At 44.4% G+C, this 144,179-nt stretch overlaps 2 protein-coding genes across 2 annotated transcripts; both read right to left on the bottom strand.

The window, feature by feature from the left end:
• Positions 1–63,204: 63,204 nt before the first annotated feature.
• Positions 63,205–122,661, bottom strand: LOC309543744 (protein MTSS 1-like; the record flags this gene model as incomplete). The annotated part of the gene is made up of 8 exons (XM_082276187.1): positions 63,205–64,201; positions 66,323–66,485; positions 67,369–67,527; positions 78,312–78,482; positions 83,004–83,123; positions 88,437–88,647; positions 122,346–122,443; positions 122,656–122,661. 8 exons carry the CDS (start codon positions 122,659–122,661, stop codon positions 63,510–63,512), a joined length of 1,620 nt encoding a protein of 539 aa, XP_082132313.1. The 3' UTR covers positions 63,205–63,509.
• Positions 122,662–123,978: 1,317 nt separating this feature from the next.
• LOC309543743 (protein MTSS 1-like) lies at positions 123,979–143,436 on the bottom strand (the record flags this gene model as incomplete). The annotated part of the gene is made up of 6 exons (XM_082276186.1): positions 143,237–143,436; positions 138,941–139,060; positions 132,816–132,986; positions 126,849–127,007; positions 125,805–125,967; positions 123,979–124,670 (listed from the first exon to the last, which is right to left on the bottom strand). The coding sequence occupies exons 1-6, from the start codon at positions 143,336–143,338 to the stop codon at positions 123,979–123,981; spliced, it is 1,407 nt and encodes a 468-aa protein (XP_082132312.1). The 5' UTR covers positions 143,339–143,436.
• Between the last annotated feature and the right edge of the window lie 743 nt (positions 143,437–144,179).

Raw genomic sequence — 144,179 nt, 5'->3', positions numbered from 1 at the left:
GGGGCTCGCACGCTGAACTCTGCATTGATGGGGGCACGGAACAGTTGCATTGAAGGGGGCATGCACGCTGAACTCTGCATTGTGGGGGCACAGCACAGTGTTCATTGCATTGAAGGGGGCACAGCACAGTTGCATTGAAAGGGGGCATGCACGCTGAACTCTGCATTGTTGGGGCACAGCACAGAGTTCATTGCATTGAAGGGGGCACAGTGTTTATTGCATTGAAGGGGGCACAGCACAGTGTTTATTGCATTGAAGGGGGCACAGCACAGTGTTCATTGCATTGTGGGGGCACAGCACAGTGTTTATTGCATTGAAGGGGGCACAGCACAGTGTTGCATTGAAGGGGGCATGCACGCTGAACTCTGCATTGTGGGGGCACAGCACAGTGTTCATTGCATTGAAGGGGGCACAGCACAGTTGCATTGAAGGGGGCACAGCACAGTTGCATTGAAGGGGGCATGCACGCTGAACTCTGCATTGTTGGGGCACAGCACAGAGTTCATTGCATTGAAGGGGGCACAGCACAGTGTTGCATTGAAGGGGGCATGCACACTGAACTCTGCATTGTTGGGGCACAGCACAGAGTTCATTGCATTGAAGGGGGCACAGTGTTTATTGCATTGAAGGGGGCACAGCACAGTGTTTATTGCATTGAAGGGGGCACAGCACAGTGTTTATTGCATCGAAGGGGGCACAGCACAGTGTTTATTGCATTGAAGGGGGCACAGCGCAGTGTTTATTGCATTGAAGGGGGCACAGCACAGTGTTTATTGCATTGAAGGGGGCACAGCACAGTGTTGCATTGAAGGGGGCATGCACGCTGAACTCTGCATTGTTGGGGCACAGCACAGAGTTCATTGCATTGAAGGGGGCACAGTGTTTATTGCATTGAAGGGGGCACAGCACAGTGTTTATTGCATTGAAGGGGGCACAGCACAGTGTTTATTGCATTGAAGGGGGCACAGCACAGTGTTTATTGCATTGAAGGGGGCACAGCGCAGTGTTTATTGCATTGAAGGGGGCACAGCACAGTGTTTATTGCATTGAAGGGGGCACAGCACAGTGTTGCATTGAAGGGGGCATGCACGCTGAACTCTGCATTGTTGGGGCACAGCACAGTGTTCATTGCATTGAAGGGGGCATAGCACAGTGTTTATTGCATTGAAGGGGGCACAGCACAGTGTTTATTGCATTGAAGGGGGCACAGCACATTGTTCATTGCATTAAAGGGGGCACAGCACAGTTGCATTGAAGGGGGCATGCACGCTGAACTCTGCATTGTGGGGGCACAGCACAGTGTTTATTGCATTGAAGGGGGCATAGCACAGTGTTTATTGCATTGAAGGGGGCACAGCACAATGTTCATTGCATTGAAGGGGGCACGCACGCTGAACTCTGTATTGAAGGGGGCATGTACACTGGTCTCTGCATTGAAAGGGGGCATGTACGCTGGTCACTGCATTGAAAGGGGGCATATACCATCTCCTGTACCATGACCTGTGACATGCCTATACCATATCTGTGCCATGCCTATACCATATCTGTGCCATGCCTGTACCATCACCTGTGCCATGCCTGTACCATCACCTGTGCCATGCCTGTACCATCACCTATGCCATGCCCTTACCATCACCTGTGCCATGCCTGTACCATGACTTCAAAGTCACGCAATTTTTTACTGCGTTTTTTGACGTGAAGCAATACCTATTACATTTTTCTTTTTGCGCCCCCCCAAAAATTTTGAGCACCAGCCGCCACTGGTATACATTAGTGATCCATCGCATCATATTGCTTCCCAGGCCAATGTATTTAAGAACCGCAAACATGAAACGCCAGTTCACCCTATCAAAGGCCTTTTCCGCGTCGGTATTAATAAAAACACTCGGTATTCGAGAAGTGTTAGCCACATGGATCAGGTTTAACACTTTGGTGGTGTTGTCCCTAGCCTCCCGGCCTGGGACAAACCCCACTTGTTCAAGGTGAATAAGGTCCATAAGATGCGGGGCTAAACGATTGGCCAAGATTTTCGTAAAAATTTTCAAATCAATGTTAAGTAAAGAAATAGGCCTGTAACTTCCACATAATGTAGGATCCTTCCCTTCTTTCAATAGGATGGTAATATGTGCCATTAGTGTATCTCTAAGCATATTGGAGCCCTCCCTTACCGAATTGTACAGCCTGACCAGGTACGGACCCAAAATAGAAAGGAAAACTTGGAAATATAGTAATGTAAATCCATCTGGCCCGGGAGCCTTCTTTAACTTCATAGCGCCTATAGTCTGTTGGACCTCTAACAGTGAGATCGGTTTATCTAACTGCTCTCTGATTTCACTAGATAATGTAGGGAGCCGAGACCTTTCCAGATATTCCTCTATCTCCGAATTAGAAAAAACAGTCTCCTTCAATGAATACAGCGAGGAGTAGAATCGGCCAAACTCTTCCACAATCTGTTTAGGTGGGGTCAACGTATGGCCTTGTGTTGAGACAATATTAGGGACATAGGTTGAAAGTTTCGAATCTCTCACCGAATTTGCCAAAAGTTTCCCACATTTATCCCCATATTCATATCCCCGGGCTCGGCTCCTCTGTAGAGCCGCTTTGGCCCTATACAGGAGTAGGTCTGTTATTTGTTGGCGTGTTCTTATCAACTCCGTCTCCAATACGGACGTCGCAGCATGTCTATATTGCGATTCTAGCTGACGGAGTGTATCAAGAAGCTGCATTAAATGTTTGTCTCGTTCCTTTTTGAGTCTAGACCCGTGTTTGATAAAAAGCCCCCTTAGGACCGAATTATGGGCCTCCCAGATGTTCCCTATCCCACTTTCCTCCAGATCATTTTTCTGAAAATAATCCTGTAATTCCGACGAGATCTCTGTCAGAACATCCGGGATCTGTAGGAGGGTCTCATTCAACCTCCAAAAGCGTTGACAGGCCACGGCTTGGTCTGACAGAGAGTAAGTGATCATCACTGGCGCATGGTCTGACCATGTTATGTCACCTATTGACGATGCCCTAATCGCATGTAGCTGTCTGTGTGGAATTAAAAAATAGTCAATCTGTGAATAACATTTATGGGGAGATGAATAAAATGTATAATCTCTCTCCGATGGGTGCAACAGACGCCATACATCTATCCATTGAGCATTATAAAACGTTTGTGTGATACTTTTACAAGCCGACGGCAAAATAGCCGATCTGCCTGTAGAAGCATCCAAACGGGCTATCAATGGGACATTGAAATCTCCGCCTAGAATAAGCTGTCCTTCCACGAACTCCAACAGCGATTTAGTCACTCTTTTGAGAAACCCTGCTTGGCGATCATTTGGTGCATATATTGTTGCAAAAGTAAACTGTATATCTCCAATTTTCCCTCTCACAAGCAAATATCGCCCCTCTGGATCAGACAAAATATCATTCAGTTTCCATGGAAGTTTGGAGGATAACAAAATAGTCACTCCTCGGGACTTAGCCTCCGCATTGGTGGCGTGATAGGCTATATTATAGCATCTATTCGTGAGTTTGGGCACTCTATCCCCCCTAAATCGGGTCTCTTGGATGAAAGCTACATCCACTCTTGAACGCTTGAGGTCATTAAGCAACATCTTCCTCTTTTCTGGTATATTAAGACCCCTAGCGTTTAAGGAAAAGATGACAAGGTCCTCCATCATCGGGGCAGGCCAAAAGAGGGGAAGGAGGAGAGGGAAGGGGAGAAGAAGAGAAAAAAAAAAAAAACTACAGACAAAAACACAATCTCACACAATTACCCCCCCCCCCCCACACCCAGGCAAAGCAGGGTAGTCTCTTACCACCCGTTCCCCGGTTCAATTCCCCCTATCACTAACAGGGACAAACTCCCATGTACACTATGTGACCGAAGTCACCCCTCAGTGTACTGGCCTAAATGGGGCAGTGATCCAAAACATGTACAGGCAGAGCACCTAAAAAAAAAAATCGGATTTTTGTAAAATCTTACCGTAAAATCCTTTTCTCTTAGCTCATTGACAGACGTAGTCTTCTTTATTCACAAGAACTGGGTTATGTTGTCTCCGCAGGAGTAGGACTAGGCAGAAAGAAAAAACGTTCTGGCTCCACCCTAGGGGCAGTACCAGAGGGTATATCCTCCCTCTCTCTGCTACAAGGAATCAGTTCTGTCACAAAGCAGCAACAGAGAATTTAACCAAACCCAACTCAATGATAGAGGGGAGGGTACTACGTCTGTCAATAAGCTAAGAGAAAAGAATTTTACGGTAAGATTTTACAAAAATCCGATTTTCTCTGTCGCTCATTGACAGACGTAGTCTTCTTGATTCACAAGAACTGGGACATCCAGAAGCAGTGCCACAAATGAGGGGTGGGATTGACAGAAATCAAAATCCAATCTAGAAGGCCCAACTGGTGCCAACTAGAAGTTTTAAAGGCTCATTATAAACAAAGAATGAGACTCAAATAAAAATTTCCAACGGAAAAAAACCCTTGAGGTAGACCACTGGTCTCCTCAAATGGCGGCCTGCAAAACCTTGCGGCCAAACGAGGCATCAGACGATGCCATTACATCAACTTTATAATGTTTTGTAAAGGTATGCACCGACGACCAGGTAGCCGCCTTGCACACCTGGACCACTGACGCCTGATGGCGAAAGGCCCATGACGCACTAAGTGCCCGAGTGGAGTGCGCCTTAACAGGGAACGGGGGCTCCCGACCCTTAATAGAATAAGCCTGTACCACCGTCTGTCTGATCCATTTGGAAATAGTCGCGGCAGATGCAGGCAACCCCTTTTTGGGTCCATCCGGGATCACAAAAAGTGAATCCGTCTTGCGAAACGAGTCTGTCGTTTTCAAGTATACCCTGATCGCCCGGACCACATCCAAGGAGTGCAAAGCAAACTCCCGAGGATGACTGGGCTTAGGACACAGGGAAGGTAATACAATTTCTTCATTCAGATGAAATTCTGAAACCACTTTTGGTAGGAAGGATGGATTCGGGCGAAGAACCACCTTATCTCTATGAACCACCAGATATGGGGAACGACAAGATAATGCGGCCAGTTCTGACACCCTGCGTGCAGAAGTGATAGCCACCAAGAAGGCCACCTTCTGGGACAACGTAGGTAGAGGAATCTCCCTAATATCTTCAAAGGGAGGTTTCTGAAGAACCGACAATACTAAATTAAGATCCCAGGGTGGTAACGGCGCGCGCACTGGCGGAGCCAGATGTCGCACCCCCTGGATGAAATTCCGCACCAAGGAATGAGTAGCCAAAGGCTTCTGAAAGAAGATAGCTAATGCTGAGACCTGACCCTTGATAGTGCTCAAGGCCAGTTTCTGCTCGACCCCTTGTTGCAGAAAAGCTAATATTCGACTAACCGAATAAGATCGTGGGTGGAACCCCAGGGGTTCACACCATGCAATGTAGGACTTCCATGTGCGATGATAAATCTTTCTGGAAGTCGCTTTCCTTGCTTTAACTAGAGTAGGAATAACTGAAGCTGACAATCCCTTGTCCTTCAGCACCTGGGTCTCAATAGCCAGGCCGTTAAAGCCAGCGATCGTAAAGCAGGATGGAAGATCGGTCCCTGAGACAGTAGATCCTCCCTGAGAGGAAGTCTCCACGGGACGTCCGCCACCAGTCTGACCAAGTCGGCGTACCAAGCTCGGCGAGGCCAATCCGGAGCTACCAGGATTACTGGGATTCCTTCCTCCTCTATCCTGCGAAGAAGTCTTGGCAGTAACCCGAGAGGAGGGAAGGCATACATTAGCTGGTATTGCCCCCACGGTGCGACCAGTGCGTCTGCGGTCTCTGCTAGAGGATCGCGGGAGCGAGCCACGAATCTCTGTACTTTCCTGTTGAATCGTGATGCCAACAGATCCACATCCGGGGTGCCCCAACGTAGACACAACTGGTGGAAAACTTCTGGATGGAGGGACCATTCCCCCTGATCCAGAGTCTGACGGCTGAGATAATCTGCCTGCCAATTTTCCACCCCCGGAATGAACACCGCAGAGATAGCTGGAACAAATTGTTCCGCCCAGCGAAGAATGCAAGCCACTTCTTTGGCCGCTTGGACACTCTTGGTGCCCCCCTGGTGATTGACATAAGCCACAGCCGTGGCGTTGTCCGACTGGATCCGAACCGGGCTGCCCTGGAGCTGCTCGGTCCAGTGAATCAGACAAAGTCTGATCGCTCTCAGTTCCAATACATTTATCGGTAACCTGGATTCTTCCGGGGACCAAAGTCCCTGGACGGATAATCGACCGAGAATTCCTCCCCATCCGGATAGACTGGCATCCGTGGTCACAATCGTCCAATATATTGGCAGAAATGACTTTCCCTGGCTGAGCATCGGAGACCGAAGCCACCAGACCAGAGACTCTCTGGTCTGTTTGCTCAATTGGATCCGATAGTCCAGGGACTCCGGATTCCGATTCCATCTGAGAAGAATCTCTTGCTGAAGAATTCGGGTATGGGACTGGGCAAATGGGACTGCTTCGAAGGAAGCCACCATCAACCCCAGAACCCCCAGTAGTGCCAACATTGGGGCCAACACCTTCGTGAAGACCCGAGGAGCCGTGGCGAGACCAAAAGGTAACGCCACAAACTGATAGTGGTTCTCTTCTACGGAAAAACGTAGAAACCGCTGATGTTCTGCGAAAATGGGAATGTGAAGATATGCGTCCTTGATGTCTATGGACGCTAGGACATCCCCTGAATGCAGGAAGGCTGCTACTGTGCGAATGGATTCCATCTTGAATTTTCTTATGTTGAGAAAGGAATTGAGTGCCCTTAAGTCCAGAATTGGAAGCACTTTGCCCTCTTTCCTGGGTATTGTAAATAGGTTTGAATAAAACCCCTGAAAGCGTTCTGTCCAAGGAACGTGGACTACCACTCCTTGTTGTAGTAAATCCGTGACTGCTCTCCGCAGATCTTCTAAACGATCCGGGGATAGTCGGATATTGGAAGGGAAGAATCGCGCCGGTGGGAGAGATCGAAACTCGATCTTGTACCCTGACCTTATGATTTCGCAAACCCACTTGTCCGGGATTCTGGAAAGCCATGGATCCGGGAACCGGCGAAGACGTCCCCCCACCCCCCTGACTAGACAGAAAAAAACTGATTCCTTGTAGCAGAGAGAGGGAGGATATACCCTCTGGGACTGCCCCTAGGGTGGAGCCAGAACGTTTTTTCTTTCTGCCTAGTCCTACTCCTGCGGAGACAACATAACCCAGTTCTTGTGAATCAAGAAGACTATGTCTGTCAATGAGCGACAGAGAAAAGAGAATAAAAAGTAAGAGCACCGCTCTCCCGGACCCTCTCCAACCCCCCCAACCAGCAACAAGAGAAAACAAAAGACAAGGACCCCACTCTGAATCCTGACTGTTTTAGAATTGAAAGTCAACTTCCGGTTCCGGCGCCTATGTAGGAAGCTGTGAGGAACATCGGCTCCGGTAACTACCCGCTACATTAACCTTTTCACCCGGTCTGGGAGACTTACCCGACCGCACAACCCGTTCCCCATCCTCTGGAGACACTGCGGGATGGATCGGTTCCTCCGCCCGAATGGCTCCGCCGCACCGCCATTAATCGAGCCAGCGGCTCCAACTCCGGCCTACAACGAGGCCGCAATGGCGGACGCCGCACCTTTACCCCCCACGGTCCAGCAAGGCCAGCCTCCATCGCCCTTGTTAGCTCTCGAGGCCTCGAAACAGAATCCTACCAATAAGGCAGCCATCATCACCCTCGACGCCAAAAAGGCATTCGATAATGTTAACATCCAATGGTTAGACAAAGTGTTAACCCGCTTTGGCTTTTCAGGCCCCTTTCTGCACATGATCAGAACCATGTACGCCTCCCCCGCAGCTCAGGTGATAGTGGCTGGGCACGCTTCGCAACCCTTTAAATTATACAAGGGTACTAGGCAGGGGTGCCCTTTGTCACCCCTGCTTTTCAACCTGGCTCTGGAACCTTTATCGAGATACATGTTGACACATCCTGAGCTCCGGGGCATCAAGGTGGGACAGGAAGAACTGCGCACGGCCATGTTCGCAGATGATGTGCTGATATTCACAGCTGATCCTGGCCATGACCTACCTATTATACAACATATATTTGCAGAATACCGACGGTGCTCTGGCCTCCGCATCAACTTCGCCAAAAGTGAGGTTCTCCCGTTAAACACCACACAATCCCCGCAGTGGGCGCCATCCTCTACACTTCGTATCAACACTAGCCACATCACATACTTGGGGATAAAAATAGGGCCCTTCCCGTCCTCCTTGTACAGGCTCAATTTCACTCCTGTAATAGATAAGATGATAGCCGAGTTGAAGAACTGGGCTGATCTCCCCCTTTCATTCAGAGGCAGGTGCCACCTGTACATAATGGCCACCTTCCCTAAACTGCTCTACCCCCTCCAGACTATACCACTTCTACTAAAACACACTGACGTCAAGCGACTGCACAGAGCAGTATCTCTCTTCTTATGGAAGGGGAAACGGGCTAGGATCTCAATGTCCAAGCTACACTTATCCACTCGAGAGGGGGGCGTGGACCTTCCTAACACCCGTGTATACAATGTGGTCTGTTTATTACGGACATGTATGGATTGGTTGAGCCGCGAATCGAGATACACCAACTTCTCCCTAGAATCGCAGATGGCTGCTCCTTATGATCTAACGGCACTGCTGCACTGTGGGACCGCGGACTTGCCTGTGTCTCTGAGGCACAATCTTCTACTCAGAGACACCGTAATGGCATGGAGAGAAATGAGAAAACGCTTTCACTTGCCCCAGCGACTCTCCTGCTATCTGCCTATCCGTAATCATCCTATGTTCCCACAGGCCCAGCAGTGCTCGGCTTATGAGGAATGGTCAAAGCGAGGGATCACAAAATTTGTACAGTTGTATGATCTGCAGACTGGTAAACCTATTCCCTTTGCTATGCTTATGGAAAACTTCAACCTCCCGTCTGACATTTCTTATACTATCACCAATGTGTAAGCTTTGTGGACTCTCTCTGCCATATTCCTATAAACCGCTTTCGAAAATCTATCTTGGATACTTGGATACAACAGGATAAGCACAAAATCTCGCATATATATATAAACCATTGCACTCGGAACTCTACCAGGGGACCTCCTCTCAAATTGGTAAGGCATGGAATGATCAATTGAACTCTGCCGATGCTCATCTCCGTATCCTATCGGGATACCTACTTACTCGCCGCTTCATCACCAATGAGTTCTGGAGGGAGCAACAGTTCAAAATTATGCACCGGGCATACCTCCCTCACATCAGATGGTCCTCAGACATCTCTCATCACTTTTGCACGCTGTGCAAGACAAGGTTCCCCTCACTACTTCACAAATTTTGGCAATGTCCCCCTATATCCTTCCTCTGGGACAAGACATTGAGATACATAGCCAGATATACTGGGATTTCCCTACCGAAGGATATATACTTCCTATTGTTTGGTGACCTCTCGCTACAAACGCTACCGCTACCCAAACATTCAAGGAAACCTCTACTGGATCACAAACATTGGATAATAACTTGCCTCATGGTGACCCGCAGACTAATACTAAAGCATTGGATGGACTCCGCTCCACCCACCATCCATGAACTGCATAATGACCTATCTTTCCTTAGGGACAGGGAACTGGTAGGCATGCAATATCCTTCCTCCAACGGTCATACCCGCTTACTTAGAAAATGGTCTGCCTTCCCCCCTCCTGGGGTTAGGCACCCCCCCATTATGACCTGATCTGACCCAACATAACACGACATTGAACATTTGATGGCTCACCTATTGTATCTAGGCTGATAACGCTCTTCTCTCACACACGCATTTAACTACCTGAGTGCCGAGCGTCATCACCCTTTACCAACATGAAAAGCAGGTGATCCTTTGTACTGTTACCAAAGAGGGGCAGCTGAGACGGTGGCCTACATGGTTATTTACTTTATATATGTCTTTGTTTTATGTGCCTCAAGGTGGACATTGGGCCCACCAAATTCTCTTATACTGCAGTTGAACAATATTGTGCCTAGCCTCCCCCCTACCCCCCATTCCCCCTATTCCCTGCTCGCACTCCTCCCCCCTCCGCCCCTCCCTCTTTCCACACCTCTCCTCTCCCCCCCTTCTTATCACTTCCCCCCCCCTTTCTTCTTCCCCCCCGCACCATACGTGGAAAACTGAAAATACCCGTACCAAACTCTATCTATATCCTCCTTACCACCCTGCTTTAGGTGGAGTTCCTCGGGATCCCTCTCAGGTTTATTGTTGTGATTGTTATGTAATACGAAATACCATGTAGCATGCATATTTACTCATGTACTTCTCACATGTGGTTTGAACTGTTTATATTGCTGTAAAGAGTTGAACTTCAATAAAATGTTTTTCAAAAAAAAAGAATTGAAAGTCAAAGGCCCTTAGCCGACCTCTTCTAACTATTCTTCCTGGAAGGGAAAAAAAAAAAAAGAAAAAAAAAGGAATTTTAAGGGGGAAAAAACCACCCATCTTCTCTCTAGTTAAAAAAAAAAAAAAATAAATAAATCTCTCCCTCACCTCCCCCGATCCCAGGCCCTCATAGGTAAGGGAAAGCGAGAAGGGAGGGTGTCAATCATCATGTCCCTAATAAAGGGCCCTATTTACCTCCCCCAAAAAAAAAAAAACCCTCACCCACTCAAAATAAATAGAGGTGATACACCTCTCTCCCCTTCTTCTTTTAAAGATATCTTTCCCCCTTCTCTTTATCTGTAAGTACCCCCTAATTAAGGTCATCAAAAAGTCTCTCCGTATACAATTAATAATACAACTTCTAAAATAAATAAGGGAAAGTTCATACACAACTGGGTCCCTTAATACTAGGGGTGGTCGAGTACTGTTTCCCATATGTGGGCCCCTCCCGCGCCCCGGGCCCGGGCACCTGGCAACACTCAGCATTCCAAGTGAATGTGTATTAAAAAATTTTGTTGTGCTACTTATATAACCCGTGCCTCCAAAATAAAATTAAATTAAAAAAAAAAAAAAAAACCCCCACAACCTTAAAACCTAAAAAAAAAAAAAAAATTCTAAATGTGACACAATGAAAAAAAAAAAAACGAGAGGCCTCTGACACTATGACCTCATATTTATTTACCTGTGCTTAAGGAGAGTTCTTGTCTCTCAAAGAAAAAACATCACACACACATTAAAAAAAAAAAAAAGGAGGGGGGAAAACCCCCATAAGCTATTGAATATTAGTGTTAATTATTATGCTGAGCAATTCCCCTGGCCCCAGGCCCCCCCCCTTGGACACGAGAGGAGACCTCCCCATCACAATCTGTCCCCTACAACCACCCTTATCATCAGCCCATCCCATCCACTCCATATACTAGAGTAGGCCAGGGGAGAGCAAAAAAAAAAAAAAAGGGGGGGGGATGGAAAAAAGGGAGAAAAAAAAAAAGAAAACCTCCTCCTTTCCCCTTTTTCCCCTCCCTAAAAAAAAAAAAAAAAAGGGGGGAACCAAGCAAAGGAAAAAGAGGAAATACACAAAAAAAAAAAAAAAATTCCATAACTAATACATAAAGACAGCTTGTAATATCTACATCAAAGCTTAAATCTCTGTTTCTCTTCATGTTAATCCAGTCTCTTGCGCTTCCTTAGGGGAACCCTTTTTTTCCTGTTGTGCAAGGCGCCTCTTTCCAAGAAATCCTATACCTCCACTCCTCTGTCCCGGGAAGAAAGTTAACCAATTTGGTACCTGGAAGGGATCTATTCCCGAAAATGAAAAAAACGTTGGCAGATCACTTGACGATCGTAAAATAAAAATAGCTTTGCTTATTACGAAAGGTAACTGAAAAAGAAAACCCCCAATGATAGGTCAGGCCTAACTGTCTGGCCTTCTCAAGAATGGGCCTTAAAATAGCCCTTCTCTGCAGTGTGGCTTTAGATAAGTCCGGGAGGATTTTAATGGGTACCCCCTCATAGTCTACAGTACCTTTGTCCCATGCGCCACGTAGTATCAGCTCTTTATCCGTAAAGTGATGAATCCGGCAGACCACGTCCCTTGATCCGTCAGAATCGGTAGGTCGAGGACCTGGGGCTCGATGGACCCTGTCGAACTGGAGTCTGGTCGGATACCGATCGCCCAAAATGATCTTAAATATGTCTTTTGCGACTTCTGCTAGGTTTTCCGACACTATAGCCTCCGGTAGACCTCTCAAGCGCACATTATTGCGTCGGCTTCTGTCCTCCAGCTCCTCCATGCGGAGCTGCAAGGACATCTCTGCTTCCAAATGTGTCTTGGTATGGGTTTCCAAATCCCCCACTCGCCTTTCCAAAGAGGTAAGGGTAGACTCACCCGCCGTCACCCTCTGTGTTACTGCCTGCATCTCCTCTCTTACTACTGCTATGGCGGCTTGTTGTTTTTCCTCCATCCGGGTCATCAATGCCTCAATATCTGCCTTAGTAGGCAAAGCTTGCAAAAGGGCACGTAATTCAGCATCCGCCCTCAGTGACAGGACACCTTCCCCCATCCTGGGGTCGGCCAGGTGTTCTGGGTTTGTTTCAGGTACCTCCGACATGGCCAGGGATCCTGCGAGAGAACTCAAATTACAAGCCGGGTCCGCCGCTGTAGTCTGCCGACCACGCTGCAACGCCATCTTAGAGCCAGATGAACCAGGGACTGCCGCTGGGAAAAACTGTGAGATCTCCCCTTCTGATCTGCCTGATCTCGTTCTCTGCACTGAGCCTTTAGTTTTACGCTTCTTAGTCAGGGTCATGTCCGCTGTAATGTTCCAAACATGCCGGTTAGGTTAGGGTCGGAGAGAGAGCCGGGAGCTCAGTAAATGTGTGTCTCTACTCCACCATGGCTTAGCCCCCCCCCCACTCCACTGTGTTTTATCAAGTCCAAAGTCAGCGCAGCCCTCTACCAGGAAATTCTAGAGCACTTCATGTTTCCCTCTGCTGACCAGCTTTATGGAGATGCTGATTTCATTTTCCAGAAGGACTTGGCACCTGCCCACACTGCCAAATGTACCAATACCTGGTTTAGTGATCATGGTATCACTGTGCTTGATTGGCCAGCAAACTCGCCTGACCTAAACACCATAGAAAATCTGTGGGTTATTTTCAAGAGGAAGATGGACACCAGACATAATGCAGACAAGCTGAAAGCCACTATCAAAGCCACCTGGGCTTCCATAACACCTCAGCAGTGCCACAGGCTGAACACCCTAATGCCACGCCGCATTTATGCAGTAATTCATGCAAAAGGGGCCCTGACCAAATATTGATATATTGCATACTATACTGTACATAGACTTACTTTTTCAGTGAGCCAACATTTCTGAATCAAAAATCCTTTTTTTTTTAATTTTTTTTATTGGTTTTATGCACAGCTTTTTTTTCTCAGAGAATAGGTGCAGGTACTCCCCTCTTCTGAGTCACCCCTCGTCTCCACCCCCTACCCACCTCCGAGAGCTGTCCTTTGGTTCCACCCTCTACCCACCTTCCAGTACCCCCCTCCCCCCCTTTTAGAGAATACAGAACCAAGTATCATGTTGTGGTTCTAGGTCATTTGTATGGAATTTGTTAATGATAACTAGAAAAGCAGTAAAATAGGTCCCCTGGAATCAGTAACAATAGACCCCCCCCCCCCCCCCACAAAAAAAAAAAAAAATCTTCCCCTGCAACAATAGAAAAAAACAGTAAAATAGATCCCCTGTTATCAGCAACAATAGACCCCCAACAATAAATCCTCCCCTGCAACAATCGCCCCCCCCCCCCCAACAACAATAGTTCACCCAAGCAACAATAAATCCTACACTGCAACAATAGCCCCACCCACAACAAAATGTCCTCCAGCAACAATAGATCCCCCCATACAACAGTAGTTCCCCCCAGCAACTATTCCCCCAAGCAATAATAAATCCTCCACTGAAACAATAGCCCCACCCACAACAAATGCCCGCCAGCAACAATAGATCCCCCAGCAGCCAGCATCAATATGCCCTTCAGCTCACCCCACTGACCCCAGCACCCCTTTGCCATTGCATACATTCAGACTGGAGGTGCCGGAACTGCGTTCCCCCACGTTCCCGCTGAAAAAAAGCCCTGGTTTTATGAAATATTCAAATTTTCTGAGATACTGAATTCTGGGTTGTCACTAGCTGTAAGCCATATTCATCAAAATAAAAAGAAAGAAATGTTTGAAATCTATCACTCTGTGTGTGTAATGCATCTATACGAGTTTCACTTTTGAATTGGATTACTGAAATAAATTATCTTTTTGATGATATACAAATTGACTCTTCTGAGTCACCTCTCGTCTCCACCCCCTACCCACCTCCGAGAGCTGTCCTTTGGTTCCACCCTCTGCCCACCTCCCAGTACCCCCCTCCCCCCCTTTTTAGAGAATACAGAACCAAGTATCATGTTGTGGTTCTAGGTAATTTGTATGGAATTTGTTAATGATAACTAGAAAAGCAGTAAAATAGATCCCCTGGAATCAGCAACAATAGAACCCCAACAACAATAGCCCCCAAGCAAAAATAAATCCTCCCCTGCAACAATCCCCCCCCCCCCCCCCAATAAATCCTCCCATGCAACAATAGACCCCCCCCAACAACAATAAATCCTCCACTGCAACAATAGCCCCACCCATTTAAAAAAAAAACAAGGAAAAGGCTTTTGTGGTTTTAAAAACTTGGGCAGGAGGTGAGGCTACATCCGGGTGGAGACTTTGTTTGGGGCCCCTCTTTCTGTGCTATTTAGTGCGCTAGGTTGCTGCGAAGGGTCCAGCAACTGATGGGCTCACAGATGGTGTTATAATTCCACCATGCCTTTGCTCACAGATGGTGTTAATTCCACCATGCCTTACTGGTGCGCTGAGTTTCTAGGGGCTGTGCTGCAATTTGTGTGCTTGCACATTTGTATTACTTCCGCCATGTTATCTCTGGTGCGCTGTCACAGAGGGTTGTTGCTCCAACTTATACATGGTGCTTACACATGGTACTTATGTGCTTACACATGGTATCATCCAACCACGGCCCTTACTCTCCAACTGCTCTACATACTAAGGAATCCAATATTGTATATAAAACCCTCCAATTACAAAGCTTTCCAACTTATGGAGACTCTAATTTGAAACCATTAAAATCTTTCTTATTGGCTTGTATATCACTTCCCAATCCTTCCAGCTCTATAAACCGTCCAGAAACCCAAATTATTCACTTTCTACCAACCCTGAGCTGACAAAACCCATTACCCAGAATCCTTTGCGAAGATATGCAAATGAGCAGGTGCATCCAGCTAACTGATAACTGTCCCCAGTGTGATGACAGCACTCAGCCCAACCTGCATGTTTTCAAACGGCTGCTGCTGTAACTGATCACGTGCAGCACCATGGCAACAGCAGGTCTGATGAGAGAACTCGATGGTGGCCCCTTCCTCAGCTGGGAATGATTGGAGGGTCTGCATTCCTTCTATCAATTCACAGATATTATCAGATTTTTTTTTCTCAAAAATCCTGCCCCCTCCTGGCTGTCATTTACATTGCGCTTCTATGGGGTGTACATGGAGGAGAGCTGTTTGGGGATGGTGATTAACCCTTTTACTGCCGCTGACATACACCATACATCAGCAGCAGTAGGGGGGTTACACACACTGCAGGAGCCGGGAAAGTGTGCAAATCTGACAAACCGCCTATTGGCTGTCAGATGGAAACGATCGGGTGGCTGTGCACTTTCACACACCTTGGCAGCACTGGAGAGCACCAGCAGGGGGCACAAGAAGAGGAGGATCGGGGCTGCTCTGTGCAGTACCATTGCATAGAGCAGGTAAGTATAACATGTCGCCCTAACGTTGTATAGTGCTGTGCAAACTGCTGGCACTAAATCCTGTATAATCATAATAATAATGTATATTATTTTATTTAAAAAAAACATTTCCCTTTAAAACCACTTTAATTCATGTTAATGTGTTTGTAATTTCTTGATGCAAATGAGCTCTTCTGTAACAACAAAAATAACTCCTTTATAGATTGTTTTAATGAGAATTTAGGTTATAATAAAATCAAGATTTTTAGAAATAAATAATTGGATTTATATGTTGCACTAAATCCTGTATCATAATAATAATATAATAATGTTTATTATTTTATCAACCATTTCCATACCAGGTGAATTCCGGCCATCCTCTCCTACATGTAAAAATCAGCATTTTTTTTGCTAGCAAATTACTCAGAACTGCGAAACATTATAATATATATACATACATACATACATACATATATATATACATAGGTTATATATATATATATATATATATATATATAAATTAGCAGAGACCCTATGGAATAAAATGGTGGTCATTGCTATTTGTTATGTCACACGGTATTTACACAGCAAGTTTTCAAACACTATTTTTTTGGAAAAAAAAAAAAACACTTTCATGAATTAAAAAAAAAAAAGTAAAAAAACAAAACCGCAAAGTTGCCCCAATTTTTCTGTATAATATGAAAGATGATGTTACGTCGAGTAAATAGATTCCTAACATGTTACGCTTTAAAATTGCCCGCACTCGCGGAATGGCGCCAAACTTCAGTACCTAAAAATCTCCATAGGCTACGCATTAAAATTTTTTACAGGTTACCAGTTTAGAGTTACAGAGGAGGTCCAGTGCTAGAATTATTGCTCTCACTCTAACATTCGCTAGGATAACCCGCATGTGTGCTTTGAACCTCGTTTACATATGTGGATGCGACCTACGTATGCGTTCGCTTCTGTGTGGGAGCGCGATGGGACAGGGGCGTTTTAACTTTTTGTTGTTTATTTTATTTTAATTTTTTTAAATTTTTACACTGGGGGAGGGGCCAGGAGAGCCGAAGAGGGACCCAAGAAGAAGAGGATCTGGGCTGCTCGGTGAAAAACCAACTGCACAGAGGAGGTAAGTATTAGGCCCCATGCACACGGGACGTTTTTAACGCCGCTGTAAGCAGCGTCAGGCGTTTTCTTTTTGCAGCCTAAAAACGCCCCTCCATGTTATTCTATGGCCTCATGCACACTCAGACGTTTTTGAGCTGTAAGTGGCTTAGGCGTTTTTAGGCTGCAACAAGAACCCACCACCTGCGCGTTCTGAGGACCAGCGTTACAGCGTTAAAAACGCCTGACGCTGCTAAAAGCTGAATAACTTTGCTATAACGTTGCTTAACGTGCGTTAAGCCACGTTATACGTTTTTTTTTCTTCCATTCAAAATCAATGGTTCCCTATGGGATCCTATTGATTTGAATGGAGGTCGCACCGCAACACCGCAAGTCGGATCCGACTTGCGGGGTGACTTGCGCTGTGGGAATCTTGAGGGGGAACGCCACGCCAAAATGGGAAAAAAACGGCGTGGGGTCCCCCCCAGGGTTCCAAACCAGGCCCTTCGGGTCTGTTATGGAATTTGAGGGTAGCCCCATGCCGAAAAAACGGCGTGGGGTCCCCCCCAAAATCCATACCAGACCCTTAACCGAGCATGCAGCCCGGCAGGCCAGGAAAGGGGAGGGGACGGGCGAGCGGCCCCACCCCCCCTGGACCACACCAGGCCACATGCCCTCAACATGGGGGGGTGTTGGTGCTTTGGGGCAGGGGGAGCTCTGCACCCCCCACCTCAAAGCACCTTGCCCCCATGTTGATGAGGACAAGGGCCTCATCCCCACAACCCTGGCCGGTGGTTGTGGGGGTCTGCGGGCAGGGGGCTCATCGGAATCTGGAAGCCCCCTTTAACAAGGGGGCACCCCAGATCCCGGACCCCCTCCCTATGTGAATGGGTATGGGGTACACTGTACCCCTACCCATTCACCCCATAAAAGGCAGTGTATGGAAATAACGACAAGAGACGTTTTGGAAAGTTTATTAAAAATCTTCATCCGACTCTTCTTGTCTTCTCCTCTCCGGGGTCTTCTGCTCTTTTGCTGTCCGCCCTTCTTGTCTTCTCCTCTCCGGGGTCTTCTGCTCTTTTGCTGTCCCCCTCTTCTTGTGTTCTTCTCTCCGGGGTCTTCTGCTGTCCCCTCTTCTGCTGTCCTCTCTTCTTTTCTTCTCCTCTCCGGTCTTCTGCTCTTTTGCTGTCGGCTGTCGGCTGTCGGCTGTCTTCTTCCTCCGGTCTTCCTCCGACGACGTCTCCGCTGATTATGCCTATCTCCGGTCTCTTCAGCTTATTATATAGCCATTAGGGGCGTGGCCCCGATGACGTCATCTGGAGACCCCGCCCCCTCATGTCACAGATGACGTCATCTGTGACATGAGGGGGCGGGGCATCCAGATGACGTCATCGGGGCCACGCCCCTAATGGCTATATAATAAGCTGAAGAGACCGGAGATAGGCATAATCAGCGGAGACGTCGTCGGAGGAGGACCGGAGGAAGAAGACAGCCGACAGCCGACAGCCGACAGCAAAAGAGCAGAAGACCGGAGAGGAGAAGAAAAGAAGAGAGGACAGCAGAAGAGGGGACAGCAGAAGACCCCGGAGAGAAGAACACAAGAAGAGGGGGACAGCAAAAGAGCAGAAGACCCCGGAGAGGAGAAGACAAGAAGGGCGGACAGCAAAAGAGCAGAAGACCCCGGAGAAGACCCCGGAGAGGCGAAGACAAGAAGAGTCGGATGAAGATTTTTAATAAACTTTCCAAAACGTCTCTTGTCGTTATTTCCATACACTGCCTTTTATGGGGTGAATGGGTAGGGGTACAGTGTACCCCATACCCATTCACATAGGGAGGGGGTCCGGGATCTGGGGTGCCCCCTTGTTAAAGGGGGCTTCCAGATTCCGATGAGCCCCCTTCCCGCAGACCCCCACAACCACCGGCCAGGGTTGTGGGGATGAGGCCCTTGTCCTCATCAACATGGGGGCAAGGTGCTTTGAGGTGGGGGGTGCAGAGCTCCCCCTGCCCCAAAGCACCAACACCCCCCCATGTTGAGGGCATGTGGCCTGGTGTGGTCCAGGGGGGGTGGGGCCGCTCGCTCGTCCCCTCCCCTTTCCTGGCCTGCCGGGCTGCATGCTCGGATAAGGGTTTGGTATGGATTTTGGGGGGGACCCCATGCCGTTTTTTCGGCATGGGGCTACCCTAAAATTCCATAACAGACCCGAAGGGCCTGGTTTGGAACCCTGGGGGGGACCCCCACGCCGTTTTTTTCCCATTTTGGCGTGGAGTTCCCCCTCAAGATTCTCACAGCGCAAGTCGCCGCCCCGCAAGTCGGATCCGACTTGCGGTGTTGCGGTGCGACCTCCATTCAAATCAATAGGCTCCCATAGGGAACCATTGATTTTGAATGGAAGAAAAAAAAACGCTGCTAAAAGCAACGTGGCAAAACGTGCAATAACGCCAATGGAAAAAGCTACTGAAAGCACGTTTTTACAGCTGCTTTTTCCGGCGTCAGAACTAACTTTGACGTACGTTTTTTCTAACGCCCCGTGTGCATGGGGCCTAACATTTAACTTAAAAAAAAAAAAAAACAGACTTTTACTTTAACCCCCTCCTTCCCAAACCTATTCTGACACTTCGCTCCTACATGGAAAAATTATTCAGAACCCCCAAACTTTATATATATTTTTTTTCAGAGAACCTAGACAATAAAATGGCGTGTGTTGAAATTTTTATGTCACACAGTATTTGCACAGCGGTTTTTCAAACGCAATTTTTTGGGAAAAGAAATATTCATAAACTAAAAAAAAAAAAACGAAACAGTAAAGTTAGCCCAATTTTCTCTTTCATTTATTGACGGACACCGCTCCATATCTTCTTTGACCCTTGGGTTAAGCTTCTTTCCATAGGAGTAGGACTAGACGGAAACACATTTGACTACGCCCCTAGGGCAGTCCTAGGGGGTGTACTTCCCACTTCCTGCTATAGGACCTCAGTTTTTTTCTGCCTAGTCAGGAATAAGGATCCGGTTCCCTGCTGGGATCTCTGGTCCTGGCATTTTTTTCCCTTTTTAAATGGAATTTTTTAAAATTATTTTATTATTTTCTGTTCCTGTGATAAATGAGAATTACAATCAACTGGGCCAGGCACTGGATATCTTAGATCCTTGCGGCCTCCCAAGTCTGGCCAGCGAGAGCAATCTAACTTTAGCTCCGCGCTAGGTTGGCCACGACCAGGACATTTTTTTCCTCCGAGAATAGGTGCAGGTACTCCCCTCTTCTGAGTCACCCCTTGTCTTCACCCCCTACCCACCTCCGAGCGCTGTCCTTTGGTTCCACCCTCTGCCCACCTCCCAGTACCCCCCTCCCCCCTTTTTAGAGAATACAGAAGCAAGTATCATGTTGTGGTTCTAGGTAATTTGTATGGAATTTGTTAATGATAACTAGGAAAGCAGTAAAATAGGTCCACTGGAATCAGTAACAATAGACCCCCCCCCCCCCAAAAAAAAAAAAAAATCTCCTCCTGCAACAATAGAAAAAAAACAGTAAAATAGAGACCCTATGGAATAGGGTCTCTATTTTACAGCAACAATAGACCCCCAACAACAATAGCCCCCAAGTAACAATAAATCCTCCCCTGCAACAATAGACCCCCCCCCCCCAACTACAATAGTTCACCCAAGCAACAATAAATCCTCCACTGCAACAAAAGCCCCACCCACAACAAAATGTCCTCCAGCAACAATAGATTCACCCCAGCAACAATAGACACCCCCATACAACAGTAGCCCCCCCAGCAACAATAAATCCCCCAAGCAATAAAAAAATCCTCCACTGAAACAATAGCCCCACCCACAACAAATGCCCTCCAGCAACAATAGATCCCCCAGCAGCCAGCATCAATAGGCCCTTCAGCTCACCCCACTGACCCCAGCACCCCTTTGCCATTGCATACATTCAGACTGGAGGTGCCGGAACTGCGTTCCCCCACGTTCCCGCTGAAAAAAAAGCCCTGGTTTTATGAAATATTCCAATACTGAGATACTGAATTTTGGGTTGTCACTAGCTGTAAGCCATATTCATCAAAATAAAAAGAAAGAAATGTTTGAAATCTATCACTCTGTGTGTGTAATGCATCTATACGAGTTTCACTTTTTGAATTGAATTACTGAAATAAATTATCTTTTGGATGATATAAAAATGTTATGGGATGCACCTGTGTACACACACATTATATATATATATATACATACACACACACACACACACATACATGCATTCACATGTTTGCCCACACACAGTATCTCACAAAAGTGAGTACACCCCTCACATTTTTGTAAATATTTTATTATATCTTTTCATGTGACAACACTGAGAGGGTGACAACACCCTCTGCCCACCTCCCAGTACCCCCCTCCCCCCCTTTTTAGAGAATACAGAACCAAGTATCATGTTGTGGTTCTAGGTAATTTGTATGGAATTTGTTAATGATAACTAGAAAAGCAGTAAAATAGATCCCCTGGAATCAGCAACAATAGAACCCCAACAACAATAGCCCCCAAGCAAAAATAAATCCTCCCCTGCAACAATCCCCCCCCCCCCAATAAATCCTCCCATGCAACAATAGACCCCCCCCCCCAACAACAATAAATCCTCCACTCCAACAATAGCCCCACCCATTTAAAAAAAAACAAGGAAAAGGCTTTTGTGGTTTTAAAAACTTGGGCAGGAGGTGAGGCTACATCCGGGTGGAGACTTTGTTTGGGGCCCCTCTTTCTGTGCTATTTAGTGCGCTAGGTTGCTGCGAAGGGTCCAGCAACTGATGGGCTCACAGATGGTGTTATAATTCCACCATGCCTTTGCTCACAGATGGTGTTAATTCCACCATGCCTTACTGGTGCGCTGAGTTTCTAGGGGCTGTGCTGCAATTTGTGTGCTTGCACATTTGTATTACTTCCGCCATGTTATCTCTGGTGCGCTGTCACAGAGGGTTGTTGCTCCAACTTATACATGGTGCTTACACATGGTACTTATGTGCTTACACATGGTATCATCCAACCACGGCCCTTGCTCTCCAACTGCTCTACATACTAAGGAATCCAATATTGTATATAAAACCCTCCAATTACAAAGCTTTCCAACTTATGGAGACTCTAATTTGAAACCATTAAAATCTTTCTTATTGGCTTGTATATCACTTCCCAATCCTTCCAGCTCTATAAACCGTCCAGAAACCCAAATTATTCACTTTCTACCAACCCTGAGCTGACAAAACCCATTACCCAGAATCCTTTGCGAAGATATGCAAATGAGCAGGTGCATCCAGCTAACTGATAACTGTCACCAGTGTGATGACAGCACTCAGCCCAACCTGCATGTTTTCAAACGGCTGCTGCTGTAACTGATCACGTGCAGCACCATGGCAACAGCAGGTCTGATGAGAGAACTCGATGGTGGCCCCTTCCTCAGCTGGGAATGATTGGAGGGTCTGCATTCCTTCTATCAATTCACAGATATTATCAGATTTTTTTTTCTCAAAAATCCTGCCCCCTCCTGGCTGTCATTTACATTGCGCTTCTATGGGGTGTACATGGAGGAGAGCTGTTTGGGGATGGTGATTAACCCTTTTACTGCCGCTGACATACGCCATACATCAGCAGCAGTAGGGGGGTTACACACACTGCAGGAGCCGGGAAAGTGTGCAAATCTGACAAACCGCCTATTGGCTGTCAGATGGAAATGATCGGGTGGCTGTGCACTTTCACACACCTTGGCAGCACTGGAGAGCACCAGCAGGGGGCACAAGAGGAGGAGGATCGGGGCTGCTCTGTGCAGTACCATTGCATAGAGCAGGTAAGTATAACATGTCGCCCTAACGTTGTATAGTGCTGCGCAAACTGCTGGCACTAAATCCTGTATAATCATAATAATAATATAATAATGTATATTATTTTATTTAAAAAAAAAACATTTTTCCCTTTAAAACCACCTTAATTCATGTTAATGTGTTTGTAATTTCTTGATGCAAATGTTGAGCTCTTCTGTAACAACAAAAATAACTCCTTTATAGATTGTTTTAATTAGAATTTAGGTGATAATAAAATCAAGATTTTTAGAAATAAATAATTGGATTTATATGTTGCACTAAATCCTGTATCATAATAATAATATAATAATGTTTATTATTTTATCAACCATTTCCATACCAGGCGAATTCTGGCCATCCTCTCCTACATGTAAAAATCAGCATTTTTTTTGCTAGCAAATTACTCAGAACTGCCAAACATTATATATATATATATATATATATATATATATATATATATATATATATATGTGTATGTATGTGTATATATATATATATATATATATATATATACACATACATACATACATATGCACATAAGCAGAGACCCTATGGAATAAAATGGTGGTCAATGCTATTTTTTTTGTCACACGGTATTTGCACAGCAATTTTTCAAACCCAATTTTTTTTGGAAAAAAAAACACTTTCATGAAAAAAAAAAAAAAACGTAAAGTTGGCCCGATTTTTCTGTATAATATGAAAGATGATGTTACGTCGAGTAAATAGATTCCTAACATGTTACGCTTTAAAATTGCCCGCACTCGCGGAATGGCGCCAAACTTCAGTACCTAAAAATCTCCATAGGCTACGAGTTAAAATTTTTTACAGGGTACCAGTTTAGAGTTACAGAGGAGGTCCAGTGCTAGAATTATTGCTCTCACTCTAACATTCGCTAGGATAACCCGCATGTGTGCTTTGAACGTCGTTTACATATGTGGATGCGACCTACGTATGCGTTCGCTTCTGTGTGGGAGCGCGATGGGACAGGGGCGTTTTAACTTTTTGTTGTTTATTTTATTTTAATTTTTTTAAATTTTTACACTGGGGGAGGGGCCAGGAGAGCCGAAGAGGGACCCAAGAAGAAGAGGATCTGGGCTGCTCGGTGAAAAACCAACTGCAAAGAGGAGGTAAGTATTACATGCTGGTTATTTTTAACTTAAAAAAAAAAAAACAGAGACTTTTACTTTAACCACTTAAGCCCCGGAGGATTTGGCTGCTAAACGACCAGAGGGCATTTTGCGATTCGGCACTGCGTGACTTTAACGGACAATTGCGCGGTCGTGCGACGCTGTACCGAAACGAATTTGGCGTCCTTTTTTTCCCACAAACAGAGCTTTCTTTTGGTGGTATTTGATCACCTGTGCGATTTTTTGATCACGCGCTATAAACAAAAAAAGAGCGTAAATTTTGCAAAAATAGCAATATTTTTCCCTTTTTTTTATATGAAATTCCCCCAAAAAAAAATGTAAAAATCAAAATTTTTTAATATTTTCGGCCAATTTGTTTTATGCTACCTATGTTTGGTAAAAAAAATCGCAAAAAGCGTATTTTGATTGGTTTGCGCAAAAGTTATTGCGTTTACTAACAAAGGGAAAGATTTTTGTCATTTTTGTTGTTTTTTTTTTTAACGCGTAATGGCGGCGATCTGCGATTTTTTTTGCGGTACTGCGACATTGCGGCGGACAGATCGGACCCTTGACTGACATTTTTGACACTTTTGGGGTTACCAGTGACATTTCTACAGTAATCAGTGCTATACATATGCACTGTTACTGTAAAAATGCACTGGTAGTGAAGGGGTTAACTTTATTTGAGAGGGAGGGGCTGTGTGTGTCCCTAGGGGCGTGATTCTAACTGTGATTGGCTGTGGCTTCAACTGTATGCAGAGTGATCAATGGATCTACATAGTAGATCCATGTGATCAGCTCTCATACAGAGAGGAGAATGACAGGCAGCTTGTTTACACAAGCTGCCTGACTATCTCCCTCTCCCCCGCCGATCGCAGAGTGGCCGGCGGCGATCGGGTCCGCCGGTCACGCGCGCGGGGGGGTCCGTGACCACGCGGGAGCGGGAGCGCGCCTCCGGCGGCGCGCGCTCGCTCCCTAAACCCTCACAGGCGAGCGACGTAGACCTACGTCACTTTGCCTGTGAGGGGCTGACCGCCCACGTAGATAGTCGTGCGGCGGTCGGCAAGTGGTTAACCCCCTCCTTCCCAAACCTATTCTGACACTTCGCTCCTACATGGAAAAATTATTCAGAACCCCCAAACATTATATATATTTTTTCAGCAGAGACCCTAGACAATAAAATGGCGTGTGTTGAAATTTTTTATGTCACACAGTATTTGCACAGCGGTTTTTCAAACGCAATTTTTTGGGAAAAGAAATATTCATAAACTAAAAATTTTCTCTTTTATTTATTGATGGACACAGTTCCATATCTTCTTTGACCCTTGGCTTATGCTTCTCTCCATAGGAGTAGGACTACGCCCCTAGGGCAGTCCTAGGGGGTGTACTTCCCACTTCCTGCTATAGGACCTCAGTTTTTTCTGCCTAGTCAGGAATAAGGATCCGGTTCCCTGCTGGGATCTCTGGTCCTGGCATTTTTTTCCCTTTTTAAATGGAATTTTTTAAAATTATTATTATTTTCTGTTCCTGTGAGAATTACAATCAACTGGGCCAGGCACTGGATATCTTAGATCCTTACGGCCTCCCAAGTCTGGCCAGCGAGCGCAACCTAACTTTAGCTCCGCGCTAGGTTGGCCGCGTCCAGGACATTTTTTTCTCCGAGAATAGGTGCAGGTACTCCCCTCTTCTGAGTCACCCCTCGTCTCCACCCCCTACCCACCTCCGAGCGCTGTCCTTTGGTTCCACCCTCTGCCCACCTCCCAGTACCCCCCTCCCCCCTTTTTAGAGAATATAGAACCAAGTATCAAGTTGTGGTTCTAGGTAATTTGTATGGAATTTGTTAATGATAACTAGAAAAGCAGTAAAATAGGTCCCCTGGAATCAGTAACAATAGACCCCCCCCCCCCCCACAACCCCACAAAAAAAAAAAAAAATCTTCCCCTGCAACAATAGAAAAAAACAGTAAAATAGATCCCTTGTTATCAGCAACAATAGACCCCCAACAACAATAAATCCTCCCCTGCAACAATCGCCGCCCCCCCCAATAATTCCTACAACAATAGACCTCCCCAACAAAAATAGTTTAACCAAGCAACAATAAATCCTCCACTGCAACAATAGCCCCACCCACAACAAAATGTCCTCCAGCAACAATAGATTCACCCCAGCAACAATAGACCCCCCCATACAACAGTAGCCCCCCCAGCAACAAGAATTCCCCTAAACAATAATAAATCCTCCACTGAAACAATAGCCCCACCCACAACAAATGCCCTCCAGCAACAATAGATCCCCCAGCAGCCAGCATCAATAGGCCCTTCAGCTCACCCCACTGACCCTAGCACCCCTTTGCCATTGCATACATTCAGACTGGAGGTTCCGGAACTGCGTTCCCCCACGTTCCCGCTGAAAAAAAGCCCTGGTTTTATGTAATATTCCAATTTTCTGAGATACTGAATTTTGGGTTGTCACTAGCTGTAAGCCATATTCATCAAAATAAAAAGAAAGAAATGCTTGAAATCTATCACTCTGTGTGTGTAACGCATCTATAGGAGTTTCACTTTTTGAATTGAATTACTGAAATAAATTATCTTTTTGATGATATACTAATTGTATGGGATGCACCTGTGTATACATATATATATATATACATACATACATACACACACACACATGCATTCACACGCATGTGCACACACAGTATCTCACAAAAGTAAGTACACTCCTCACATTTTTGTAAATTTTTTATTCTATCTTTTCATGTGACAACGCTGAAGAAATGACACTTTGCTACAATGTAAAGTAGTGAGTGTACAGCTTGTATAAGTGCTGGTTCACACTACCGCGGCACGACTTCGGAAGCGACCTGTGAAGTCGCGTGCACCACGACTTGCACGGACTTCATATAATGAATGTCAATGAAAGTCACTCCGAAGTCGCCCCGAAGTAGTACAGTAACTACTTTCTAAGTCGGAGCTACTTGAGTCGCTACTATTAGAACCGTTCCCGTAGCAGTGCATGGACCGCGACTTGTCAGTGTGAATGGGCACTAACAGTGTAAATTTGCTGTCCCCTCAAAATAACTCAACACACAGCCATTAATACATAGGCGTGCGCATGGGGTGTGCCGGGTGTGCCTGGGCACACCCTAATCACCCTGTGTCTGTTAGTGTAGGGCCAGCTGTCTCCCGAGATCTCCATCTTTGGCACTGAGGGTAGCGAGATACTTGGTGGAGAGAGAGGCGGCTGTGCTGTTGGCTCCAGCAGACAGTGAGGCTTGTCAGAGCCGCTCAGTGTGTGTGACACTGTCAGGTAATGTTACTGCTTGCAGGGGGAAACACCAGCTGTCAAAACTCAGGGGTGATGTCGGGGGTGGGCGGATCGAACAGCTATCAAACACCAGCCAATGGCATGGGGTCTGGGCGGCTGCTTCTTTATGTGGCTCCGCCCCTTTCCTAAGCAGCCCAATCATTGGCTGGTGTTTGACAGCTGCTCGATCCCGCCCACCCCTGACATCACCTTGACAGCTGGGCTTTCTCCCTGAAAGCAGCTACATTACAGGACAGTGTCACACAAACAGTGGGGTACCAATGGGGGGGGGGGGGAAGCACTGTGGGGTGTCAGCCGGCGTGCTCTGAGATCCCACATCGCAGGGCAGCTCCTTCAGTCCGTGCTGCAAGCGGGGGGCAGGGAAGAAGGGGGCGGAGCCTCAGCGGGAAGAAGGGGGCGGGGCATCGGCTGTAAGAAGGGGCGGAGCCTCGGCAGGAAGAAGGGGCGGAGCCTCAGTGGTAAGAAGGTGAGTGTGTGCCCATTGCCCAAGTGTGTATGCTGGATAGGAGGGGGATGGGGTAGCTGCATATAGAGGAATTCATCTTTCCCTATTCTTTCTGCAGCTGCTGAATAACTGATTCTCCTCCTCTCCCTCCTGCAGGAAGAATAGGGAAAGATCAATTCATCTATATGCAGCTGCCCCTTCCCCCTCCTATACAACTTCTTTTGCTGGCCCCCCAGTGCTCCTAATCCCCCCCCTGCTCTTCAGCTCCCCACAGTGCTTTTCATCTCCCTCCCCCCTATGCTCCCCCCCCCAGTGCTCTCCACCCCCCTGGTTTTCCCTGCCTGTCCCCCCAGTGCTCTCCACCCCCCTGGTTTTCCCTGCCTGTCCCCCCCAGTGCTCTCCACCCCCCTGGTTTTCCCTGCCTGTCCCCCCCAGTGCTCTCCACCCCCTGCGCCTTCCAACCCCCCTACAATGCTTTCCAAACCCCCTCTTAATTCTCTCCAGCCCCCCCCCCCCACCGTGCCCTTCAGCTCCTCCAGTGCTCTCTGCTTCCCCTGTGTTCTACGGCCCCCCTAGTGCTCTTCTATCTTCTATCATGTCCTCAGTCTCTGACCATCTCCTGTATCATGTCTGCAGTCTCTGACCATCTCCTGTATCACGTCTGCAGTCTCTGACCATCTACTGTATCATGTCTGCAGTCTCTGACCATCTCCTGTATCATGTCTGCAGTTGCTGACCATCTCCTGTATCATGTCTGTAGTCTCTGACCATCTCCTGTATCATGTCTGCAGTCTCTGACCATCTCCTGTATCATGTCTGCAGTCTCTGACCATCTACTGTATCACGTCTGCAATCTCTGACCATCTCCTGTATCATGTCTGTAGTCTCTGACCATCTCCTGTATCACGTCTGCAGTCTCTGACCATCTACTGTATCATGTCTGTAGTCTCTGACCATCTCCTGTATCATGTCTGCAGTCTCTGACCATCTCCTGTATCATGTTTGCAGTCTCTGACCATCTCCTGTATCATGTCTGCAGTCTCTGACCATCTACTGTATCACGTCTGCAGTCTCTGACCATCTCCTGTATCATGTTTGCAGTCTCTGACCATCTCCTGTATCATGTCTGCAGTCTCTGACCATCTCCTGTATCATGTCTGCAGTCTCTGACCATCTCCTGTATCACGTCTGCAGTCTCTGACCATCTACTGTATCATGTCTGCAGTCTCTGACCATCTCCTGTATCATGTCTGCAGTTGCTGACCATCTCCTGTATCATGTCTGTAGTCTCTGACCATCTCCTGTATCATGTCTGCAGTCTCTGACCATCTCCTGTATCATGTCTGCAGTCTCTGACCATCTACTGTATCACGTCTGCAATCTCTGACCATCTCCTGTATCATGTCTGTAGTCTCTGACCATCTCCTGTATCACGTCTGCAGTCTCTGACCATCTACTGTATCATGTCTGTAGTCTCTGACCATCTCCTGTATCATGTCTGCAGTCTCTGACCATCTCCTGTATCATGTTTGCAGTCTCTGACCATCTCCTGTATCATGTCTGCAGTCTCTGACCATCTACTGTATCACGTCTGCAGTCTCTGACCATCTCCTGTATCATGTTTGCAGTCTCTGACCATCTCCTGTATCATGTCTGCAGTCTCTGACCATCTCCTGTACCATGTCTGCAGTCTCTGACCATCTCCTGTATCATGTCTGCAGTCTCTGACCATCTCCTGTATCATGTCTGCAGTCTCTGACCATCTCCTGTACCATGTCTGCAGTCTCTGAATATCTCCTTTAGCAAGTCTCCAATCTCTTACTCAAACACATTGCTAATAATATTAGCTATCTATTTATGCTGAAGGTAGGACTGTGCAGGGGAGGCAGAGAGTGCAAAAAGGGGGAACTGTGATTAGAGAGACGGATGGCAGACTGCAAGGGGCACTGTGATGGGGGGGGCTGTGAATTTTGTGCAATAAATATTCTTGAAAACATTACAAATTTTTGTGGGAGTTTTTACATTTTAAAGTTGGGAGGGGGGGGGGGTGCCAGATATAGGATCCGCCCCGGGTGCCAAATGCTCTAGGTACGCCACTGCACACACACTGAGCGGCTCTTGCAAGTCTCACTGTCTGCTGAATGTGAAACTCCCCCTCTCCCCTGTTAGTGTCCATAAGTGGTGCCCAGTAGAGCCACCTATTAGTGCCATCTATCAGTGCCACCTCATCAGTGCCCACCAGTGCCACCTATCAGTGCCCACCAGTGCCACCTATCAGTGCCCACCAGTGCCGCCTAATCAGTGCCCATCAGTGTCACCTAATAGTGCCTATCAGTGCCCAGCAGTGCCACCTCATCAGTGCCCATCAGTGCCATCTATCAGTGCCCACCAGTGCCGCCTCATCAGTGCCCATCAGTGACATCTAACAGTGCCTATCAGTGCTTCCTATCGGTGCCACCAATCAGTGCCCACCAATGCCGCCTATCAGTAGCCATCAGTGATGCCTATTAGTGCCCAGCAGTGGTGCCTATCATTGCCATCTATCAGTACCCATCAGTGTTGCCAATAAGTGCCACCTCTCAGTGCTGCCAATCAGTGCCCATCAGTGCAGCCTCATCAGTGCCAGTCAGTGCTGAGAACAAGTGCCTATTAGTGCTGCCTATCAGTCCATATCAGTGCCTCACATGTAATTTCACCTGTAATACACATCAAAAGGAAAATAAGGCATACATCTTTTTCAAAACTTAGCAGTGATGGTGGAACCCCTCTACAGATATTTGCCATACAATTTAAATTAAGTGCAAAAACTTTTTAGTTGGAAGGTTCACACCAGTAGAGCACTTTGGAATTGTTATTTTTTAGATTGTTACACTTAATTTTATATGTTTTAGTTACTATTATAATGTAAATGATTGCACTTGAAGTTAATTTTCCACCACCCATGCTAAGTCCATGTCTTTATGGACCTTGCTTTGTGCACTGGTGCGCAGACAGGTTGGAACAGGAAGGGGCCATCCCACAAATTTGGGAGCATGAAATTGTCCAAAATGTCTTGGTATGCTGACGTCCTAAGAGTCTAAGGGGCCAGGCCCAACCCCTGAAAAACACCCCACACTATAATCCCCCCTCAACCAAATGATTTGGACCAATGCACAAAGCAAGGACCATAAAGACATGGATGAGCGAGTTTGAGGTGGAGGAACTTGGCTGGCCTGCACAGAGTCCTGACCTCAACATGATAGAACACCTTTGGGATGAATTAGAGCAAAGACTGTGAGCCAGGCCTTCTCGTCCAACATCTGTGCCTGACGTCACTAATTCGCTTCTGGAGGAATGGTCAAAAATTCCCATAAACACACTCCTAAACCTTGTGGACAGCCTTCCTAGAAGAGTTGAAGTTGTTATAGCTGCAAAGGGTGGGCCAACTCAATATTGAACCCTACGGAGTAAGACTGGGATGCCATTAAAGTTCATGTGTGTGTAAAGGCAGGCGTCCCAATACTTTTGACAAGTGTGTATGTATATTTATATATATATATATATATATATATTAGTGTGTGTGTATGTGTACAAAGTATATATATTTCTATATATATATATATATATATATATATACACACACACACATACACGCATGCGTGTTTGAGCTTTGGGGTGCACACCCTAATGCAATAGGCTGCGCACGCCTATGCATTAATGTCTTAACCGCTGGCAACAAAAGTGAGTACACCTCTAAGTGAAAAAAGTCCAATTTGGACCCAATTAGCCCCCCCCCCCCCAGTGTCATGTGACTCGTTAGTGTTACAAGGTCTCTGGTGTGAATGGGGAGCAGGTGTGTTAAATTTGGTGTTATCGCTCTCATGCTGTCATGCTGGTCACTGGAAGTTCAACATGGCACCTCATGGCAAAGAACTCCCTGAGGATCGGCAAAAAAGAATTGTTGCCCTACATAAAGATGGCCTAGGCTATAAGAAGATTGTCAAGACCCTGAAACTGAGCTGCAGCATGGTGGCCAAGAACATACAGCAGTTTAACAGGACAGGTTCCACTCAGAATAGACCTTGCCATGGTCAACCAAAGAAGTTGAAGGCACGTGCTCAGCGTCATATCCAGAGGTTGTCTTTGGGAAATAGAGGTATGAGTGCTGCCAGCATTGCTGCAGAGGTTGAAGGGGTGGGGGGTCAGCCTGTCAGTGCTCAGACCATACGCCGCACACTGCATCAAATTGGTCTGCATGGCTGTCATCACCAGAAGGAAGCCTCTACTAAAGATGATGCATAAGAAAGCCTGCAAACAGTATGCTAAAGACAAGCAGGCTAAGGACATGGATTACTGAAACCATGTCCTGTGGTCTGATGAGACCAAGATAAACTTATTTGGTTCAGATTGTGTCAAGCGTGTGTGGTGGCAACCAGGTGAGGAGTACAAAGACAAGTGTGTCTTGCCTACAGTCAAGCATGGTGGTGGAAGTGTCATAGTCTGGGGCTGCATGAGTGCTGCCGGCACTGGGGAGCTACAGTTCATTGAGGGAACTATGAATGCCAACATGTACTGTGACATACTGAAGCAGAGCATGATCCCTTCCCTTCGGAGACTGGGCCGCAGGGCAGTATTCCAACATGATAACGACCCCAAACACACCTCCAAGACGACCACTGCCTTGCTAAAGAAGCTGAGGGTAAAAGTGATGGACTGGCCAAGCATGTCCCCAGACTTAAACCCTATTGAGCGTCTGTGGGGCATCCTCACACAGAAGGTGGAGGAGCGCAAGGTCTCTAACATCCACCAGCTCTGTGATGTCATGGACGAGTGGAAGAGGACTTCAGTGGCAACCTGTGAAGCTCTGGTGAACTCCATGCCCAAGAGGGTTAAAGGCAGTGCTGGAAAATAATGGTGGCCACACAAAATATTGGCACTTTGGGCCCAATATGGACATTTTCACTTAGGGGTGTACTCACTTTTGTTGCCAGCAGTTTAGACATTAACCACTTGCCGACTGCCTTCAGTATATTTACTGCGGCAGTCAGCTCCTCACAGGCAAAGCGACGTATGTCTACGTCGCTCGCCTGTGAGGCTCTAGGGGGCGAGCGCGCTCCCGCCCCAGCTCGTTCACATGCCCCCCACCCCCGCGCGTGTGTGTGCCCGGCGGACCCGATGTCCGCCGGGCACTCGCGATTGTCCGTTACAGCGGGAGAAAGGCAGGCGGCTAATGTAAACAAAGCCTCCTGCCATTCTCCCCTGTGTAAGAATAGAGATCATACGGTCCTGCTATGCAGAATCGTATATCTCTGTTCTTACACCACAAGCCACATCCCTTCACAGTTAGAAACACGCCCCTAGGGACACACTTAACCCCTCCTTCTCCAATAAAGTTAACCCCTTCCCTGCCAGTGTCATTTTTACAGTAACAGTACATATGTATAGCACTGATTACTGTAGTAATGTCACCGGTAACCCCAAAAGTGTTAAAAAATGTCAGTCAAGTGTCCGATCTGTCCGCTACAATGTCGCAGTCCCGCAAAAAAAAGATCGCAGATCGCCGCCATTACTCCTTAAAAAAAAAAAAAAAAACAACAAAAATGACAAAAATCTTTCCCTTAGTTAGTAAACGCTATAACTTTTGTTTTTTTTTACCAAACATATGTAGCAGAAAACAAATTGGCCTAAAATGTTAAAAAAAATTTTGATTTTTATATTTTTTTGGGGGAATTTCATATAAAAAAATGTGAAAAATATTTTTATTTTTGCAAAATTGACGCTCTTTTGTTTATAGCGCATGATCAAAAAAAATCGCTCAGGTGATCAAATACCACCAAAAGAAAGCTCTGTTTGTGGGAAAAAAAAGGACGTCAAATTAGTTTAGGTACAGCGTCGCACGACCGAGCAATTGTCCGTTAAACTCACGCAGTGCCGAATCGCAAAATAGGGCCTGGTCAGGAAGGGGGTAAAATCTTCCGGGGCTTAAGTGGTTAAGGAGGCCATAGAGAGATTAAAATTTGGCTGGATCAGCAGGAACCAGCCAAATTTCCATCAGCGTGTTCCTGTCCGCACTAAACAGAAGTCGACTGTTTGACTGACTTCTGTCAAAAGGACATGCTGGAAAACTTGTCGATCAGCGGCTGCAGCCAATCCTGAGTCCTGCTGTCAGAACACAATGTCACCTGTAAGGGGGATTCCTCCATCCACCTCGCTTGTGTGGATGAAGGAACCTGTCAGTTTTTTTTCATTCAGCCTGCTGGCTCAAGGAAAAAAAAAAAAAAGAAAACACCTGACTATGGCCAGCTTTACCTTATTCTTTGCTCCAGCAGGATCCCACCACTCTGTTTGACTGATCCCTGAACCTCTTCTTTTTGCCTCTCCATGCGGCAGTCATACTCTGATGTCATCACATACAGCGCAGGGCCAATAGTCTTGCATTGTACATGATGATGGGGAGAGCTCCCCACAATTTAAGAGATTCCGAGAGCAAGGAAAAAGGTAAGTATTATAGCTTATCCCCCTAACCCCCGACCTAAGGGGGAAGGGGGGACTGCATGGGTAGGTTTTACAAAATTCCCAGAGATGAGCTTTAAAAAGTAACTCCACTCACAATAGACAATGTTTTCCTCTGTTGGGTCTTCTATGCATGTCAGATCCATAGCAGGTGAAACACCTCTCACCAGTGCAACAGAACAGGCTAAGCAGAATATTTTAGTCTAAATTTTCCATATATTTTAATGCAAAATATGCAGGGAATTTGTGTGTCTTGTACAATCCACTGGATTCTGCATAAAGAGATCTCAGGTTGATCCCAGTAGCCTTATTTTGCTGTGTGGTTAATCATCATATGGGGGAGAAGATGGGCATGTGTAATATTTTTTCAGGGCACCAAGCCTTGCACTGCAAATCAGCTGCGAAAAAGATGACTGGTTATATAAAAGGTTATTTCAATAAAGCATTATTTTTCCATTAGACCCGAGTTGGTCTTTAATCACTTTACCACCGGAGGATTTTGCTGTCTTACGTCCAGGCCACTTTTTGCAATTCGGCACTGTGCGTCTAACTCACAATTGCGCGGTCGTGCGATGCCGTACCCAAACAAAATTTACGTCCTTTTTTTCACACAAACAGAGCTTTCTTTTGGTGGTATTTGATCACCTGTGCGATTTTTACTTTTTGCGCTATAAACAAAAAAAGAGCGTAAATTTTGAAAAAATAACAATATTTTTCACATTTTTTTATATGAAATTCCCCCCAAAAAAAATGTAAAAATCAAAATTTTTTTAAATTTTTGGCCAATTTGTTTTCTGCTACCTATGTTTGGTAAAAAAATCACAATAAGCGTATTTTGATTGGTTTGCGCAAAAGTTATTGCGTTTACTAACTAAGGGAAAGATTTCTGTCATTTTTGTTAATGAGTAATGGCGGCGATCTGCGATTTTTTTTGCGGGACTGCGACATTGCGGCGGACAGATCGGACCCTTGACTGACATTTTTGACACTTTTGGGGGTACCAGTGACATTACTACAGTAACCAGTGCTATAAATATCCACTGTTACTGTAAAAATTACACTGGCAGGGAAGGGGTTAATTTTATTGGAGAGGGAGGGGTTAATGTATGCCTGGTGCTTACTGACGTGTGTGGGGGGAGGTGACTGAGTGACACAGGGACAGATTGCAGGTTCAGCTATGTTGAACCCTGCAATCTGTCACTGTTTGTCACTTGGGAGATCCGCCCGCTCTGTTTACACAAGCAGGCGGACCTGCAAACTCGATTTCCTGGCGATCGGGGAAAAGCAGCGGCGATCGCCGCTGCTCCTCCCCTGGCCCGACTCCCGCTGTAACTGAAAACAGCGGGAGCGAGCCTCCGGCGGGGCGCGAGCGCCGCCCACAAGGGGAGGAGTCCAGCGAAGGTCTACGTCGCTGGACGGAATCGAGCCACTTTGCCGCAGTACAGTCCCAGTGACTGGTCGGCAAGTGGCTAAACGTTTGATTAATTATACACTTTTATTTTCTGCACACTGAAGTACAGAAGATTACATATGAAAACAAGAAAAACACTTTATAGCCAATAGTGTGTGGGCTCCTGACCATGACACCTATATGGGCTTGTTAGCATTTCATTACAAAACCATGGGCACTGATATGGGGAGATGGCCACCTTTGGGGGGTTATAACAGCCTCCACACTACTTGGAAGGCTTTCCATAAGATTTTGGCGTGGGGTATGGGGGGGGGGGGTATACCCATTTAGCCAAAACCAAATTGGTGGGGAAAAAGCAATGATGTAGAGTGAGAAGCCCTGGATCATATAGTGGGAATCGAAAGTTTGGGCACCCCAGGTAAAAAGTTGTATTATAGTGCATAAAGAAGCCAAGGAAAGATGGAAAAATCTCCAAAGGCATCAAATTACAGATTAGACATTCTTATAATATGTCAACAAAAGTTAAATTTTTTTCCATCATTTACACTTTCAAAATAACAGAAAACAAAAAAATGGCATCTGCAAACGTTTGGGCGCCCTGCATTGTTAATATCTTGTACTGCCCCCTTTGGCAAGTATCACAGCTTGTAAACGCTTTTTGTAGCCAGCCCAGGAGTTTTTTTAATTCTTGTTTTAGGTATCTTTGCCCATTCTTCCTTACAAAAGTCTTCCAGTTCTTTGAGAATTCTGGGCTGTCTGTCACGCACTGTTTTTTTAAGGTCTATCCATAGATTTTCAATTATGTTGAGGTCAAGAGATTGTGAGGCCATGGCAAAACCTTCAGTTTACGCCTCTTGATGTAATCCCCCATGGATTTCGAGGTGTGTTTAGGATCATTATCCATTTGTAGAAGCCATCCTCTCTTTAACTTCAGCTTTTTCACAGATGGCATCAAGTTACCATCCAAAATTTGCTGAAATTTTATTGAATCCATTTTTCCTTCTACTCGTGAGATGTTCCCTGTGCCACTGGCTGCAATACAACCCCAAAGCATGATTGATCCACCCCCATGCTTAACAGTTGGACAGAGGTTCTTTTCATTCAATTCTGTGCCCCTTCTTCTCCAAACGTACCTTTGCTCATTCCGGCCAAAAAGTTCAATTTTAACCTCATCGGTCCACAGAACATGTTTCCAGAATGCATCAGGCTTGTCTATATGTTAATTTGCAAAGTTCAAACGCTGATTTTTGTGGTGATTATGACTCTTCCATGAAGACCATATTTGTACAAGTATCTCTTTATAGTGGAATAGTGTACCACAACTCCAGTGTCTGCCAGATCTTTCTGGAGGGATCGTGCAGTCAAACGTGGGTTTTGAACTGTTTTTCTCACAATCCTGCGAGCTGTTTTGTCTGATATTTTTCTTGATCTTCCAGATCTTGCTTTACCTTCCACTGTTCCTGATGACTGCCATTTCTTAATTACATTCCAAACAGAGGATATTGACATCTGAAAACGCTCTGCTATCTTCTTATAGCCTTCTCCAGCTTTGTGAGCGTCAACTATTTTCTGTTTCAGTTTTCTAGACAACTGCTTAGAAGATCCCATGGTGCTGATTGTTGGGGCAAGATCAGATGAGTCTGGGCATTTAAAACCGTTGAGATTGACATCACCTGGTCTTCCCAGACGACGATTGAGAACAATCCATGACACTGGCAGGTCTCAGCCTTGCAAAGGGGGCAGTGCATGCTATAAAGGGGGCAGTGCATGCTATAAATTCTGCAGGGTGCCCAAACTTTTGCAGACACCATTTTTTTGTTTTCTATAATTTTGAAAGTGTCAATGATGGAAATAAAATCTAACTTTTGTCGACATTATAAGAATGTCTAATCTGTAATTTGATGCCTTTTGGAGATTTTTCCATCTTTCCTTGGCTTCTTTATGCACATTAATACAAATTTTTACCTGGGGTGCCCAAACTTTCGATCTCTACTGTAACTGGTGTTCCAATATATCTCAGAGTTGTTCAGGAAGATTGGGGGTCAGGGCTTCATACAAGCCATTCAAATTCCTCTACACCAAACTCACCAAACCATGTCTTTATGGACCTGGCTCTGTATACAGGTATGCTGGATCAGAAGGACTTTCCACAATGGTTACCACAAGGTTTGAAGTGGACAGTTATACTTTAAGGGTACTGTTAATGATACATCATTCAAAGACATTTTAGATAACTAAAGGCAAAACTTTTATTTCATTTTGGATAGAGGGGAGAAGAATAAGAATATTTGTCAGTTTTTATTTCTGCCTGTATCCCCAATAGGAAGATTCACCGCCTCCATTTGTCCTATTTGCCATTATTGAAAATGAAAGTAAAGGAAAATCCCACATTTTGGGTTGTCCCCAGAAAAGTAAGAGGGGAAATCTTCCAATGTGGACACTATTTCTGATAACCTGGGGCTTCCAAAGAGATTCCCTTTATTTGCAGAGATTTCCTCTTACTTCCTATTTGGCTGTGGGACAGAAGGTGAAGGGGAATCTCCCCAATGGGACAAAGATAGCAAAAACAAACCTTATAAGGGTTAGAATTCTCCTTTACTCTATCCAATATGGAAAAATGGATTTTTGTAAAATCTTACCGTAAAATCCTTTTCTCTTAGCTCATTGACAGACGTAGTCCTCGGTGATTCAGCACCTTCGGGTTATGCTGCCCTCCACAGGAGTAGGACTAGACAGGAAATAAAATGCTCTGGCCACACCCTAGGGGCAATCCCCGAGGGTATATCCTCTCTCTCTCTGCCACAGCAAATCAGTTATGTCACAAAGCAGTGTTTAGAGAATTTAACCCAACCCAACTCCAAAACAGAGGGGCGGGTACTATGTCTGTCAATGAGCTAAGAGAAAAGGATTTTACGGTATGATTTTACAAAAATCCATTTTTCTCTATTGCTCATTGACAGACGTAGTCCTCGGTGATTCAGCACCTTCGGGACGTCCCAAAGCAGTACCACAAATGAGGGGTGGGGAAAATGGAAATTAAATCCAATCTAGAAGGCCCAACCGGTGCCAACTAGAAGTTTTACAATGCTCATCCTCAATGATGAGACTCAACAAAAAAATTTTTCAACAGAAAAAATCCTCGAGGTAGACCTCCGGTCTCCTCAAATTGCGGCCTGCAAAACCTTGCGGCCAAATGAGGCATCCGCCGATGCCATCACATCAATTTTATAAAATTTTGTAAAGGTATGAACCGACGACCAGGTGGCCGCCTTACATACCTGGACTACTGACGCCTGATGGCGGAAGGCCCAGGAAGTACTGAGCGCTCGAGTGGAGTGCGCCCTAACAGGGAACGGAGGACTCCGACCCTTAATAGAATAAGCCTGTACCACCGTCTGTCTGATCCATTTGGAGATAGTCGCGGCAGATGCAGGCAACCCCTTTCTGGGGCCATCCGTGATCACAAAAAGTGAATCCGTCTTACGGAATGATTCTGTAGCTTTCAGGTATACCCTGATTGCCCGAACCACATCCAAGGATTGCAACGCATGTTCCCGATGATGATTGGGCTGAGGACACAAGGAAGGTAGTACAATATCTTCATTCAGATGAAAATCTGAAACCACCTTAGGAAGAAAGGATGGCTTAGGATGAAGCACTACCTTATCCCTATGAATCACTAAGTATGGGGACTGGCATGATAATGCAGCCAGTTCTGACACCCTGCGAGCAGAAGTGATAGCCACCAAGAAGGCCACCTTCTGGGATAAAGTAAGCAAGGGAATCTCCCTGATCTTTTCAAAGGGAGGTTTCTGTAGAACCGACAAAACCAAATTAAGATCCCAGGGCGGTAAGGGCGCGCGGACTGGTGGAGCCAGGTGCCGCACCCCCTGGATGAAATTCCGCACCAAGGACTTGGTAGCTAAAGGTTTCTGAAAGAAGATTGCTAATGCTGAAACTTGACCCTTGATGGTGCTCAAGGCTAGTTTCTGCTCAACCCCTTTTTGCAAAAAGGCCAATATTCGAGTCACCGAATAGGTATGTGGAGGAAATCCTAAAGATTTGCACCACGCAATATAAGTCTTCCATGTGTGATAATAGACCTTGCTGGAAGTCGCTTTCCTTGCTTTAATAAGGGTAGGAATGACTGAAGCTGACAACCCTCTGTCCTTCAGTACTTGGGTCTCAATGGCCAGGCCATTAAAACCAGCGATTGTAAAGCACGATGGTAGATTGGTCCTTGAGACCGCAGACACTCCCTGAGACGAAGTTCCCACGGAACGTCTGCGACTAGCATGTCCAAGTCGGCCAGGCCGGCTTGACGAGGCCAGCCTAGAATTTCTAGGACCACTGGCGCTAACTGGATCTGAACCAGGCGTCCCTAGAGATATCTGGCCCCGACCATCCGAGAAAGTCTGGTCGTTTTCTGTTCCCACACATTTATCAGACACCTGATTCCTATCAGGAACGGTGATGTTTCCTGGTTGAACCTCAGGGACCGAAGTCACCTGGCTAGAGGCTTCTTGGTCTGTCTGGTCAACCGGATCAGATTCCTGTGGGGAATGGAGACTAATCTATGGAAAAGGTAAAGGAAAAGATCTGTTCAGGGAACGGTGACTACCGCTCCCTGTAGTACTTAAAAGTTGGAAGGGAAGAATCGCACCGGTAGCAGTAGTCGATGCTCGATCTAATGTCCTGGATACCGGTGAAAACGTCCCCCCACCCTCAAACCGGGTGGGGGCGCACCTTCAGGCTGTGTAATCCTTTGCTTCGGGTTTGGCTGAGTCGGTCCTCTGTTTGTCCGACCAGCCCTTCTTGAACCCCCCTGGAGGAGCCTTGCCTTTGCCTGGCAAGAAAGTGCTCTTGCCTCCAGTGGCATCCTTAATGATCTCATCTAGGGTGACCCCAAATAAGCGATTCCCCTGAAAGGGGAGATTCGTTAAGGTCTTTTTGGAACCTAGGTCCGCTGACCAGCACTTCAACCACAGCACACGTCTGAGGATTACCGCTGACATAGATGCATGCCCCAATAGAGGGGTAGCATCCAAGGCTGCATCACAGATAAACTGTAGTCCTTGTATGATCTGTTCCATTAAATCAGATGTTCCCTGGGGGATATCTTTCCCCTTCAGGTCATGGCGCACCAATCTCGCCCATTCCGTAAGTGTCTGGGAAACTAGACCAATGACAATTACTGGTCTAAATGCTGACCCTATCAGGGAAAAAATAGTGCGGGACTCCGCTTCCACCTTCCGATCCACCGGATCCTTAAAGGACGAAGTGTCCTCTACTGGAATAACCGTGGCTTTATTCAGCCTGGAAATAGGTGGGTCCACCACTGGTGGTACCGTCCATTTCTTAATGAGGGATTCCTCAAACGGATAGCGTCTAGCAATGCGTTTGGAAATAGTAAAGGTACGCTTAGAATGCTCCCATTCTTCTTTAATTTTATTACCAAAACACTTGGGTACAGGAAAAACCTTCACCGTCTTGGTGGGTTTGTTAGTACCAAAGGGAATCTCTGTTTCAGTTGCCTCTGCAGGTGAAACCTCAAGTCTTAATGTTTCCTGAACCGCCACAACTAGCGCGTCCACCAAAGCTTCTTCCCGAATTATGGCGGAAGTATTAACGTCCTCCTCACTGTCTGAGGGAACTTTACCTGAGACAACAGCCCTTGCAGAGGGACCTGCAGCTGCAATGACCATCTCAGACTCTGAGTCTGAAGTGTCCGATAATATAAGGGTAGGCGGGGGTCGCTTTCTTGACCCCCGTCCCTGACAGGCCGTCTCCACCCGAGCCACCAAAGACTCCAAAACTGCTGTAAATGCATCCATACTCTGTGCACCCGCGGGTCCCGTGGCCCCCTCGAGGGAAGCAGGTGGGGGTACTTGTGTGGCAGGGTCCATGATGATTCCAGTAACTACCCGGAAAATTCAATCCAAAATAAAAATAAATTATTTTTTTTTCAGACCCCCAGTGCCACAAAAGCCCCTCAGTGTTACCTGCTAGGGATCCCTATCGAGCGAGAGAGAGAGAGAGAGATAGACCCCCAGGCTCACCACTTGATGCTCAGAGTTCACTGCAACAGGTTACAGCGCTGTCTCCACAAACAGTAAGTCTTTTGGCTGGCTGCCCGGGAAGAAAGGAGGTGGCTCCGCCCCTCTGCACGCCTTCCGGCGCCTCCCCTAGCTCCACGAGGTGTTTGAGTCACCTCAAACATGGCTGCCCCCATGCTGCAGACACGAGGCTACGCCAAAATGGCGGCCTCGCGCGATCTACGGCGGTCTGTTCCAGCATAGCGGCGTCCTGCAGAGTAACTAGGCATCGCAATCTCTTTCTCTCATGGAGATCAGCTTGACCGGCGGTACCGAACCCTGGCGGAACCGCGTGGCCGTCGGGAGACATGCTTCAGCTGGAGGAATGACCTGGCAAGCCGCATACATGTCCTGTGGCTTCTGACAGGTAAGATACTTCTATTCTCACCGTAAGATTTCATTGCTGCCACATATTACAATCATTTAAACATACTTTGTAATTAGATTGTCAGCTCCCAAACCAAGCCTACTGGCTTTTTGTCCACACAAATCACATTCAATATAGGGGGATCTGTGCTATGTTATAGGATGGAGGGGAACCCATCCTTACCATTACAGAGAGGGGCCCGCGTTCACCACAAGACCCGTCAGGGGGAAAGGGGGAACATACTACTCACCATACCAGAACCAGGCGGGCGCCAACTCCTGACAGTACCCCTCTCCACTGAGCTAGGAGGGCTGTCGACCAATACGGACGCCGTGACTCATGGTCTTTGGCGTTTCAGCGAGACGTTTAACTCGCAGGGTCAGTCCCTTCAGTGGGACTATGTCGCGGCCGACCCAGCGCGGAGCTATGGCCTGCACGCGCTCGTAGGCTGAACTGGGGTGACCACCGGATCTCAACATTCAGCCCGTCGCCCAGTTCAGCTTTCTTGCTTGAAGATCTCACAGGAACACTGGAGAAAAAAAGTTGTCTAAAAAAAATTTTTTAAGAAAAAAATCCTGCCAGGACCGAAGATCCCAGCAAGGTATCTAGGTCCTTACTCCTGACTAGACAGAAAAAAAATGATTTGCTGTGGCAGAGAGAGAGAGAGGATATACCCTCGGGGACTGCCCCTAGGGTGTGGCCAGAGCATTTTATTTCCTGTCTAGTCCTACTCCTGTGGAGGGCAGCATAACCCGAAGGTGCTGAATCACCGAGGACTACGTCTGTCAATGAGCGATAGAGAAAAAAAGTTTTGCATATAGTTCTACTTTAAGCAGTTTAAGCTTCTGAACTCGGTTATTTCTTCACATACTTTTGGCTATATAGTGTACGTGGCATTTGGTAAGGTAGCCATTGCTGGTCTTTTGGGGTCAGATAACATCCGTAATAATAAACACTGCAAAATAGATGTCTGCCTGTCTTCAAGGACTTTTATACAATAAGAATCTTTCCCTCAAATGAGAATGCTGGGGGTTTCCGCTTGACCTCATTTGCAGTTTTTAGCAAATGTTTTCCAGATAGGTTGCGCAGACAAGGACTTACCTGCAGACGCTGGACTTGCGAGACATGGTGGTACTGGGAGAGGATGGAGGGGTCTGATAAGACCAGTTATAGTCTGAGCCCTTCAAATCATGGATCACCTGTTTAAAGAACAGAGATCAAAGAGAATGTCAGGCCTAAGGAGAAACAATATCTGTAGGCAGCAGGTGGGTTAATGCAAGATTCTGAATAATCAAAACCAGAACCTAGAACTCATGTCTGATGACACTTCTGTGAAACGTTTTCACCTCTCATAACTCTCACAGGATTTGTAGTTCTTTCAGCCAGTCTTCAGATTACTTCTCAGCCTTACAACCATGACTTCACTTTTTACTCTTCTCCTATATTTGGATAGTGAAAGAACAATAGCACATTGGTGGGATCAACCCTGTTGAGGTTTCTCCTATCAGTAAGTTCTCCTTGTTAGACTGACAGCACTGCACAATGCAGTGGAATCTAACTGGCTCATGATTACCCTGCCTCTTCTGCAGTTGGGGGGGGGGGGGGGGGTTACATGAGGCTGATATAAATAAAGATCATATACTATTTCAAATACTTTTAAGGATTACATAATCTAAACCAGCCATTTTCAACCAGGGTGGTTTGTATGATTGAGTCACATTGTCATGTGACGCACCGCTCGGGATCTCTGCATATAAATAGGGCCGGGTTCAAGCCCTTGTATGGTGGCGGTTCCCCATCCGGGGAAGGTGGAGACACACAGACCAAACGTCCTGCTGGTAAGATTCACCTTTACAATTCCCTTCCTTTATGACAAGTCCCATGAGCATCTTGGTGAGCGGGATACCTGGAGTCGAAACTAACTTATTATCTCTATATTATGCCCCTTTATCTATCTTCATAGGCAGCAATTTAGGCTACATACACTTGCCGATCCCCTCTGCTGGGCTGATTTACCTTATATGTTCTTGTATTGAACAAATATATTGTTTGGTGAGCAATGTTACCACTCATTTTTTCTACTTGACTATCAGACTTCTATTATGAATTTATTTCTGCTCTTTCTTGGTTTTCCTGAGCATATTTTGCTATTTTAATGCAGCCTCTTGTCTAACCCATCAGGTGTTTTGGACTTTATCTATTGATTACTGCATATTGGTGTTCACTTTGTGGTCTCCTATGGTGGCTAGATTCTCCAGCTGGCCCAACTCAATGCATGATTTTTCTTTCTACACTCCCATGGATTGGTAATGGCTTTTGTTACTTCTTACCAATTTTTGGCTACTGAATATAAACCTATTGTCCCTTAATAAATACTATAGGCGGACAATGTGTATGAACACACAAATTGTGCCCTCTAATAACTACTACCTCTATGGCGTTCTTGGCTACAGACTCCACCTTCCCCATTATCATATTATTATATTACCATGCTGATACAACTCCGATATATTCAGGTATGTGGGGAGGGGGATCATCTTCTCCCTCTCACATCTTTCAAGTAATTTTTCTTTCTATATTGTTATATGTAGACCACCAGCATTTCCATTTTACTATAATTGGTACTATGCATTGATCCCCATATGTGGTTCTTGACTTGTTCCTCTCCCAGTGCCTCCCAGTACTCTGAGCCCTACCACTTGGCTTTGGCAACTATAGGCGACAAATATTAATTTAATGTATCCCATGTTTATCTGTATGTCATTTTTGTGTTCTCTTTATTGGCCCTTTTAGCACCACCATGCATTGGCAAATTGAACTGTATATGGTAATATATATGTATACTCCAGCTAATGTTAATGTTTTAACTATGCAGAGCAATTGAACCAGTAGCTCCAGAAGAAGCTGTTTCAAGCGAAACATGTTGAGCATTCTGGCTCTATGAAATATCTGCACATCTGATAACACATCAACTGATCTAGATGGACGACAATACACATTTCTACTATCGTCTGTGAGATCCCTTTGATGCGACGTATGCAAATTCTATCGCAGTGATTACTGTTTGTTTGTATTCATATACCAATACCTATTGATGGTGGCTATATGGATCAACGCGTCTGTCGAGCCGAAGAATTTATGTTGTTAATGTCTTTTTAACTGTAAACCAATAAAATCGTTATATTTTACTTACCTAGTGCCGTTAAAGTCCATGTCTTTTCCAACAACACAATTTCTAGTTATTTAGGATGTGGCACTTTTACACGTACTGCGCTCAGTAAACTGCTATCTGTTAGCGCATATCAATGTAAGAACAGAGGAGAATCTCCCATCTGGGGTTCCTATTCTGGTGGCATCTATCCAAGAGAGGCATTCCCCTCCCTTTGATGAGATCCTCTCACTTCCTTTTGTTATCTACAAGGCAGAAAGTTGGGAAATGCCTCTGGTGGGACAAAAAAAAAAACCTCACATCTGTTGACCCTTCTCTACACTAATCTAATATTTTGGCTTTGCATACACTTTAGAGAAATCCTGGATCTACCTTTGTTGACTTATCAAATTGATCCTGGCATCAAGAAAATTTGTCATGGACTGCTAATGGTGACCTTCTGAAGAGTGTTGCTTTTGGCTTCAGCACTTCCGAGTTGCATATTTCCAGGTAGGATGAGAAACACCCCATTCTGTGGATTACCCCACCATGTGTTTATCAGCTACAAGCATCAAAAGTTACTGCATAAGGTTAAGCCCAGCTATGCATCTGAGCTTGCCAAGGACTAAAGGATCCCAGCCCCCGTGCGACACTTCCTGGGCTTGACAACTGGCCATCATAATTTCTGTGAAAGTCATCTTGCAACCTGCTATAATAATGGTTCATTGACTGTCCTCTCCTCCTCTTTCCATACTGGTTCCCCAAGGCTCTGTCCTTGGACCTCTTCTGTTCTCTAGCTACACCTCTCCCGTGGTCAATTGATAGCCTCTATGGCTTCCAATAATATCTCTACACTGATGACATGCCTGCCCATCACTAATTTTCTGACATATCAGTATGGGTGTCAAATCATTTCCTGAAAGGAAATCTTTCCAAAACAGAGCTCATAATATTTCCTCCTCTCTCTACCCCCTTCCCCAACATTTCCATCAAAATCCTTAGCACAACTGTCAGTCTATACCCCTCAATCCTTTTCAGCCTCTTATTTTATGTTTGAGAGCCTGGACTCTAGGCAAGAGATCCAGATGGTCACCAATCCATAATGGATATATATATATATATATATATAAGTTGCGCTATAAAGTAAAATACATATGTGATAATGTAATGATGTGATAAAGTCCAAATAGAGTCCAATATGGGTAAAACAGCATGTCTGACGAAATATTCTGTACAGGTACCGCTTACCAAAGGTGAATAGTATATAGGCCCAAAATACTTCAAAGGATCCACAGGAACCAGATATCAATCGGACTCTGTACATATAGATGGATCTCCTCAGTGTTGGGTATTCATGTGGAATAAATAAATAAAAAACGCCATAGCGTAAAACCACAATAAATTTAATAAAACACCCCGAGTGATGGGAATATCAGGAAAGTGTTGGAGTGTAGATAGAAGACACACCACCTCAATTCTTGTGAAAATACTCCTTACCAGAGTAATAAAACTGTGCAGAGAAGAGAAAAGACCTCCCCCAGTAGGACTGCAGCTTACCAAAGACAAACCATATAAAGCATATAGGTCCCAATCGTGTCACCAAAAGGGGGCTGACATATAAATGCCCTTACCAGCTCCAGAAATTGAAAAGCAGAAAAGATCCAAATCCGACTGAATACTTCAACTGTTGGCACAGCTCCAGATATATGTCAAAGCAGATCAAACACTTCCAATAGGGACGACAACATCCAACTTGTAGCTTTATCAGAATACTGTCTGAGGCCCAGGCCATAATGGATACAATACACTGGTCTCTGGCAGGAGCAGAGGTGATTCACTCCCCCCACCCTGGGAAGACATCCCATAGGAGTGTGTCCTCAGTTTCTGAACTTCTGTCTGGTTCCCCAGAACACTCAGTTACCAATTTATCACGGCTCCTTTTGTGGGCTGCCATTCTAACCTCTGTTGACTGGACATCACCTGAGTGCTGAAGGACCTTCCCCTTCGGGTAGGTGTGGGAACTCTTCTTGCAACAGGTTGAGTGACCCGTTCCCTGTGCAGGACAATGTTGAGCATGTTATTTCTGACCGCATGGTCTTCTAGAGATAAGGCACTGCCTTCTGGACCCCTCAACATATGGTCTTCACATGAAAAGGCTCAGCACTTGAGTGGCTCCTCTTTCCAGCTTGGAAAGATTTGTCCATTGCTGGATGGCCCTGTACTGTCTGGAAAGTCAGCAGGCAGAACATGCTGGGAACCTGCCGCAGATCTCCCTTATGAGTGGGATGTGGGTCCAGAGGTCAATGTGTGGGACCTGATAACCAGGAAATAGGTCCCTCTTCTGGAGCTGAACTATTAGTAAGCTGAACTATGCCCTATGAATAAACCCTCTTAGACCTCTCTCTCTTTGCTGTCCTCAATCAGGTGATTGGTGACAATAGTGTGAATAAAATTCCTTCCCCCTCAGTGGAGGATGCTGCACTGATCCTGGGGTAGGTTGGACAATTCTTAGAATCATGACATTGGGAAGTGATTAGGTAAGCTTTCAGATTTCCACCCCTGGGTGTTTGGTTGTAAGGTGATCTGCTCATCCTGATTCTGCTGTTCTTGTGCACCAGTCTAGGGTTTGGTAAATGTAATCCTTGCTTACCCTTTGTGCGGGTGCTGCTAGCTCACCCAACCCTCCTTCAGGTGAACTTCAAGGTTTGGACCCTTGGTTTTTCAAACAGTCTCGGGAGTAATTTCTTTCTCATCCTTGGGGTATTATACTGTCAGGATTCTCACTGCCATTGTTATGTTTTGCGAGAGAGTCTCATTAAACAACCTCTTTCCTCATCATATATCCTCCTTTCCCTGAATTACAATGGTTAGGAATGCTAGGTTTGAGCCGTCTGTTGACTAGCTGGTTATGGACTTGTTTTGTTTTGTTCCAAACTTCCCTCTCGGTCTAGGGATCCTTTTTTCCTGGGGTTTGGCACAGTGAATTTTCCCATTGTGAACAGAAAAAAGCTTACTGCGCTACCCTTTTAACTAGTGAACAACTCTTGATATGGGTTGTTAATTAACAAAATGCAGTAAAGTGAATAAGAATAAATAAATAAGTAAGTATGGATCACTCCAAACTCAAATGTAAAGTGCAATAATGCCCATATGAAATAAAATGAAATAAATGCAATAACAATATAAATATCAAAGAATGGTGCAACAACAGCATACATAAATAATATGACTTAATATGGTGACAGTCCGTTTATCGTGACTAAAGTGCAAAGTGCTGGATAAAAGTCTCTTTGTGCAGATTTCAAACGGTGGTGACTCCTGTGACCCTCTGATCACCCTCCAGTGCTCAAAGGTAAGGTATCCCACTTACCAGATATGGTGGATTCTTATGGCGTACGCCAAAAAGAATCTATAAGCGCTTGTGTGTTTCTCCTAACCTCGGATGGTCCGGTTCTGTGTTTGGCCCATAAGTACTCAGGATAAACAAGAAAGAGAAATGCTCCTCATAGTGTAGAAAGGTAACGACCTTTATTACTCGAACACATGCATATAAACACACTCTTCATGTAAAAAACACATCCAATAAAAGTCCTTAAAAACTGTGATGAAAAAACTCCAGAAACTCTTGTGCAAATATCGCAAAGGAAAACCGTGATAGGTCACAGCAAAAAGTGTGGGGTACCCATATGGATACTAGTACCGCTGCTGAGCTTCCATAGTGCCTCGCGGCACGGTATGTCTGGACGCTGTGTAATCACCGCTGGGATCGCCGTACCCGGAAGTGGTGTAGCGGCGTGCGGTCCAGCGATAGCTCAGAGCGAGGCAGCGTGCGTACCAACTTGACGCGTTTCGTCAGAGATGTGACGTCTTCGGAAGTGGTACGTGCGCTGCGTGTCAGCTTGGTTTTATGCGGAAGGATCAAGGTTCAGCCCATCTTGATCCCGCCTCAATAATTTATGCAAACCGGAAGTAATTCATTGAATCCGCGATCTTATTTCTATGTACATATTACTCCCATATGTTATTGAGGCTAAATGCGAATAGCTTATTTTGGGTCGGCCTAAGACCATTTGTTTAGTTTAGATTCATCCCGAAGCCATTTTATTACTATTGTGCCATAATGTATATATAAGGATCAATCAATTACTTCCGTATGGAGCATAATCGATTGTCATTACATTCATAATTACTAAATCACTCTTTGACCAACAATAATAATTTACATCATTATCATTATACTTATAAAACATGTTACAATACACTAAAGGTTTAATTAATAAATAGCTCGCTCAATACTATTAGGCCTACTTTAATACACTACGGAATTTATTCAATGTGCAATAAATATTAATAAAATATAATATATAAGTCCCCTTACATTATTTACATTATAAACCCCTTGGTGTGTTGCAAATATTAAAAATGATAAAAAAGTATATGTCCATTTACATTAATAGCATTTGAAATTAATTACTTCAGATTGGAAACCCCTTAATATATTTAAAAATTTGTTATAAAACAGTTTATGTCTAAATCTTTGTTCATTCCACCAGGTTGTAATGTGCCTAACTCACATATCCAAAAAGTTTCGTTTTTAGATATTGCGATTTTTCTGTCTCCTCCCCTCCAATGTAGATCTACCGTATCTATGCCGCAAAAACGTAATAATGAGGGGTCCCTATTGTGATGGGTCCTGAAATGCATGGAGAGGGTATGTTTCTTATATCCTCTTCTGATGTTACCCAGATGTTCACCTATTCTTGTGCTCAGTTTTCTAGTAGTGCGGCCTACATATTGCAGACCGCATGGGCATGTGGCCAGGTAGGTGACATGGGTGCTTGAGCATGTTATTAATTTTTTAATTTCATATTCCTTAGAAGTGACGTGAGAAACAAAGGAAGTTTGTTTTCTAACCCTTGTTCTCACTGTGTTGCATGCCTTGCATTTATTGCATGCGTAGAAGCCCTTAAAATCCAAAAAGGTGGATACCATCCGCCTTGGTGGGTCAGGAATGTTATGGGCTAACTTATCTTTTAGGTTAGGTACTCTGCGATATATGAATTGTGGCTTTGGTGGTAGTATAGTTTTTAGGGTGTTATCCCTCATTAGTATGTGCCAATGTTGTTTAAAGACTTTTTCTACTTGTTTGTAATTTCTATGGTACTGTGTAATAAAAGCTAAATTAAAGTGGCTGGTGCTTGGATCATTAGCCCTATTTCTATCTTGCAATAGGGTGGTCCTGTCCTTATTTTTTACTTGATCTCGCAATGTAATTAGTTTTTGTGTGTCATATCCTTTGTCTGAGAATCTTTCTATGAGGGTATTAGTCTGCTCAATATAATCCCTGTCATCCCTGCAGTTTCTTCTCATTCGTAACATCTGACCCTTTGGGATTCCCTCAATCCATCTAGGGTGATGACAGCTGTGGGTGGGTATGTATCCATTGCGGTCTGTGCTCTTAAAAAAAGTTTTTTTACTTTGTTACTTTCTTTTTGGTGGAAGTGTTTTTTTATATTTACTGTTCTTATAAATTTTTGCAAATCTATAAATGTTTGGAATTCGTTAAATTTATTGTCCGGGGCATATTTTAATCCTTGGTCTAGGACTATAGGTTCTTTCTCTGTAAAGGTCTCATTGGTCAGGTTGAAGATACCCTGACCTAATGATCTCTTTTTCTTTTGGTGGCGGCCCCCTCTGCACCCCCTCCTTCTCCGTCCTCCCCTCCATACCCAGGCTGGGGGGGCGGGGGCGGAGGTGGAGGCGGTGGAGGGGGGGGTGGGTGCTGATGCCCCCAGTGTTGCTAATATTTTCTTAAGCAAATGGGAACATGAAGAAATATTCCACACATTCAACCAGAATCTTTTAATTTACAAACGATACATCGACGATATTTTTATTGTGTGGTCCGGAACAGAGGAGTCTTTAAAAGTTTTTATGGAAAACATGAATATTAACAACTATAAGATAAGTTTTACTGGGACATTCAACAAACATGAAGTAAATTTTTTAGATTTGACTATTTACATCAGAGAGGGGAAATTTTATACCAAAACTTTTTTTAAGAGCACAGACCGCAATGGATACATACCCACCCACAGCTGTCATCACCCTAGATGGATTGAGGGAATCCCAAAGGGTCAGATGTTACGAATGAGAAGAAACTGCAGGGATGACAGGGATTATATTGAGCAGACTAATACCCTCATAGAAAGATTCTCAGACAAAGGATATGACACACAAAAACTAATTACATTGCGAGATCAAGTAAAAAATAAGGACAGGACCACCCTATTGCAAGATAGAAATAGGGCTAATGATCCAAGCACCAGCCACTTTAATTTAGCTTTTATTACACAGTACCATAGAAATTACAAACAAGTAGAAAAAGTCTTTAAACAACATTGGCACATACTAATGAGGGATAACACCCTAAAAACTATACTACCACCAAAGCCACAATTCATATATCGCAGAGTACCTAACCTAAAAGATAAGTTAGCCCATAACATTTCTGACCCACCAAGGCGGATGGTATCCACCTTTTTGGATTTTAAGGGCTTCTACGCATGCAATAAATGCAAGGCATGCAACACAGTGAGAACAAGGGTTAGAAAACAAACTTCCTTTGTTTCTCACGTCACTTCTAAGGAATATGAAAAAAAAAAAAAAAAATTAATAACATGCTCAAGCACCCATGTCACCTACCTGGCCACATGCCCATGCGGTCTGCAATATGTAGGCCGCACTACTAGAAAACTGAGCACAAGAATAGGTGAACATCTGGGTAACATCAGAAGAGGATATAAGAAACATACCCTCTCCATGCATTTCAGGACCCATCACAATAGGGACCCCTCATTATTACGTTTTTGCGGCATAGATACGGTAGATCTACATTGGAGGGGAGGAGACAGAAAAATCGCAATATCTAAAAACGAAACTTTTTGGATATGTGAGTTAGGCACATTACAACCTGGTGGAATGAACAAAGATTTAGACATAAACTGTTTTATAACAAATTTTTAAATATATTAAGGGGTTTCCAATCTGAAGTAATTAATTTCAAATGCTATTAATGTAAATGGACATATACTTTTTTATCATTTTTAATATTTGCAACACACCAAGGGGTTTATAATGTAAATAATGTAAGGGGACTTATATATTATATTTTATTAATATTTATTGCACATTGAATAAATTCCGTAGTGTATTAAAGTAGGCCTATTAGTATTGAGCGAGCTATTTATTAATTAAACCTTTAGTGTATTGTAACATGTTTTATAAGTATAATGATAATGATGTAAATTATTATTGTTGGTCAAAGAGTGATTTAGTAATTATGAATGTAATGACAATCGATTATGCTCCATACGGAAGTAATTGATTGATCCTTATATATACATTATGGCACAATAGTAATAAAATGGCTTCGGGATGAATCTAAACTAAACAAATGGTCTTAGGCCGACCCAAAATAAGCTATTCGCATTTAGCCTCAATAACATATGGGAGTAATATGTACATAGAAATAAGATCGCGGATTCAATGAATTACTTCCGGTTTGCATAAATTATTGAGGCGGGATCAAGATGGGCTGAACCTTGATCCTTCTGCATAAAACCAAGCTGACACGCAGCGCACGTACCACTTCCGAAGACGTCACATCTCTGACGAAACGCGTCAAGTTGGTACGCACGCTGCCTCGCTCTGAGCTATCGCTGGACCGCACGCCGCTACACCACTTCCGGGTACGGCGATCCCAGCGGTGATTACACAGCGTCCAGACATACCGTGCCGCGAGGCACTATGGAAGCTCAGCAGCGGTACTAGTATCCATATGGGTACCCCACACTTTTTGCTGTGACCTATCACGGTTTTCCTTTGCGATATTTGCACAAGAGTTTCTGGAGTTTTTTCATCACAGTTTTTAAGGACTTTTATTGGATGTGTTTTTTACATGAAGAGTGTGTTTATATGCATGTGTTCGAGTAATAAAGGTCGTTACCTTTCTACACTATGAGGAGCATTTCTCTTTCTTGTTTATCCCGAGTACTTATGGGCCAAACACAGAACCGGACCATCCGAGGTTAGGAGAAACACACAAGCGCTTATAGATTCTTTTTGGCGTACGCCATAAGAATCCACCATATCTGGTAAGTGGGATACCTTACCTTCGAGCACTGGAGGGTGATCAGAGGGTCACAGGAGTCACCACCGTTTGAAATCTGCACAAAGAGACTTTTATCCAGCACTTTGCACTTTAGTCACGATAAAGGACTGTCACCATATTAAGTCATATTATTTATGTATGCTGTTGTTGCACCATTCTTTGATATTTATATTGTTATTGCATTTATTTAATTTTATTTCATATGGGCATTATTGCACTTTACATTTGAGATTGGAGTGATCCATACTTACTTATTTATTTATTCTTATTCACTTTACTGCATTTTGTTAATTAACAACCCATATCAAGAGTTGTTCACTAGTTAAAAGGGTAGCGCAGTAAGCTTTTTTCTGTTCACAATCCTAGATCACTAATTTTTAGTGCACCTGATTACATTGCAGCTTCCCACAGACATTATTTTGCACTCCTTGGCGCGAGTATTTCCATATCACATTGCAATTTTCCCATTGCCTCATGTTTTGGTCTCATTTCCTTGTGTTCGTGGTGTGTCTACCCCCACCCCCCCATCCCGTTTTTTGGTGGGTTGTTGGTGGATCCCCCAGCCTCTCAAGCCTGGATTTGGACATGAAGCTTTGGAAAATTTCAGTTGGGATGTATGGAACACCCTTGCAGTTCATTGACTGGATACTAACATTTATAGGTAAAGTTGATCCAGGGAATATCTGATTGCCTCTTGGGGGGTCAGGAAGGATTTTTTCCCCTGCTGGAGCAATTTGGATCATGCTTCGTTGGGGTTGTTTGCCTTCCTCTGGATCAACAATGTAAGATTTTTCCCCCCTTTTTTTGGTTGAACTGGATGGACTTTTTCAACCAGACTTAGGGCCCTTTCACACGGGCGCTCCGTATGTCCGCAAATCATCCTATTTGTAAGTCAATGGCATTGCGGATGTCAGCGGAATACCATCCGCTGACATCCGATTTTCTTCCTTTCAGTTCTGTTCCGTTTTTTGGAACGGAACAGAACCCTATTTTTCCTCCGTTCAAAAAACGGAAAGGAAGCAAAATCAGATGTCAGCTGTGTCATCCGCTGACATCCGCAATGCCCATAGACTTACATTATGTCTGTATATCATCCGCAAACGGATGGGATGATATGCGGACATACGGAGCGGATGACACAAGTGTCATCCGCTCCGTGAAAAAAAAAAAAAAAAGGACCGGAGCGGAGAATAAAAACTGATCGCCCATTTGAAAGAGCCCTAACTATGTAACTACAAGCCGTGAGCCGCAATAGATGACAGTACGTGTGGTTCTTTCATTCACAGATCACTGGTAATGAATGACACGACTGTGGGGACAGAGCCCCACACAGCCTTGCTATTTTCAGAATGTGACAGCTGGTGCAAGGAAAAGATCCCCCGTCCATTGTCATGGGGGATGGGGGGCAGGTCTGGAGCATGTTTCATGTTACACCCAAATTATGGGTGTAACTTATAACATGCTCTGAAAGGTGAACTTATCCTTGAAAACCAGCACACCTTTCCCCATATCTCTTGTTCTGGTGACAATAGTAACATTTCATTTTCCCGTCACCTTCTGTCCCAGTGGGAGAGGTCACCAGAACAAATAGAGGGGTGACTCTTCCCAAAAGACATACAGAGAGCAAATAAAACTTGAAAGGGTTTCTAACCTCTCTATCATTACTGTATTTAAAGCTTTAGAAGTTACACAAAGTACTGAAGCCTTTCGTTCGACATAATGGCCAAGCAACCAGCCTTGTTAAAAGGATGCAATAAAAAGCAACAAACTCAGGTAAACACTTCTCCATACAACCCAACTGAAAGTTTCCAAAGCTGCATGCCAGTCTCTCCAATAATGCTTCACCGGTCAGCAGCAAATCCCGAACCCCAGTGTACATAAAGCTGTAACATATACCTAACTGAACATTCCATGAGACACAAGTGAATGTCTTTATCCAGTTTTTCTTTATTCTTTTTTTTATGTAGGCTGAAGCAATCATTACAATGTAGAGGGAGGCACAATTACAGCAAAAAATGTATTGAAACAATTTGAAAACAACCCGCACAGGGAGAGAGAGTGAGAGATCAACTCTCAATACAAACTATCAACTAAACACACCAACATAGCAGAAGACCTCTTTATTGTCATGTACACAGCTCTTCTGCTAGGACAGTGCTATACAGGATGCAATAGAACACAAAGGAACAGTCCTATGGGAAAAGAGGGCAGAATCTTACAGTGAACGTTGACTCTATTGTGATATATGTATTGCATAAAGTGTACCGATTGCCATAGCACCGTGCAGGCAGCCATTTTGTGAGGGTGAGCAAAATAACCATTCAACCAGTCTGCCAGGAACTAGCAATATCACGTAGCACCAGAGACCATCATTGTCTGCACTTCCCAAAAAGGCTTATGTTTATCCTGAATAGCACGGTTTACGCGGCTTCGTAATAAATTGATAGTGTCATTGAATACTTCTACAAAATGGCTTCTGTGCTGTTAATAGTCTCTGCTCAAATGGTGAGCAAATTTGTCTTATCATAAAAATTACGTTGTATGTTCATTATGAAATGTATCAACTATTTTCAGTTCAATGCAAAATAATGACCTTGGTTTTTCTCTTTTTTCCAGTGAACGGATAGGCTAATTGTAAGAGAACCAGTGGCCAAACACTAAAGGGCATATTTCTAAAGCTGTGGGGGTGACATTCATTGGTGTAGATCACATGTGTCAAACACAAGGCCCACGGGCCGAATCTGGCCCTCCAGGCCAATTCATGTGGCCCTCACACCTCTCCTGCAGCTTCAGGTGAGCATCAGCCCTCCTCTGGCCCCTGTACTTTCTGCTTTCCAGCGATGCCTCCAGCTTCTTCCCAGCAACAGCACAACCTAAGGGGGGTGCATTGTGATGTAAGGGAGGGTGGGGGACTTAACTTCTGAAGGTGGGTAGGCTCTTGAAATCTTATGTAAGGGTAGGGGATGCTCTGAACAGTCTTACAGATACAACTGGCCCTTTTGAGGGCAAACAGAATGCTGATGCGGCCCGGGATTAGATTGAGTTTGACACCCCTGGTGTAGATGAACACGAAGTCCACAGGCAAAAGACGTCACTTAGATATTAGCACAATGGATATCCTTTATTGAAAGATGGTGGGTACAGCAGGTAAAAACGCCAATGTGTTTGGCCATAATTAAGGCCTGGCGGCCAAAACAGGTTGGTGTTTATATCTGCTATACTCCCCCCCTCTCTCAGTAAGGGATATCCCTTTGTACTGATCTATTTGAGTGCCAGCTTTTCCCTGTGGACATCACAGTATTGGAGGCTATCAGAAGCTCTTTTGCCTGAGCCCCTGGTGCTTGGAGCTGTGGATATTGGGGATGTTGTAGCACTGTTTCACATGCTTGTGTAGATGAGCATGAGACCTTAGCTTATGACTAGTAGTATCGATATGGCTATTGCACACTTTTTGGGATAAGGCTTTAGGAGTAGCGGGTGCTGTAGCAAGAACCAGCTGGAACTGGAAACATCACAGATCAAATGTACATATTTAAAAGCTCACCACAGATGGTCAATTACATCCAATTCTTTATTGAATAATGATCACAACACAGAAGACACAGTGCAACGTTTTGGAGCCACGCAGGACCCCTTCGTTAGGCATGCGGTCCCTACGCGGCTCCGAAACCTATGTCTTCTGTGATGTGATCATTCTTCAAAAAAGATTTTAACTTAATTGAGGATCCGTGGTGTGCTGGCAAATATGTACATTTCCTAGCTCCTAGCTCATGACTATTGATAAAATAGTCTAAATTTGCATATCAGTAAAAAGAGTGAGTTTGAAACATCCAATAGAACAGATTATGCTTACTGTACATTATGTTTACGTGCTTGGAAAACAAATTGCTTCACTTTAAAGATAGGTAAAAGTTTAGTGTAGTTATATACTCCTGGTTAGCAGATGGGTTCAAACCCTATTCACACAACAAAATACTCCTGGTGATTAGAGATAGGGAAATGAAGACTTCATTGCTATTCACTCATTAGGTTTTGCTTATGTTCAGCAAAACAAGATGGCTCTGGTGTTGCTACAAGTTTCTGGTTCACTTTGCTGCCCCCACTGTGTACAGGTAAGGGGTACATTTCAAAGAAAAATCTTCCAAAGGCCTAGCTTGCGGACAGTGCCAACGCAATTCTTTGTATTTAAAAAAGTTGGCTTTCCAATACCTTTTTTTCTCCCCTTGTGTGGTCACTGCCCCAACTAACCGTAGCCGAACTTACCATATTGACACGGAAAGGAGGCAAAAATAATGACATACTTTTGAACCATGCCCTTTAATATTAATGTCATACTGTAACATAACATCTTGAAAGGAGTCACAGCGGTGTACATCTTCATATATTAACACGACAACTTCACATACTACTTTACGCCATTAACAACAGCCAACAAGAAATTTGCAGACATCGTTTCTCTGAGACTAGCACCTTTACAGTATGGATATTTTGGCATCAAACAAATTCGGTGGCTGGACAACTCACTTTGCATTTCAGCTAAGCCACAAAAATCATTGTTGTCCAATGAGCGTAGATGGTGACATTAAATATATTTATATACTTTAATAGGTTAAACAAATGATATTGCTCTAGAAAAAATATGTATTTGTATGAACATGCCTTCTCTATAAAAGAGCATTCTGTGTGTGGGAGATTTGTTTCTTTTTACAAAATGATTGTGGAGTGGTTACTGTGCACTATGGATGGAATATAATGCATTGTCAATGCTTCCTTTATGTGACTAATAAAATGACGATTGACACGGTGAACAAAGGGCAATTTAGTTATATTACAAAGCAGGAACTGGCAAAAAATGTTTTTTCCAATCAGTGTTAAACAAAAAGCAGGAAGCCATTTTGAATCAGCTAGAATAAACAGTATATCATATTACAGTTATCCAGAGCCATTTTTTATGGTGCAATATAATTGGCTATATCAGTAGCTTATTATATTGCACAAAATATAACTGGCTATATTTGTAGAACTAACACTGTAGATTGTTGATCCAGACCAGGGAGTATCTGATTGCCTTTTAGAGGATCAAGATTTGCATTAGAGTAAACTGGATCATGCTATATAAGCATTTTTGCTATTCTGCGGGTTTAGGGTTCTATTGATGGAAGTAAAATTTTTTAGGTTGTAATTTAATTGAACTCAAAGAACAGATTATCTGTATCATGCTAACTAGGTAACTCCTTGTCAGCCCACTGACTAGTTTCAAGAAACGCTCTATTCATCTCCGACACCCTAAGGTTCCAAAATGGCAGCTTCCATTGGCATGGCCAATGAATGGCTGCCCATTATGTCTTTCAGAAAAATATTGGTGGCTTTTGTCACTGGTTTACAAACTCTAATTATAGTATTTAAAGGCTTTGTGCATTATTTTACAAGCCAATTATCTTAACTGGTAAACTGTGGAAATGAGGTTTAATAATGTACATATTTGTGTTCACAAGCTCTTCAGTTATTCTAAATGTTGGTATAAAGAGATAATGACTGTATTCATTGGTAAAGCCTACAAAATGGCTGTAGCCATTTGGTGCATCTTTGGTGGACAATGATACATACCTATCGTCTTTCCCTAACATTTGCACTTTTTTTTTTTTTTTTAGAGAAATTGATTATTTTCGGAGACAAAAAATTGTGTTTGTAATGTTACCCTCAAATTATTCTTATGGCACAGCTGCCTTGAGGTTAAAGTAATGTAATTTCCTTAATTTATAACATAACCCAGCATTGTTCTAGCTTTTTCCACAAAGGAACCCTTAAAATATTTTTTATGTTTTAAGGATCCCCTTCTAAGCCCCATTTTTTTTGAGTCAGTGGGAAAAATTCCCTTTACAGTGGTGGTCGGTAAGAACAAGGTCTCTTACAGTGATGGTCAGAATGCCACTTATATAGACAGTTAAAAAAGGCCATTGGTGTCATGCTGATGGCTCTGCCAAGTGGCACTGCCCTGGAGCTAGGCAGGTACAATCTGATAAAAGTATAAACATAAACAGGACCCAAGCTCTACTGCTTTGTTAACTTTGTGATGCTGAAAACCAGTGCACTGGGCTGGGATATTCACTCCCAAAACACAAGTCCATGATGAGTACAAGCCAGCTACTCGGTACGTTCTGAATTACAAATCTTTATTTGCTACATGATAAATTTACAGTGGATATAGCTATCAATTATAGGATTAAGGCCATCATGGCCAAAACATGTTGGCTGTATCCACTGTAATTGTATCAAATAAAGATTTGGGTTTTCGTAACGTACCGAGTAGCCGACTTGTACTCATCACCTACTGATAGGTTAATCCAAAATCAGCCACAGCTCAAGGAATACCTAGTAACCTCTGGAGGAACCCTAAGGTTCCATTGAAATCTCGGTTGAGAATGTCTGGCCCTATTCCTCAGGCCCGTGTAGGCCTAATATTCCATTTCTGCCCTTGGTCCCACGAACCAGCCCTGCTTACTGTACATGCCAAGTGCACAATAGACAAAAAATTCCTTTACTATAAAAAAAAAAAAAAAATGATTGAAATATTTTCTTCTGCTTATTTTTTTAATAAAATCAGAAATATTCTTGTAAAAATATACCATTTATGCTTGGCACTTCTTCCGCAAATATTCAAGTACAAGAATGCCATCTTGAGTCACCTCACACCTTTGATGCTGGGTACTACCTCTGTTAGATAGCTTTAAGTACACCCGGATTTATAATACTTATTTTCCCTTACAGTATTAATTTTATTTTATATTTTTATTTTTCTATACAGTTTTTTTTAATTGTTATGCCTAACCGAATTACGAATACAAAAGCACTCAGTTTAACCACATAAATGTAGGCCTCAGTGTGTGAATGAGATTCTCCCTTTCAGTCTCCACAGAGAAATTAAGATGTTGCTTCCTTCAGACACTTGAGCATGCAATTTCTATAATACCAATACTTATGTGATAATAAATCTGACCTGGGAAATAAGAGTTTGAATTTCCAAATAGCCATTTCTGCAGATTTCCTATGACCTCTAAAAGTGGGTATCACAGCAAAAGACAGTGTTAATTATTCACGTCTATTTTAAAAGAATGAAAAAAAAAACAAAATCTATACAGTTTTCTTTTCCATCTATAAACAATCCTAAAATACATAGAATACAAAAAAAAAAAAAAAAGGTCATTCGTGAGAACAGACTTCATAAAATGTAATTTTGTCCCTTAAAAACTAGACTGGGATGAAGTTGTGCAGTCCTACCACCCAATCAGGTTTCATCTTGGCCTGCTTGATCCGTTTTCTTCACTCTAGTTTTTAAAAGCCAGCACGGACGTTCCTTCTATCAGCATATGCAAAAAATTCTGTGCTACATGTTTCTAACTTGCCAAAAAATAAACAAAGGGTGGTTTTAAAATGACTTACCTCTATGTTAATTTTAACAGTGCAGCGAACGCCTACATTAACGTGTTTAGGGGGGTTCAAATGAGACCCAGCCAGCTAGGTCCTGTGGTGCATATGTAAAATTTTTTTAATATACTCCCTGCTACCATAAATATAATTATATAATTGCCTTAGCCTTTTAATGAATTATAATTACCTTTGTTATAACTATCCCTTTATTTAATTAGTGAAGTAATGTGAGCACACAGAAGAGAGAGAAGCACAAACACAAGAGTGGTTTGAGGATTTAGCATTGAAATAAAAATCAATCCCTTTTAATAGGGGCAGAGACCTAAAGTGCGCTATCGATGTGAGCAGTGGTGTAGCTATTTTGTTGGGTCAAAAATATTGAGAATATGGAATTTCAGCCTATTAAATTGGAGCTCAACTGAAAAAGCTAAGATCCGAGTTGTTATAGAGGACATCTAGAAACGTTTAGAGCCGGTCCACACTAGCGTGACTTATCAGCCTGACAAGTCGCGCTCCCTCGCGGTCCATTGACCGCTACAGGACCCGTTCTAATAGGAGCGACACAAGTCGCTCCGACTTAGAAAAAGGGTCCTGTACTACTTCGGGGCGACCTCGGAGCGACTTGCATAGACTTCCATTATGTGAAGTCCCTGCAAGTCGCTCCGAAGTCGTGGTGCATGGTAATGCACAAGTCGCCCCCGAAGTAGTAAGGAGTCGTGTCGCCTTAGTGTGAACCGACTCTTATTGTACCTAAGCAGTACCCTGATAAATGTCTCTCTGGTCTTGCATTCCTTCTCAAAAATAGTAGTGCACTTCCTGTAAGTGTGCCTAGGCACTCCTGTAGCTGCATATCTGCAGTGTGAGATCTAAGGCACTGCTGCCTCTAACTGCTAGTCTCAGGAGATCTGGGCTGAGGTTTGGTAATCTCAATGAGGAAGAAAAGCCCTGTCTTTGCCAAGGTAGCAACGTCCACACAAAACACAGTGCAGAACAAGGCATACTAAGTCAATAAGGGAAACAGTCTGATGCAGGGAGACTATGATAGAAGTTACATGTGATGTCACTGATTTTGTCTACAGAGGACAGTCTACAGCAGCCTTTCTCAACCTTTTCAACACAGGAACCCTTGAAAAAACTTTTTAGGCTCAGGGAACCCATGCACAAAATGACCATATCTCATGATACATTAGTGTGATGGTCAGTGGGAAGAATGCCCACCTAAAGATACATAAAAAGTCAATGGTGTCATTGGGAACTTATCAAAGAGGCAAATATTGCTCATTGAATTCTGGTTGAGAAAGCCTCGTCTATAGACTATACAGAGGTAAGACTGCAAAAACTGATTCAAAATTGTATTTGTTCCGAGACAAAATGGTCACCACACAAAATTGCTGTCTTTACTGTTGGTAGACCATGTTACACTTTAACCCTGGCTACACTGCAATACACTAAGTAATTAAATGGCGCTTTTCCACTGCATGGAACCGAACGGTTCGGCTCGCTTTTGTGCTTTTCCACTGCTGGTACCTCATGGTACGGTGTAGGAACGGTTCGGTACGGCGGCGCTTTTCCACTACATGGAACCGAACGGTACGGCTCTCTAAAACAGTACCACCTCGATTGTGGTTCCAAGAGGTACCATACCGGTACTATATCCCACAATCCTTTGCATGCAGCTGTTTGTCACTACTAGCCACTGATTGGTCAGAGAATCGTTGTTATCCCACCCACTTACTTTAGTACTACTTTAGTGGAAAAGCAAACCATACCAAACCATACCGAACCATACCGAACCGTTCCAACACCGTACCATGCGGTACCATGCAGTGGAAAACCAAACCGGGCCAAGTAGAGCCGAGCCGGTACTTGCAGTGGAAAAGTGCCAAAAGTGGCATGCTGGGATTGACAAACTACTCCTGAAAGGATGAGATTTAATAGCATTTTAAAAAATTGGGAACACTGTATTACTGTATGGCTTATTTGGACTGTATCACCATGGTAGATGCAAGCGGTAATGTCTAGATTACAGTGTGAGTGACAGCATGGTGAACAATGGTAGTCTTCATCACTAAATCCCCCATTACATGCTAAAACTTTTTTTTTTTCAATTTTTATATTGCTCATAATTGTTAATAATTTATAATATCAGCATTAAAAAAAACAAAAAAAAACAACAACAAAGAATTTAAAATAATAAAAAAAAAAATATTAGCCGTAGTGTTTGTATAGGAAAAGTTAGGTTGCTCTGACGCGAAGGTGGTCTACACCTCATATTAAGTAGCCCCATGGCTATCCATTGAACTGCACCCGCCCCTTGCCAAGCAGACGGGTTATCCGCTGTCCATCTGTACAAGTCCAAAACAGAATGCAAGAGGAGGGGCAATACAACCCCCAGTCCTTCATCCTTTGTAGGAACACTTTCTTATTCTTAAAATATGGGTTTTGGCACTTTATGGAAATAAAAATGAATCTGTGAAATGAAAAGCAGGAAAAAAACATAAAAGGGATTAACTATGTGCAGAAGTAAAATCACTATTTACAATTGGAACACCAACAGATTCTAAGGTTGTCTTTTCTACGCTGCTGTTTTTGGAACTATTGTAGTATTTGTTTTTTGAAGAGTTTGTCAACCCTCTGTATGCTCCTACAAAATCCTCCGATCATAGATTGGAATGGATTAAAGACAAGTGTCAGGGTGCAGTTCCTTGTACCCGGCTCGGAAGACACTCCCTGTTTTTTTATTTCTCTAGGAAATTCGAGGAGCTGAGCGATCATTTGTGGTGGTCTTCTTCAGTTTGACCCCACGGCGAATTGCGTTGAGCATATCTTCTCCCTGCGGTGCATCTATCAGAGCAGTATCTGCTGTCTCGGGGTCTGGTTGGCCTGTGGGTTCAGGAATGACAGGACCATCCTGTTCATCTTCTTCCTCTTCATATTCTGACCGACCTGGCCTTTGCTCTTCAGCAATGACACCAGGGGTTCCCGGGACAGGGGGGTTTACAGAAGCTTGTCCACTCCATAAGGATGCAGGTATGTCCCCGCCCAGCACGGCTCCTTCTGTGATGGATGGTGAGTCGGGGCTCTGTTCAGGTGACTCTTCACTAGTGTTGCTGGGAAGACCACCTGGAATGTCTGGGACAGTTGGGGTTTTGACCGGGATAACTGGTGTCTTTATTGGAATGGGACCTCCTCCGATGGTTCCGCGTCTCACTGACGGCTTGGTAGACGGTGTCCTCCGGATGGTGGCCACACCAGGAGTGACTATAACAGGCGCAAAGTTGGCTGGCAATCCTGCCGTGGACGCAGGGCGCTTGGATTGAAACATCCTGCGATATGACTGACTGATGTCGCTGTTTCTCGGGATGGTGGAGGACTTGTCGAAATCCTGTTGCTCTTGCTCCTGATCTCCACTCACCGAGAAGTAATCATAATCTGAAACTAGAAACAAAAGGGAGGTATGAGTGTTAAGTGAATTTCCTGTAGAAGACTTTGGGGTTTTATTAATGTGGCCGGGATAAATACTGTATTGCAGAGTTATTTTTCACCATAACATGCAAGTAGGGTTTCCATTTCATTCTTCCACACAGGCATAAAAAAGAAAAGACTGCTATTAACAAAAGAAACTAAGATAGTTCTTCCTTAAAACTGATAAACCATACATATGGACACATTATCTACTTGCCGACCACATAACTTAGTTATATGGTGGCAGAGCGGCTCTCCTGCGCTGGATCACCCTGCACTTTCAGGTAGGGGGCACTTGCTGTGGAAGTGCTGTGATTTAGCACACGGTATGCCAGCCAATAGATGTCTGCTGACACCCACTGATCGGCGAGGAGCCACACAGAACGGAGCTCTGCCTATGTAAACAAGGCAGAGCTCCGTTCTGAAAGGGGAAAAGTTGATTGAGTGATGGAGTCCTGCAAAGCAGGGAAAAAAATCCATCACTTCCCCAAGTAAAAAGCAGCACACATAGTACACAAAGACTGATTAGGCACAAATTAAAGCCTTTAAACATCCTAGATGTTTAACCCCTCCCTGGTGTCATTAGTACAGTGACCATGCATATTTTTAGCACTGATCAATGTGGGAGGCAGGATTCTGGGAGGATGTCCATGGATGCCATCCCAGAACTGGAAGCCCGGAGCTTGGATGGAGGAGGGGGGGGGGTCCCTTCATGGTGTCTTGCACCAGCCACCTGAAGGTTCTAGTCACGCCTCTGGTAAGGGGTGTCTGTAGATAAAAAAACAAACTGTGCAGCTCTGACTAAAGTTGAATAAGGCACTTGCAACAGGTGTTGGCTATTTACATACCTTATGAAGCCTGACTGAAATACTCCCAGGTTATTGCTAGGAAATTGCTTAATGAGGCCCAGTCATCACTGCTCTCCTCCACCATCATTAAGCCTTCAAAATTCTACCAATGCAACACTGAATATTCAGATTTTTGCATAAGTCTGGTTATGACTGGATCTCTTTAACCACTTTACGACCGCTCACTGTGCCTCTACTGCGGCACAGTGGCTCGTTCCCATCCAGCGTCGCTGGACTCCTCCCCTTGTGGGCGGCGCTCACGCGCCGCCGGAGGCTCGCTCCCGCTGTTTTCAGTCACAGCAGGAGTTGGGCCAGCGATCTCCGCTGCTCTTCCCCGATCGTCGGGGAATCGAGTTTGGAGATCCGCCCGCTTGTGTAAACGAAGCGGGCGGATCTCCTAAGTGACAGATTGCAGGGTTCAGCATAGCTGAACATGCGATCTGTCCCTGTGTCACTCAGTGACCTCCCCCCACACACGTTAGTAAGCACCAAGTATACATTAACCCCTCCCTCTCCAATAAAATTAACCCCTTCCCTACCAGTGTCATTTTTACAGTAACAGTGCATATTTATAGCACTAATTACTGTAGTAATGTCACTGGTACCCCCAAAAGTGTCAAAAATGTCAGTCAAGGGTCCGATCTGTCCGCCGCAATGTCGCAGTCCCGCAAAAAAAAAAAAAAAAAAAAAAATCGCAGATCGCCGCCATTACTCATTAAAAAAAAAAAACAGCAAAAATGACAAATCTTTCCCTTAGTTAGTAAACGCAATAACTTTTGCGCAAACCAATCAAAATACGCTTATTGTGATTTTTTTTTTACCAAACATATGTAGCAGAAAACAAATTGGCCAAAAATTTTTAAAAATTTAGATTTTTCCTTTTTTTTGGGGGGAATTTCATATGTGTGAAAAATATTGTTATCTTTTCAAAATTTACGCACTTTTTTGTTTATAGCGCAAAAAGTAAAAATCGCACAGTTGATCAAATACCACCAAAAGAAAACTCTGTTTGTGGAAAAAAAAGGACGTAAATTTCGTTTGGGTACGGCGTCGCACGACCGCGCAATTGTCAGTTAAAGTTGCACAGTGCCGAATCGCAAAAAGTGACCTGGACGTAAGACAGCAAAATCCTCCGGTGGTAAAGTGGTTAATATAACAACTCACAGTACCTTTGATGCTAATTCGAGGCTGTGTGTAACAGTTTTCATCTGTGATGTTTTAGAATAAGGACTATTGTGTTCCTCACCTTGTGATGGGATGGTGTCCTCTGAACAGCATGGGGTGGTGGTTTGTGTGCTGTATCCACTGGAGCACTGCAGGGAATCTCGACTGCTCCTCTGTGTATCAAGCTGCAGTCCTCTGCTCAGGGCTAAAGCCAGATCGTCACAGTTTTCTGCTTCTTCCCCTTGCTGGTGGGGGGGACACAAAAAAAAGAATAAATGAAAAATTCCTAAGAAAGCAAATGTTGTGATCGAGTCTATTGTGGTAAACAGATATGGACAACCCGCAGACCTCCAACTCTTAAAGTCCTGGAATGTCTGCTCAATCATGCTTCAACTCAACCTCTGGAGACCCTGAGCAATGCTGACACCTCTAACTCTTTGCTAGAGGCCCGCAGGTTGTCTCCAGACCAGAGGTGCCAGATCTGTAGATTATGATCCAATCAGATATACTATTTGTTCTGCTAAAACAAAACTCCTTGGAGTCCTTGCAGGGCAATTGGAAATTTGGAACTACTGAAAGAATAATGTCTGTGCCTCCATGCATTTGCAACTGAACCCAGAGCTGCATTTGCAATTGGGGGATCCACAGTCAAGCCAAAATGACAGATCTATCCCATTTATGGTCAGAGCCATATGATGGAGGGTGGTTGTCCCAAAGTATTTTGCTAGTTTGCAAAACTGCAGTTTGGGGTCATAACTGGGATAGGCCCATCTTTTGCTCATTTACTGTGCCAAAATTGTAGGGTTATCAGCCTACAATTTTGGCAATTGTTGCCTTGCTGTAAAAAAAAAAAAAATGGCGGGGCACCTCTGCTCTAAACAAACCAAATATCCATTCTGGCAAACTCAAAGTTAACAGTTAAAAAGCATAAAGAGAAGATAACGAGATGTTAAAAGAGCCCTGTCATGGTCATTTCTATGGTTAGGCGTACTATAGTGCAGAAAGAGTTTCTAATTAAGCTGTAAAATAAAGCATGGTTTCCTGAAGATTGGTGTTAGCAGCTAGAGAAAGAAGAGAATCTGAGAACAAAGGGTTAGAGACATGCTTTTTGGTCAAATTAAACTTTACCCTTGATGCCATGGGCATTCTTGCACTGCGGGGTGAATGAGCCTCATTAATTAGTCCGGGATGCATGAACTGGGCTCCTGAAGAAAGGTCGACTTCACGTTTGTGTCTCTGAAGAGTGTTCATCACAGGCTGGTCGTATGGACCTGGCTTAGCCCAGTCCTGAATGAAAGGTTAGAGGCTGTATATGGATGTCACCAACATGACTCTTTTTAAGGAAAGATTACTGTCCCCCAAAGCAAGTACACAGAGAAATGAGAACAATGACATATATCAGGGCTGGATTTTTCATTATGTCAGGCTCTTATTTAGCCAGCAGAGATAAATCCTCTGCTTTAATACATGGCACTTGACTTAGTGAGATAACAAATAATACTGCTTCCAGCTAACAAAATCTGTTCTTTCTCCTTCCTGAAAAAAAAAATCTTTACCTGGCATTGGTAGACCACATGCAGCTGGGCTCTTAACTGCTAGCAGACAATTTCTACAAGTCTATAAAAAGGCCCTTATAAAACTCGCTTACTTGCTGGTAACTGGATGTAAAGGTGTATAAGTGCGCTAGAAGTAAAATAGTGAAGATTTCCACTCTAGACATATTTGTTCTCTACTAGTACCCTAAATCAGCCTTTTTCAACCAGGGAGCCTTGGTAAAAAGCCTAAAATTACCCAAAATTACCCAAAAATTGTACACAAGCCAGCAGGTGCATCAAGCCTGCCTTTTAGTTACACAAAGCCACAGGTTTTTATTGAGCACCATTTCAACCTTCCAGCCACCGGCATCCCAACAACCAGTGATGTCATCAGTGTTGAGAAGGGTGTTGATCGCCTGCACAGTATCCTTGTTTGACCCTCCCCTGCCCCTCTCCATCAACACTGGGGTCACATTAGCTGAGTGCGAGAGAGAAACTGAGGGAGAGGAGAAACACTGGAATACTAGTCGGTACTAGTGTGCAAAAATGTATTTGATTTGAAAGAATACATCACCTCTAACGTTGGGTGTCCTACGTATTGATGCTGCTGCATTATGAAAAGGTTTTTTACATTTTAGAACTGGGTGCCTTGAGACTTGTCCATAATTTTAAAAGGGGCCTTAATTGAAAACAGGTTTAGAAACACTGCCCTAAATAATGTACATTTCTTCTTGAATGCTTCCTGAAAATAGCAGTGCACTTCCTGTGCCTAGGCACTCCTGTGCCCTGAACCTCAAAGCTGTAGATCTAAAGTAAAAGGATTCAGATTACAAAGGGAAATTTCTAAAGAGAGAAAATCTAAGGCACTGCGTCTTCTGACTGCTAGACTTAACAGATTTGGACTTAGATGTGGGCATGTCACTACTGTACTGCTCACAATTCCCCTTGCAGGAGTGGAAGCTGTATCTGGGGGTCTACAGTGCAAGGAGTCTTTTGCTTCTGCTTCATTCATTCTGTGGATCTGTGTTTGTGGATCTGGATTTGCACAGCCCTGCCCCTAAGCCTCCATCCCTCCATAGAGATACAATGTGAGGCAAGGCAGGTCGGTAATAGGGAAAAGCTATACTAGCTCTAGTTTTTTGACCTTTGTGTGCCTCTTTTGGGCACAGCCTCTGTAGTACAGAGCATCTTTAACTTGTAGCATCCCTACACCTAAGAGGCCACTGGCACAATAGACTCGATTGGCTCTATTTAAGTATCTGTATAGTATTGCAGCCAATTCCTCTCCTAGTATTAGAATAGTAAAACTCCCAATGTAGTAAGAAGGATCCAAAACAAAATGATATGCACAGAGCCCTGGTCTCAACCCCACTGAACACCTTTGGGGTTAGAATGCCAATTATGAGCTTGGTGTTCTCATCCAATATCAGTAACCTCACAAATGCTCTTTTAGGTAAATGGGCAAATTCCCACAGAAAACTCCCAAAATACTGTAAAAAGCTATCCCATAAGAGCTGATGTGGTTAAAGCTGCAAGTGGGGAAGGGAGGGGAGGTTGGTAATAGTGATCGACCAATATAGTTTTTTTATTGCGGATACCGATATTTTGGTCATCAGTCATCACATATCGTTATCGGCTGATATTGGCCGATATTTTCGTACATTAAAAAATGTTTTATTTTATTTTCTTAAAAGGTACTCTGGTGGAGGGATCTGGGGGTCTAAAAGACCCCAAAACCCTCCTCTGCACTTGAAAGCATTCAAAACGCCAAGTTTGGCTGTTTTTAATGCTGTAATTTTTTTAAATTTGGTGCCAAGTACCCGGAAGTGATGTCATGACATCACTCCCGAGTTTTTACATGGAGACACGATCAGAGCTGAATGCGGCTTTGATAGGGTCTTCGGTGCCGTGCAGGCTGGTTGCCCGGGTCTCCTGGTGGAACGGGAGACCCGGGCGGGCAACGGAAGGCGGCGGGAGGGGGGGGGGGACATCCCCTTCCGGTCCTTGTAATGACAGCCGAGCGGCTACTCAGCAACATCGGCTGACATTACAAGACAGCCGACCGTTGGCTATGGACGCCGGTACCGGGGTGATACCTCTAGCTGCAGGCATCACTCCTGTGCAAGCACTTTCCCGAAATATCGGCAATATCGGTAACCTCCGGGGCCGATTCCGATATATCGGGAAAAGTGCATATCGGCCCCTAATATATTGGCTTTGCCGATAAATCGGTTGATCCCTAGTTGGCAACTCCATATTAATGCTCATGGGTTTAGAGTGGGATGTCTAACAAGCTGATATAGATATAATGGTCAGGAGTCTACAAACTTTAAGGCCATAAAGCATAATATCCAGTTATAACCACTGGTTTAAATGCTAGTCCTTGAATTAAATTCACAAGTACAACATCACCAGAATGAAATAATTACACCTAAAACGTAATTACACCTAAAACGTCAAACTAGGAAACTGTATACGTTTTCTGTCCCTACCAGATGGTAGGACTTGAAGGAACACTACTGCCGGAAATATTTTATTTTGATAATTGGAGGCAGTTAAAACTTGTAATGAGAGTACCGAGAACATCAACTGCTTTTTTACATTCTTTTATTTGTGTGAATGAAGCCCAAGGTGACCAGCAAATCCTGGAGTCTTGGTAACCAATTATGTAAATCCAGCCCTGCTATAAGTACAAAGGAAAAGTAATAATTGAAGGGGCCGTCAAAAAAGACAGCATGATCTTGAAGACAACATGGACCCATGAAAGGACTACTGTGCAGTTAGAAGTCAGACACATATTGAGCAGTGCTACAGAATGAGAACAACAGAAGTTTAAAGTTGGAAACTTTAGATTTAAAATGATTACTTAGTTGAAGAGTCTCTTCAGTTAAAGGACCTTTGATCATGTAACTGTTTACTTAGAAGTTTGACCAAGATCTAGGCTGTGATGTGTACGTAGTTCATGGTTTGAGTTGAGGGTCATGTGACTGATAAATAAATCTGTCGCACTTTAACCACTTTACCACCGGAGCATTTTGCTGTCTTACGTCTGGGCCACTTTTTGCGATTCGGCGCTGTGCGAATTTAACTGACAATTGCGCGGTCGTGCGACGCCGTACCCAAACGAAATTTACGTCCTTTTTTTCCCACAAACAGAGCTTTCTTTTCGTGGTATTTGATCACCTGTGCGATTTTTACTTTTTGCGCTATATACAAAAAAAGAGCATTTATTTTGAAAAAAATAACAATATTTTTAAAATTTTTTTATATGAAATTCCCCCCAAAAAAGATGTAAAAACCAATTTTTTTTTTAAATTTTTGGCCAATTTGTTTTCTGCTACCTATGTTTGGTAAAAAAAATCACAATAAGCGTATTTTGATTGGTTTGCGCAAAAGTTATTGCGTTTACTAACTAAGGGAAAGATTTATGTCATTTTTGGTGTTTTTTTTTTAAACGCGTAATGGCGGCGATCTGCGATTTTTTTTGTGGGACTGCAACATTGCGGTGGACAGATTGGACCCTTGACTGACATTTTTGACACTTTTGGGGTACCAGTGACATTACTGCAGTAATCAGTGCTATATATATGCACTGTTACTGTAAAAATGACACTGGCAGGAAGGGGTTAATTTTATTGGAGAGGGAGGGGTTAATGTATGCCCGGTGCTTACTGACATGTGTGGGGGGAGGTGACTGAATGACACAAGGACAGATCCAGGGTTCAGTTATGCTGAACCCTGCAATCTGACCCTGCCTGTCACTTAAGAGATCCGCCCGCTTGTGTTTACACAGGCAGGCGGATCTCCACACTAGATCCCCGACGATCAGGGAAGATCGGCGGCGATCGCCGCTGCTCCTCCCCTGGCCCGACTCCCGCTGTGACTGAATACAGCGGGAGCGAGCAAGGGGAGTGTCTGACGACGTAGTACTACGTCATCAGACGATAACGAGCCACTCTGCCGCAGTAATATTACTGCAGGCAGGCGTAAAGTGGTTAAATGACAATTGCGTGGTCATGCAACACTGTACCCAGACTAAATTTTTATCATTTTGTTCACACAAATAGAGCTTTCTCTTGGTGGTATTTAATCACCAATGGGTTTTTTATTTTTTGCTAAATAGAGGAAAAAAAATAAATAAATAAATAAAAAAACGACTGTTTGTTTTTGCTGTTGTAATATTTAGCAAATAAATAATCTTTCTTCATGAATTTAGGCCAAATGTATTCTGCTACATAAGGGCTCTTTCACACGGGCGTTCCGTATGTCCGTTTTTCATCCCATCCGTTTGCGGATGAAAAACGGACATAATGTATCTCTATGTAAATACGGATGTCATCGGATGATCATCCTCTGACATCCGTTTTTTGTCAGTTCAGTTCAGTTTTTTTGAACGGAGGAGAACCCTATTTTTTCTTCCTTTCAAAAAACGGAACTGAAGCAAAAACGGATGTCAGTGGTGTCATCCGCAGACATCCGTATTTACATAGACATGCATTATGTCAGTTTTTCATCCGCAAACGGATGGGATGAAAAACGGACATACGGACCGGATGACACAAGTGTCATCCGTGTCCGTTACAAAAAAAAAAAAAAGGACCTGATCGGGCAAAAAAAAAGGAACGCCCGTGTGAAAGAGCCCTTACTTTGGGGAAAATAACCCAAATCAGTGTATATTATTTAGTCTGTAATAAAGTATTATAGAGTCCACAAACTATGATATACAGTGGGTACGGAAAGTATTCAGACCCCCTTAAATTTTTCACTCTTTGTTATATTGCAGCCATTTGCTAAAATCATTTAAGTTCATTCTTCTTCCTCATGAATGTACACATAGCACCCCATACTGACAGAAAAACACAGATTTGTTGACATTGTTGCAGAGTTATTAAAAAAGAAAAACTGAAATATCACATGGTCCTAAGTATTCAGACCCTTTGCTGTGACACTCATATATTTAACTCAGGTGCTTTCCATTTCTTCTGATCATCCTTGAGATGGTTCTACACCTTCATTTGAGTCCAGCTGTGTTTAATTATACTGATTGGACTTGATTAGGAAAGCCACACACCTGTCTATATAAGACCTTCCAGATCACAATGCATGTCAGAGCAAATGAGAATCATGAGGTCAAAGGAACTGCCTGAAGAGCTCAGAGACAGAATTGTGGCAAGGCACAGATCTGGCCAAGGTTGCAAAAAGATTTCTGCTGCACTTAAGGTTCCTAAGAGCACAGTGGCCTCCATAATCCTCAAATGGAAGACGTTTGGGACGACCAGAACCCTTCCTAGAGCTGGCCGTCCGGCCAAAATGAGCTATCGGGGGAGAAGAGCCTTGGTGAGAGAGGTAAAGAAGAACCCAAAGATCACTGTGGCTGAGCTCCAGAGATGCAGTCAGGAGATGGGAGAAAGTTGTAGAAAGTCAACCATCACTGCAGCCCTCCACCAGTCGGGGCTTTATGGCAGAGTGGCTCGACGGAAGCCTCTCCTCAGTGTAAGACACATGAAAGCCTGCATGGAGTTTGCTAAAAAACACCTGAAGGACTCCGAGATGGTGAGAAATAAGATTCTCTGGTCTGATGAGACCAAAATAGAACTTTTTGGCCTTAATTCTAAGCGGTATGTGTGGAGAAAACCAGGCACTGCTCATCGCCTGTCCAATACAGTCCCAACAGTGAAGCATGGTGGTGGCAGCATCATGCTGTGGGGGTGTTTTTCAGCTGCAGGGACAGGACGACTGGTTGCAATCGAGGGAAAGATGAATGTGGCCAAGTACAGGGATATCCTGGACAAAAACCTTCTCCAGAGTGCTCTGGACCTCAGACTGGGCCGAAGGTTTACCTTCCAACAAGACAATGACCCTAAGCACACAGCTAAAATAACAAAGGAGTGGCTTCACAACAACTCCGTGACTGTTCTTGAATGGCCCAGCCAGAGCCCTGACTTAAACCCAATTGAGCATCTCTGGAGAGACCTAAAAATGGCTGTCCACCAACGTTTACCATCCAACCTGACAGAACTGGAGAGGATCTGCAAGGAGGAATGGCAGAGGATCCCCAAATCCAGGTGTGAAAGACTCGTTGCATCTTTCCCAAAAAGACTCCTGGCTGTATTAGATCAAAAGGGGGCTTTTACTAAATACTGAGCAAAGGGTCTGAAAACTTAGGACCATGTGATATTTCAGTTTTTCTTTTTTAATAAATCTGCAACAATGTCAACAATTCTGTGTTTTTCTGTCAGTATGGGGTGCTATGTGTACATTCATGAGGAAGAAGAATGAACTTAAATGATTTTAGCAAATGGCTGCAATATAACAAAGAGTGAAAAATTTAAGGGGGTCTGAATACTTTCCGTACCCACTGTATGTCTGAAAATTGATCATTCCTGATGTACTGACAGCCTATCTCATTTCTTGAGGCCCAAAAATGTCAGGACAGTACAAATATCCCCCAAATGACCCCTTTTTGGAATGAAGACAGTCCAAGGTATTTAGTATTTAGTAAAAGGCATGGCAAGTTTTTTGAAGTTTTTATTTTTTGTCATAATATTTTGAAATGTTTATTTATTTTTTTTACATATTGTCACCAGTGCAGTACAGCGTCATCATATAAAAACGGGTGTGACAGTGATTAGAGACACTGACTGGTGAAAGTACAAAAAAAAACCCAAAACATTTTCCAATTTTTTTTTATTATATTTTTGTTTTTATTATATTTTTGTTTCTATTATATTTTTTTTAAGTTTTTTTTTTTACCAGTGCAATATAATGGTACCATAGTGAAGTGATCAGTCATTTATTTTTACACATTTGCTTATGGCATTGAGTAAAATCGGTTCTTTCAGTTTTTGTTGTGATTAGCTGCAATTGGCCACAATTGATCACATGGCGCAGATGGGCTGTGATTGGCCCAGTCTATACAATCTAATCCCTGTGACCAATCACAGTTAGCAACACTAAGGCTCCATGTACACGGGACGTTGGAAATGGCCGTTTAGGAGCAGTTGGGCGTTTTTTTCAGAAGCCCCTGTACGCAGCTCCATGTTATCTTATCTGTCCATGTACACATGGTCGTTTACAGTCATTTGCAGGCAGTTGCGTTCAGGGACTTTTTTTAGAACGCAATTATTTGCATTCGAACGTGTGTTTCCCGGCGTTTCAAACACACAAACGCGACCGAACGCGTCCGAACGCGATGACTCGCGTTTAGCGTTCACGTTTTTCCATTTTAAAGGGGAATCATTTTTTTGACCTCTATGAACGGTTCTAAATGCAAACGCCAGCAAACGCCCGCTAAACGCGGGTACAAACGCAACCTAACGGACGTTTCAAACGTCCTAAAAATTCCAGCATTCAAAGGGACTTTTAACGTCCCGTGTACATGGAGCCTAAGAATGGCTTGAAAGGAAGTCAACCATTGTTTACAACTGTAATGTGACCTGCTGTGATTGGTTACAGCAGACACATGGTACAGTAACAGGAGAAAATCCAGAGGAAAATGATAGGCCAAATACAGAAAACAGTACAATCAAATATAATTATTTTAATTTTATAACTAGGACCTATAGATGTAAAAACAGTTATATGACCAAAAGTTCCCATCAAAATAAAACATAGGGCAGTGACGGCAAACCTTGGCACCATAGATTTTTTAGAACTACATTTCCCATGATGCTCATGCACTCCATTGTAGTTGAGCATCATGGGAGGTGTAGCTCCAAAAAATCTGGGGTGCCAAGGTTCGCCATCACTGACATAGGGTGTCAAAATCCAATCCAAGGCAAATAACTGCCAACTTACAATAACGGAAGAAACAGATTACAGAACTGAATTTTAAGCAAGAAAATACAATTGGCAGACAGTGAAAGGTATGGGACTCCACAATGCCTACTAACCTCACCATAACTGAATAATTAGTTTACAGCCCATTTATGTTTCCACTTTGTGTGTGTTTACTATATGTGTGCCTCGTGAACGGTCATGTGTTTCTTTTATGCATTTTCCATCCTTTTCTGCACTGTCTGTAAATCCCCCCCAAAACAAGTATCATTAAAACTCTAAACCTTCTGCATTAATCAATGGTTAAATGTAGTATAATACTCTACTAGAGTTTTCAGGTTGAGATACACATATGTATAGTGTACAGTTTGCCTTTTATTGCCTTTAAGTGTTATCTATCCCTATGGAGAATGTTCTTGCTGGAATCCACGCATTAGCTTAAAAGCGGCTTGTTATGGGGTCACTCAGCAGGGGGGAGGATCCCAGAGTGCCAGGCAGGGGACCCAATAAGAGGAGGATCTGGGCTGTGCAAAAGTAGCTGCACAGAGCAGGTAAGTAACTGCGGCAGGCTGGCCCTCCTGCACGAACCGCCTTAGGTATATGTCGGTCGCGCGCCTGCAGCTAGGGGGCGAGCAGTGGGGACTCCGATGAAAGGGGCAGGCGGCTCCGATTGCCACGGGACACCCGCGATTGTTCCCCGCTGAGAGAGAAGAACGGTCAGCTGTTCTTCTCTCTGGAATGATCACAGAGCTCCTGTGATCCTTCTATGTAGGATCACATGTCTCTATGATCATTTCACAAGCCCAACCCCCACACAGTTAGAATCACTCCCCTAGGTACAAATTTAACCCTTTGATCGCCACTGGGTTAACCCTTCCCTGCCAATGGCATTATTACATTAACAGTGCATATTTTTAGCATTGATTACTGTAGTAACGTCACTGGTCCCCCCAAAAGCGTCAAAAATGTAAGTTAGGGGTCCGATCTGTCCACAGCAATGTCGCAGTCCCGTTAAAAATCGCAGATCGCCGCCATTACTAGTAAAAAAAAAAAAAAATTATATACATTTTTCCCATAGTTAGTAGACGCAATAACTTTTGCACAAACCAATCAAAATAAGCTTATAGCGATTTCTTTTACCAAAAATATGTAGCAGAAAACAAATTGGCCTAAAATGTTTTTTTGGGAATGTTATATAGCAGAATGTGAAAAATAGTTTTTTTTTTTTTTTTCAGAATTGTCGCTCTATTTTTGTTTATAGCGCAAAAAATAAAAATCGCAGAGGTGATCAATTACCACCAAAAGTAAGCTTTATTTTTGGGAAAAAAAAGGACATCCATTTTATTTGGGTACAGCGTCGCACGACCGTGCAATTTTCCGTTAAAATAACGCAGTGCCGAATGGCAAAAAATGGCCTGGTCATTAAGAGGGCAAATCCTTCCGGTCCAGAAGTGGTTACAAAAAAAAATCAAAAATTGTAGGTTTAATTTTACTTTAAGCATTCTGTGCTCCAGGGGACAAAGTACATGTAGTACTTAGTTCCATGCTCCTACGTGCTTTGTAAGCCTAGCTAGGAGAGTAGACTTCCCAAAGGCCATCCAACACACCCACCCAATTGCCACCACTGGTCTAAGGCAAGTTCTTGGAGTGGAGACAAGCGTCAGTTAACAAGAAGCTTGCTATCTACGTTGTTGAGCATCTCGTCCAACCTGTTAGCTAGGCCTACAAATGAAGGAACAATGGACTATGTGTATTCCATGTACTTTGAACTAGGGATCGACCGATATAGCGGGAGCCGATATGCACTTTCCCCGATATATATCGGAATCGGCCTTTGGATTTACCGATATTGCCGATATTTAGGGAAAGTGCATGTACCAGAGTGATGTCTGTAGCTAGAGGCATCACCCCGGTACCGGCATCCATAGCTGACGGTCGGCTGACTTGTAATGACAACCGATGCGGCTGAGAAGCCGCTTGGCTGTCATTACAAGGAGCGGGAGGGGACGCCCCCCCCCTCTCGCCACCTTCCACAGCTCACCCCGGGTCTCGCGTCTCACCAGGAGAACTTGGGCATCCTTCCTGCACCACCGCCGTCTGACTGGGTCTCCATTTTTTTTTAATTCGGCGTCGAGTACCCGGAAGTGATGTCATGACATGACATCACTTCCAAGTACTGGCGGCGCCGAATTAAAAAAACTTGGCGTTTTGAATGCTTTTAAGTGCAGAGGAGGGGTTTGGGGTCTTTTAGACCCCCAGATCCCTCCACCACAGTACCTTTGGCATTAAAAAAAAAAAAAATTTTAATGTCCGAAAATATCAGCCAATATCGGCCGATACCAATATTCTATGACCAAAATATCGGTGTCGGTCGATCATTACTTTGAACCCTGGGGGACAGAACAATGAAAAAATTAAGTGAGAATTCTTCTTGAATTCTGTACCAAAAATTAGCATTACATGGAACTACACTAGAAGATGAATAAAGCTGAGAGAGACAACACAGTGTAAGTAGTACTTTTTTAAATACTTATAATTTTAAAATTCTACAGTTTTCCTTTTATTCTGATCAAAATGATTTTAATGCATAATCATTTTTGGACAATCTAGAGAGATGGTGAGTTCAGTACGGTTGTGTAGTCTTTACAAAAAGATCAAAACTTTACAGAAATTAGGAAACCCCGGACAATGGTTTGATTAGATGACAGGAAAGAGGAGATGGGACATCAAAGCCAAAAGCCGCACCACACAAACACAAACCTTCCAGGAAGGGATCTTGGATGATGGCAACATGCCTGGACCAATGGTGTAATAGTGATAGTCTGGATGAGCGGAATTAGATCGGGTCCAGGGGCGGGACACTGTGAGCGGGAAATGGGTGAAATGGCCTGCCATAGGCATTTCGCCATAGTGATGATACCCATTAGACAGCTGGAGACAGACAACATGGAGGAGGAAAAAAACAAAACCGGGAACAAAATGCAAAATCAATACAATGGTAAAGGTGATTAAAATCAAGCTGAGATTGATCCACCTCTAAACCCAGGGGTAGCAGCCATTTTGTAGACAGCACCACAAAAAAAAAAAAAAAAAAAAAAATAGAGGTGTTTCTAGAACACATTCTGTGTTAAATTTTCTACCATAGGTTAGGGTATGAAAGTGGACACCTATCTGTGGACAACACAATCCTTCCTTCCACAACTCTATTCTTGTAATACTGTACATGAGGCCTATTGAGGGATGATCATAACAATCTGCCGACAGTGACATAACTTAGGCCCATTTCTATAAATGCCTGTGAAGGTTCTTCTTTACCCAGGTCATGGTATAGTTAGTCGTAGTTAGTCACATTTAACTGGGCTTGAGGTGGTCAGCAGACTGGCTTAGTGGTTAGTACTTCTGCCTTGAGTCCTTGGTTTGAATTCTAACCAGGACACTACCAGCATGTAGTTTGCATGTCCTCTCCGTGCTTGCATGACATTTCCTCTGGGTACTCAAATTCCCTCCCACACTCCAAAGACATGTTGGAAGGGTATTTTGCTCCTGTCTACAGTATATTGGCCCTATAATGTGTATGCATGAAAGGTAGGGAGCTTAGTTAGATTGTAGTCTTCTTGAGGGGAGAGACTGATGTGAATGTAAAGCACTGTGTAAATTGTGGGCGCTATATGAATACCCAATAAAAAATAAATAAAAAAACGTTCTAATGCAGGGTTACTCAACCAAGGTTCCATGGAACCAGGGCCATCTTTTCCATTGGGCATGCCCGGTGGTTGCCCGGGGACCCCACTTGCCAAGGGGCCCCACACACAGGGTGGCATTTACACTGTCCCCCCCCCCCTAGGCCAGTCTCCAGATTAGTTTACCTGGTGGTCTAGGTCCCCCCCCCCCCATTGTCCGCCGGTGGCTCTGAGTCTCCCTGCACACTGGTTGCTAGGAAGGCCAGCCGATTGGCATCTAGCAACCAGTGACGTTCTGAGAGGACCCATCATGCACAGCGGAGGAGGATCCTCCTCGTCGTCTCGTCCTCCTCTCTCCGCGCCTAGAAGATGGGCTCCACCCACCTCCTCCCTTCATGTGCTGTGCAGCCGTTATGGAAGGTAAGCAGACTGCTGCAGCTGCTTGATTTCTTTTTTCTCACTCTCTCTCCATCGACTGTGCCATCCTTTTCCTGCCCTATATATCCTCCTCTGTGTGTGCCATTCTCTCTCTCTCTCTCTCGGGGCCCCAGTGCACTGCATTGCCCGGGGGCCTATAAGGCGCTTAAGATGGCACTGCATGGAACCATAGGGTTCCTCCAGAGGTTGCTAGGGGTTCCTTGAGCATTGAGCAATTTCTGCCTCTCAGATAAGTTCCCTCTGACACCAATGAATTTTTAGCTATCTGTAGGGTGGTAATGCTTCCCATTGACCACAAGTGTAAGGAGCATTCTTCCCACTGACCATCACACTAAAAAGTCATTTTTAATAGGGGTTCCCTGAGACCTGAAAGTTATTTCAAGAGCTCCTCCATGCTGAAAATGTTGAGAAAGGCTATTCTAATGTAATTAGAACTGGAGACATGCATTGGATAAGCTCTAATATCTTCAACATTACAGAACAAGTCCAGTTGAATGTAACCAACTACAACTAGATATCTCTTTATCTGAAATGTACTATGGGGCCTAGGCTAAATTTTCACAATTAGCTCACAAAATGGCTGCCTTCACCCAAGGTAATGATGGCTCTGTACAAAATAAAAATAAAAAAATATGATAAATGGACATGAAATAACAGTAGGGTAAATTGATGTGTGATAAAAAAAATACCATTAAACTCAATAACAATTTAAATGTATGGAACCAACAGCATCCACATCCAAAATATCTTCACAACAAACGTATACATAAAGCCCAGCTCATGATAATGGAAAATAAAACTGCTGCAAAACCCCACAATGTATTACCAGAAAATAAACACATTTTTATTATTAGATTAGAAAAATAAAATGTTGGCGCATAAACAGATAGTATTAGATGGCAGATATATAGAAAGTTTAAAGTGGTTGCAAACCCATACATATACCCCGTGAAGTGACTAGCCTCGGGTGATACAAGAGACCTCATTTCCACATTAGGTTAGATTCACACTCTTATGGGTGGTGCGGCTTACGCTTGTGCCGGCACAGCAGCCCGTTGATTTAAATGGGATTTGAATGGGATTCTGTACTTGTGGGAAATGCAGAGAAAGAGTCCCTGGTCCTTTTAAAAAAAAAACACGTCCACATGGAAATGCACCGTATTTTTGCACCCGAAAAGCTCTTCTTGGGGGTGTCACTAGGAATCAATGGAACACTTTTGCATCTGCAAAAGAGAAGTGCATTTTGCCTGCAGGTCGGGAACGAGAGCGGTTTGCACGTGTTCCCTGACCCTTGATATTGTAAACTTAGGCTAAATTGGGATGGACGGTTCTCAGAAAAAAATCTTATGCTTAAAATGGTTGTAAAGGCTCAAGGTTTTTTACCTTCATGCATTCTATGCATGAAGATAAAAAAACCTTCTATAAGCAGCGGCCCCCGTAAAACTTACCTGAGCTCCATCATGATCCAGCGATGTGCACAACAGTCTCGGCTCTCTTTGGACTCTCACCGCTCATTAGCTGAGACAGATTGGCTCCCACTGCTGTCAATCACAGCCAGTGAATCAATGAGCAGAAAGAGGGGGCTGGGCTGAGTCGCGGCTGTGTGTGTGTGAATGGACACGCAGAGCTGCGGCTCAGGAGTGTGCTTGCTTGGGTGCCCCCACAGCAAGCTGCTTGCTCTGGGGGCACTTGGCAGGAGAGAGGTGTCCTCCCCCTCCCTGCTAGCTCCGACTGCTGCTATAATTTCTGAGTGTTCTTTCTACAATCCCGTGCTATATTAAATAAGGCGTCCCAGTGTATTTGGTTTTGTAAAAATAAGCCGATGTATATCTTTTTCATAGCGCCACTCACGTGACCGGCCGCCTCTCTCCACCTAGCTGATGTCAGTGGGGGTTTCTCGGCCCCTCCCACTGTAGCTGTGAGACTGGGAGAAGAAAGAGGAGGCCGGTCAGGTCAGCGCCAAGCGGTGCTATAAAATAAGGTATAGAACGGCCTATCTTTACAAAAACACATGCACTGGATACATCAGTTAATGTAACACAGGGGATTGTAGAAATGACACTCTGTGGCTTAAAGTGGATGTAAACACCATTCATAAAATCTGGCCTGGGCACATATATCTGTAGTGTTTACTGATCTCCCTCCAAAGCCCTAAGTCCTGTGTTTTTCTGCTGCTCTGTTCCTTCAACATGATAACTTCTGACAAGTTCTCCGACACAGGAGATAAAAGCAGCTGGAAATTTGTGTTGGGGTGGGTGCATAGAGATAGATTAGCAGAGAGCTGGTCTATTCACAGCACAGCTCTGCATGTTTATACCTTCATCTGCCTATGTGGAAGGAGGTGTGCCTTTCCTCCAATCAGGTGTCACACAGTGTATGCCCAGACTCCCCACCCAGTGCTGGAATAGGAAGAGAAAATTCTAAAATGATGTTCACTTTCTAAACAGTGTAGAAAGCTGGAGAGAGCAGATATACATGTAAAACTTATGTAGGGAGATTTCTTTCATCTCTGTGTATCATCTGAGGTTGTTCACTTCACTGGGTATATGGGAGGGTTAGATCCACTTTTGCAAAGCATGCTCTTAATGGCACCTGTGCCAAGTGGCTGACCTCCTGTGTTCAGAATGCAGTGGGGCAACCAGGACATGGAAGCCATTGGAGATCACTGGATAGGGTCTACTTCAGTGATTTTCAGCTTGCAGGGGCATCAGTTAGGTATGGCATATACTGTACATATGGCCAATGTAACTGTATAAAATATCCACACCTGGAAGCCATCTTTAGCAGATTCTTTCATTTTTTTCTCTATCAATCAGTGATCTGCTTATCATGCATGATTCATATTAATATTGTCATTTTCTTTTCATTCCAACAAGTAACAGTTTTGTTTTACTTATACTACTATTGTATCTTCTTTTACTATATTCAATATACTATATTCTACATACTTCTATGTCATTTTTTTTCAGCAAGCTAGTGACCGATCACCTCTTTTTCCTATGTAACACATTATACCTATAAAAACTTCAATAAAGGAAAGGAAACCAAAGTATCCTGAATTCTGTACACAACCCGTCTGTGTATATTAGTATCTTTTACACAGGGTCATTTATTATTCTGATTTGTTGGTTCTTAGATCAGTTGACCTGTAAAATTACTCCAATTTAAATTTTATCTCGATTACAGATTATCTGAGATTGAAACAGTGCAAGAAACAATATGAAAAGGTATTCGTTTGGATGCTACAAAATAATTGTTAGTTCCCAGGTAATCATCAGCTGTACATATTGTAATACAGGAACACTTCAATGGCTGAAAAAAAAAAAACATTCACCTTGTCAGTGGAGGCCCACGCTCCCATGGTGGACCCGGAGCTCACAGATGTGGGAGAACTACACTCGCTGACCGACTGGCAGGTTTCAGATGCTTCAGAGGAGGCAGAGCTGGATGAATTCTGGAAACATGGGAGACGTATGAACGGAATATTGGGAGCAATCAATAAGCAGAGGAAAGAAGAAGCTAAAACATCACTGTTATTAGACTGTATCAAAATCCAAATTGCTTTAATTATTCAAAATATGATCACATAAAACAGCCAACATGTTTCAGAGGCCAAAAACACTTCCCTCTTCATCAGAGGAGGCAGAGCTGGATGAATTCTGGAAACATGGGAGACGTATGAACGGAATATTGTGAGCAATCACTAAGCACAGAAAAGCAAAGGAAAGAAGAAGCTGAAACATCACTGTTATTAGACTGTATGGGAATCCAAATTGCTTTAATTATTCAAAATATGATCACATAAAACAGCCAACATGTTTCAGAGGCCAAAAACACTTCCCCCTTCATCAGGTATCAGTGAACTTTAACAAGGCCTAGATTGACTCCGTAAAATGAACTACGAGATAGATCTGTAGTTTGCTAATAAAGAGATCAAGAAGGATGCATTCAGATGGGTGATCAGACCCGTCCCTCATATCTGAGCTGCTGTCTGCAGGGGCGAACTAGGAGCCGTCTGCAGGGGCGCCCTTCTGGCTTTTCCTGCTCCATACTTTGACAGGTAGGGGAGTTGTACTGATGCCACCCCTGGTCAGTTTTTGTGTCTTTTAGCCACTCATAACCTCTAGCACAGAACTGAGGGGGTTTTAGAGCACTTCCTGAGCTCCGTGGAACAAGTCTGATAGGCGGGTGGGCGGGGACAGAAGAGTGGGAGAGAGAACACAGCACTCACAACACTCTAGCTCCTTCCTTCCCAGGCTGACAGGAGAAGTGATACTGCTATCACTACTCCTGTCAGCAGCGGCACCCCCCTCAATGCAGCGCACAGTGCAGATGCCCCCCTGCCCCATCCCCCCCCTAGTTTCGGCCCTGCTTGTAACCGGTACACAGCAAATCTTTCAGGATACAAATTGAGAAGCTGGCATTGACAACCTATTTTTGAATCGTAAGGACTTGGGGCCATCATACGAATTCTTACTTAATCTGCTTAACTGGCCATATACTAGTAGAATTTTACTGCAATTTTTTTTTGTTTTAATACCATTCTATTTCCTAATCATCAATCGGGTCAAACTGATGTTTGAATTCAACCAAAGTGGGGAGAATATTTAAAAGAACAAGGACAACATTTTTTTTAAGAACAAACAACTTTCTAACCATGTATTTGGTTTTCGTTCAGAAATAAAATGTTATTGCTGTCCGTATCTCCGTATTCCATATTTTCCTTTAAAAAGGAAGTAAACCCTCCTCTGCAACTTTTACCTATAGGTGCTCCTATGATAAGGCTTACCTATAGGTACTGTAAATATCTCCTAAACATGTACCGTTTAGGAGATATTTACCTTACATGCAGCCAGTGACATCACTGGCGTATGCGCTCTGAAGGAACGGCCGCTGGTGCCGTTCCTTCAGAGCCCTGTGTGCGTGAGTGACATCACCGCGGCTCTGGCCAATCAGATGGGCGGATGCCGCGATCCCAGAAGACAGACGACTGAACATGTCGCCTGTCATTCAGCTAAGCGGGCGGCACAGCGGTGGCTCGTTCTAAGGTAAGTATGCAATGCATACTAGCTCATTATGTGTTTCTCTTTCAGGTTGAAAAAAAAAAATTTTTTTATGGGTTTACAACCTCTTTAAGCAGAACTAAATCCATCAATTTAAGGGTTTCAAAACAGTTACATTGCTGGAATGCCGGGATTGCTAACTGTCACATTTACTTGTGCTTTCAACCAAACTGTTAAACCATCAAATGGCTGATGTCATAAATGATCACATAAAACAGAGGCCAAGATGGCAGCTTCCTTGGCTGAAAACAATAGGAGGGTTTAGTTCCGCTTTCATTTCCGGTCTGAAACAAGTTGTCACTGGGACAGGGAGTAAGGAAAAATCTCCCCAACAAGGCCTCAGACTGAAATAAAATCCCAATGGGAGTTCTGACAATGCCCAACTCTATTAAGAAAAAGTTTCAGTTTGAGAACCAAGTTTTTGGAACATACAGTCCAATAACGGTGTTGATGAGTAGAGATGTATAGAACTGTTCGCCGGCGAACAGTTCCCGGCGAACTTAGCATGTTCGCGTTCGCCGCTGCCGGCGAACATATGCGATGTTCGGTCCGCCCCCCATAAGACATCATTGAGGCAAACTTTGACCCTGAACTTTACAGTCAGCAGACACATTTCCAGCCAATCAGCATACCTCCCTCCCACACCCTCCCACCTCCTATAAATAAGCAAGGGCAGCATCCATCTTAGATCATTCTGAAGCAGTGTGTGTAGTGAGAGTAGGGAGAGAGCTGCTGCTGCTGCTGCTGTTAAGCTAGGGACAGTTAGTCAGTGTTCCTGGTCTTGCAGTGTTCTTGGTCCACTACTGCTGTAATATCAGCACCCCAAAAAGCCCTTCTAAGGGCTGGTATTTGTGTTTTTTTTTTTTTTTTTTTTATATATATATATATATATACCTAGCGTCCCCAAAAGCCCTTTTAAGGGCTGGTAATTGAGTTGTTTCTTCTTATATATATATATATATATCTATATCTATCTAGTGTCCCCAAAAGCCCTTTTAAGGGCTGGTAATTGAGGATTTTTTTATTTATATATATACATATATATATATATATAGTGTCCCCAAAAGCCCTTTTAAGGGCTGGTAAGGTAATAGATTTTTTTCTTTATATATATATATATATATATATATATATATATATATCTATTGTACACTGCAGTTGCCTGCCCGCTGTGTGTGAGAGGCCACAGACCTACCACAGACTGTACTGTGTGCACACCACACTCATTTCGGGTGGCACAGGCACAGTACCTTGCATTTTAAAAAATATTTTTTTTTTCCTCTGTCATAATTGCAGTGAGTGCTGTGTCAGGTCCACAGAGTGCACTGTACCCACTGCAGTGCACTGCCCACCACTGATATATATACGGTGGCACAGCATCTTGTTGCAATAAATTGAAAAAAAAAAAATATTTTTTATTATTGCAGTTGCCTGGGCTGCCAGTTACTGTCAGGTCCACAGAGTGTACTGTGCCCACTGCAGTGCCACTGTGTGCCCACCCACCACTGATATATAAGGTGGCACAGCAGCTTGCAAAGTAAAAAAAAATATATATTTTTTTTAATTGCAGTTGCCTGGGTGCCAGTGACTGCTGTCAGGTCCACAGAGAGTGTACTGTGCCACTGCCCACCCACCACTGATATATAAGGTGGCACAGCAGCTTGCAAAGTAAAATAAAATATATTTTTTTAAAATTGCAGTTGCCTGGGTGCCAGTGACTGCTGTCAGGTCCACAGAGAGTGTACTGTGCCACTGCCCACCCACCACTGATATATAAGGTGGCACAGCAGCTTGTAAAGTAAAATAAAATATATATTTTTTAAAATTGCAGTTGCCTGGGTGCCAGTGACTGCTGTCAGGTCCACAGAGAGTGTACTGTGCCACTGCCCACCCACCACTGATATATAAGGTGGCACAGCAGCTTGCAAAGTAAAAAAAAATATATATTTTTTTAAATTGCAGTTGCCTGGGTGCCAGTGACTGCTGTCAGGTCCACAGAGAGTGTACTGTGCCACTGCCCACCCACCAGTGATATATAAAGTGGCACAGCAGCTTGCAAAGTAAAAAAAAATATATTTTTTTTTTAAATTGCAGTTGCCTGGGTGCCAGTGACTGCTGTCAGGTCCACAGAGAGTGTACTGTGCCACTGCCCACCCACCACTGATATATAAAGTGGCACAGCAGCTTGCAAAGTAAAAAAATATATATATATTTTTTAAATTGCAGTTGCCTGGGTGCCAGTGACTGCTGTCAGGTCCACAGAGAGTGTACTGTGCCACTGCCCACCCACCACGGATATATATGCCTGCAAGAGAAAAAGCCAGCCGCAGAGAAGCCGTATTCCTGAAAATATAAGAAAAATGCTGTTTTTTAGGGGTTCTGGACATGCTACAGAGCTGAAACTTGACAGGTACACTTTTTAGACCCCCCAGACACTAAATACAAAAAAAGACATGCCTGCCTAAAAAAATGCCCGCTAAATGCCTGCAAGAGAAAAAGCCAGCCGCAGAGAAGCCGTATTCCTGAAAATATAAGAAAAATGCTGTTTTTTAGGGGTTCTGGACATGCTACAGAGCTGAAACTTGACAGGTACACTTTTTAGACCCCCCAGACACTAAATACAAAAAATGACATGCCTGCCTAAAAAAATGCCCGCTAAATGCCTGCAAGAGAAAAAGCCAGCCGCAGAGAAGCCGTATTCCTGAAAATATAAGAAAAATGCTGTTTTTTAGGGGTTCTGGACATGCTACAGAGCTGAAACTTGACAGGTACACTTTTTAGACCCCCCAGACACTAAATACAAAAAATGACATGCCTGCCTAAAAAAATGCCCGCTAAATGCCTGCAAGAGAAAAAGCCAGCCGCAGAGAAGCCGTATTCCTGAAAATAAAAGAAAAATGCTGTTTTTTAGGGGTTCTGGACATGCTACAGAGCTGAAACTTGACAGGTACACTTTTTAGACCCCCCAGACACTAAATACAAAAAATGACATGCCTGCCTAAAAAAATGCCCGCTAAATGCCTGCAAGAGAAAAAGCCAGCCGCAGAGAAGCCATATTCCTGAAAATATAAGAAAAATGCTGCTTTTTAGGGGTTCTGGACATGCTACAGAGCTGAAACTTGACAGGTACACTTTTTAGACCCCCCCAGACACTAAATACAAAAAATGACATGCCTGCCTAAAAAAATGCCCGATAAATGCCTGCAAGAGAAAAAGCCAGCCGCAGAGAAGCCATATTCCTGAAAATATAAGACAAATGCTGTTTTTTAGGGGTTCTGGACATGCTACAGAGCTGAAACTTCACAGGTACACTTTTTAGACCCCCCAGATGCTAAATCCAAAGAAATTTTTTATTTTTATTTTTTTTTAATTTTTCCAATAATTGGCACTCTATCAAAAAATTATAATTTTTAAGAACTTTTTTTTGCGTGATCCCTCTCCGGCATGCCACAGTCCAGGTGTTAGTCCCCTTGAAACAACTTTTCCATCACTATTGTGGCCAGAAAGAGTCCCTGTGTGTTTTAAAATTCGCCTGCCTATTGAAGTCTATGGCGGTTCGCCCGGTTCGCCGGTTCGCGAACATTTGCCGATGTTCGCGTTCGCCGTTCGCGAACGGCGAATTTTAGGTTCGCGACATCACTATTGATGAGCACCATGACCAATGACACTTAACAGACTCCAAATCACACAGACTTCTGGCTTATCTGGTTGACAGCTTCCGGTGGCATAGGCGATGGAGACTTTGACTGAAAAGCATCTTGGGAAATGAAGCCAGAATCATGGGAGGAGACGCTGGAAAGCCTCATCGGTGCCTGCTGGGGCAGATTGGAGCTGCGATAGCGATAGTGTGAAGTAGGTGAGTGTGAGTGCGAGCCGCTCGACCTCGAGTCACTACTGTTAACGCTGTTCAGACTGCTGTGTGAGACAAGGGGAAGGTGGGAGAGGAGAATACGAGGGGGGTAGCAAAATGTGGGGGCAGAAGGGTGAGGGGGAATGAAAAGAAAAAAAATGGAAAGGGAAAAAGGGAAGGGGAAAAAAATCAAGCACCAAATTATAACTCCACAAATTTCCAGCAAGCAGGCAGCAAGACCGACAAATGACACACAGACACACTTAGTACAATGACTGCAGTATCCCACGTTTCAGGTTGTTGGAGATGCTTCTTCAGGGTGCCTGCTACAAGCTAGTGCTGCTGTATTGTGGTCAGAGGAAAAAAAAATTAAAGAAAGCTGCACCTCTGTCATGTTTCTTTTCTTCAACTTCAAAAAAATGTTATTGCCACTTGGATAAATTTGCAGCAAACTAGAGCACATTGCTCTCCACCAAACCCTATTCCAACTCCTCTGATTTGTTTCACCCCAAATGTTATAGTATAGACCAGTGGTTGTCACCTTATGAGCTATAGGGGGGCCTCAAATGTGGCCCCTGACATCACAAAAGGCCCACATAATGTTCTTTATATGCAGTGCTTGGGAGGTCTGTCAGAGACTGCAGACCTAATAGAGGAAATGATGGTGAGAGAGTGTGGACAGGATAAATTATTGGTTGGAGATATGCAGAAGACAATATGAAACTGGGTACATGTTACATGAGGCTAGTAGGGAGCAGTGCTATTACCCTAATCAATGTTCCCAATACAGACTGCTGAGATCCGAGGCCTGACATTATATACCAAAGGGCCACATGGGGCCCTCTGACCATAGGTTGGGCACCAGGGGTCTAGACCAAATATTTACTAGTCAAGAAAAAAAAAAGTTTGATAAATGGGTGAATCAAATTAAAACAAATTCATTCATTTTTCTTGTTTTCTTGGGAGTTTTATTTTAATCAGCAAGATATGATTTGGAACCGAAAAAGAAAAAAAAATCAGTAAAACCAAGCAAAGAACTTTAAAATAAACTTCAGTCCATCACAGTCCCCATCAGAGCCTCTTTATATTAGAGTCCCTATCAAAGCTCCCCTTTTACATCTGAGTTCCCCTATATCAGACTCCCCATCAAAGTCCCCCCTTGCATCAGAGTTCCCATCAGAGCTACCTTATATCAAGGACCTCCTCAAAGTCCCCCCTTACATCAGAGTTCCCATCAGAGCTACCTTATATCATGGACCTCCTCAAAGTCCCCCCTTACATGAGAGTTCCCATCAGAGCTACCTTATATCATGGACCTCCTCAAAGTCCATTCTTTCATCAGAGTTCCCATCAGAGCTACCTTATATCATGGACCTCCTCAAAGTCCCCCCTTACATCAGAGTTCCCATCAGAGCTACCTTATATCAAGAACCTCCTCAAAGTCCATCCTTTCATCAGAGTTCCCATCAGAGCCCCTGGTTTATCAGAGTCCCCATTAACATTCCCCCTTATATCAGAGACCTCATCAAAGCCCCACCCCCCCCCCCCACCCTTATATCAGAGTTCCTCTTCCATCAGAGTCCCCATCTGAGTCCCCCCTAACATCAGAGGGTGAATATAATGTTGCCAAAGACCGGTTGTGGCCCAGGGGTCATAAACCAGAGACAGCTGGTCTCAACTATGCCAAATTTGGGGTAAATCGCAACAGAGGAGTGGGAGCAGGGTCTGGTGGACAGTAACCTGCTCTAGTTTTTTGTAAATTCATTCAAGTGACAGTAAAGTTTTTAAAGCTGAAGAAAAAAAACATGGCGGTGGTGCAGCTTTCTTTGATTGATTTCAGTGCATTAGGAATAGACAGGCCTTGTTGAGCCGACACCCAAGGTCAGCGGGTAAGTCATAAGAACACCTGGAGCAGTATCCTTTTGTGAATTTTCATCAGAGACTCCAGTTTATGGAACTTTGGAGGTGTAAGATACTTATTGTATCCCACAGCAACCAACCCGCCTGCTAATATAATTTTTCACAGTCCAGGCTTAAATCAAAGCAGCTGATTGGCTGCCATGCACATTAATAAAGAAATGAGCAAAATCTATCCAATGAGAGGACATTTGTTTTTTTTTTTGTTTTTTTAGAGTGAAGTGGAGAAGGGTGAGAACCTCTATCAGGTGTTACTGCTGTCTCTGTCCCTGTGGATGAGATCTCCTCTCTTCCTATGTGGTCAGGAAGTAGAGTGAAATCACTGAAGCAAGGACACGAAAGGCAATAAAAGAATTGACAGATGATATAATTCTTATCTATGGCAACAAAATCTAAAAAATATGTTTTGCCTGGAGCTGGATTTTTTGCACATTTCTATGCATATATTGGGCATGTTTTCCTCTTTATACTGTATCTGTACAACCCATAATCCAAATTTTGCAGAATCGGCATGTGTCAGCTAACTTAACAAAAGCTTTATGACTAATCTTCCCACCTAAATCATTATATATATATATATATATATATTTAAGGACATATGACTCAGCAATAGTGGGGATTGACAGAAAGTATCTGCACAAAGCATTGGCTGGTGGCACTCAAAGAGAGGAAGTTTATAAGTGTATTCCCAACAATAGACACAGTGACTGTAAGTGGGAAGGTGTTTTAAGATTTTAAAAAAGTAGACAGGGTGTTAAATACACAAAACACTTGCTGCTACAAACACTTCATCCCATATGTTAAAATTTAATGGAACAAGTGCAAGGTTTCAAGAACCCAAGTGTGAATGGACCCAACAAATTTAATTTTAACCACAAGGTGGCACTGTAGTAATATAAAATGCAACCCCGCAGACTGCAGAGCATATCCAATGAAACTGACATGAGCAACAGTTTAAAGGATTTAGTATATATTATTGCTACATAAGCCATTCTGTATCAAAATTCAAGTTGTCACTTTCATTAAATATGGAAGTGTGGTGTACATGCCCCAGAAATCTAATTTGGGTCGGTGTGACTGGCTCACTGCTGAGATACAAATCAAATTCCAGGCATCCCCTGCCACAGGAGATTCATTTTTGTTGAAGTTTCTCCACTGTAAAAGGATGCAGACACTGCAGCTTTTCACATTACAGCACTCAGATTGCACCAGGTGGTTCTCATGAAGGCAGGTTCTCCCCAGGGGAGGACTGGGCCAGGGGGCAATTGCCCCCCGGGCCACTCTGATGCGCCGTAAAAATGCTGCACCGCTTCCACCACAGACATGCCTAAAGGATTCCTGGTGAAGAGAAGTAAAACGTCCCCACTGCTGACCTACTGAGTGTGGGATGAAGACAAGGACAGAGCGCAGACCTCTCCCCCAGCATGGATGGTGTAAACTGTGTCTGAGCAGAGGCCGGTTCCATGCCCCATTGGAGACTCTCCTCCCCCAGGCCGCCCTGACCGAGCTGAGCTAGCTTCCCCAACCGTCCCCTGCTGACCAGGTCGGGAAGCCGGATTCAGCCAGTGAGTAGAGAGTACCTGGAGCAAAGCTTCAGCCTGGAATGGGGGTCAGGAGGAGGCCGGGGAGAGGGAGAGTGGGAGAGGGCCGAGTTGCTGCACCATGGGCCTCTGGTTTGTACTTGCCCCCTGGGCTGAAAGTTGCCAGTCTGCCCCTGGTTCTCCCATAAATCAATTTGAGAAATTATATACAAACATTTAACACACACACGTACGTGCATATCATAAATTAGATCATCAAAAAGTTAATTTATTTCAGTAATTAAATTCCTATTTTATATAGATGCGTTACACACAGAGTGATATATTTCAACCATTTCTTTTTTAATTTCAATGATTATGGCTTACAGCTAGTGGAAAAATCTAAATTCAGTATCTCAGAAAATCAGATTACTAAATGAGACCATTAACAAAAAAAAAACAAAAAAAAGGATTTTTAATACAGAAATGTTGGTTTACTGAAAAGTAGGTCCATGTACATTATAGTATATCATACTTAGTCAGGACTCCTTTTTCATGAATTACTGCATCAATGCGGCGTGGCATAGAGGTGATTAGCCTGTGGCATTGCTGAGGTGTTATAGAAGCCCAGGTTCTTCCTCTTGACAATACCCCACAGCAGGGCCGGTACAAGGGGTGGGCGGGAGGGACGGCTGCCCTGGGCGGAGTGTGGGAGGAGTGTGGGAGGGGGCGCCAAAACACTGAAGAATCACCTTTATTCTAAGCTCCTGTGTTGCTAAAACATGTCCAAAATCAGAGCCAACAATGCGCCCATATCTTCTGCAGGCTTCCCGCCCCTTGCTGGAAAGGAGAGAAACACTCTCCTGGGCACAGGTTTCGTACAGGCTGGCTGGTTGGATGGGGACCGTGAGAGCTCCTGTACAGGTGGGCGGAGCTAGCAGAGCACACTACATTGCAGCCTCGATCACTGTTTTCTGCCCAGCAGACATCGGAGCTCTCCTCTCCTCTCCTCCTCAAGCTGAAGATAAGAGACAGATAGCAGACTGAATTTCCTCCTCCTGTGAGTCCCGATCTGTCCTGTCCTGTTTTACTGTGCAATGCTGTGCTGTAAACCTGTACTGACCCTTGCACTGCAGGTTTACTAAAGAGAAAGTAAAATGTTTTGAATAGGTTAGGAATATACTGGGACTTTTCAGGCTCCACATACTGTAGATGTTATCCACACAAACACACTCTATCTTAATCCTGCCTTTTAATAAGATACAGTGTGTATGTGGAATACATCTACAGTATGTAGAGCCTGAAAAGTCCCATTATATTCCTAACCTATTCAAAGATTGACCATAAACAAGTGATGTGTTGCAGCCCAACTCCAGCAAAGTGAAACAGTCCACCCTTGCAGTGCTGGAGGATATCGCCTCATGTATACTTTCTCCAGCCAGCTACAGTGCTCTCCTCTACCACCCAAAGTCTCATCACATACCTACCATACAGGAACATTAACCCTGTATGGTATGATGAGGCTGGAGTGGGACCCAGCCAGTCACAGTGTTTACCCAGGAGCTCCCGAGGACCAATCACAGCACTGGAGAGAGCCTACTGGAGCAAGGATTAAGGTAAAGCTGGGTACACATGAAACAAAATTTGTTCGGTTCAGCAGGGACCAGCTGAATTTTGATCTATGTGTGGCCTTGCCTGTTGGCCGCCTGTCAGAATGGGAGCTTCTGTAGAATGGTAGCCTGCTGGAAAACCTTGTTCGATCAGCAGCTTGCAGCCAATCAGCTGCAATGCTGATCAGTGTATTCTGACAGAGAAGAGTCCCCAGCGTCAGAATACGTCTCGTGGAGGGGATTTCTTCATCCACCTCTTGTGTGGATGGATGAATCTGGAAGTGATTTTTTTCAATTCAGCCCACTGGCTAAACCAAAAAAAAAAAAAAAAAACCTATGCATGTGTGCCAGTTTAAGTGCAGAATCACACTATTGCAATGTCAGACATTGCATGTGATTTGCACCACATTGTGGTGCAGATCACATGCGATGTCTGTGCAATGTGATTTCAGCCATACAAACTTTTTGGCTGAAATTGCATTCCCATTTGCACAAGAATGAAGCAGGGCCCTTTTTTTTGGTTCGCACTGGAATCGGATTGCATGGGTGTTCACACCTATGGGATCCAATTCCTGCACCATTTCACAGTTTGAACTGCGATCTGCGAACCAATCTGAAAGTGTCATCATTACCTTTACATTGACACCCCCCAGAGATTTGCAGATCTCGGTGTAAACCACTGTGTGATTCTGGTGCAATGCGGGAACCGGCACTGAATAGCAGGGTTTCCCGCATCACACCAGTGTGAACTGGGACTAAGTGGTTTTACCCTTATCCACTGCTCCTAGAATAAAAAAGTCCCATACACACAATGAGAATATCAAACCATTTTTTTTTTTTCATGCTAGTCTTAGGAATATACTGGGACTTTTCAGGCCACATTGCAAGGGTTGATTTTTTGTTTTTTTCCTGAAGTTGGGATTTAAACGTTTATTATGAAAAAAATTCAGGGAAGACATTTGGGTTAGACAGGTATATTAGTTGGTGGTTTAATGTATATATTGAGTGTTTGTATGTATGTATTCATGCATATATGAAATGCCTCATAGGGGTAAATTATCCAGTCCTGACCTTAGCACTCTATTCACAGGTGTAATTATCAAGTGTGGTAATCAGGCATGGGTAAAATGATTGGTCATGCACAACCCGGGGGGGGGGGGGGCGCAGTTTTGCACGTTCAACCTGGGCGCTGGATGACCTTGTCCCAGCACTGCCCCACAGATTCTCTATTGGGTTTAGGTCAGGTGAGTTTGCTGGCCAATCAAGCACAGTGATACCATGATCATTAAACCAGGTATTGGTACTTTTGGCAGTGTGGGCAGGTGCTAAATCCTACTGGAAAAGGAAATTTGCATCTCCATAAAGCTGGTCAGCAGGGAGAAGCATGAAGTGCTCTAGAATTTCCTGGTAGAGGGCTGCGCTGACTTTGGACTTAATAAAACACAGTGGACCAACATCACCCGATCCCATGGCTCGCCAAATCATTAGGGACTGTGGAAAATGTTGCATTTCATTTGGAAACCAAGGTCCCTGAGTCTGGAGGAAGAGGCACAGAATCCAAGTTGCATGAGGTCCAGTGTGAAGTTTCCACAGTCAGTGATGATTTGAGGATCGGGGCTGCTCTGTGCAGTACCATTGCATAGAGCACGTAAGTATATCATGTCGCCCTAACGTTGTATAGTGCTGCGCAAACTGTTGGCACTAAATCCTGTATAATCATAATAATAATGTATATTATTTTTAAAAATTTTTTCCTTTAAAACCACTTTAACCACTTAAGCCCTGGAAGATTTTACCCCCTTCCTGACCAGGGCCTATTTTGCGATTCGGCACTGCGTGACTTTAACGGACAATTGCGTGGTCGTGCGACGCTGTACCTAAACTAATTTGACGTCCTTTTTTTCCCACAAACAGAGCTTTCTTTTGGTGGTATTGGATCACCTGTGCGATTTTTACTTTTTGCGCTATAAACAAAAAAAGAGCGTCAATTTTGCTAAAAATAACAATATTTTTCACATTTTTTTATATGAAATTCCCAAAAAAAAAAAATGTAAACATCAAAATTTTTTAACATTTTTGGCCAATTTGTTTTATGCTACATATGTTTGGTAAAAAAGAAAAAAAAATCGCAAAAAGCGTATTTTGATTGGTTTGCGCAAAAGTTATCGCGTTTACTAAGGGAAAGATTTTTGTCTTTTTTGTTGTTTGTTTTTTTTCGCGTAATGGCGGCGATCTGCGTTTTTTTTTGCGGTACTGCGACATTGGGGCAGACAGATCGGACCCTTGACTGACATTTTTGACACTTTTGGGGTTACCAGTGACATTACTATAGTAATCAGTGCTATACATATGCACTGTTACTGTAAAATTACACTGGTAGTGAAGGGGTTAACTTTTTTGGAGAGGGAGGGGCTGTGTGTGTCCCTAGGGGTGTGGTTCTAACTGTGATCGGCTGTGGCTAGAGGTGTAGGAACAGTGATCAACGGTCCTACATAGCAGAACCGTATGATCACCATTCTTACATCGGGGAGAATGACAGGCGGCTTGTTTACATTAGCCGCCTGCCTTTCTCCCGCTGTACCGGACGATCGCGAGTGCCCGGCGGACATCGGGTCCGCCGGGCACACACGCGGGGGGGTCCGAGACCACGCGGGAGCGTCCGGTGGCGCGCGCTCACTCCCTAGACCCTCACAGGCTAGCGACGTAGCCCTACGTCGCTCTGCCTGTGAGGGGCTGACCACCGCAGTAAATAGTCGTGCTTCGGTCGGCAAGTGGTTAATTCATGTGAATGTGTTTGTATTTTCTAGATGCAAATGTTGAGCTCTTCTGTAACAACAAAAATAACTCCTTTATAGATTGTTTTAATGAGAATTTAGGTGATAATAAAATCAAGATTTTTAGAAATAAATAATTGGATTTATATGTTGCACTAAATCCTGTATCATAATAATAATATAATAATGTTTATTATTTTATCAACCATTTCCATACCAGGTGAATTCTGGCCATCCTCTCCTACATGTAAAAATCAGCATTTTTTTTGCTAGCAAATTACTCAGAACTGCCAAACATAATATTATATATTAGCAGAGACCCTATGGAATAAAATGGTGGTCATTGCTATTTTTTATATCACACGGTATTTGCACAGCAAGGTTTCAAACACAATGTTTTTGGAAAAAAAACACTTTCATGAATTAAAAAAAAAAAACAGTAAAAAAAAAAACGTAAAGTTGGCCCAATTTTTCTGTATAATATGAAAGATGATGTTACGTCGAGTAAATAGATTCCTAACATGTTACGCTTTAAAATTGCCCGCACTCGCTGAATGGCGCCAAACTTCAGTACCTAAAAATCTCCATAGGCTACGCTTTAAAAATTTTTACAGGTTACCAGTTTAGAGTTACAGAGGAGGTCCAGTGCTAGAATTATTGCTCTCACTCTAACATTCGCTAGGATAACCCGCATGTGTGGTTTGAACCTCGTTTACATATGTGGATGCGACCTACGTATGCGTTCGCTTCTGTGTGGGAGCGCGATGGGACAGGGGCGTTTTAACTTTTTGTTGTTTATTTTATTTTATTTTTTTTTATTTTTACACTGGGGGAGGGGCCAGGAGAGCCGAAGAGGGACCCAAGAAAAAGAGGATCTGGGCTGCTCGGTGAAAAACCAACTGCACAGAGGAGGTAAGTATTACATGCTGGTTATTTTTAACTAAAAAAAAAAAAAAACAGAGACTTTTACTTTAACCCCCTCCTTCCCAAACCTATTCTGACACTTCGCTCCTACATGGAAAAATTATTCAGAACCCCCAAACTTTATATATATTTTTTCAGCAGAGACCCTAGAGAATAAAATGGCGTGTGTTGAGATTTTTTATGTCACACAGTATTTGCACAGCGGTTTTTCAAACGCAATTTTTTTGGGAAAAGAAATATTCATAAACTAAAAAAAAAAAAAACAGTAAAGTTAGCCCAATTTTCTCTTTTATTTATTGACGGACACAGTTCCATATCTTCTTTGACCCTTGGGTTATGCTTCTCTCCATAGGAGTAGGACTAGGCGGAAACAAATTTGACTACGCCCCTAGGGCAGTCCTAGGGGGTGTACTTCCCACTTCCTGCTATAGGACCTCAGTTTTTTCTGCCTAGTCAAGAGTAAGGATCCGGTTCCCTGCTGGGATCTCTGGTCCTGGCATTTTTTTCCCTTTTTAAATGGATTTTTTTTAAATTATTTTATTATTTTCTGTTCCTGTGAGAATTACAATCAACTGGGCCAGGCACTGGATATCTTAGATCCTTATGGCCTCCCAAGTCTGGCCAGCGAGTGCAACCTAACTTTAGCTCTGCGCTAGGTTGGCCGCGACCAGGACGACATTTTTTTCTCCGAGAATAGGTGCAGGTACTCCCCTCTTCTGAGTCACCTCTCGTCTCCACCCCCTACCCACCTCCGAGAGCTGTCCTTTGGTTCCACCCTCTGCCCACCTCCCAGTACCCCCCTCCCCCCCTTTTTAGAGAATACAGAACCAAGTATCATGTTGTGGTTCTAGGTAATTTGTATGGAATTTGTTAATGATAAGTAGAAAAGCAGTAAAATAGGTCCCCTGGAATCATTAACAATAGACCCCCCCCCCCCCACAAAAAAAAAAAATCTTACCCTGCAACAATAGAAAAAAACAGTAAAATAGATCCCCTGTTATCAGCAACAATAGACCCCCAACAACAATAAATCCTCCCCTGCAACAATCGCGCCCCCCCCCCCCCAACAACAATAGTTCACCCAAGCAACAATAAATCCTACACTGCAACAATAGCCCCACCCACAACAAAATGTCCTCCAGCAACAATAGATCCCCCCCCATACAACAGTAGTCCCCCAGCAACTATTCCCCCAAGCAATAATAAATCCTCCACTGAAACAATAGCCCCACCCACAACAAATGCCCTTCAGCAACAATAAATCCCCCAGCAGCCAGCATCAATATGCCCTTCAGCTCACCCCACTGACCCCAGCACCCCTTTGCCATTGCATACATTCAGACTGGAGGTGCCGGAACTGCGTTCCCCCACGTTCCCGCTGAAAAAAAGCCCTGGTTTTATGAAATATTCAAATTTTCTGAGATACTGAATTCTGGGTTGTCACTAGCTGTAAGCCATATTCATCAAAATAAAAAGAAAGAAATGTTTGAAATCTATCACTCTGTGTGTGTAATGCATCTATAGGAGTTTCACTTTTGAATTGGATTACTGAAATAAATTATCTTTTTGATGATATACAAATTGACTCTTCTGAGTCACCTCTCGTCTCCACCCCCTACCCACCTCCGAGAGCTGTCCTTTGGTTCCACCCTCTGCCCACCTCCCAGTACCCCCCTCCCCCCCTTTTTAGAGAATACAGAACCAAGTATCATGTTGTGGTTCTAGGTAATTTGTATGGAATTTGTTAATGATAACTAGAAAAGCAGTAAAATAGATCCCCTGGAATCAGCAACAATAGAACCCCAACAACAATAGCCCCCAAGCAAAAATAAATCCTCCCCTGCAACAATCCCCCCCCCCCCCAATAAATCCTCCCATGCAACAATAGACCCCCCCCCAACAACAATAAATCCTCCACTGCAACAATAGCCCCACCCATTTAAAAAAAAACAAGGAAAAGGCTTTTGTGGTTTTAAAAACTTGGGCAGGAGGTGAGGCTACATCCGGGTGGAGACTTTGTTTGGGGCCCCTCTTTCTGTGCTATTTAGTGCGCTAGGTTGCTGCGAAGGGTCCAGCAACTGATGGGCTCACAGATGGTGTTATAATTCCACCATGCCTTTGCTCACAGATGGTGTTAATTCCACCATGCCTTACTGGTGCGCTGAGTTTCTAGGGGCTGTGCTGCAATTTGTGTGCTTGCACATTTGTATTACTTCCGCCATGTTATCTCTGGTGCGCTGTCACAGAGGGTTGTTGCTCCAACTTATACATGGTGCTTACACATGGTACTTATGTGCTTACACATTATCATCCAACCACGGCCCTTGCTCTCCAACTGCTCTACATACTAAGGAAACCAATATTGTATATAAAACCCTCCAATTACAAAGCTTTCCAACTTATGGAGACTCTAATTTGAAACCATTAAAATCTTTCTTATTGGCTTGTATATCACTTCCCAATCCTTCCAGCTCTATAAACCGTCCAGAAACCCAAATTATTCACTTTCTACCAACCCTGAGCTGACAAAACCCATTACCCAGAATCCTTTGCGGAGATATGCAAATGAGCCTGTGCATCCAGCTAACTGATAACTGTCACCAGTGTGATGACAGCACTCAGCCCAACCTGCATGTTTTCAAACGGCTGCTGCTGTAACTGATCACGTGCAGCACCATGGCAACAGCAGGTCTGATGAGAGAACTCGATGGTGGCCCCTTCCTCAGCTGGGAATGATTGGAGGGTCTGCATTCCTTCTATCAATTCACAGATATTATCAGATTTTTTTTTCTCAAAAATCCTGCCCCCTCCTGGCTGTCATTTACATTGCGCTTCTATGGGGTGTACATGGAGGAGAGCTGTTTGGGGATGGTGATTAACCCTTTTACTGCCGCTGACATACGCCATACATCAGCAGCAGTAGGGGGGTTACACACACTGCAGGAGCCGGGAAAGTGTGCAAATCTGACAAACCGCCTATTGGCTGTCAGATGGAAACGATCGGGTGGCTGTGCACTTTCACACACCTTGGCAGCACTGGAGAGCACCAGCAGGGGGCACAAGAAGAGGAGGATCGGGGCTGCTCTGTGCAGTACCATTGCATAGAGCAGGTAAGTATAACATGTCGCCCTAACGTTGTATAGTGCTGTGCAAACTGCTGGCACTAAATCCTGTATAATCATAATAATAATGTATATTATTTTATTTAAAAAAAACATTTCCCTTTAAAACCACTTTAATTCATGTTAATGTGTTTGTAATTTCTTGATGCAAATGAGCTCTTCTGTAACAACAAAAATAACTCCTTTATAGATTGTTTTAATTAGAATTTAGGTGATAATAAAATCAAGATTTTTGGAAATAAATAATTGGATTTATATGTTGCACTAAATCCTGTATCATAATAATAATATAATAATGTTTATTATTTTATCAACCATTTCCATACCAGGCGAATTCTGGCCATCCTCTCCTACATGTAAAAATCATCATTTTTTTTGCTAGCAAATTACTCAAAACTGCCAAACATTATATTATATATATATATATATATATATATATATACACATACATACATACATATGCACATAAGCAGAGACCCTATGGAATAAAATGGTGGTCATTGCTATTTTTTTTGTCACACGGTATTTGCACAGCAATTTTTCAAACCCAATTTTTTTTGGAAAAAAAAACACTTTCATGAAAAAAAAAAAAAAACGTAAAGTTGGCCCGATTTTTCTGTATAATATGAAAGATGATTTTACGTCGAGTAAATAGATTCCTAACATGTTACGCTTTAAAATTGCCCGCACTCGCTGAATGGCGCCAAACTTCAGTACCTAAAAATCTCCATAGGCTACGCTTTAAAAAATTTTACAGGTTACCAGTTTAGAGTTACAGAGGAGGTCCAGTGCTAGAATTATTGCTCTCACTCTAACATTCGCTAGGATAACCCGCATGTGTGGTTTGAACCTCGTTTACATATGTGGATGCGACCTACGTATGCGTTCGCTTCTGTGTGTGAGCGCGATGGGACAGGGGCGTTTTAACTTTTTGTTGTTTATTTTATTTTAATTTTTTTTTATTTTTACACTGGGGGAGGGGCCAGGAGAGCCGAAGAGGGACCCAAGAAGAAGAGGATCTGGGCTGCTCGGTGAAAAACCAACTGCACAGAGGTAAGTATTACATGCTGGTTATTTTTAACTAAAAAAAAAAAAAAAAAAAAACAGAGACTTTTACTTTAACCCCCTCCTTCCCAAACCTATTCTGACACTTCGCTCCTACATGGAAAAATTATTCAGAACCCCCAAACATTATATATATTTTTTCAGCAGAGACCCTAGAGAATAAAATGGTGTGTGTTGAAATGTTTTATGTCACACGGTAATTGCACAGCGGTTTTTTTTAAAACGCATTTTTTTGGGGAAAAGAAATATTCATAAACTAAAAAAAAAAAACGAAACAGTAAAGTTAGCCCAATTTTCTCTTTTATTTATTGATGGACACAGTTCCATATCTCCTTTGACCCTTGGGTTATGCTTCTCTCCATAGGAGTAGGACTAGGCGGAAACAAATTTGACTACGCCCCTAGGGCAGTCCTAGGGGGTGTACTTCCCACCTACTGCTATAGGACCTCAGTTTTTTCTGCCTAGTCAGGAATAAGGATCCGGTTCCCTGCTGGGATCTCTGGTCCTGGCATTTTTTTCCCTTTTTAAATGGAATTTTTTAAAATTATTATTATTTTCTGTTCCTGTGAGAATAACAATCAACTGGGCCAGGCACTGGATATCTTAGATCCTTACGGCCTCCCAAGTCTGGCCAGCGAGAGCAATCTAACTTTAGCTCCGCGCTAGGTTGGCCACGACCAGGACATTTTTTTCTCCGAGAATAGGTGCAGGTACTCCCCTCTTCTGAGTCACCCCTCGTCTCCACCCCCTACCCACCTAAAAGCGCTGTCCTTTGGTTCCACCCTCTGCCCACCTCCCAGTACCCCCTCCCCCCTTTTTAGAGAATACAGAACCAAGTATCAAGTTGTGGTTCTAGGTAATTTGTATGGAATTTGTTAATGATAACTAGAAAAGCAGTAAAATAGGTCCCCTGGAATCAGTAACAATAGACCCCCCCCCCCCCACAAAAAAAAAAAATCTTCCCCTGCAACAATAGAAAAAAACAGTAAAATAGATCCCCTGTTATCAGCAACAATAGACCCCCAACAACAATAGCCCCCGGACAACAATAAATCCTCCCCTGCAACAATCGCCCCCCCCCCCCAACAACAATAGTTCACCCAAGCAACAATAAATCCTACACTGCAACAATAGCCCCACCCACAACAAAATGTCCTCCAGCAACAATAGATCCCCCCCATACAACAGTAGTCCCCCCCAGCAACTATTCCCCCAAGCAATAATAAATCCTCCACTGAAACAATAGCCCCACCCACAACAAATGCCCTTCAGCAACAATAAATCCCCCAGCAGCCAGCATCAATAGGCCCTTCAGCTCACCCCACTGACCCCAGCACCAATTTGCCATTGCATACATTCAGACTGGGGGTTCCGGAACTGCGTTCCCCCACGTTCCCGCTGAAAAAAAGCTTTGGTTTTATGAAATATTCCAATTTTCTGAGATACTGAATTTTGTGTTGTCACTAGCTGTAAGCCATATTCATCAAAATAAAAAGAAAGAAATGTTTGAAATCTATCACTCTGTGTTTGTAATGCATCTATATGAGTTTCACTTTTTGAAATGAATTACTGAAATAAATTATCTTTTGGGTGATATAAAAATGTTATGGGATGCACCTGTGTACACATACATATACACACACACACATGCATTCACACGCTTGCGCACACACAGTATCTCGCAAAAGTGAGTACACCCCTCACATTTTTGTAAATATTTTATTCTATCTTTTCATGTGACAACACTGAAGAAATGACACTTTGCTACAATGTAAAGTGGTGAGCTTGTATAAGTGTACATTTGTTGTCCCCTCAAATAGCTCAACACACAGCCATTAATGTCTAAACCGCTGGCAACAAAAGTGAGTACACCCCTAAGTGAAAAAAGTCCAATTTGGACCCAATTAGCCACCCTCCCCCCGGTGTCATGTGACTTGTTAGTGTTACAATGTCTCAGGTGTGAATGGGGAGCAGGTATGTTAAATTTGGTGTTATCGCTCTCACGCTGTCATGCTGGTCACTGGAAGTTCAACATGGCATCTCATGGCAAAGAACTCTATGAGGATCTGCAAAAAAGAATTGTTGCCCTATATAAAGATGGCCTAGGCTATAAGAAGATTGTCAAGACCCTGAAACTGAGCTGCAGCATGTTGGCCAAGAACATACAGCGGTTTAACAGGACAGGTTCCACTCAGAACAGGCCTCGCCATGGTCAACCAAAGAAGTTGAGGTCACGTGCTCAGCGTCATATCCAGAGGTTGTCTTTGGCAAAGAGACGTATGAGTGCTGCAGAGGTTGAAGGGGTGGGGGGTCAGCCTGTCAGTGTTAAGACCATATGCCGCACACTGCATCAAATTAGTCTGCATGGCTGTCATCACCAGAAGGAAGCCTCTTCTAAAGTTGATGCACAAGAAAGCCCGCAAACAGTTTGCTAAAGACAAGCAGGCTAAGGACATGGATTACTGGAACCATGTCCTGTGGTCTGATGAGACCAAGATAAGCGTATCTGGTTCAGATGGTGTCAAGCGTGTGTGGTGGCAACCAGGGGAAGAGTACAAAGACAAGTGTGTCTTGCCTACAGTTAAGCATGGTGGTGGGAGTGTCATGGTCTGGGGCTGCATGAGTGTTGCCAGCACTGGGGAGCTACAGTTCATTGAGGGAACCGCGAATGCCAACATGTACTGTGACATACTGAAGTAGAGCATGATCCCCCTCCCTTCGGAGACTGGGCCGCAGGGTAGTATTCCAATATGATAACGACCCCAAACACACCTCCAAGACGACCACTGCCTTGCTAAAGAAGCTGAGGGTAAAAGTGATGGACTGGCCAAGCATGTCCCCAGACTTAAACCCTATTGAGCATCTATGGGCATCCTCAAACGGAACGTGGAGGAGCGCAAGGTCTCCAACATCCACCAGCTCTGTGATGTCATGGACGAGTGGAAGAGGACTTCAGTGGCAACCTGTGAAGCTCTGGTAAACTCCACGCCCAAGAGGGTTAAAGGCAGTGCTGGAAAATAATGGTGGCCGCCAGGGGTCAAGTCCTGGGAAAAAAAGTGTGGGAACTCACCCAGGATCCCCCCTCGACATTGCAAAAAAAGTGCCTAAAATGCCCGTATTCTGTGGTAAACAGTGCAAATATCAATATTTTAAATTATAAACATGTAGATAGCACTATTAGCAATGTGTGTTTAAGTTAAATAAAAGTCAAAAGCCATATTTCTCCATTTACAAGAAGGTCAGGTTAATATAACCTAGCCAACAAAGAACATCAGAGTCTGCAGGATTCCCCATTACAATGCAAGGGAACTCTGATATAATGATATAAAGAAGAATTTTGCTCTAAAAGGGAACTCTGATATAAGGTGACCAGAGACCACTTTATATCAGAGTCCACTGCATTCCCCTTTACATCAGAGTTCCCACTTACATCAGGGTCTGCAGCATTGCCCTTTACATCAGAGCTCCCCTTCACATCAGCGTCCACAGAGTTCCCCCTTGCACTGTAAGGGGGAATCCTGCAGATTGATGTAAAGGGGAATGCCGGGAACTCTGATGTAGGGGGGACTCTGGTGACCAGAGACCACCTTCCGCAGAGCGAATACACTAAGGAAGGGGGTGGGTCCTGATATAAGGAGGAACCTTTGCAGGTGGTGCAGGTTTTTAAGAATTACATTAGATGGTGAGGAGGCATCATAATGTTTCCTTGCCACCTAGCAAACACCCTCTGAAAAGTGATCCATTGTGGTTCACTCTTCAGAGGGCAACACTAGTGTACCCTAATTTACAGCCCCTCAGATGTGTCACTCCAAATGTGCTTGGTATTAGTCCCAGTTCACATATATGCGATGCGGGAACCCTGCAAATCTACTGCGGGGTCCCGCATTGCATTCAACTCGCAGGCAGTTCACACTGCCATATACAAATTGCTGGGGCTGCCAATACAAAGTTAACCACATCCCCAGATCAGTTCGCATATCACAGTGCGAGATGTCAGTTCCAACATGAATTGGATCGCATGGGTGTGAACACCCATGCGATCCGATTCTGGTGCGGACCCAAAAAAGGGCCCTGTGCGAGTTGTGTCCCAATGCGATGCGAATTCAGCCATACAATCTGTATGGCTGAATTTGCATCGCACACACATCACATGTGATTTGCACAGCAGTGTGCTGCACATCACATGTGAGGTCTGTCATTGCATATATGTGATATGTCAGAGACTGAGGACGTGATACAAAAGATGGTCAGAGACTGCAGACATGATAGAAGATAGAGGAGCACAAGGGGGGGCCAGGGAAAGCAGAGAGCACTGAAGGGCACGGGGGGGGGGGACTGGAGAGAATTAAGGGGGGTTTGTAAAGCATTGCAGGGGGGTTGGAAGGTGCAGGGAGTGGAGAGCACTGGGGGGGGGGAGGGAAAACCAGGGGGATGGAGAACACAGGGGGAGGGGGCGAACTGGAGAGCACTGGGGGGGGGAACTGGAGGAGCCAGAGAGCATGGGGGGAGATGAAAAGCACTGGGTGGGGGGGGCTAAAGAGCATGGGGGGATTAAAGAGCGGGGGGGGTTAAAGAGCACTGAGGGGGCGCTAAAGAGCAGGGGGGGGGCTAAGACACTGGGGGGTTAAAGAGCGCACTGGGAGGAGGGGCTAGAGAGCACTGGGGGGGGGGCAGCAAAATAAGTTGTATAGGAGGGGGATGGGGCAGCTGCATAAAGAGGAATTGATCTTTCCATATTCCTCCTGCAGCCACCGAATATGGAAAGATCAATTCCATAAAGATCAATTCCTCTTTATGCAGCTGCCCCATCCCCCTCCTATCCAGCACACAGGAGGCTGCACAGCATGACAGCAGGCACTTACCTTCTTTCCCCGCGAACTGAAGGAGCTGTCACAGTGGCACTGCAGCTTCCTTCACATAGAGAGGCGGCCCAGCAGCGCCGTACAGGACACCGACCTGACACCCGGCCCCCCGTCGCCGCCACGCCACTGCCCTGGACTGCCCACAGCACCGGCCCGGCTCCCCTGTGTTCCATGGGAGATGGTAAAGTCAGTGGACTATTTTTTCAGTTTCGGGTAGGCGGATTAATCCGCCACAGTGTTCCCAGCCTGTCACCATCTATTCACATTGAAGGCAGGTGACCAGGCTGGAATTGAATAGCGCGCTGCGGCGGATTAATCCGCCTACCCAAAACTGATAAAATAGTCCACTGACTTTACCCGCTCCCGTGGAACGCAGGGGGGCCCGGAGACATTTTTTTTCTGCACAGCGGGGGATTGTGGTTCCCCCTTGACAGCGGCCCTGCCTGCAGGACGCGGCTGGCAATGGGAACGGCGTTCCTGCTGTGAAAAAAGTGCGGGGACGCCGTTCCCATGCGTTCCTGCAGGACTCGAGCCCTGGTGGCCACACAAAATATTGGCACTTTGGGCCCAATTTGGACATTTTCACTTAGGGGTGTACTCACTTTTGTTGCCAGCAGTTTAGACATTAACCACTTGCCGACTGCCTTCAGTATATTTACTGCGGCAGTCAGCCCCTCACAGGCAAAGCTACGTAGGTCTACGTCGCTCGCCCGTGAGGCTCTAGGGTGCGAGCCTCCGCCCCCGCTCGTTCACAGACCCCCCCGCACATGTGCCCGGCGGACCCGATGTCCGCCGGGCACTTGCGATTGTCCGTTACAGCGGGAGAAAGGCAGGCGGCTAATGTAAACAAAGCCGCCTGCCATTCTCCCCTGTGTAAGAATAGAGATCATACGGTCCTGCTATGCAGAATCGTATATCTCTGTTCTTACACCACAAGCCACATCCCTTCACAGTTAGAAACACGCCCCTAGGGACACACTTAACCCCTCCTTCCCCAATAAAGTTAACCCCTTCCCTGCCAGTGTCATTTTTACAGTAACAGTACATATGTATAGCACTGATTACTGTAGTAATGTCACTGGTAACCCCAAAAGTGTCAAAAATGTCAGTCAAGTGTCCGATCTGTCCGCTACAATGTCGCAGTCCCGCAAAAAAAAGATCGCAGATCGCCGCCATTACTCGTTAAAAAAAAAAAAAAACAACAAAAATGACAAAAATCTTTCCCTTAGTTAGTAAACGCAATAACTTTTGTGCAAACCAATCAAAATACGCTTTTTGCGATTTTTTTTTTTTTTACCAAACATATGTAGCAGAAAACAAATTGGCCTAAAATGTTAAAAAAAATTTAGATTTTTATATTTTTTTGGGGGAATTTCATATAAAAAAATGTGAAAAATATTTTTATTTTTGCAAAATTGACGCTCTTTTGTTTATAGCGCATGATCAAAAAAAATCGCACAGGTGATCAAATACCACCAAAAGAAAGCTCTGTTTGTGGGAAAAAAAAGGACGTCAAATTAGTTTAGGTACAGCGTCGCACGACCGCGCAATTGTCCGTTAAACTCACGCAGTGCCGAATCGCAAAATAGGGCCTGGTCAGGAAGGGGGTAAAATCTTCCGGGGCTTAAGTGGTTAAGGAGGCCATAGAGAGATTAAAATTTGGCTGGATCAGCAGGAACCAGCCAAATTTCCATCAGCGTCTTCCTGTCCGCACTAAACAGAAGTCGACTGTTTGACTGACTTCTGTCAAAAGGACATGCTGGAAAACTTGTCGATCAGCGGCTGCAGCCAATCCTGAGTCCTGCTGTCAGAACACAATGTCGCCTGTAAGGGGGATTCCTCCATCCACCTCGCTTGTGTGGATGAAGGAACCGGTCAGTTTTTTTTCATTCAGCCTGCTGGCTCAAGAAAAAAAAAAAAAAGGAAAACACCTGACTATGGCCAGCTTTACCTTATTCTTTGCTCCAGCAGGATCCCACCACTCTGTTTGACTGATCCCTGAACCTCTTCTTTTTGCCTCTCCATGCGGCAGTCATACTCTGATGTCATCACATACAGCGCAGGGCCAATAGTCTTGCATTGTACATGATGATGGGGAGAGCTCCCCACAAGTTAAGAGATTCCGAGAGAAGAGGAGAGATCTGAAAGAGCGCTAGAGCAAGGAAAAAGGTAAGTATTATAGCTTATCCCTCTAACCCCCGACCTAAGGGGGAAGGGGGGACTGCATGGGTAGGTTTTACAAAATTCCCAGAGATGAGCTTTAAAAAGTAACTCCACTCACACTAGACAATTTTTTCCTCTGTTGGGTCTTCTATGCATGTCAGATCCATAGCAGGTGAAACACCTCTCACCAGTGCAACAGAACAGGCTAAGCAGAATATTTTAGTCTAAATTTTCCATATATTTTAATGCAAAATATGCAGGGAATTTGTGTGTCTTGTACAATCCACTGGATTCTGCATAAAGAGATCTCAGGTTGATCCCAGTAGCCTTATTTTGCTGTGTGGTTAATCATCATATGGGGGAGAAGATGGGCATATGCAGGGCTTTTTTCTCAGAGAATAGGTGCAGGAACTCCCCGTTCTAAGTCACTTCGCCCCCTACCTACCTCCGAGCACTGACCCTTGGTTTCACCCTCCCTACCCAGCTCCCAGTATAGACCCTTTTGGAGAATATAGGGCCAAGTATCATTTTGTAGTATGGAATTTGGTAATGATAGCAAGAAAAGCAATAAAATAGATCCCCCACAGCCAGCAGCAAATGACCCCCCCCCCTCTCCAGCAACAACAGACCCCCAGCAGCAACAACAGATCTCCCAGCAGCTAGCCACAATGGACTCTCCAGCAGCCAGCAACAGCAGACCCCTCCCTAAACAGTAGATCCCTGCCAGTCACAATTAACCCCCAGTTACAAAAGATCCTCCACCAGCAACAATAGATTGGTATGCAAAAATAGATCCCCTCCAGCAACAATAGATCCCCCAGCAGCAAGCATCAGTAGACCCTCCAGCACACCCAAGAACCCCTTGCCATGTCATACATTCAGTGCTGGAGGTGCCGGAACTGCGTTCCCCCATGTACCCACTGAAAAAAAGCCCTGGGCATATGTAATATTTTTTCAGGGCACCAAGCCTTGCACTGCAAATCAGCTGCGAAAAAGATGACTGGTTATATAAAAGGTTATTTCAATAAAGCATTATTTTTCCATTAGACCCGAGTTGGTCTTTAACCACTTTACCACCGGAGGATTTTGCTGTCTTACGTCCAGGCCACTTTTTGCGATTCGGCACTGTGCGACTAACTGACAATTGCGCGGTCGTGCAACGCCGTACCCAAACAAAATTTACGTCCTTTTTTCCGCACAAACAGAGCTTTCTTTTGGTGGTATTTGATCACCTGTGCGATTTTTACTTTTTGCGCTATAAACAAAAAAAGAGCGTAAATTTTGAAAAAATAACAATATTTTTCACATTTTTTTATATGAAATTCCCCCCAAAAAAAATGTAAAAATCAAAATTTTTTTTAAATTTTTGGCCAATTTGTTTTCTGCTACCTATGTTTGGTAAAAAAATCACAATAAGCGTATTTTGATTGGTTTGCGCAAAAGTTATTGCGTTTACTAACTAAGGGAAAGATTTCTGTCATTTTTGTTAACCACTTAAGCCCCGGAAGATTTTACCCCCTTCCTGACCAGGGGGTATTTTGCGATTCGGCACTGCGTGACTTTAACGGACAATTGCGCGGTCGTGCGACGCTGTACCTAAACGAATTTGACGTCCTTTTTTTCCCACAAACAGAGCTTTCTTTTGGTGGTATTTGATCACCTGTGCGATTTTTTGATCACGCGCTATAAACAAAGAAAGAGCGTCCATTTTGCAAAAATAACAATATTTTTCACATTTTTTTATATGAAATTCCCCCCAAAAAAAAAAGTAAAAATCAAAATTTTTTAAAATTTTCGGCCAATTTGTTTTATGCTACATATGTTTGGTAAAAAAAATCGCAAAAAGCGTATTTTGATTGGTTTGCGCAAAAGTTATCGCGTTTAATAACAAAGGGAAAGATTTTTGTCATTTTTGTTGTTTTTTTTTTTAACGCATAATGGCGGCGATCTGCGATTTTTTTTTGCGGTACTGCGACATTGGGGCGGACAGATCGGACCCTTGACTGACATTTGTGACACTTTTGGGGTTACCAGTGACATTTCTACAGTAATCAGTGCTATACATATGCACTGTTACTGTAAAAATACACTGGTTGTGAAGGGGTTAACTTTATTTGGGAGGGAGGGGCTGTGTGTATCCCTAGGGGCGTGCTTTCTACTGTGATTGGCTGTGGCTTGAGCTGTAAGGACACTGATCAACGGATCTACATACTAGATCTGTGTGATCAGTGTCTTTACAGCGAGGAGAATGACAGGTGGCTTGTTTACACAAGCTGCCTGACATTCTCCCTCTCCCCCGCCGATCGCCGAGTGACCGGCGGACATCGGGTCCGCTGGTCACACGTGCGGGGGGGTCCGTGACCACGCGGGAGCGGGAGCGCACCTCCGGGGGCGCGCGCTCGCTCCCTAGACCCTCACAAGCAAGCAACGTAGCCCTACGTCACTTTGCCTGTGAGGGGCTGACTGCCGATGTAGATCGGCGTTAGGCAGTAGGCAAGTGGTTAATGAGTAATGGCGGCGATCTGCGATTTTTTTTGCGGGACTGCGACATTGCGGCGGACAGATCGGACCCTTGACTGACGTTTTTGACACTTTTGGGGGTACCAGTGACATTACTACAGTAACCAGTGCTATAAATATCCACTGTTACTGTAAAAATTACACTGGCAGGGAAGGGGTTAATTTTATTGGAGAGGGAGGGGTTAATGTATGCCTGGTGCTTACTGACGTGTGTGGGGGGAGGTGACTGAGTGACACAGGGACAGATCGCAGGTTCAGCTATGTTGAACCCTGCAATCTGTCACTGTTTGTCACTTGGGAGATCCGCCCGCTCTGTTTACACAAGCAGGCGGACCCGCAAACTCGATTTCCCGGCGATCGGGGAAAAGCAGCGGCGATCGCCGCTGCTCCTCCCCTGGCCCGACTCCCGCTGTAACTGAAAACACAAGGGGAGGAGTCCAGCGAAGGTCTACGTCGCTGGACGGAATCGAGCCACTTTGCCGCAGTACAGTCCCAGTGACTGGTCGGCAAGTGGCTAAACGTTTGATTAATTATACACTTTTATTTTCTGCACACTGAAGTACAGAAGATTACATATGAAAACAAGAAAAACACTTTATAGCCAATAGTGTGTGGGCTCCTGACCATGACACCTATATGGGCTTGTTAGGATTTCATTACAAAACCATGGGCACTGATATGGGGAGATGGCCACCTTTGGGGGGTTATAACAGCCTCCACACTACTTGGAAGGCTTTCCATAAGATTTTGGCGTGGGGTATGGGGGGGGGGGGGTTATACCCATTTAGCCAAAACCAAATTGGTGGGGAAAAAGCAATGATGTAGAGTTAGAAGCCCTGGATCATATAGTGGGAATCGGAAGTTTGGGCACCCCAGGTAAAAAGTTGTATTATAGTGCATAAAGAAGCCAAGGAAAGATGGAAAAATCTCCAAAGGCATCAAATGACAGATTAGACATTCTTATAATATGTCAACAAAAGTTAAATTTTTTTCCATCATTTACACTTTCAAAATAACAGAAAACAAAAAAATGGCATCTGCAAACGTTTGGGTGCCCTGCATTGTTAATATCTTGTACTGCCCCCTTTGGCAAGTATCACAGCTTGTAAACGCTTTTTGTAGCCAGCCCAGGAGTTTTTTTTAATTCTTGTTTTAGGTATCTTTGCCCATTCTTCCTTACAAAAGTCTTCCAGTTCTTTGAGAATTCTGGGCTGTCTGTCACGCACTGTTTTTTTAAGGTCTATCCATAGATCTTCAATTATGTTGAGGTCAAGAGATTGTGAGGCCATGGCAAAACCTTCATTTTACGCCTCTTGATGTAATCCCCCATGGATTTCGAGGTGTGTTTAGGATCATTATCCATTTGTAGAAGCCATCCTCTCTTTAACTTCAGCTTTTTCACAGATGGCATCAAGTTACCATCCAAAATTTGCTGAAATTTTATTGAATCCATTTTTCCTTCTACTCGTGAGATGTTCCCTGTGCCACTGGCTGCAATACAACCCCAAAGCATGATTGATCCACCCCCATGCTTAACAGTTGGACAGAGGTTCTTTTCATTCAATTCTGTGCCCCTTCTTCTCCAAACGTACCTTTGCTCATTCCGGCCAAAAAGTTAAATTTTAACCTCATCGGTCCACAGAACTTTTTTCCAGAATGCATCAGGCTTGTCTATATGTTCATTTGCAAAGTTCAAACGCTGATTTTTGTGGTGAGGACGTAGAAGAGGTTTTCTTCTGATGACTCTTCCATGAAGACCATATTTGTACAAGTATCTCTTTATAGTGGAATAGTGTACCACAACTCCAGTGTCTGCCAGATCTTTCTGGAGGGATCGTGCAGTCAAACGTGGGTTTTGAATTGTTTTTCTCACAATCCTGCGAGCTGTTCTGTCTGATATTTTTCTTGATCTTCCAGATCTTGCTTTACCTTCCACTGTTCCTGATGACTGCCATTTCTTAATTACATTCCAAACAGAGGATATTGACATCTGAAAAAGCTCTGCTATCTTCTTATAGCCTTCTCCAGCTTTGTCAGCGTCAACTATTTTCTGTTTCAGTTTTCTAGACAACTGCTTAGAAGATCCCATGGTGCTGATTGTTGGGGCAAGATCAGATGAGTCTGGGCATTTAAAACCGTTGAGATTGACATCACCTGGTCTTCCCAGACGACGATTGAGAACAATCCATGACACTGGCAGGTCTCAGCCTTGCAAAGGGGGCAGTGCATGCTATAAAGGGGGCAGTGCATGCTATAAATTCTGCAGGGTGCCCAAACTTTTGCAGACGCCATTTTTTTGTTTTCTATAATTTTGAAAGTGTCAATGATGGAAATAAAATCTAACTTTTGTCGACATTATAAGAATGTCTAATCTGTAATTTGATGCCTTTTGGAGATTTTTCCATCTTTCCTTGGCTTCTTTATGCACATTAATACACATTTTTACCTGGGGTGCCCAAACTTTCGATCTCCACTGTAACTGGTGTTCCAATATATCCCAGAGGTGTTCAGGAAGATTGGGGGTCAGGGCTTAATACAAGCCATTCAAATTCCTCTACACCAAACTCACCAAACCATGTCTTTATGGACCTGGCTCTGTATACAGGTATGCTGGATCAGAAGGACTTTCCACAATGGTTACCACAAGGTTTGAAGTGGACAGTTATACTTTAAGGGTACTGTTAATGATACATCATTCAAAGACATTTTAGATAACTAAAGGCAAAACTTTTATTTCATTTTGGATAGAGGGGAGAAGAATAAGAATATTTGTCAGTTTTTATTTCTGCCTGTATCCCCAATAGGAAGATTCACCGCCTCCATTTGTCCTATTTGCCATTATTGAAAATGAAAGTAAAGGAAAATCCCACATTTTGGGTTGTCCCCAGAAAAGTAAGAGGGGAATCTTCCAATGTGGACACTATTTCTGATAACCTGGGGCTTCCAAAGAGATTCCCTTTATTTGCAGAGATTTCCTCTTACTTCCTATTTGGCTGTGGGACAGAAGGTGAAGGGGAATCTCCCCAATGGGACAAAGATAGCAAAAACAAACCTTATAAGGGTTAGAATTCTCCTTTACTCTATCCAATATGGAAAAATGGATTTTTGTAAAATCTTACCGTAAAATCCTTTTCTCTTAGCTCATTGACAGACGTAGTCCTCGGTGATTCAGCACCTTCGGGTTATGCTGCCCTCCACAGGAGTAGGACTAGACAGGAAATAAAATGCTCTGGCCACACCCTAGGGGCAGTCTCCGAGGGTATATCCTCTCTCTCTCTCTGCCACAGCAAATCAGTTATGTCACAAAGCAGTGTTTAGAGAATTTAACCCAACCCAACTCCAAAACAGAGGGGCGGGTACTACGTCTGTCAATGAGCTAAGAGAAAAGGATTTTACGGTATGATTTTACAAAAATCAATTTTTCTCTATCGCTCATTGACAGACGTAGTCCTCGGTGATTCAGCACCTTCAGGACGTCCCAAAGCAGTACCACAAATGAGGGGTGGGAAAAATGGAAATTAAATCCAATCTAGAAGGCCCAACCGGTGCCAACTAGAAGTTTTACAATGCTCATCCTCAATGATGAGACTCAACAAAAAAATTTTTCAACAGAAAAAATCCTCGAGGTAGACCTCCGGTCTCCTCAAATTGCGGCCTGCAAAACCTTGCGGCCAAATGAGGCATCCGCCGATGCCATCACATCAATTTTATAAAATTTTGTAAAGGTATGAACCGACGACCAGGTGGCCGCCTTACATACCTGGACTACTGACGCCTGATGGCGGAAGGCCCAGGAAGTACTGAGCGCTCGAGTGGAGTGCGCCCTAACAGGGAACGGAGGACTCCGACCCTTAATAGAATAAGCCTGTACCACCGTCTGTCTGATCCATTTGGATATAGTCGCGGCAGATGCAGGCAACCCCTTTCTGGGGCCATCCGTGATCACAAAAAGTGAATGCGTCTTACGGAACGATTCCGTAGCTTTCAGGTATACCCTGATTGCCCGAACCACATCCAAGGAATGCAACGCATGTTCCCGATGATGATTGAGCTGAGGACACAAGGAAGGTAGTACAATATCTTCATTCAGATGAAAATCTGAAACCACCTTAGGAAGAAAGGATGGCTTAGGATGAAGCACCACCTTATCCCTATGAATCACTAAGTATGGGGACTGGCATGATAATGCAGCCAGTTCTGACACCCTGCGAGCAGAAGTGATAGCCACCAAGAAGGCCACCTTCTGGGATAAAGTAAGCAAGGGAATCTCCCTGATGTTTTCAAAGGGAGGTTTCTGTAGAACCGACAAAACCAAATTAAGATCCCAGGGCGGTAAGGGCGCGCGGACTGGTGGAGCCAGGTGCCGCACCCCCTGGATGAAATTCCGCACCAAGGACTTGGTAGCTAAAGGTTTCTGAAAGAAGATTGCTAATGCTGAAACTTGACCCTTGATGGTGCTCAAGGCTAGTTTCTGCTCAACCCCTTTTTGCAAAAAGGCCAATATTCGAGTCACCGAATAAGTACGTGGAGGAAATCCTAAAGATTCGCACCACGCAATATAAGTCTTCCATGTGTGATAATAGACCTTGCTGGAAGTCGCTTTCCTTGCTTTAATAAGGGTAGGAATGACTGAAGCTGACAACCCTCTGTCCTTCAGTACTTGGGTCTCAATGGCCAGGCCATTAAAACCAGCGATTGTAAAGCACGATGGTAGATTGGTCCTCGAGACCGCAGACACTCCCTGAGACGAAGTTCCCACGGAACGTCTGCGACTAGCATGTCCAAGTCGGCCAGGCCGGCTTGACGAGGCCAGCCTAGAATTTCTAGGACCACTGGCGCTAACTGGATCTGAACCAGGCGTCCCTAGAGATATCTGGCCCCGACCATCCGAGAAAGTCTGGTCGTTTTCTGTTCCCACACATTTATCAGACACCTGATTCCTATCAGGAACGGTGATCTTTCCTGGTTGAACCTCAGGGACCGAAGTCACCTGGCTAGAGGCTTCTTGGTCTGTCTGGTCAACCGGATCAGATTCCTGTGGGGAATGGAGACTAATCTTTGGAAAAGGTAAAGGAAAAGATCTGTTCAGGGAACGGTGACTACTTAAAAGTTGGAAGGGAAGAATCGCACCGGTAGCAGTAGTCGATGCTCGATCTAATGTCCTGGATACCGGTGAAAACGTCCCCCCACCCTCAAACCGGGTGGGGGCGCACCTTCAGGCTGTGTAATCCTTTGCTTCGGGTTTGGCTGAGTCGGTCCTCTGTTTGTCTGACCAGCCCTTCTTGAACCCCCCTGGAGGAGCCTTGCCTTTCCCGCTAGTTCCAGCCGGGCGTACGAACCCTCTATGGGCAGTAAAGAAAGGTCCTCGCTTGTTACAAGGTCCCTTAGTTTTAGCCGCCTGTGGCAAGAAAGTGCTCTTGCCTCCAGTGGCATCCTTAATGATCTCATCTAGGGTGACCCCAAATAAGCGATTCCCCTGAAAGGGGAGATTCGTTAAGGTATTTTTGGAACCTAGGTCCGCTGACCAGCACTTCAACCACAGCACACGTCTGAGGATTACCGCTGACATAGATGCATGCCCCAATAGAGGGGTAATATCCAAGGCTGCATCACAGATAAACTGTAGTCCTTGTATGATCTGTTCCATTAAATCAGATGTTCCCTGGGGGATATCTTTCCCCTTTAGGTCATGGCGTACCAATCTCGCCCATTCCGTAAGTGTCTGGGAAACTAGACCAATGACAATTACTGGTCTAAATGCTGACCCTATCAGGGAAAAAATAGTGCGGGACTCCGCTTCCACCTTCCGATCCACCGGATCCTTAAAGGACGAAGTGTCCTCTACTGGAATAACCGTGGCTTTATTCAGCCTGGAAATAGGTGGGTCCACCACTGGTGGTACCGTCCATTTCTTAATGAGGGCATAGGCGTGCGCACGGGGTGTGCCGGGTGTGCCTGGGCACACCCTAATCACCCTGTGTCTGTTAGTGTTGGGTCGGCTTCTCCATCTCTGCCACTGAGGGTAGTGAGATACTTGGTGGAGAGGCGGCTGTGCTGTTGGCTCCAGCAGATAGTGAGGCTTGTCAGAGCCGCTCAGTGTGTGTGACACTGTTAGGTAATGTTAATGCTTGCAGGGAGAAAGACGAGCTGTCAAAACTCAGGGGTGATGTCGGGGGTGGGCGGGACCGAACAGCTATCAAACACCAGCCAATAGGATGGGGTCTGGGCGGCCGCTTAGTTTATGTGGCTCCGCCCCTTTCTTAAGCAGCCCAATCATTGGCTGGTGTTTGACAGCTGCTTGATCCCGCCCACCCCCGACATCACCGCTTTTTTTTACAGCTGGGCTTTCTCCCTGAAAGCAGCTACATTACATGACAGTGTCATACACACAGTGGGGTACCAATGTGGGGTGTCAGCCGGCGTTCTCTGAGATCCCACATCGCAGGGTGAAGGCAGCTGCAGTGGCAGCTCCTTCAGTCCGTGCTGCTAGCGGGGGGCGGAGCCGGGATGGGAAGAAGGGGGCGGAGCCTCGCGGGGAGGGGCGGAGCCTCGGCGGGAAGAAGGGGGCGGAGCCTCGGCGGGAAGAAGGTGAGTGCGTTCCCATTGCTCAAGTGTGTGTGCTGGATAGGAGGGGGGTGGGGAAGCTGCATATAGAGGGATTCATCTTTCCCTATTCTTTCTGCAGCTGCTGAATAACTGATTCTCCTCCTCTCCCTCCTGCAGGAAGAATAGGGAAAGATCAATTCATCTATATGCAGCTGCCCCATCCCCCTCCTATACAACTTCTTTTGCTAGCCCCCCTCTGCTCTTAGCCCCCCCCAAAGGCACTAGACCCCCCTGTTCTTTAGCACCCCCCATGCTCTTCAGCCCCCCACAGTGCTTTTCATCTCCCTCCCCCCAAGTGCTCCCTGTCCCCCCCAGTGCTCTCCACCCCCTGGTTTTCCTTGCCCGCCCCCTAAGTGCTCCCTGTCCCCCACCCAGTGCTCTCCACCCCCCTGGTTTTCCCTGCCGCCCCCCAAGTGCTCTCCACCCCCCTGGTTTTCCCTGCCCGCCCCCCAAGTGCTCGCTGTCCCTCCCAGTGCTCTCCACCCTCCTGGTTTTCCGTGCTCGCCCCCCCCCCAGTGCTCCCCCCCGCGCCTTCCAACCCCCCTACAATGCTTTCCAAATCCCCTCTTTATTCTCTCCAGCCCCCCCCCCCCCCACCGTGCCCTTCAGCTCCTCCAGTGCTCTCTGCTTGCCCTGTGCTCTCCGGCCCCCCTAGTGCTCTTCTATCTTCTATCATGTCCTCAGTCTCTGACCATCTCCTGTATCATGTCTGCAGTCTCTGACCATCTCCTGTACCATGTCTACAGTCTCTGACCATCTCCTGTATCATGTCTGCAGTCTCTGACCATCTCCTGTATCATGTCTGCAGTCTCTGACCATCTCCTGTATCATGTCTACAGTCTCTGACCATCTCATGTATCATGTCTGCAGTCTCTGACCATCTCCTGTACCATGTCTACAGTCTCTGACCATCTCCTGTACCATGTCTACAGTCTCTGACCATCTCCTGTATCATGTCTGCAGTCTCTGACCATCTCCTGTACCATGTCTACAGTCTCTGACCATCTCCTGTATCATGTCTGCAGTCTCTGACCATCTCCTGTACCATGTCTACAGTCTCTGACCATCTCCTGTATCATGTCTGCAGTCTCTGACCATCTCCTGTATCATGTCCTCAGTCTCTGACCATCTCCTGTATCATGTCTGCAGTCTCTGACCATCTCCTGTACCATGTCTACAGTCTCTGACCATCTCATGTATCATGTCTGCAGTCTCTGACCATCTCCTGTACCATGTCTACAGTCTCTGACCATCTCATGTATCATGTCTGTAGTCTCTGACCATCTCCTGTATCATGTCTGCAGTCTCTGACCATCTACTGTATCCTGTCTGCAGTCTCTGACCATCTCCTTTATCATGTCTGTAGTCTCTGACCATCTCCTGTATCACGTTTGCAGTCTCTGACCATCTCCTTTATCATGTCTGTAGTCTCTGACCATCTCCTGTAAACACATTGCTAATAATATTAGCTATCTATTTATGCTGAAGGTAGGACTGTGCAGGGGAGGCAGAGAGTGCAAAAGGGGGAACTGTGATTAGAGAGACAGGGGGCAGACTGCAAGGGGCACTGTGATTGGGGGGGGGGGGGCTGTGAATTTTGTGCAATAAATATTCCTGAAAACATTACAAATTTTTGTGGGTGCTTACATTTTAAAGTTGGGGGGGGGGGGGGGTGCCAGATATAGGATCCGCCCCGGGTGCCAAATTCTCTAGGTACGCCACTGCACACACACTGAGCAGCTCTTGCAAGTCTCACTGTCTGCTGAATGTGAAACTCCCCCTCTCCCCTGTTAGTGTCCATAAGTGGTGCCCAGTAGTGCCACCTATCAGTGCCCAGTAGTGCCACCTATCAGTGCCCACCAGTGCCACCTATCAGTGCCCACCAGTGCCACTTCATCAGTGCCCATCAGTGTCACCTAATAGTGCCTATCAGTGCCCAGCAGTGCCGCCTCATCAGTGCCACCTATCAGTGCCCACCAGTGCCGCCTCATCAGTGCCCATCAGACACATCTAACAGTGCCTATCAGTGCTTCCTATCAGTGCCACCAATCAGTGCCCACCAATGCCGCCTATCAGTGATGCCTATTAGTGCCCATCAGTGCTGCCAATAAGTGCTGCCTATCAGTGCCACCTATCAGTACCCATCAGTGCAGCCTCATCAGTGCCAGTCAGTGCTGAGAACAAGCGCCTATTAGTGCTGCCTATCAGTCCATATCAGTGCCTCACATGTAATTTCACCTGTAATACACATCAAAAGGAAAATAAGGCATACATCTTTTTCAAAACTTAGCAGTGATGGTGGAACCCCTCTACAGATATTTGCCATACAATTTAACTTAAGTGCAAAAACCTTTTAGTGTCCCAATACTTTTGACAAGTGTTTATGTGTGTGTGTGTGTATATATATATATATATATATATACACACGCATGTGTGTTTGAGCTTTGGGGTGCACACCCTAATGCAATAGGCTGCGCACGCCTATGAATGAGGGATTCCTCAAACGGATAGCGTCTAGCAATGCGTTTGGAAATAGTAAAGGTACGCTTAGAATGCTCCCATTCTTCTTTAATTTTATTACCAAAACACTTGGGTACAGGAAAAACCTTCACCGTCTTGGTGGGTTTGTTAGTACCAAAGGGAATCTCTGTTTCAGTTGCCTCTGCCGGTGAAACCTCAAGTCTTAATGTTTCCTGAACCGCCACAACTAGCGCGTCCACCAAAGCTTCTTCCCGAATTATGGCGGAAGTATTAACGTCCTCCTCACTGTCTGAGGGAACTTTACCTGAGACAACAGCCCTTGCAGAGGGACCTGCAGCTGCAATGACCATCTCAGACTCTGAAGTGTCCGATAATATAAGGGTAGGCGGGGGTCGCTTTCTTGACCCCCGTCCCTGACAGGCCATCTCCACCCGAGCCACCAAAGACTCCAAAACTGCTGTAAATGCATCCATACTCTGTGCACCGGCGGGTCCCGTGGCCCCCTCGAGGGAAGCAGGTGGGGGTACTTGTGTGGCAGGGTCCATGATGATTCCAGTAACTACCCGGAAAATTCAATCCAAAATAAAAATAATTTTTTTTTTTTTTCAGACCCCCAGTGCCACAAAAGCCCCTCAGTGTTACCTGCTAGGGATCCCTATCGAGCGAGAGAGAGAGAGAGATAGACCCCCAGGCTCACCACTTGATGCTCAGAGTTCACTGCAACAGGTTAAAGCGCTGTCTCCACAAACAGGAAGTCTTTTGGCTGGCTGCCCGGGAAGAAAGGAGGCGGCTCCGCCCCTCTGCACGCCTTCCGGCGCCTCCCCTAGCTCCACGAGGTGTTTGAGTCACCTCAAACATGGCTGCCCCCATGCTGCAGACACGAGGCTACGCCAAAATGGCGGCCTCGCGCGATCTACGGCGGTCTGTTCCAGCATAGCGGCGTCCTGCAGAGTAACTAGGCATCGCAATCTCTTTCTCTCATGGAGATCAGCTTGACCGGCGGTACCGAACCCTGGCGGAACCGCGTGGCCGTCGGGAGACATGCTTCAGCTGGAGGAATGACCTGGCAAGCCGCATACATGTCCTGTGGCTTCTGACAGGTAAGATACTTCTATTCTCACCGTAAGATTTCATTGCTGCCACATATTACAATCATTTAAACATACTTTGTAATTAGATTGTCAGCTCCCAAACCAAGCCTGCTGGCTTTTTGTCCACACAAATCACATTCAATATAGGGGGATCTGTGCTATGTTATAGGATGGAGGGGAACCCATCCTTACCATTACAGAGAGGGGCCCGCGTTCACCACAAGACCCGTCAGGGGGAAAGGGGGAACATACTACTCACCATACCGGAACCAGGCGGGCGCCAACTCCTGACAGTACCCCTCTCCACCGAGGTAGGAGGGCTGTCGACCAATACGGACGCCGTGACTCATGGTCTTTGGTGTTTCAGCGAGACGTTTAACTCGCAGGGTCAGTCCCTTCAGTGGGACTATGTCGCGGCCGACCCAGCGCGGAGCTATGGCCTGCACGCGCTCGTAGGCTGAACTGGGGTGACCACCGGATCTCAACATCCAGCCCGTCGCCCAGTTCAGCTTTCTTGCTTGAAGATCTCACAGGAACACTGGAGAAAAAAAGTTGTCTAAAAAAAATTTTTTAAGAAAAAAATCCTGCCAGGACCGAAGATCCCAGCAAGGTATCTAGGTCCTTACTCCTGACTAGACAGAAAAAAACTGATTTGCTGTGGCAGAGAGAGAGAGGATATACCCTCGGGGACTGCCCCTAGGGTGTGGCCAGAGCATTTTATTTCCTGTCTAGTCCTACTCCTGTGGAGGGCAGCATAACCCGAAGGTGCTGAATCACCGAGGACTACGTCTGTCAATGAGCGATAGAGAAAAAAAGTTTTGCACATAGTTCTACTTTAAGCAGTTTAAGCTTCTGAACTCGGTTATTTCTTCACATACTTTTGGCTATATAGTGTACGTGGCATTTGGTAAGGTAGCCATTGCTGGTCTTTTGGGGTCAGATAACATCCGTAATAATAAACACTGCAAAATAGATGTCTGCCTGTCTTCAAGGACTTTTATACAATAAGAATCTTTCCCTCAAATGAGAATGCTGGGGGTTTCCACTTGACCTCATTTGCAGTTTTTAGCAAATGTTTTCCAGATAGGTTGTGCAGACAAGGACTTACCTGCAGACGCTGGACTTGCGAGACATGGTGGTGCTGGGAGAGGATGGAGGGGTCTGATAAGACCAGTTATAGTCTGAGCCCTTCAAATCATGGATCACCTGTTTAAAGAACAGAGATCAAAGAGAATGTCAGGCCTAAGGAGAAACAATATCTGTAGGCAGCAGGTGGGTTAATGCAAGATTCTGAATAATCAAAACCAGAACCTAGAACTCATGTCTGATGACACTTCTGTGGAACGTTTTCACCTCTCATAACTCTCACAGGATTTGTAGTTCTTTCAGTCAGTCTTCAGATTACTTCTCAGCCTTACAACCATGACTTCACTTTTTACTCTTCTCCTATATTTGGATAGTGAAAGAACAATAGCACATTTTTTTTTTTTAAAGCCCGTAGCGTGTGTAACACACTCAAAAGACTCCACCCGGTGCATAAAAAAGTGCACACACAATGGTGTCATTGGGAACTTATCAGAGAGGCAGATATTGCTCATTGCTCAAGGAGCCCCTAGCAACCTCTGGAGGAACCCTAGGGTTCCATGGAATTCTGGTTGAAAAAGCCTCGTCTATAGACTATACAGAGGTAAGACTGCAAAAACTGATTCAAAATTGTATTTGTTCCGAGACAAAATGGTCCCCACACAAAATTGCTGTCTTTACTGTTGGTAGACCATGTTACACTTCAACCCTGGCTACACTGCAATACACTAAGTAATTAAAGTGGCATGCTGGGATTGACAAACTACTCCTGAAAGGATGAGATTTAATAGCATTTAAAAAAAATCTGGAACACTGTATTACTGTATGGCTTATTTGGACTGTATCACCATGGTAGATGCAAGCGGTAATGTCTAGATTACAGTGCGAGTGACAGCATGGTGAACAATGGTAGTCTTCATCACTAAATCCCCCATTACATGCTAAAACTTTTTTTTTTTCAATTTTTATATTGCTCATAATTGTTAATAATTTATAATATCAGCATTAAAAAAACAAAAAAAACAACAAAGAATTTAAAATAATAAAAAAAAAAAAAACATTAGCCGTAGTGTTTGTATAGGAAAAGTTAGGTTGCTCTGACGCGAATGTGGTCTACACCTCATATTAAGTAGCCCCATGGCTATCCATTGAACTGCACCGGCCCCTTGCCAAGCAAACGGGTTATCCGCTGTCCATCTGTACAAGTCCAAAACAGAATGCAAGAGGAGGGGCAATACAACCCCCAGTCCTTCATCCTTTGTAGGAACACTTTCTTATTCTTGCTTTTTTTTTTTGTCCGGTCCAAAGCTTTTAAAATTTACAAGGGTTTCTTTGAAACTAAAATATGGGTTTTGGCACTTTATGGAAATAAAAATGAATCTGTGAAATGAAAAGCAGGAAAAAAAAACATAAAAGGGATTAACTATGTGCAGAAGTAAAATCACTATTTACAATTGGAACACCAACAGATTCTAAGGTTGTCTTTTCTATGCTGCTGTTTTTGGAACTATTGTAGTATTTGTTTTTTGAAGAGTTTGTCAACCCTCTGTATGCTCCTACAAAATCCTCCTATCATAGATTGGAATGGATTAAAGACAAGTGTCAGGGTGCAGTTCCTTGTACCCGGCTCGGAAGACACTCCCTGTTTTTTTATTTCTCTAGGAAATTCGAGGACCCGAGCGATCATTTGTGGTGGTGTTCTTCAGTTTGACCCCACGGCGAATTGCGTTGAGCATATCTTCTCCCTGCGGTGCATCTATCAGAGCAGTATCTGCTGTCTCGGGGTCTGGTTGGTCTGTGGGTTCAGGAATGACAGGACCATCCTGTTCATCTTCTTCCTCTTCATTTTCTGACCGACCTGACCTTTGCTCTTCAGCAATAACACCAGGGGTTCCCGGGACAGGGGGGTTTACAGAAGCTTGTCCACTCCATAAGGATGCAGGTATGTCCCCGCCCAGCACGGCTCCTTCTGTGATGGATGGAGAGTCGGGGCTCTGTTCAGGTGACTCTTCACTAGTGTTGCTGGGAAGACCACCTGGAATGTCTGGGACAGTTGGGGTTTTGACCGGGATAACTGGTATCTTTATTGGAATGGGACCTCCTCCGATGGTTCCGCGTCTCACTGACGGCTTGGTAGACGGTGTCCTCCGGATAGTGGCCACTCCAGGAGTGACTATAACAGGCGCAAAGTTGGCTGGCAATCCTGCCGTGGACGCAGGGCGCTTGGATTGAAACATCCTGCGATATGACTGACTGATGTCGCTGTTTCTCGGGATGGTGGAGGACTTGTCGAAATCCTGTTGTTCTTGCTCCTGATCTCCACTCACCGAGAAGTAATCATAATCTGAAACTAGAAACAAGAGGGAGGTATGAGTGTTAAGTGAATTTCCTGTAGAAGACTTTGGGGTTTTATTAATGTGGCCGGGATAAATACTGTATTGCAGAGTTATTTTTCACCATAACATGCAAGTAGGGTTTCCATTTCATTCTTCCACACAGGCATAAAAAAGAAAAGACTGTTATTAACAAAAGAAACTAAGATAGTTCTTCCTTAAAACTGATAAACCATACATATGGACACATTATCTGCTTGCCGACCACATAACTTAGTTATATGGTGGCAGAGCGGCTCTCCTGCGCTGGATCACCCTGCACTTTCAGGTAGGGGGCACTTGCTGTGGAAGTGCTGTGATTTAGCACACGGCATGCCAGCCAATAGATGTCTGCTGACACCCACTGATCGGCGAGGAGCGACACAGAACGGAGCTCTGCCTATGTAAACAAGGCAGAGCTCCGTTCTGAAAGGGGAAAAGTGGTGGAGTTTGTGTCCCTGCAAAGCAGGAAATAAAATCCATCACTTTCCCAAGTAAAAAGCAGCACACATAGTACACAAAGACTGATTAGGCACAAATTAAAGCCTTTAGATGTTTAACCCCTCCCTGGTGTCATTAGTACAGTGACCATGCATATTTTTAGCACTGATCAATGTGGGAGGCAAGATTCTGGGAGGATGTCCATGGATGCCCTCCCAGAACTGGAAGCCTGGAGCTTGGATGGAGGGGGGGGGGGGGTCAGGGGGGCCCTTCATGGTTTCTTGCACCAGCCACCTGAAGGTTCTAGTTACGCCTCTGGTAAGTGGTGTCTGTAGATAAAAAAACAAACTGTGCCGCTCTGACTAAAGTTGAATAAGGCACTTGCAATAGGTGTTGGCTATTTACATACCCTATGAAGCCTGACTGAAATACTCCCAGGTTATTGCTAGGACATTGCTTAATGAGGCCCAGTCATCACTGCTCTCCTCCACCATCATTAAGCCTTCAAAATTCTACCAATGTAACACTGAATATTCAGATTTTTGCATAAGTCTGGTTATGACTGGCTCTCTTTAATATAACAACTCACAGTACCTTTGATGCTAATTCGAGGCTGTGTGTAACAGTTTTCATCTGTGATGTTTTAGAATAAGGACTATTGTGTTCCTCACCTTGTGATGGGATGGTGTCTTCTGAACAGCATGGGGTGGTGGTTTGTGTGCTGTATCCACTGGAGCACTGCAGGGAATCTCGACTGCTCCTCTGTGTATCAAGCTGCAGTCCTCTGCTCAGGGCAAGAGCCAGATCGTCACAGTTTTCTGCTTCTTCCACTTGCTGGTGGGGGGACACAAAAAAAAAAAAATAATAAATGAAAAATTCCTGTGATCGAGTCTATTGTGGTAAACAGATATGGACAACCCGCAGACCTCCAACTCTTAAAGTCCTGGAATGTCTGCTCAATCATGCTTCAACTCAACCTCTGGAGACCCTGAGCAATGCTGACACGTCAAACTCTTTGCTAGAGGCCTGCAGGTTGTCTCCAGGCCAGAGGTGCCAGATCTGTAGATTATGATCCAATCCGATATATCATTTTTTCTGCTAAAACAAAACTCCTTGGAGTCCTTGCAGGGCAATTGGAAATTTGGAACTACTGAAAGAATAATGTCTGTGCCTCCATGCATTTGCAAGTGAACCCAGAGCTGCATTTGCAATTGGGGGATCCACAGTCAAGCCAAAATGACAGATCTATCCCATTTATGGTCAGAGCCATATGATGGAGGGTGGTTGTCCCAAAGTATTTTGCTAGTTTGCAAAACTGCAGTCTGGGGTCATAACTGGGATAGGCCAATCTTTTGCCAATTTACTGTGCCAAAAGTGTAGGCTTATCAGCCTACAATTTTGGCAATCATTGCCTTGCTGTTAAAAAAATAAATAAATGGGCGGGGCACCTCTGCTCAGACAATAGTAAACCAAATATCCATTCTGGCAAACTCAAAGTTAACAGTCAAAAAGCATAAAGAGAAGATCACCAGGATGTTAAAAGAGCCCTGTCATGGTCATTTCTATGGTTAGGCGTACTATAGTGCAGAAAGAGTTTCTAATAAAGCTGTAAAATAAAGCATGGTTTCCTGAAGATTGGTGTTAGCAGCTAGAGAAAGAAGAGAATCTGAGAACAAAGGGTTAGAGACATGCTTCTTGGTCAAATTAAACTTTACCCTTGATGTCATGGGCATTCTTGCACTGCGGGGTGAATGAGCCTCATTAATTAGTCCGGGATGCATGAACTGGGCTCCTGAAGAAAGGTCGACTTCACGTTTGCGTCTCTGAAGAGTGTTCATCACAGGCTGGTCGTATGGACCTGGCTTAGCCCAGTCCTGAATGAAAGGTTAGAGGCTGTATATGGATGTCACCAACATGACTCTTTTTAAGGAAAGATTACTGTCCCCCAAAGCAAGTACACAGAGAAATGAGAACAATGACAAATATCAGGGCTGGATTTTTCATTATGTCAGGCTCTTATTTAGCCAGCAGAGATAAATCCTCTGCTTTAATGCATGGCACTTGACTTAGTGAGATAACAAATAATACTGCTTCCAGCTAACAAAATCTGTTCTTTCTCCTTCCTGAAAAAAAAAATCTCTACCTGGCATTGGTAAACCACATGCAGCTGGGCTCTTAACTGCTAGCAGACAATTTCTACAAGTCTATAAAAAGGCCCTTATAAAACTCGCTTTCTTGCTGGTAACTGGATGTAAAGGTGTAAAAGTGCGCTAGAAGTAAAATAGTGAAGATTTCCCATCTGCACATGTTATTTGTTCTCTACTAGTACCCTAAATCAGCCTTTTTCAACCAGGGTGCCTTGGTTAAAAATGCCTAAAATTGCCCAAAAATTGTATGTACACAAACCAGCAGGTGGATGAAGCCTGCCTTTTAGTTACACAAAGCCACAGGTTTTTATTGTGCACCATTTCAACCTTCCAGCCACCGGCATCCCAACAAACAGCGAGGTCATCAGTGTTGAGAAGGGTGTTGATCGCCTGCACAGCATCCTTGTTTGACCCTCCCCTGCCCCTCTCCATCAACACTGGGGTCACATTAGCTGAGTGCGAGAGAGAGAAACTGAGGGAGAGGAGAAACACTGGAATACTAGTCGGTACTAGTGTGCAAAAATGTATTTGGTTTGAAAGAATAAATCACCTCTAACGTTGGGTGTCCTACGTGTGTCGATGCTGCAGCATTATGAAAAAGTTTTTTACATTTTAGAACTGGGTGCCTTGAGACTTGTCCATAATTTTAAAGGGTGCCTTGACTGAAAACAGGTTGAGAAACACTGCCGTAAATAATATACATTTCTTCTTGAATGCTTCCTGAAAATAGCAGTGCACTTCCTGTGCCTAGGCACTCCTGTGCCCTGAACTTAAAAGCTGTAGATCTAAAGTAAAAGGATTCAGATTACAAAGGGAAATTTCTAAAGAGAGAAAATCTAAGGCACTGCTGCTTCTGACTGCTAGACCTAACAGATTTGGACTTAGATGTGGGCATGTCACTACTGTACTGCCCACAATTCCCCTTGCAGGAGTGGAAGCTGTATCTGGGGGTCTACAGTGCAAGGAGTCATTTACTTCTGCTTCATTCAATCTGTGGATCTGTGTTTGTGGATCTGGATTTGCACAGCCCTGCCCCTAAGCCTCCATCCCTCCATAGAGATACAATGTGAGGCAAGGCAGGTCGGTAATAGGGAAAAGCTGTACTAGCTCTAGTTTTTTGACCTTTGTGTGCCTCTTTTGGGCACAGCCTCTGTAGTACAGAGCATCTTTAACTTGTAGCATCCCTACACCTAAGAGGCCTCTGGCACAATAGACTCGATTGGCTCTATTGAAGTCTCTGTATAGTATTGCAGCCAATTCCTCTCCTAGTATTAGAATAGTAAAACTCCCAATGTAGTAAGAAGCATCCAAAACAAAAAGATATGCACAGAGCCCTGGTCTCAACCCCACTGAATGCCTTTGGGGTTAGAATGCCAATTATGAGCTTGGTGTTCTCATCCAATATCAGTAACCTCACAAATGCTCTTTTAGTTAAATGGGCAAATTCCCACAGAAAACTCCCAAAATACTGTAAAAAGCTATCCCATAAGAGCTGATGTGGTTAAAGCTGCAAGTTGGGAAGGGAGGGGAGGTTGGCAATAGTGATCGACCGATATCGTTTGGTCATCACATATCGGTATCGGCCAATATTGGCCGATATTTTTGTACATTAAAAAAACTTTTTTTTTCTTAAAAGGTACTCTGGTGGAGGGATCGGGGGGTCTAAAAGACCCCAAACCCCTCCTCTGCACTTGAAAGCATTCAAAACGCCAAGTTTGGCTGTTTTGAATGCTGTAATTTTTTTTAATTTAGCGCAGAGTACCCGGAAGTGATGTCATGACATCACTTCCGGGTCTTTACATGGAGACCCGATCAGAGCTGAATGCAGCTTTGATTGGGTCTTCAGTGCCGTGCAGGCAGGGTGCCCCGGGTCTCCCGGTGGGATGGGAGACCCGGGCGAGCCGCAGAAGGCGGCGGGAGGGGTGGGGGAGCGTCCCATCCCGCTCCTTGTAATGACAGTCGAGTGGCTTCTCAGCTACATCGGTTGTCATTACAAGACAGCCGACCATCGGCTATGGACGCCGGTACCGGGGTGATGCCTCTAGCTGCAAGCATTACTCCGGTACAAGCACTTTCCGGAAATATCGGTAACCTCCGGGGCCGATTCTGATATATCGGGGAAAGTGCATATCGGCCCCCGATATATCGGCTTTGCCGATAATCGGTCGATCCCTAGTTGGCAACTCCATATTAATGCTCATGGTTTTAGAGTGGGATGTCTAACAAGCTGATATAGATATAATGGTCAGGAGTCAATAAACTTTAAGGCCATAAAGCATAATATCCAGTTATAACCACTGGTTTAAATGCTAGTCCTTGAATTAAATATACAAGTACAACTACAACATCACCAGAATGAAATAATTACACCTAAAACATCAAACTAGGAAACTGTATACGTTTTCTGTCCCTACCAGATGGTAGGACTTGAAGGAACACTACTGCCGGAAATATTTTATTTTGATAATTGGAGGCAGTTAAAACATGTAATGAGAGTACCGAGAACATCCACTGCTTATTTATTTAACATTATTTTATTTGTGTGAATGAAGCCCAAGGTGACCAGCAAATCCTGGAGTCTTGGTAACCAATTATGTAAATCCAGCCCTGCTATAAGTACAAAGGAAAAGTAATAATTGAAGGGGCCGTCAGAAGTCAGCATGATCTTGAAGACAACATGGACCCATGAAAGGACTACTGTGGAGTTAGAAGTCAGACACATATTGAGCAGTGCTACAGAATGAGAACAACAGAAGTTTAAAGTTGGAAACTTTAGATTTAAAATGATTACTTAGTTGAAGAGTCTTCAGTTAAAGGACCTTTGATCATGTAACTGTTTACTTAGGAGTTTGACCAAGATCTAGGCTGTGATGTGTACATAGTTCATGGTTTGAGTTGAGGGTCAGGTCGCACTTTAAATGACAATTGCGTGGTCATACAACACTGTACCCAGACTAAATTGTTATCATTTTATTCACACAAATAGAGCTTTCTTTTTTTAATCACCAATGGGTTTTTTTTTTTTTTTTGCTAAATAGATGAAAAAAGAAGAAAAAAAAAAAAAAAACACTTTGTTTGTTTTTGCTGTTATAATATTTTGCAAATAAATAATCTTTCTTCATGAATTTAGGCCAAAATGTATTCTGCTACATTACTTTGGTAAAAATAACCCAAACCAGTGTATATTATTTAGTCTGTAGGAAAATATTATAAAGTCCACAAGCTATGGTATATCCGAAAATTGATCAATCCTGATGTACGGACGGCCTATGTCATCATATAAAATGGGTGTGACAGTGATTAGAGACACTGGCTGGTGAAAGTACGGAAAAAAAATAAATATTTTTTTTTAGTTTTTTTTTAACACACTTTGACCAGAGCAATATAATGGTACCATAGTGTCATTGTGCCACCCTAGGGAAGTAATCAGTCATTTATTTTTACACGTTTGCTTATGGCATTGAGTAAAATCGGTTCTTTCAGTTTTTGTTGCGATTAGCTTTAATTGGCCACAATTGATCACATGGCGCAGATGGGCTGTGATTGGCCCAGTCTATACATACAATCTGCTTCCTGCGACCAATCACAGCAAGCAACACTAAGGATGGCTTGAAAGGAAGTCAACCATTGTTTAGAACTGTAACGTGACCTGCTGTGATTGGTTACAGCAGACACATGATACAGTAACAGGAGAAAATCCAGAGGAAAATGATAGGCCAAATACAGAAAACAGCACAATGAAATACAATTATTTTAATTTTATAACTAGGACCTAGAGATGTAAAAACAGTTCTATGGCCAAAAGTTCCCATCAAAATAAAACATAGGGCAGTGACGGCAAACCTTGGCACCATAGATTTTTTAGAACTACATTTCCTATGATGCTCATGCACTCTGCATTGTAGTTGAGCATCATGGGAGGTGTAGCTCCAAAAAATCTGGAGTGCCAAGGTTCGCCATCACTAACATAGGGTGTCAAAATCCAATCCAAGGTAAATAACTGCCAACTTACAATAAAGGAAGAAACAGATTACAGAACTGAATTTTAGGCAAGAAAATACAATTGGCAGACAGTGAAAGGTATGGGACTCCACAATGCCTACTAACCTCACCATAACTGAATAATTAGTTTACAGCCCATTCATGTTTCCACTTTGTGTGTATTTACTATATGCGTGCCTCGTGAACGGTCATGTGTTTCTTTTATGCTTTTCTGCACTGTGTGTAAATCCCCCCAAAACAAGTATCATTAAAACTCTAAACCTTCTGCATTAATCAATGGTTAATGTAGTATAATACTCTACTAGAGTTTTCAGGTTGAGATACACATATGTATCCTACGTGCGTTGTAAGCCTAGCTAGGAAAGTAGACTTCCCAAAGGCCATCCAACACACCCACCCAATTGCCACCACTGGTCTAAGGCAAGTTCTTGGAGTGGAGACAAGCGTCGGTTAACAAGAAGCTTGCTATCTACGTTGTTGAGCATCTCGTCCAACCTTTTAGCTAGGCCTACAAAGCATGAAGGAACAATGGACTGTGTATTCCATGTACTTTGAACTAGGAATTATTTGGATTTACCGATATTGCCGATATTTTGGGAAAGTGCATGTACCGGGGTGATGCCTGCAGCTAGAGGCATCACCCCGGTACCGGCATCCATAGCCGACGGTCGGCTGACTTGTAGTGACAACCGATGCGGCTGAGAAGCCGCTTGACTGTCAGTACAAGGAGCGAGAGGGAACGTCCCCCCCTCCCGACACCTTCCACAGCTCGCCCCGAGTCTCACGTCTCACCAGGAGATGGGCATCCTTCCTGCACCACCGCCGTCTGACTGGGTTTCCATTTTTTTTAATTCGGCGCCAAGTACCCAAAAGTGATGTCATGACATCACATCACTTCCAAGTACTGGCGGCGCAGAATTAAAAAAAAAAAAAAACTTACAGCATTCAAAACAGCCAAACTTGGCGTTTTGAATGCTTTTAAGTGCAGAGGAGGGGTTTGGGGTCTTTTAGACCCCCAGATCCCTCCACCACAGTACCTGTAGGCATTAAAAAAAAAAAAAAAAAAAAAATGTAATGTCTGAAAATATCGGCCGATACCGATATCCTATGACCAAAATATCGGCGTTAAAAAAAACGATATCGGTCGATCATTACTTTGAACCCTGGGGGACAGAACAATGAAAAAATTAAGTGAGAATTCTTCTTGAAATCTGTACCAAAAATTAGCATTACATGGAACTACACTAGAAGATGAATAAAGCTGAGAGAGACAACACAGTGTAAGTAGTACTTTTTAAAATACTTATAATTTTATAATTCTACAGTTTTCCTTTTATTCTGATCAAAATGATTTTAATGCATAATCATTTTTGGACAATCTAGAGAGATGGTGAGTTCAGTACGGTTGTGTAGTCTTTACAAAAAGATCAAAACTTTACAGAAATTAGGAAACCCCGGACAATGGTTTGATTAGATGACAGGAAAGAGGAGATGAGACATCAAAGCCAAAAGCCGCACCACACAAACACAAACCTTCCAGGAAGGGATCTTGGATGATGGCAACATGCCTGGACCAATGGTGTAATAGTGATAGTCTGGATGAGCGGAATTAGATCGGGTCCAGGGGCGGGACACTGGGAGCGGGAAATGGGTGAAATGGCCTGCCATAGGCAGTTCGCCATAGTGATGATACCCATTGGACAGCTGGAGACAGACAACATGGAGGAGGAAAAAATGAAAAAACAAAACAGGGAACAAAATGCAAAATCAATACAATGATAAAGGTGATTAAAATCAAGCTGAGATTGATCCACCTCTAAACCCAGGGGTAGCAGCCATTTTGTAGACAGCACCACAAAAAAAAAAAAAAAAAAAAAAAACATAATAGAGGTGTTTCTATTATCTTATTTTATTATAAGGATTAGAAAAATAAAATGTTGGCGCATAAACAGATAGAATTAGATGGCAGATATATAGAAAGTTTAAAGTGGTTGCAAATCCATACATATACCCCCTGAAGTGACTAGCCTCGGGTGATACAAGAGAACTCATTTCCACATTAGGTTAGATTCACACTCTTGTGGGTGGTACGGCTTGCGCTTGTGCCGGCACAGCAGCCCGTTGATTTGAACGGGATTTGAATGGGATGCTGTACTTGTGGGAAACAAACAATAAGGTCCTGGCGCTGATCCGCTGAGCAACCTCCTTTTTCCTCATGAATTTCAGCAGTCACAGTGCCCTTCATTCACAGTGTAATGGTGCTTTCTGCAACATCAAGGACTGCCCAGCGAAGGAGACGAGATGAAGAGGATTCTGCTTAACCCTAGACTGGTCTGAAGACTTACTATCTGACTCATATATTCCAATGAGTCAGACGCGCTGTTATACCCAAGGGTGTCAAATATAATGGGATAACCTTCTCCTCCTTCCTCCTTTATAAATACATTTTTAGCAGTGGGGGCTATCACAGGCTCGTCTGTCCGTTAACTATGGGAATCAACCTGGATGCGGCTTCCGTGCGCAGGCTCCGCTCCTGTACGTGTTGCGTCACTCAAACGACAGCAGTAACACTTTTTAAGCTCTCTCAGGGGTGATGGCGAGAGATTGAGAAAAACATGTCTTGCTGCCCTGCTGTATCTTCTCAAAATGGTGGCTGAGTCACTTCCTGTACAGATTCTTGTGGGAAATGCAGGGAAAGAGTCCCTGGTCCTTTTAAAAAAAACACGGCCACATGGAAATGCACCGTATTTTTGGACCCGAAAAGCACTGCTTTTTCCGATTCTTGGGGTTTTTTTACCTTCATGCATTCTATGCATGAAGGTAAAAAACCTTCTGTGTGCAGCGGCCCCCGTAGTACTTACCTGAGCTCCATCGTGATCCAGCGATGTGCACTACAGTCTCGGCTCTCTTGGGACTCTCACCGCTCATTAGCTGAGACAGATTGGCTCCCACTGCTATCAATCACAGCCAGTGAATCAATGAGCAGAGAGAGGGGGCTGGGCTGAGAATGGACACCCAGAGATGTGAGATGTGAATGGACACCCAGAGCTGCGGCTCGGGAGTGTGCCCGCTTGGGTGCCCCCACAGCAAGCTGCTTGCTCTGGGGGCACTTGGCAGGAGAGAGGTGTCCTCCTCCTCCCCCCTCCCTGCCTGTCAGCTCCGACTGCTGCTATAATTTAGTTACATAGTTACATAGTTAGTGAGGTTGAAAAAAGACATCAGTCCATCCAGTTCAACTTATGATGTGTGTGTGTGTTTGCTTTTAACCGTACATTGTATACCCCTGTATGTTGTGGTCTTTAAGGTGTCCATCTAATAGTTTTTTGAAACTATCAATGCTCCCTGCTGATACGACTGCTTGTGGAAGAGAATTCCACATCCTTACCGCTCTTACAGTGAAGAACCCCTTACGCACTTTAAGGTTAAACCGCCTTTCCTCAAGTTTTAGTGAGTGGCCACGTGTCTTATTGTATCTCCTCTCTCTGAATAGTTTGTTCCTCATGCTCGGGTCGCCAGTAGAGTATTTGTACATTGATATCATATCCCCCCTCAATCGTCTCTTCTCCAGAGAGAATAGGTTCAGTGCTTGTAGTCTTTCCTCATAGCTGATGTCCTCCATTCCCCTAATTATTTTTGTTGCCCTTCTCTGGACTTTCTCCAATTCCAGCACATCCTTCCTGAGGACCGGTGCCCAGAACTGGACAGCATACTCCAGATGTGGCCGGACCAGAGTCTTGTAGAGTGGGAGAATAATCTCTTTATTTCTGGAGTGAATCCCCTTTTTTATACAACCCAGTATTCTGTTGGCTTTGCTTGCGGCGGCTTGGCATTGCATGCCACTGCCAAGCCTGTTGTCTACCAGTACCCCCAGGTCCTTTTCCATCCTAGACTCACCCAGAGGTTCCCCCCCCTAGTGAGTAGCTTGCTTTCTGGTTTCTGGCCCCCAAGTGCATTACTTTGCATTTTTCAACATTAAATCTCATCTGCCATGTAGTTGCCCACCCCGTTATTTTGTTCAGGTCCGCTTGCAAGGTTTCCACATCCTGCATAGAAGATATTGGCAAGCCTAATTTAGTATCATCTGCAAATACTGAGATTGTACTAGATATCCCCTCCTCTAGATCATTTATGAATAAATTAAACAGGATTGGTCCCAGGACAGAACCCTGGGGGACCCCACTTTCCACACCCGCCCAATCCGAGTACTCCCCATTAATCACCACCCTCTGTACTCTCCCCTGGAGCCAGTTCTCTATCCAGGTACTCACCTTATGGTCCATACCTACCTTCCTTAGTTTGTACAGTAAGCGTTTGTGGGGAACGGTGTCAAAGGCCTTTGCAAAGTCCAGATACACCACATCCACAGGCTTACCTTTATCTAGGTGGCAGCTCACTTCATCGTAGAAGGTTAATAGATTGGTTTGGCACGAACGATTTTTCATGAATCCATGCTGATTACTACTTATAATACCGTTTTCATTACTAAAGTCTTGTATGTGGTCCCTTATCATCCCCTCCAAAATTTTGCAGACTACTGATGTTAGGCTGACCGGCCTATAGTTACCCGGGATATATCTCAGCCCCTTTTTAAATATTGGTACCACGTTGGCTTTTTTCCAATCAGCTGGCACCATACCTGTCTGTAAACTATCCTTAAAGATCAAGAATAATGGTCTGGCAATCACCTGGCTGAGCTCATTAAGAACCCTCGGGTGCAAGCCATCCGGTCCCGGGGATTTATTTATGTTAAGTTTCTCTAGTTTAGCTCTAAGTCTATCCTCTGTTAGCCATGGCGGCACTTCCTGAGGTGTATTATTTAGTTCGGCCTTACAAGCAAGGTTCGTGTAGCCCCCCGATTCCTTTGTGAAGACTGAAGAAAATAAATTATTTAACACTTCCGCCTTTTCTCTGTCCTCTGTGGCCATTTTTCCTTTATCATCTTTTATGGGGCCAATGTGTTCTGGCCTCGCTTTCCTACTGTTTATATACTTAAAGAACTTCTTGGGGTTCTTTTTACTCTCCTCCGCTATATGTCTCTCGTGTTCTATTTTAGCCGCCCTGATTTCGTCTTTACATTTCTTATTACACTCTTTGTAATGCTTAAATGCTGCCAATGACCCCTCAGTCTTGTATTTTTTGAAGGCCTTTTCTTTAGCTCTAATATACATTTTTATGTTGGAGTTTAGCCACCCAGGGTTTAGTTTTGCTCTTTTAAATTTATTTCCCTGTGAAATGCACTGGTCAATCCCCCTGTTAAGTATGCTCTTGAAGCACTCCCATTTTTCCTCCGTGTTCTTTGTTCCCAGGGTTCTATCCCATTTGATATTTTCTAGCAGCGAGCGCAGTTTAGGGAAATTGGCTCTTTTGAAATTCAGTGTCCTTATATTACCCTTGTGTTTCCTATTACTGTAATTAATACTGAAACAAATTGACCTATGGTCACTGTTGTCCCGTATTTCTATATCCGTGAGCAGGTCTGTATTGTTGGTAATCAGTAGGTCTAGTACCGCATTGTTTCTTGTCGGTGCATTCACCATCTGACCCATGAAATTGTCCTGCAAAACATTTAGGAACTGCCGAGCCTTGGCTGAGTGTGCGGTTCCTTCTGCCCAGTCTATATCTGGATAATTAAAGTCCCCCATTATAATGACATTTCCCATCCTTGCTGCCAATCCTATCTGTAACATGAGGTCCGCCTCACTCTCCTCCCTCTGGTTGGGGGGCCTATAGCATACGCCCAATATTACCTTCCCCACCGTGCCTTCCCTTTGAAGCTCTACCCATAGGGATTCTGCCTCGTCCTTAGCTCCATTATTAATATCATCCCTCATATTTACCTGTATACTGTTCTTAATATACAGACATACCCCTCCCCCTTTTTTACCCTCTCTATCCCTGCGATAAAGGGAATACCCCTGAATGGTCGCCATCCAGTCATGAGAGCTGTCAAACCAAGTCTCCGTTATCCCCACAAAATCTAAGTCCTCCTCAAACATTAGCAGCTCCAGCTCTCCCATCTTGTTGGCCAGGCATCTGGCATTGGTATACAAGCCCCGTAATTTTGATCGGTTACAATTTCTGAGTGTTCTTTCTACAATCCCCTGTGTTACATTAAATAAGGTGTCCCAGTGTTTGTGGTTTTGTAAAAATAAGCCGATGTATATCTTTTTCATAGCGCCGCTCACGTGACCAGCCACCTCTCTCCTCCTAGCTTATGTCAGTGAGGGTTTCTCTGCCCCTCCCACTGTAGCTGTCAGACTGGGAGAAGAAAGAGGAGGCCAGTCAGGTGAGCGCCAAGTGGTGCTATAAAAGGTATAGAATGGCCTATCTTTACAAAAACACATGCACTGGACACATCAGTTAATGTAACACAGGGGATTGTAGAAATGACACTCTGTGGCTTAAAGTGGATGTAAACACCATTCATAAAATCTGACCTGGGCACATATCTGTAGTGTTTACTGATCTCCCTCCAAAGCCCTAAGTCCTGTGTCTATATGCTGCTCTGTTCCTTCAACATGATAACTTCTGACAAGTTCTCCGACACAGCAGATAAAAGCAGCTGGAAATTTGTGTGGGGGTGGGTGCATAGAGCTAGATTAGCAGAGAGCTGGTCTATTCACAGCACAGCTCTGCATGTTTATACCTTCATCTTCCTATGTGGAAGGAGGTGTGCCTTTCCTCCAATCAGGTGTCCCACAGTGTATGCCCAGACTCCCCACCCAGTGCTGGAATAGGAAGAGAAAATTCTAACATGATGTTCACTTTTTAAACAGTGTAGAAAGCGGGAGAGAGCAGATATACATGTAAAACTTATGTAGGGAGATTTCTTTAATCTCTGTGTATCATCTGAGGTTGTTCACTTCACTGGGTATATGTGAGGGTTAAATCCACTTTTGCAAAGCATGCTCTTAATGGCACCTGTGCCAAGTGGCTGACCTCCTGTGTTCAGAATGCAGTGGGGCAACCAGGACACGGAAGCCATTGGAGATCAATGGATAGGGTCTACTTCAGTGATTTTCAGCTTGCAGGTGCATCAGTTAGGTATGGCATATACTGTACATATGGCCAATGTAACTGTATACAATATCCACACCTGGAAGTCCTCTTTAGCATATTCTTTCATTTTTTTCACCATCAATCAGTGATCTGCTTATCATGCATGATTCATATTAATATTGTCATTTTCTTTTCATTCCTAACAAGTAACAGTTTTGTTTTACTTATACCACTATTGCATCTTCTTTTACTTATTCTATATACTATATTCCACATACTTCTATGTCATTTTTCTTAGCAAGCTAGTGACCAATCACCTATTTTTCCTATGTAACACATTATACCTATAAAAACTTCAATAAAGGAAAGGAAACCAAAATATCCTGAATTCTGTACACAACCTGCCTGTGTATATTCGTATCTTTTACACAGGGTCATTTATTATTCTGATTTGTTGGTTCTTAGATCAGTTGACCTGTAAAATTATTACAATTTTAATTTTATCTTGATTACAGATTACCTGAGATTGCAACAGTGCAAGAAACAATATGAAAAGGTATTAGTTTGGATGCTACAAAATAATTGTTAGTTCCCAGGTAATCATCAGCTGTACGTATTGTAATACAGGAACACTTCAATGGCTGAAAAAACATATTCACCTTGTCAGTGGAGGCCCACGCTCCCATGGTGGACCCGGAGCTCACAGATGTGGGAGAACTACACTCGCTGACCGACTGGCAGGTTTCAGACGCTTCAGAGGAGGCAGAGCTGGATGAATTCTGGAAACAAGGGAGACGTATGAACGGAATATTGTGAGCAATCAATAAAGCACAGGAAAGCAAAAGGAAAGAAGAAGCTAAAACATCACTGTTATTACATAGTTACATAGTAGGTGAGGTTGAATAAAGATAATAGTCCATCCAGTTCAACCTGTGTAGGTGTGTGTGGCTGTAATCATCTCACATAGCCCTTAATGTTCTGATCCTTGAGATGTACGTCTAAGAGTCTTTTGAAAGCCACCATACTTCCCGCAGAAACCACCTCTTGTGGTAGAGAATTCCACATTCTTGTAGCCCTAACAGTAGAGAACCCCCCACGTTGCCTGAGGTTAAAACGCTTCTCCTCTAATCGCATTGTATGTCCTCGAGTCCTCATGCAATCCCTTCGACTGAACAGCTTTTTTTCTAAGCTGAGATCCCCATTGAGATATTTATCCTTCATATAAGATAGGGCCAGGGACTATTCATAGGATTCAGATATATTGGGCAGACTAGATGGGCCAAATGGTTCTTATCTGCTGACACATTCTATGTTTCTATGTTTATAAATTGCTATCATGTCCCCCCTCAGGCGTCTCTTCTCCAGGGAGAATAAATCGAGCGATTGCAGCCGCTCTTCATAGTTAAGGTTATCCAATTCCCTAATCAGTTTAGTTGCCCTTCTCTGGACTCTCTCCAGCTCCAACACATCCCTCCTGAGGACTGGCGACCAGAACTGGACAGAATACTCCAGATGCGGTTGGACCAGAGTTTTATAAAGTGGAAGGATTATAGTCTTATCTCTGGAATACATCCCTTTCTTTATGCATGCTAATATTCTGCTGGCTTTGGCAGCTGCCGCTTGACATTGCATGCTGTTGCCTAAACTATCATCAACCAAGACTCCCAGATCCTTCTCCATTTTTGATTCCCCCAAGGGTTCCCCTCCTAACGTGTATTGAGCTCAGGGGCGTAACTACAGGGGTTGCAGGGGTTGCAATTGCTACCGGGCCCCATGCTCCAGGGGGCCCGGTAGCAAACCAGTGGGTAAACTTCCAGGATCTCAAAGGTCACACTTGCGACCGGGCCCTGGCATTGCACCACTGTGGGGAGGCCCCAAGATTGCAGGAAGGGGGCCCACTGCAGAACTTGTGAAGGGATCCTGCTGCGGGACCATAATAAAAGGCCCTGCAACGAGAGTAAAGAGCCCCAGGATTAGTGGGAAGAGCCCCGGGCTTGAAGGGAAGGGCCCCGGCCAGGGGTCTGGGGGGCCCTTCATGGTTTCTTGCATCGGGGCCCTGAAGGTTCTAGTTACGCCTCTGATTGAGCTTTTATGTTTCTAGTCCCCAAGTGCAAAACCTTACACTTTTCCACATTAAACCTCATTTGCCAAGTCGTTGCCCACTCCGTTATTTTATCCAGGTCATTCTGTAGGATATCTGCTTCATGCTGTGCAGTTATTGCCCTGCCCAATTTTGTGTCATCTGCAAAAACTGATATGGAACTACTGATCCCATCCTCAATGCTGTTTATGAATAAATTGAACAAGGTTGATCCCAGGACTGAGCCCTGGGGCACCCCGCTTACTACCTCAGACCAGTCTGAGTATGCGCTGTTTATTACCACCCTTTGGACACGCCCTTTTAGCCAGTTCCGTATCCAAGAGCAAACCCTGCTGTCGATACCTGCAGACCTTATTTTATAAATTAAGTGCTTGTGGGGAATTGTATCAAATGCCTTAGCGAAATCCAAGTACACCACATCCACTGGTCTGCCCCTATCTAGCTCACAGCTCACCTCCTCGTAGAATGTTAAGAGATTGGTTTGACAAGAACGCCCATTTGTTAGACTGTATGGGAATCCAAATTGCTTTAATTATTCAAAATATGATCACATAAAACAGCCAACATGTTTCAGAGGCCAAAAACACTTCCCCCTTCATCAGGGATCAGTGAACTTTAACAAGGCCTAGATTGACTTCGTAAAATGAACTATGAGATAGATCTGTAGTCTGCTAATAAAGAGATCAAGAAGGATGCATTCAGATGGGTGATCAGACCCGTCCCTCATATCTGAGCCGCTGTCTGCAGGGGCGCACTAGGAGCTTCTGGCTTTTCCTGCTCTGTACTTTTACAGGTAGGGGAGTTGTACTGATGCCACCCCTGGTCGGTTTTTGTGTCTTTTAGCCACTCATAACCTCTAGCACAGAACTGAGGGGGTTTTAGGGCACTTCCTGAGCTCCGTGGAACAAGTCTAATAGGCGGGTGGGCGGGGACAGAAGCAAGCTGAAGAGTGGGAGAGAGAACACAGCACTCGCAACACTCTAGCTCCCTCCTTCCCAGGCTGACAGGAGAAGTGATACTGCTATCACTACTCCTGTCAGCAGCGGCACCCCCCTCAATGCAGCGCCCGGGGAAGTTTCCCCCCTGCCCCCCCCCCCCTCCTAGTTTTGGCCTTGCTTGTAACCAGTACACAGCAAATCTTTCAGGATACAAATTGAGAAGCTGGCATTGACAACCTATTTTTGAATCGTAAGGACTTAGGGTCATCATACGAATTCTTACTTAATCTGCTTAACTGGCCATATACTAGTAGAATTTTACTGCAATTTTTTTTTGTTTTAATACCATTCTATTTCCTAATCATCAATCGGGTCAAACTGATGTTTGAATTCAACCAAAGTGGGGAGAATATTTAAAAGAACAAGGACAACATTTTTTTTAAGAACAAACAAATTTCTAACCATGTATTTGGTTTTGTTCAGAAATAAAATGTTATTGCTGTCCGTATCTCCGTATTCCATATTTTCCTTTAAAAAGGAAGTAAACCCTCCTCTGCAACTTTTACCTATAAGTGCGCCCAGGGCTGCTGTTAGAAATCACGGGGCCCCGTACAGACTACCTGGCAGGGCCCCCTCAAGAAAATATTAAAGATATATTTAGCTAAAATTACAACAAAATCACTATTATCAGACACAAATATAACATAACTCACATAATTCCTGCTAAATCTAAAAAAAACAAAAAAAAAAACATGTTAAATAAAAAAGATGATGAGATGAGAAAAATATACAGGCTGGGCAGTTGGAGCTCAGTGATCAGAGAGACAGAGAGAGAGAAACAAAGTTATAATTTACAAATAAACTCCTGAGCAGAGATAAGTGCTGGGAGGGGGGCCCCACACAAGGGAGGGGGATTAGTGAGGGACGACTGTCTCTTTCTCAACAGATAAAAGCTGATAGCAGGGAGAGGGACAGAGATCAGATTCAGGTGCTGGAGGAAGATTTCTGTAATTGTTGTCCATCACTAATCCCCCTCTCTGTGTGGGCCCCCCCCCGTGTGCTTGGGCCCCCTACAAGAGGGCTGGTGGTCCCCCCCTATCAGCAGCCCTGAGTGCGCCTATGATAAGGCTTACCTATAGGTACTGTAAATATCTCCTAAACATGCACCGTTTAGGAGATATTTACCTTACATGCAGCCAGTGACATTACTGGCGTATGCGCTCTGAAGGAACGGCCGCTGGTGCCGTTCCTTCAGAGCCCCGTGTGCGTGAGTGACATCACCGCGGCTCTGGCCAATCAGATGGGCGGATGCCGCGATCCCAGAAGACGGGCGACTGAACATGTCGCCTGTCATTCAGCTAAGCGGGCGGCACAGCGGTGGCTCGTTCTAAGGTAAGTATGCAATGCATACTAGCTCATTATGTGTTTCTCTTTCAGGTTGAAAAAAACATTTTTTTTTATGGGTTTACAACCTCTTTAAGCAGAACTAAATCCATCAATTTAAGGGTTTCAAAACAGTTACATTGCTGGAATGCCGGGATTGCTAACTGTCACATTTACTTGTGCTTTCAACCAAACTGTTAAACCATCAAATGGCTGATGTCATAAATGATCACATAAAACAGAGGCCAAGATGGCAGCTTCCTTGGCTGAAAACAATAGGAGGGTTTAGTTCCGCTTTCATTTCCGGTCTGAAACAAGTTGTCACTGGGACAGGGAGTAAGGAAAAATCTCCCCAACAAGGCCTCAGACTGAAATATAATCCCAATGGGAGTTCTGACAATGCCCAACTCTATTAAGAAAAAGTTTCAGTTTGAGAACCAAGTTTGTGGAGCATACAGTCCAATAACGGTGTTGATGAGCACCATGACCAATGACACTTAACAGACTCCAAATCACACAGACTTCTGGCTTACCTGGTTGACAGCTTCCGGTGGCATAGGCGATGGAGACTTTGACTGAAAAGCATCTTGGGAAATGAAGCCAGAATCATGGGAGGAGACGCTGGAAAGCCTCATCGGTGCCTGCTGGGGCAGATTGGAGCTGCGATAGCGATAGTGTGAAGTAGGTGAGTGTGAGTGCGAGCCGCTCGACCTCGAGTCACTACTGTTAACGCTGTTCAGACTGCTGTGTGAGACAAGGGGAAGGTGGGAGAGGAAAATACGAGGGGGGTAGCAAAATGTGGGGGCAGAAGGGTGAGGGGGAATGAAAAGAAAAAAAATGGAAAGGGAAAAAGGGAAGGGGAAAAAAATCAAGCACCAAATTATAACTCCACAAATTTCCAGCAAGCAGGCAGCAAGACCGACAAATGACACACAGACACACTTAGTACAATGACTGCAGTATCCCACGTTTCAGGTTGTTGGAGATGCTTCTTCAGGGTGCCTGCTACAAGCTAGTGCTGCTGTATTGTGGTCAGAGGAAAAAAAAATTAAAGAAAGCTGCACCTCTGTCATGTTTCTTTTCTTCAACTTCAAAAAAATGTTATTGCCACTTGGATAAATTTGCAGCAAACTAGAGCACATTGCTCTGCAAACCCTATTCCAACTCCTCTGATTTGTTTCACTCCAAATGTTATAGTATAGACCAGTGGTTGTCACCTTATGAGCTATAGGGGGGCCTCAAATGTGGCCCCTGACATCACAAAAGGCCCACATAATGTTCTTTATATGCAGTGCTTGGGAGGTCTGTCAGAGACTGCAGACCTAATAGAGGAAATGATGGTGAGAGAGTGTGGACAGGATACATTTTTGGTTGGAGATATGCAGAAGACAATATGAAACTGGGTACATGTTACATGAGGCTAGTAGGGATCAGTGCTATTACCCTAATCAATGTTCCCAATACAGACTGCTGAGA

This window comes from Pelophylax lessonae, assembly GCF_965119305.1.
Source record: "Pelophylax lessonae genome assembly, contig: HAP1_SCAFFOLD_338, whole genome shotgun sequence".
In the NCBI taxonomy this organism is placed as follows: domain Eukaryota; kingdom Metazoa; phylum Chordata; class Amphibia; order Anura; family Ranidae; genus Pelophylax; species Pelophylax lessonae.
The sequence above is the reverse complement of the archived record's forward strand: the minus strand, read 5'-3'. Positions and strand labels throughout refer to the sequence as shown.